This window comes from Melozone crissalis, unplaced genomic scaffold (genome assembly GCF_028551555.1).
Source record: "Melozone crissalis strain CALT ecotype California unplaced genomic scaffold, PUWL_Pcris_2 ptg000114l_1, whole genome shotgun sequence".
In the NCBI taxonomy this organism is placed as follows: domain Eukaryota; kingdom Metazoa; phylum Chordata; class Aves; order Passeriformes; family Passerellidae; genus Melozone; species Melozone crissalis.
In genome coordinates this window covers 321,355-445,079 of record NW_026535891.1, presented here as the reverse complement: position 1 = coordinate 445,079, position 123,725 = coordinate 321,355, and the positions used below count along the sequence as shown (strand labels likewise).

The 123,725-nt window shown below is 57.2% G+C and overlaps 9 protein-coding genes across 12 annotated transcripts; 7 read left to right on the top strand and 2 right to left on the bottom strand.

Annotated features, from left to right (window-relative positions):
* The first annotated feature begins 2,643 nt into the window (after positions 1 to 2,643).
* PRCC (proline rich mitotic checkpoint control factor) lies at positions 2,644 to 12,388 on the top strand. The gene is made up of 7 exons (XM_054292818.1): positions 2,644 to 3,206; positions 5,175 to 5,222; positions 7,035 to 7,604; positions 8,688 to 8,783; positions 9,623 to 9,766; positions 10,023 to 10,088; positions 10,940 to 12,388. The coding sequence occupies exons 1-7, from the start codon at positions 2,757 to 2,759 to the stop codon at positions 11,024 to 11,026; spliced, it is 1,461 nt and encodes a 486-aa protein (XP_054148793.1). The 5' UTR covers positions 2,644 to 2,756; the 3' UTR covers positions 11,027 to 12,388.
* An 11,913-nt stretch (positions 12,389 to 24,301) lies between these two features.
* LOC128948090 (death-associated protein kinase 2-like) lies at positions 24,302 to 38,452 on the top strand. The gene is made up of 13 exons (XM_054292685.1): positions 24,302 to 24,311; positions 26,749 to 26,882; positions 31,572 to 31,675; positions 33,463 to 33,675; positions 34,704 to 34,842; positions 35,953 to 36,082; positions 36,177 to 36,225; positions 36,349 to 36,375; positions 36,477 to 36,629; positions 37,692 to 37,737; positions 37,838 to 37,927; positions 38,022 to 38,087; positions 38,372 to 38,452. The coding sequence occupies exons 1-13, from the start codon at positions 24,302 to 24,304 to the stop codon at positions 38,450 to 38,452; spliced, it is 1,242 nt and encodes a 413-aa protein (XP_054148660.1).
* A 727-nt stretch (positions 38,453 to 39,179) lies between these two features.
* On the top strand, positions 39,180 to 51,698 carry INSRR (insulin receptor related receptor). The gene is made up of 22 exons (XM_054292811.1): positions 39,180 to 39,273; positions 41,021 to 41,572; positions 42,951 to 43,263; positions 43,349 to 43,491; positions 43,630 to 43,774; positions 43,858 to 44,072; positions 44,142 to 44,268; positions 44,367 to 44,605; positions 44,693 to 44,860; positions 44,967 to 45,156; positions 45,281 to 45,322; positions 45,414 to 45,679; positions 45,792 to 45,928; positions 46,712 to 46,877; positions 48,043 to 48,151; positions 48,263 to 48,333; positions 48,961 to 49,190; positions 49,269 to 49,379; positions 49,487 to 49,646; positions 50,971 to 51,100; positions 51,180 to 51,314; positions 51,428 to 51,698. The coding sequence occupies exons 1-22, from the start codon at positions 39,180 to 39,182 to the stop codon at positions 51,696 to 51,698; spliced, it is 4,014 nt and encodes a 1,337-aa protein (XP_054148786.1).
* Positions 51,699 to 53,731: 2,033 nt separating this feature from the next.
* Positions 53,732 to 65,656, top strand: NTRK1 (neurotrophic receptor tyrosine kinase 1). The gene is made up of 17 exons (XM_054292750.1): positions 53,732 to 53,919; positions 55,782 to 55,856; positions 56,789 to 56,860; positions 57,257 to 57,325; positions 57,600 to 57,754; positions 57,838 to 57,986; positions 58,101 to 58,227; positions 58,314 to 58,643; positions 58,842 to 58,859; positions 58,998 to 59,056; positions 59,829 to 59,931; positions 60,281 to 60,427; positions 60,519 to 60,649; positions 60,722 to 60,894; positions 63,761 to 64,001; positions 64,358 to 64,516; positions 65,471 to 65,656. Exons 1-17 carry the CDS (start codon positions 53,732 to 53,734, stop codon positions 65,654 to 65,656), a joined length of 2,382 nt encoding a protein of 793 aa, XP_054148725.1.
* A 9,140-nt stretch (positions 65,657 to 74,796) lies between these two features.
* Positions 74,797 to 86,830, top strand: PEAR1 (platelet endothelial aggregation receptor 1). The gene is made up of 21 exons (XM_054292753.1): positions 74,797 to 74,888; positions 74,978 to 75,082; positions 76,064 to 76,164; positions 76,263 to 76,355; positions 77,175 to 77,421; positions 77,503 to 77,617; positions 77,693 to 77,829; positions 78,721 to 78,933; positions 79,977 to 80,151; positions 80,781 to 80,901; positions 82,068 to 82,231; positions 82,323 to 82,425; positions 83,113 to 83,259; positions 83,340 to 83,468; positions 84,140 to 84,268; positions 84,544 to 84,759; positions 84,848 to 84,960; positions 85,049 to 85,160; positions 85,295 to 85,354; positions 85,918 to 86,106; positions 86,596 to 86,830. The coding sequence occupies exons 1-21, from the start codon at positions 74,797 to 74,799 to the stop codon at positions 86,745 to 86,747; spliced, it is 2,913 nt and encodes a 970-aa protein (XP_054148728.1). The 3' UTR covers positions 86,748 to 86,830.
* A 3,893-nt stretch (positions 86,831 to 90,723) lies between these two features.
* On the bottom strand, positions 90,724 to 94,759 carry DCST1 (DC-STAMP domain containing 1). Its single transcript, XM_054292684.1, has 14 exons — positions 94,705 to 94,759; positions 94,448 to 94,576; positions 94,227 to 94,366; positions 93,918 to 94,089; positions 93,661 to 93,804; positions 93,439 to 93,560; positions 93,206 to 93,360; positions 92,882 to 92,981; positions 92,693 to 92,788; positions 92,492 to 92,618; positions 92,260 to 92,376; positions 92,022 to 92,164; positions 91,057 to 91,170; positions 90,724 to 90,975 (listed from the first exon to the last, which is right to left on the bottom strand). Exons 1-14 carry the CDS (start codon positions 94,757 to 94,759, stop codon positions 90,724 to 90,726), a joined length of 1,866 nt encoding a protein of 621 aa, XP_054148659.1.
* Positions 94,760 to 94,916: 157 nt separating this feature from the next.
* On the bottom strand, positions 94,917 to 104,451 carry DCST2 (DC-STAMP domain containing 2). Its single transcript, XM_054292683.1, has 17 exons — positions 104,133 to 104,451; positions 102,480 to 102,650; positions 102,272 to 102,373; positions 101,978 to 102,175; positions 101,809 to 101,874; positions 101,081 to 101,294; positions 100,845 to 101,002; positions 100,600 to 100,764; positions 100,352 to 100,519; positions 100,154 to 100,254; positions 99,939 to 100,069; positions 99,730 to 99,845; positions 99,569 to 99,662; positions 99,254 to 99,469; positions 97,143 to 97,300; positions 96,944 to 97,069; positions 94,917 to 94,942 (listed from the first exon to the last, which is right to left on the bottom strand). The coding sequence occupies exons 1-17, from the start codon at positions 104,449 to 104,451 to the stop codon at positions 94,917 to 94,919; spliced, it is 2,529 nt and encodes an 842-aa protein (XP_054148658.1).
* Positions 104,452 to 107,842: 3,391 nt separating this feature from the next.
* On the top strand, positions 107,843 to 115,840 carry ADAM15 (ADAM metallopeptidase domain 15). 4 transcript variants are annotated; one of them, XM_054292727.1, is made up of 25 exons: positions 107,843 to 107,939; positions 108,928 to 109,037; positions 109,542 to 109,618; positions 109,900 to 109,978; positions 110,087 to 110,163; positions 110,256 to 110,415; positions 110,485 to 110,547; positions 110,628 to 110,696; positions 110,795 to 110,964; positions 111,039 to 111,123; positions 111,191 to 111,339; positions 111,423 to 111,600; positions 111,746 to 111,838; positions 112,198 to 112,393; positions 112,467 to 112,575; positions 112,648 to 112,798; positions 112,867 to 112,944; positions 113,027 to 113,138; positions 113,232 to 113,370; positions 113,971 to 114,024; positions 114,281 to 114,389; positions 114,638 to 114,706; positions 114,896 to 114,967; positions 115,073 to 115,194; positions 115,701 to 115,840. In XM_054292727.1, exons 1-25 carry the CDS (start codon positions 107,867 to 107,869, stop codon positions 115,726 to 115,728), a joined length of 2,622 nt encoding a protein of 873 aa, XP_054148702.1. In that variant the 5' UTR covers positions 107,843 to 107,866; the 3' UTR covers positions 115,729 to 115,840. The 4 variants fall into 4 exon arrangements, with proteins under 4 accessions (XP_054148702.1, XP_054148698.1, XP_054148699.1 ...); XM_054292723.1 differs by lacking the exon at positions 113,971 to 114,024; XM_054292724.1 differs by lacking the exons at positions 113,971 to 114,024; positions 114,638 to 114,706.
* A 2,290-nt stretch (positions 115,841 to 118,130) lies between these two features.
* EFNA4 (ephrin A4) lies at positions 118,131 to 122,770 on the top strand. The gene is made up of 6 exons (XM_054292682.1): positions 118,131 to 118,237; positions 120,240 to 120,532; positions 121,834 to 121,902; positions 122,017 to 122,076; positions 122,145 to 122,397; positions 122,480 to 122,770. Exons 1-5 carry the CDS (start codon positions 118,131 to 118,133, stop codon positions 122,231 to 122,233), a joined length of 618 nt encoding a protein of 205 aa, XP_054148657.1. The 3' UTR covers positions 122,234 to 122,397; positions 122,480 to 122,770.
* Positions 122,771 to 123,725: the final 955 nt, after the last annotated feature.

The window sequence follows — 123,725 nt, the reverse complement described above, 5'->3', positions numbered from 1 at the left end:
ACAGTGTAAAATGGTAATGGGAAAAAACAGGTATAAAACAGTTCAAAAAGAGTGTAAAACAGCACAAAAATGGTGTAAAAAAATGTGTAAAACAGTGCAAAACTGGAATGTGAAAGGCAGGTGTCAAACAGTGTAAAACATTGGAAATGACCAGTGTAAAACAGCACAAAAATGGTGTAAAAATGTGTAAAGCAGTGAAAAACTAGAATGTGAAAAACAGGTGTAAAACAGTGTAAAACACTGTAAATAACCAGTATAAATAACCATTGTAAAACAGCACTAAAAATGGTATTAAAAAATATGTAAAACAGTGCAAAACTATAATGTGAAAAACTGTTGTAAACCAGTGCATAACCAGTGTAAAACAGCACCAAAATGGTGTAAAAAATATGTATAACAGTGCAAAACTGGTGTCAAATCGTGTAAAACAGTGCAAACTTGGCATAAAGATATATAAAAACATAAAACAGTGCAAAACTATAATGTGGAGCCATGAAAAATGGGTGTAAAACAGTGCATGACCAGTATAAAACAGTACCAAAATGGTGTAAAAACCATGTGAAACAGTGTAAAAGTGGCATAAAATGGTGTAAAACAGTGCAAAATTGGCATAAAGATATATAAAACAGTGCAAAACTGGTTTTAAACCAATGCAAAACAGTGCAAAATCTATGTGACACAGTAAAAAAACAGTGTAAAGATGTCAAATTTGCTGTTAAAAAAACAACATACATGGTGAAACTGTGTAAAACCGTGCAAAATGTGCCAAACCAGGTAAACCCAGCATAAAATGATGTAAACCTGGTGTAGCAGCATCCCTAAAATTTGGAGTAAATAAATTGTCATCTTTAGTCCAAATAAATTGGGATTAAATAAATTGTCACCTTCAGTCCCAATAAATTGGGATTAAATAAATTGTCACCTTAGTGCCAATAAATTGGGATTAAATAAATTGTCACTTTAGTCCCAATAAATTGGGATTAAATTGTCATTTTAGTCCCCATTTCAGACCAAACCTGGTTGCTGTTGTCCCAACCAAACCTGAGATTAAACTCAGATTAAATTTTCTAAAACCAGAACCTCCACCCTGCCCTGGCAGTCAGGGTTCCTGGGCTGGGCTCTTTTTTTTTCCATCCCCTTGTGCTTTCTTTGGCTTAATTTCTCCTAACGAGCTGCAAATAAAACAAATAAATAATCCACAGGGTCAGGGCTGACAGCAGGATCCTGTTCTGGGGTGAGAACAGAACCCAGGAATCTCCACCTGCTATGGAAAAATGGACAAAGGCCCAGGGAAATGAGGATTTGTGGAAAAACACCAATCACTTGTTTTTAAAATATGAAAAGTTTAATAAAATGGTTATATAAATAGTAATAAAATTAGAGTAATAAAAGTTTGGACAGTTAGGGTGAGGATGAGACAATAAAAATAAAGAGTTATGGACAGTTCAGGTACCTTTTTTTTGGGTAAAATAAGCCTGAAAAAGGACACATGTTCACAGAGGATCAACTTTTAAAAGTAATAGTTTATTGCATTTCATACATTTCATACATGATGTAAAAATTCTATTTAAACAAAGGATTTTTGTTGGTCAGTGTTAACTTCTTCCTAATCTTGACAGTGTCTTTAGGGCTGAGCGAGGTAGGAAGAAGTTAGTTTTTCTAATAATGGAACAATAAATATTTTTTTTAAAGATTTAGGTGTTTTGTGGCTGTTATTTTGGTGTACTTTATTTTTCTCTTTCAAAAAGTATCTTATATAGCATAGTTTCTATTTTAACATTATGTTATAACCTAAAACTATATTTAACACACTACTTAAGCAAATTAATACAGCATAACTTTCTAATATGACACATACAATATTCATTTTAATATTTGAGAAAAGCCAATCAAAATACACATTTTTGTCATGGAGGAAAACGGAACTCGTGTGTCCCAGCTCCTGGAATCCTCCCGTGCTCCCCAAGGCCTCCATGCCTATTTTTAATTCTGTATTTTTAACACTCCTCAAGCTAGGAGGGGTGGGACAGGGCTGGATTTCACAGTGCTCCAAACCACGCAGGGTTCAGACTACACTCCTCATTTATATCCGTTTGGCTTTCATTATTATTATTATTAATTCAGCTTTTTCATTTATTACCTATAACAATCACTTGTGCTGCTGCTTCACAGCAGCTCTGCTGGCTGTTGGGGACCCAAATTCCAGCCCGGTTTATTGCTTTATTAAGGCCAGAACGAGCCAGAAGGAGGCCAAAGGCATCAAACCAAAAGTCAGCAAAGTGCCAGGGGGATAACCCAGCTCCTGGCCAGGCTTTTGCTGGGGCTGGCAGCACCGATCGTGCCCAAACCGTGCCAGGAGCGGAGGATGGCAACGCGGCCTTGTCCCGGTCCCGCCGCGTGGCAGCACAGACTACATTTCCCGTGGTGCCTCGCGGCGGGGCACACAGGGAGGCGGGCATAGCGCTGCTCGCGGTGCACGCCGGGAGTTGTAGTCCTGCGCGGCTGCAGCGCGGGCAGCGGGGCGCTGCCGGCAGCCATTACCGGGAGCGCGGAGCCGCCGCCGTCGCCTTGCCTCGCTCCGCGGCCCCGCTGCCGCACGGGGAGGGGCCGCCATGGCGGCGTAGCCTCGCCCCCGCCCGCCCCTTCTTCCCCGCTGCGGGCGCTGAAGGCGGGCGGCGGCGCGGCCTAGCGCGGAGGGTGGATCCCCGGTCTCGCGTAGCGGCTGCTGCCCGCCAAGGGCCGCCCTCCCCGGGGCCATGTCCCTCGTGGCCTACGCCAGCAGCGAGGAGGACAGCGATGCCGAGGAGCCTGCGGGCGAGGAGGAGGAAGCCGCCGACTCTCCTCCATCCACAGCCGAGCAGCCTTCATCCCGAGGGCTTTTCGCCGCGCTGCCCCCACCCAGAGCCCCCGCGGTACCCCCGGCCTTCCTCATGGGCCCCCCGCCCACCCTGAGCGGCTTCGGCAGCGCCCCGCCGGGCCAGGCCGGCACCGAGAGCGCCCCAGAGCCGGCTGCCAGCCGGGACGGGGCCACGGAGCACCCCCGGGCCAGGGGGCTCCTCCTGCCGCCCCCCAGGAACGCGGGCACCGCCGCCTCCCCCCTCAGCCCGCCCCCCGCTGCCTCCCCCGGGGCGGGTTTGGGCCTCCCCAAGCCAAAGAAGAGGACGGAGCCGGTGCGGATCGCGGCGCCCGAGCTGCACAAGGGGGATGTGAGTATGCATCGAACCCGAGCCCTTCCCTTCGGGGGTGAAACTTCTCCCCCAGCGGGGCTCTTCCCTCGCTCTGTCACACCGAGGTGTACCGGGATCTATTGTTGTGTCATCCGCGGGGAGATTTGTCCTGGCTGCCTGCCCTAATGCTAAAGCGCTTTGCAGAATTAAACTGATATAGAAACCTTATTTATAATCAGAATGCAGCCAAACCCAGATTATCTGCACCCTTCTTATTCCTGGAGTTGATGATGTGGAGCTGCAAGGGCGTTGTAGCCCAAAACCATCTTTTGTTTCCTGCGCAGGTGATGGATTTTTCAGCCAGTTTATTGCTTATTTGTCTAAAGGCTTCAGGCGTCTTCTAAACTTTTTGGTGACCATTTCCCTCTGATTTTGTGGGATTTTTTTGTAATTACTGTGCCTTGCAGGGCTTGTGAACCCAGACAGCAAGAGCAGGGGAAGGCAGGTCTATTTCCATTTGGTTTTTAAGTCGGGATCCCTGCTGATGAGGTTTCATCCTCTCCCCACTGCTGAGGACAGAGGATGAATTTCCTCTGGGACAGCACTGTCACAGAATCATGGAATGGTTTGGCTTGGAAGGGACCTTGATGCCCATCTTGCCCCACTCCCTTGCCATGGGCAGGGACACCTTCCACTATCCCAGGTTGCTCCAAGCCCTGTCCAACCTGGCCTGGAACCCTTCTAGGGATCCAGGGGCAGCCACAGCTTCTCTGTGCACCCTGTGCCAGACCCTCACCACCCTCACAAAGTATTTTTTTCCTAATATCTCACCTAAACCAGCACCTGGAGTCCTGGAGTGGTTTGGGTTGGAAGAAACCCTTAAAACTCATCCTGTTCACAGTGCCCACAGGCAGGGACAGCTTTCATAGCCCAGCCTGTTGCCATGTGGAGGTGATGGTTGTGTCACTGGTTTTGGTGTGACAGGAGTGCCTGTGCCTGTGGGAAGAGCTGAACTGGGGTCATTTCCATGGGGACTGGTGAATTTATAAACATTGTCCATGAAAAGTGGCCTGGCAGCATTTGGGGGAGCCCAGATGAACTCAGTGCTGTGTTTGGGGGGGTCACAGAAAGGGGAGGAGAGGACACAGATCCCCCATCCCTTCCTGCTCCCAATAACCCTCCCAGGGTGGCAAATCTCAGAGCTCTGGAGGCTCAGCCTTTGGGACAGAGGGATGAGGGATGTCCCAGTCCCTCAGAGCCACTTTTTGTTCACCCCCTTGCGCAGTGTGCTGGGATTCCAGGCAGCTGGAATGAGCAGGGATCTGTTCCTGCCTCACCCCTCTCTGTGCTCTGCTGTGACCACACAATCTGCAGCTTCTCAGTGTTGAGCAGATGAATTTGGAAGGGACAAAAAGTCCCTTAAACGAGCTGGTGTGAGCAGTTCCCATTTGGGGTTCCTGGGGGACCCTTGGCCTGTTGCTGACACCCTCAGTTTTTCACTTTTTCTCCTTAAAATCCCTCCCATGACTGTGGTTCACCCCCTGGAGATGCTCCAGGGCAGCTGCAGTGTCTCCTCTCTCCCAAACCAACACAGTCATTCCCAACTCTCTTTATTTATGCACATTCCTTGTCTTTCCTGATTTATGATTTGGAGGCAAACTGGCACAAGCCCTCAATCCCTGCTGCCTCTTCCAACTTCTCTGAGGAGCCATGAAATTATAAAGATACCTTTTCTGCTGCCAACCAGGCTTTCCACACAAGTTTTAACCAGATATTTAGCAATTTCAGCGTTTTTGGGAACAATTCTCTGTATCCCTGCAGGGAACTTTGCATCTTTTGTGTGGTTTGTGCTTCCCCTCCAGTAACTCTGTTGTTGTTTGTCCCTGACCTGTAGCTGTGCACCTGCAGTTCTTCCCTCCCTTTGGGTTTATTTTCCTGGGATTTATTAGCATGACTTTTTCAGTTTGCTGTCTCAAGTTGTGCTGAGCTCTGTTTTTTCTCTCTCAGTCAGATTCAGAGGAAGATGAACCAGCAAAGAAAAAAAATACTCTTCAGGTAAATAACAAGGGCACTTGGTTAAACAATTGTCATGGGAAAAAGTGTTTGACTACTTGTGCAAATCATCCACTCTGATCATCTCATGGCTTTAGGGATATTCCTGAAATCCTGTGGCTTTTCAAGTCCTTTCTTCTGAGCACTTTCACCTATTTAAGTCTTGGTGAAAGAGGCATTAATTTGGGAATTGGGCAGATATTTGCAACATTTCTCTTCAGAATCCTCTTGGCTTTTTGTGCAGTGTATTCAGAGTGGCCAAGCAGTGAGAAACCCACAAGAAGTGTTAGAACTGGGGGGATAACTGGCAGCAAGTCATGAAAAGTGAATAATCTGCCTCTTATCTTGCTGGTATCCATTTGCCCACACTGATCACCTTGGGCAGATACTTGAATAGAGCGGATATTTGCAACATTCACATTTCCCTTCAGAATCTCCCTAGCTTTTTGTGCAGTGTATTCAGAGTGACCAAGCAGTGAGAAACCCACAAGAAGTGTTAGAATTGGGGGAGATATCTGGCAGTAAGTCAGGAAAAGTGAATAATCTGCCTCTTTTCTTGCTGGGATCCATTTGTCCACACTGATCACCTTGTGTAAATTGTCCACACTCTCCACACTGATTACCTCATGCCTTTAGGAATATTCCTGAAATCCTGTGGGTTTTCAAGTCCTTTCTTTTGGGCACTTTCACCAATTTAAGTGTTGGCTAAAGAGGCACTAATTTATGAATTGGGCAGATATTTGCAACATTCACATTTCCCTTTGAAACCCCCCCAGGGTTTTTATGCAGTGAGAACAGCCAAGCAGTGAGAAACCCACAAAAAGTGTTAGAATTGGGGGAAATAATTAGAAAGGAAAAGTGAATAATCTGCCTTTTTTCTTTCTGGGATCCATTTGTCCCCACTCATCACCTTGTCTCAATCATCCACACTGATCACCTCGGATAGATATTTGCCACATTTCCCTTCAGAACTCCTCCCAGGGGTTTTAGCCAGTGCAGAATGGCCAAGCAGTGAGAAACCCATGAGAAGTGTTAGAATTGGGGGGATAACTGTCAGGAAGTAATGAAAAGTGAATAATCTCCCTCTTTTCTTTCTGGGATCCATTTGTCCACACTGATCTCCTTGTGTAAATCATCCACACTGATTTCCTTGGGCAGATAATTGAATTGGGCAGATATTTGCAACAATTCCCTTCAGAATCCCCCTGGCTTTTTATGCAGTGCAGAGTGGCCAAGCGGTGAGAAACCCACAAGAAGTGTTAGAATTGGGGGAGATATCTGGCAGGAAGTCATGAAAAGTGAATAATCTCCCTCTTTTCTTTCTGGGATCCATTTGTCCACACTGATCACTTTGTGTAAATCATCCATTCTGATCATCTGGTGGCTTTAGGTATATTCCTGAAATCCTGTGGGGCTTGAAATCTTTTCTTTTGGACACTTTCACCAATTTAAGTCTTAGTGAAAGAGGCAGTGTATTCAGAGTGCCCAAGCAGTGAGAAACCCACAAGAAATGTTACAATTGAGGGGGATAAATGGCATAAGTAATGAAAAGTGAATAATCTTCCTCTTTTCTTGCTGGGATCCATTTGTCCACTCTGATCACCTTGGGCAGATAATTGAATTGGGCAGATATTTGCAACATTTCCCTTCAAAACCCCCCTGGCTTTTTATGCAGTGTATTCAGAGTGACCAAGCAGTGAGAAACCCACAAGAAGTGTTAGAATTGGTGGGGGATAACTGTCAGGAAGTCATGAAGAGTGAATAATCTCCCTCTCTCCTTTCTCTGATCCATTTGTCCTGCGTGGACATCACCAGGGACGCAGCGAGGGCTCCGGCTTGTCCGCTCTGCTCCCTCAGCCCAAAAACACGCCAGTGAAAGAGACCAACCGCTTGCTCCTGCCCTACGCCTTCTCCAGGAAAGCAGGAGAAAACTCCTCTGACTCCAAGCCTGCCAAGCCCCCCAGCTCTTCCTCCAAACCCAAAGCCGCGCCCAAGCCGGCCGTGCCCACCACCCCGTCCCCGTCGGCCATCAAGGCGGCGGCCAAGAGCGCGGCGCTGCAGGTGACCAAGCAGATCACCCAGGAGGAGGAGGACAGCGACGAGGAGCTGCAGCCAGAGAACTACTTCTCCTTGTCGGACAGGAGCGAGCCTGGCACCGCGGGCACCGAGCCCTACCTGTACCCGGGCTCGGAGGAGCCTCCCCCTGGCACGGAGCCGCAGCCGCAGTTCCAGGACGCGGCCGCCAACGCCCCGCTGGAGTTCAAGACAGGGGTGGGCTCCAGTGGAGTTCAGCACAGCTGGGCACCCAAAGCCACTGAGGACTACAGCAGCCAGCCCTATGGGCAGTTCCCCTCTGCCTATGGAGAGCCTGGGGGGTACTACCAGGTGGGTTTGTTGGCCAGAGGGGAGGGGAGGGCTCTGAGGAGGTGATGGAGGGGCTCCAGTTGGGTACTGGGTGCTGCTGCTGGGAGTGCAGCCTGTGTGGGGTGCCTGGGCAGGGAATGCAGCCTGTGTGGGGTACCTGGGCAGGGAATGCAGTCCTTGGGAGATACCTGGGACACGGGGCAGGGAATGCAGCTTGTGTGAGATACCTGGGCAGGAGATCCAGCCTGTGTGAGATATCTGGGACACAGGGCAGGGAATGCAGCCTGTGTGAGGTGCTTGGGCAGGGAATGCAGCCTGTGTGAGATACCTGGGGCACAGGGCGGGGAATTTAGCCTTTGTGAGATACCTGGGACACAGGATGCAGCCTGTGTGAGGTGCCTGGGACATGGAGCAGGAAATGCAGCCTGTGTGAGGTACCTGGGCAGGGAATGCAGCCTGTGTGAGGTACCTGGGGCTCAGGGCAGGGAATCCAGCCCAAGCTATCTGGCACAGGGAGCCACAGCACTGGGCACAAGGGGATTCCCACACTGTGAGAGATGTTCTTTGCTGAACAGATGTTTGACAGCTGCACTCCTGTGAAAATGCCCTGGATGTGAGGGTGCAGAGTCAGGGCTCACTGGAGCTACTGTCTGAGCTCTGGTTGTTTCTAATAATTCTAATAAATAAAATTATAGTTTATAGAATTATAGTAAATAGAATTCTAATAAATCCCAGACTGGTTTGGGTTGAAAAGGACCTTAAAGCCCATCCGGTCCCAGGGTTCCAACCTTCCACTATCCCAGGTTGCTCCAAGCCCTGTCCAACCTGGCGTTGAGCACTGCCAGGGATGGGGCAGCCACAGCTTCTCTGGGCAACTTGTGCCAGGACCTCACTGCAAGGGAAGAATTGGGAAGAATTCCCAATATCCCATCCTGGCAGTGGGAAGCCATTCTCCTTGTCCTGTCACTCCTTGTGAGAAGCCCCTCAGGGCGTTTGTTGCTTTGTCCCTCTGATGGAATCAGCCCACGGGGCACTCTGTGCCTGGTGCCACTCCAGGATTGCTGTCATGCCAAGCTGGTTTCCTTTTCCCTGTTTCCCTGCCAGGATTACTACAGCAGTGGATACTACCCTGAGGTGGAACCAGCCCAGGCCTCACCACAGGAGACCAGCACCGACTCCTCCTTCATCGACGACGAAGCGGTTGGCACCTGATTTTCTGTCCCCACATCCTGTGCAATTTGGCTTTGAGCTCTGCCAGAACTCAGGAGCCTCTTGGCAGCCCCACTCCTGCCCCCCAGCACTGCCTGGGTTTCCAGGGCTTTGGGCTGGGTGGTTTTTCTGGGGAGGTCTCGTGCTGTGTTGTGAGCACGTGTGGGTCCTGCTCCAGCTGGGTCTGCAGACCTGATAAATACAGAATAGAATCATTTGCTGAGGTTGGAAAAGGCCTCCAAGACCATCACCCAGCACTAAACCATGTCCCCAAGTGCCACATCCAGTTGGCTTTTAAATCCTTCACCACTGCAGCCTGTGCCAGGGCTGCACAACCCTCTTGGTGGAGGAATTTCCCCTGTATCCAACCTCATCTAACCCTGGCACAACTTGAGGCCATTTTCTCTTGTCCTGTCCCTGTTCCCTGGGAGCAGAGCTCACTGGTTGTCCCCTCCTGTTAGGGAATTGTGCAGAGCCAGATTGTCCCCCTGAGCCTCCTTTTCTCCAGGCTGAGCCTCCCCTGGTGCTCCAGCCCCTTCCCCAGCTTTGCTTGCTTCTCTGGACATGCTCCAGCTCCTCAATCTCTTGTCATGAGAGGCCCCAAACTGACCCTAGGATTGGAGATGCCAGCACAGGGGATGGGCACTGCCTGGAAACAGCAGCAAATGCTGCTTTCTGCATAGGAAAATGAAATTATAACCTTGATGCTGAGTAGTTTTAGATACGCTGGAAATCTCCAAAAGATCACAACCCCAGCTGGAAAAGTGTTTGCTGTGCCTGGTGTCAGGTCAGTGCTGGGTGTAATTGCAGCTCTTGTGTTCTTCCTCCAGTTCAAACGTCTGCAGGGCAAGAGGAATCGTGGCAGGGAGGAGATCAACTTTGTGGACATCAAAGGTGACGACCAGCTGAGCGGGGCCCAGCAGTGGCTGACCAAATCCTTGACAGAGGAGAAGACCATGAAGTCATTCAGCAAGGTGAGGGTGAGGGAGCCTCTGCTCAGTGCCCAAATCCTGCTGGAGCTGTGCTGGGTGCTGGGCACTCACCAGGGAGGGTAAATGATGACATGTGAGAGCAGAGGAGTTCCTCAGAACACAGCGTGTGGGTGGGGAGGGCCAGCCAGGAAGTGTTTCAGCCCCAGGAATCTGCAGTTTAATGGGGAACAAATGCTTGGGATGGCTCTGTGCAGGCACCTCTCCAGGCTGAACAATTCACCTCTTCCTGCTTTTCCAGAAAAAAGGAGATCAGCCCACAGGACAGCAGAGGAGAAAACACCAGATCACATACCTGATCCACCAGGTGAGTGCCCTCCCTGTGGTGTGTGAGCTGATCCAGCAGCACTGCAGGGCAGCACAAGGCTGGGGTGCCAGGGGCTGGCCCTGAGAACCCTCTGGTGAGACCCAATGGGGTCAGAAGTGAGTCCTGGCCCTGAGGGGATCCCAGTCCTGAGATTTCAGCTTTACTTTGCCCTTCCTGCCAGTTCTGAGGCTCTGGGATCCTGAGCTTTGGGCTGAGGGGATCCCAGGCCTGAGATTTCATCTGAGGGGCTCCCAGTCCTGATATTTCAGCTGAGGGCTCCCAGTCCTGAGCTTTCAGCTGAGGGGCTCCCAATCCTGAGTTTTCAGCTTTGCTTTTCCCTTCCTGCACGTTCTGAGGCCTTGGGATCCTGTCCTGGATTCTGCCCCGGGGCTGAATCTGAGGGGATCCTTCCTGAGATTTCAGCTGAGGGGCTCCCAGTCCTGAGATTTCGTCTGAGGGGCTCCCAGTCCTGAGCTTTCAGCTTTGCTTTTCCCTCCCTGCACGTTCTGAGGCTCTGGGATCCTGTCCTGGATTCTGCCCCGGGCTTGGCTGCTGAGCCCATCCCCACGAGAAGCTGCTTTTCAGCATCAATGAAATGCCTGTGCATCCCAATTAATCCAGGCCTGTGTCAGGATGATTGTGCAAACCCCCGTCCCCACGAGAAGCTGCTTTTCAGCATCAATGAAATGCCTGTGCATCCCAATTAATCCAGGCTTCTGTCAGGATGATTGTGCAGAGCCCTGTAACGAGGCTTCTGGGCTGAAGGGCTCCCTAATCCACATGAGGCAGGAATGCTGCTGAGTCACTGAAACACACACAGGGGTTTAACAGCATCCTCTCCATGTCTGCAGGCCAAGGAGAGGGAGCTGGAACTGAAAAACACATGGTCTGAAAACAAGCTCAGCAGAAGGCAGACTCAAGCCAAGTACGGATTCTGACACGTCTGTCCTGCTTTTTGGCTGCTGTCACCTGCTGTGTCCGGTGTCTGCTGGGCTCCTGGAGATCAGCCAGGCCCCAGCACGGGGCTGGGAGGACACTGCACTCCCTGGCCTGGCAGAAGAAGGGGCATTGCAAGCAGGTCCTGAAACTCCAGCTGTAAATCCTTCCCCTCCCTCCTTGTAAATGTGGAAGGTTCCCACTGGCCAAGGACGGTCCCGAGGCACCACGGGGAACGTGCTGGGTGTGAGGCTGCAGCTCCTGTGCTGAGGGAACAGGCTGGGCCTCCTGACCCTTCAGCAGAGGCTCAATAAACTCCCAGTTCCCACTTTGCTCCTCTCTTGGACTTGCTGTGCATTGAGAATGTCGTTTTCCTTTCTAAAACACGGTGAGTTCCAAGAGCAAGCCTGGCTTTGGAATTTTTCTTTTTGGTCCTTACCTTTAAGGTGTCCTCACAGCTGTTTCCTCGTGTCTGGGCTGCTCCAGCACTCCTCTCATGTCAATAATTTTGAAGAATTTTGATATCCCGGTTTTTAATTGGGTGGTTTTGCTCTGGGCTCCACAGGCTGAGCCCTGCTGAGGGGGCACCCCTGACCTGCACCACGCGTGGAGGGAGGGGAGGTTCTCCTGCCTGGCACACTCAGGGCTTTGGGTTACCCTGAGCCTTGTGTGCATGTATATTTTCCTTCCTTTTTCCTCCTCTTTCCTTCTCCCCCAGCCCAAGGCCTCCTGTCCTGCCCCAGGCTGTTCTCAGACTCGTCAAAGTGAATGTCCCTCGTGTGGCTGCCTGGGACTGAGCTCTGCACTTTCCTCTGGGCACACACAGAGGAGAGCTGCCAACTGTAATTATTTTTTTCTTTTCCAGCTTGTTTGTATCAATTCTGTTTCAATTAAGTGTTGACTTTACCCTCCTGGCTGGGAAGAGGAGACTGCCCAGCCCTAATTTCTTCAAATCAGACCTTTTTTTTATTTTTATTTAAAGGAATTCTGTCAAGGTGATGCGACTGCAAATCCTGTGCAGCTCTGCTGGCCCAATCCATGGATCCAAATCTGTGGCATCACTTTGGTGATGCTGAAGGGAGCAGAGGGCTGGCCTGGTTATTTAACTTATATTCCCACCAATCTGGGTTTTATTTTTGGCTCAAATGGCCAGTATTTGTTATTCTGGTAAGAAGAACTCCCAAGAGGTGGTTTTTCTCCCATGTTACCTCTTAAAAACAGGCAAACCCCCATGACTGAAGTCTTTTCTTAGAACATTTTGAACTAATCTCATTTTTTAGTTTAGCTCCCTGTATGTTTAGTACTTTGCAGAGCCTGTTTTGAGTATTTGAATGATCAGAATAAAGTTACTGTTGAGTAATTTATTCCTATCTTGTATGTACAGTGAAATCCTCCCAGGAGAGAGTTGCTGAAGGAATATATTTCTAAATGAACCCGCCCAGCCCTGTTTCCATCACCAGGGCCTCAGATCCTCATCCAGGTACCCTCTTGGCCAGGGGATTTTGCACTGTGGGGGCTGGAGCTGCCACGTTCCCCTTTCCATTTCTCATTGGGGTTATGGCTTGGCTTTAGCACCAAGGGAAGTTCCAAGGGCTCCTGTTCCACTTTCAGCCCTCTGAGACCCACAAAATTCAGGTCTCTGAAAGGTCAGAAGTGAATTTTCCCAGAGATAAAACAGCTGCAATCCCCCAACCCTCCTTTTCCCTCCAAGCCAGGGCTTTGGCCATCGTGGCTCCCTGTTCTGGGAAGCACCACTGGCACTGCCCAGCCCCACTGTGGCTCTCCAGGGTTTGTGCCCCACAGGACAGCCCTGGGACAGTGGTGTCATCCCAAATTTTGTGGCTGAGGAAGCAGGCAGGGCTTGGGGAGGTTCAGTGTAGCATCACTGCAGTTTCTGGCCAATTTAATATCCAAGTGCCAAACCCATCCCTGTTTTACCTGTAGCCTTTTTCCCAGTTTCTGGCCAATTTAATATCCAAGTGCATGCACCAACTGTGCCAAACCCATCCCTGTTTTACCTGTAGCCCTTTTTCCAGTTTCTGGCCAATTTAATATCCAAGTGCCAAACCCATCCCTGTTTTACCTGTAGCCTTTTTCCCAGTTTCTGGCCAATTTAATATCCAAGTGCATGCACCAACTGTGCCAAACCCATCCCTGTTTTACCTGTAGCCCTTTTTCCAGTTTCTGGCCAATTTAATATCCAAGTGCCAAACCCATCCCTGTTTTACCTGTAGCCTTTTTTCCAGTTTCTGGCCAATTTAATATCCAAGTGCATGCACCAACTGTGCCAAAATCATCCCTGTTTTACCTGTAACAGCCTTTTCCCCTCATTTTATTACCAGAAGTCTCTTGGAATGTGTTCATGGGTTTCCTCTGTGCTGTCCAGCAGGATTGGGAAGCTGGAGGAGCAGGTTGGCACTGCCAGCTGGGGCCAACAGCATCCTTGGAGCTCCTCCCAGGGCCAAGAGCTTCCTGCAGTGATGGGGAGGCTGAGGTTGCTCCTGCCAGGATCCAGGTGCTGTCCAGGTGGTTTAGGAGCAGTCCCCAGGCAGCTGCTCGTACACATTCTCAGCCATGGGCTGCAGGTTCCTGGGGGTGCTCCTGCTGTACACGGGGTCATCCAGCTCCAGCTCCAGCTGTGGGCTCAGCACAACCTGGGGGATCCCAAAGGAGAAGGAATTGAGAGCCAGGAAACAGCACAGGGTTGGTGTTTCGCCCTCCCAGCCCTTGGCTTTGGGACAGGGACTCGGTTTTTGTAGGGAATTGGAGTGACAGGAAAAGGGGGAATGGTTCTTGCTGCCAGGGGGGATAGGTGGGATTTTGGGGAGGAATTATTCCCAGTGCCAGAGGGAAGGGTTAGGTGGGATATTGGGAAGGAATTCTTCACAGTGTCAGTGATAGGTGGGATATTGGGGATGAATTCTTCCCAGTGCTAGAGGGCAGGGTTAGGTGGGATATTAGGGAGGAATTCTTCCCACTGCCAGGGATGGAGGGGATATTGGGCAGGAATTATTCCCACTGCCTGAGGGAAGGGTTGGATGGGATATTGGGAAGGAATGGCCTCCCACTGCCAGGGATGGATGGGATATTGGGCAGGAATTCTTCCCACTGCCAGAGGGAAGGGTTAGATGGGATATTGGGAAGGAATTCTTCACAATGTCAGAGATAGGTGGGATATTGGGAAAGAGTTCTTCCCACTGCTAGAGGGAACGGTTAGATGGGATATTGGGAAGGAATGGCCTCCCACTGCCAGGGATGGATGGGATATTGGGGTGGAATTATTCTCAGGGCCAGAGGGAAGGGTTAGATGGGATATTGGGAAGGAATTCTTCCCAGTGCCAGGGATAGGTGGGATATTGGGAAGGAATTATTCCCAGTGCCAGAGGTAGGTGGGATATTGGGAAGGAATTCTTCCCAGTGCCAGAGGGAAGGGTTAGGTGGGATATTGGGAAGGAATTCTTCCCACTGCTAGAGGGAAGGGTTAGATGGGATACTGGGAAGGAATGGCCTCCCACTTCCAGGGATGGATGGGATATTGGGAAGGAATTATTCCCAGTGCCAGGTATAGGTGGGATATTGGGAAGGAATTATTCCCAGTGCCAGGGATGGATGGGATATTGGGAAGGAATTCTTCCCTGGGAGTGTGTGAAGGGTCTGGCACAGAGCAGCTGTGGTTGCCCCATCCCTGGAAGTGCTCCAGGCCAGCTTGGACAGGGCTTGGAGCATCATGGAAGGTGTCCCTGCCCCTGGCAGAGGGTGGAATAGGATGGGTTTCTTTCCAACCCGAACCATTGCAGGTTCCCTGTGCTCCTGGTGTGGAGCAAACCCCGATCCCCCAGACTCCAGGAGCTTTCACCCTTGTTGGGGCTGAGCTCTGGAGCTGCCTTGGGGATGCACCCACCTGTGTGCCTGTGCTGGGAGCTCCTCTGTCCTCCGTGTCCCTACTGGGAGCCCCCGAGTGCTGCCTCCTCCTGCAGTCCTGGCTGGAAACGCTGCGGAACAGCCGCCGGTGGGGCCGGCCTTTGGGGGGCAGCGTGGAGAAGGCGTTTTGGGGGGCTTTGGGGGGCCGGGCAGGCACACCCTGCCCAGCCAGAGCCACCTCGGAGTAGATGTTCTCCTCGGGGCTGCCGCGGGGGCTCCAGCCGCGGGCCATGGCGTAGAACGGGATGGGCTCCTCGGGGATGGGGGGTCCCTCAGGGGTGGGGGGTCCCCCTGGGATGGGCCCCTGGGGTTTGGTGGGGTTGGGGCCCATCTCCTCGCGGGGCTCAGCGTAGACGTGGAAGCACATGAGCTGCTGGTACTTGGCCTCGGCGGGCTCGGGGCGGGCGGGTTCCTTGTGCACCTGGGCATAGGGAGCCTCGGGGGCTGCGGCTCTGCTGGAGGGGCTCTGCACCTGGGCATAGGGAGCTTCAGGGGCCGCGGTGCTGCTGGAGGGGCTCTGCAGCCCCCGAGCCGCCCCCCGGGAGCTGCTCTTGGCAGGGAGAGACGGCGGAGCCTGGGGGGAGATGGGACAGGGTGGAGGTGAGGGTGGCAGTGGCTGTCACTGCATCCCATCCCTCCCATCCTGTCCTTGGGCAGTGCCTCCATCCCTCCTGGCACAGGTGAGGGCTGGGAGTGGGTGTCATTGCATCATCCTGTCCTTGGCAGTGCCTCCATCCTGCCCTGGTACCTCCCTGACACAGCTGAGGGTGGCAGTGGCTGTCGCTGCATCCCCCCTGTCCCATCCTGTCCTTGGGCAGTGCTTCCATCCCCCCTGCCCTGTTATCTCCCTGGTGGAGATGAGGGCTAGGAATGGCTGTCACTGCATCCCCCTGCCCTGTTACCTCCCTGGCACAGCTGAGGGTGGCAGTGGGTGTCACTGCATCATCTGTCCTTGGGCAGTGCCCCCATCCCCCCTGCCCCATTACCTCCGTGACACAGGTGAGGGTGGGAGTGGCTGTCACTGCATCCCATCCCTCATATCCTCTCCTTGGTCAGTGCCTCCATTCCCCCTGTTATCTCCCTGGTGGAAATGAGGACTGGGATGGGAGTCACTGCATCCCTCCCCTCCCATCCTGTCCTTTGCTAGTGCCTCCATCCCCCCTGTTGTCTTCTTGGCAGAGATGAGGGTGGGAGTGGCTGTCACTGCATCCCATCCCTCCCATGCTGTCCTTGGGCAGTGCCTCCATCCCCCCTGTTATGTCCCTGGAGGAGGTGACAGCTGGCAGTGGGTGTCACTGCCCTATCCTGTCCCATTGCCTCCCTGGCACAGGTGAGGGTGGCAGTGGGTGTCACTGCATCCCATCCCTCCCATCCTGTCCTTGGGCAGTGCCTCCATTTCTCCTGCCCGTTTTTATCTCCCTGGCACAGGTGGCAGCTGGCAGTGGGTGTCACTGCTCTATCCTGTCCCATTACCTCCCTGGCACAGGTGAGGGTGGCAGTGGGTGTCGCTGCCCCATCCTGTCCTTGGGCAGTGCCTCCATCCCCCCTGCCCTGGCACAGGTGACAGCTGGCAGTGGGTGTCACTGCATCCCATCCCTCCCATCCTGTCCTTGGGCAGTGTCTCCATTTCTCCTGCCCGTTTTTATCTCCCTGGCACAGGTGACGGCTGGCAGTGGGTGTCACTGCCCCATCCTGTCCTGGGCAGTGCCTCCATCCCCCCTGCCCTGGCACAGGTGAGGGTGGCAGTGGGTGTCACTGCCCCATCCTGTCCCTGGGCAGTGCCTCCATCCCCCCTGCCCCATTACCTGGGCTCTGGGGGTTTCCAGGGACACGGGGCTGTGCTCCGGGAGCGTGGCCGCTGTTTGGCTCAGCGGGGAATGAGCAGCATCACCCTGTGGCCGCCCTCGGGGCTCCTCTTTCTGCGGGGAGAGCAGAGAGCTGTCGGGATGGGTGTGTGCTCAGGGCACACCCAGCTGGGTGCTGGCTCCGTGCTCCTGTTAGCCAGGGTGGCTTCCAACCCCGGCTTTGGTGATGCTTGGATTTCCCTTGGGAAAATGCTCCGGATGGCTGCAGGTGTTGTGTGTCCCTCGGGTCCCTCCCCTGATAATTCCCTGCCAGGTGTGTCAGTCACCTCTCCTTTCCCCTCCCAGCGCTGTCTGTCAGCCCTGGAATTCCAGAAGGGCATGGAGTGAATGGCACATTCAAACCCCTGGGTGGGCACTGGGCCATCCAGGTGTCCTTTGTCCCTTTGTCCCTGCTTGGTGGCTCCCTACCCCTTCCCTGGGGTTCAAAGGAGCAGCAACCACGGGCTCAGGGAATTCTCTTGGAGCTGGTGCTGCATTCAGAGAACAAAGCTCTGGATCCAAACCCTCCATCAGAACCGACTCCTTTCCTTCACCATCCCCTTAAAGCTTCTCCACAGAGGGAAACCTGAGGAGCAGCCCCTGTTATGGGGGGAAGCTCCATCCCAGCACCACCAGAGCTCCTGCAGGCCTGGAATTGTCTCCAAGTGCCAACTGCAGCACCCAGCCAGCCAAAAGTGTCTCTGGGGTGAAACACCACAGTTGCCACTTTTTGGTTCAGCACCAAGGGCCAGACAAGCTCAAGCATGTCCTGTCCAGCTAGATTGGTAATATTTCAATGTGCAGGGGCTCTCAGGGACTCTTGGGGGCTCTCTGATGCTCTTGGGGGCTCTTGGTGGCTCTCAGGGACTCTCAGGGTCTCTCAGAATCTCTCAGGGTCTCTCAGGAGCTTTCAGGGTCTCTCAGGATCTCTCAGAGGTTCTCGGGGCTCTCAGGATCTCTCCTGAAAGAGAGATCTCTCTCAGAGGTTCTCTCAGGATCTTTCAGGATCTTTCAGGGGCTCTCAGGGTCTCTCAGGTTCTCTTAGGAGCTCTCAGGACCTCTCAGGGTCTCCCAGGATCTCCCAGGACCTCTCAGGTTCTCTCAGGATCTCCCAGGACCTCTCAGATCTCCCAGTACCTCTCAGTTCCAGCACTCACCCGCGGGCAGGGCAGGGGCGCGCTGAGGAGCTCTCCGTACGGGCTCACCGGGGCCGTGCTGTGGTGCTGCAGCAGCTGCGCCAGCTCGGGGTGGGCGCTGCGCTCGCCCAGGATCACATAGCACCCGTCGGGCTGCTGGTCCAGGACAAAGTGCCGGCAGCGATCCTTGCCCCTGGACAGAGATGGCATGGCATGGCACGGCATGGCACGGCATGGCACTGCATGGCATGGCATGCACAGCATGGCACGGCACAGAATGCCACAGCGCAGCATGGCATGGCACGGCATGGAATGCCATGGTATGGAACGGTACCGCATGGCATGGGCAGAGCCGCCAGGAGGGGAGAGAGCATGGCATGGCACAGCATGGCACAGCACGGCATGGTATGGCATGGCACAGCATGGTATGGTATGGCATGGCACGGCATGGTACAGCACAGCATGGCACGACATGCATGGCACAGCATGGCACAGAATGGCATTGCAGGGCATGGCATGGCATTTCATGGCATGGAACGCCACAGTGCTGCACGGCATGGCATGGCCACAGCCACTGGGAGGGGACAGAGCACGGCACAGCACGGCATGGCACAGCACGGAATTGCACAGCACAGCATGGCACGGCACGGCATTGCATGGCATGGCGCGACATGACAGCACACCATGGCACGGCACGGCATGCCACAGCATTGCATGGCATGGCGTGGAATGGCATGGGCACAGCCACCGGGAAGGGACAGAGCCCAGCATGGCATGGCACGGCATGGCACACCACAGCACAGCATGGTATGGCATGGCATAGCATGGCCTGGCACAGCATGGCATGGCACAGCACGGAATGCACAGCATGGCATGGCGCAGCATGGCACGGTATGGTATGGCATGGTATGGCATGGCATGGCATGGGTATAGCCACCGGGAGGGAAGAGAGCACGGCATGGCACAGCACAGCATGGCATGACATGGAACAGCACAGCATGGCATGGCATGGCATGGCATGGCACAGCACAGGAGCAGGGAGAGCCCTGAGCTGGCTGCCCCTCCCTCAGCCAGGCTTTGCTCACCTGTAGGCCAGGATGGAATGCACAGCACGGCATGGCACAGCATGGCATGGCACGGCATGGCACGGCACAGCATGGCACAGCATGGCATGGCACGGGCACAGCAACCAGGAGGGCCCTGAGCTGGCCACTCCACCCTCTGCCACACCTTTTCTCACCTGTAGGACAGCACGAAGCCCACGGTGCTCTCGCTGAAGCGCACCAGGAAGCAGCCCAGGGGCCGATCCTGCAGCAGCTCCTCTGCCTCCCTGCAGGAACGGCACCATGACCCTGAGCCATCCAACCTCATCCCCTCCCTGCGATCCTGCTCCCTGCCTGGGGGCCCAGGGAGGGGACACCGGGCTGAACACCCCGCCCTGCCCTCCCCGGGCTCACCTGCGGCTGATGAAGCCGTGGAACCACGAGGGCAGCTCCCCCTCGGGGCCCAGCCTGTGCGCCTGGGTCTGCTCGAACCACAGCCTGGTGCGGGCACGCAGCGCCACCCGCTCCTCATCCTCAGGCTGGCACGGCGCTGCTGGGGCTGCCCAGAAACCTGGGGGGACCTGGGAGAGCATCAGGAGCTCAGGTGAGTGTGGGATCTCAGCACATCAGCCCTGATGTGCAGAGTCACCGAGACAACCCTTGGGGGGCTCGGAGGTCCTGGAATGTTGCCAGAAGTGTCTGGTGGCTGGACTGTGATCCTGCACGGGAAACGACACCTGTGTGAGGATGGGAGGATCTCACGGGGATAAATGGTGAAGGGATAGGTTAATTATAGTGTGAAACACAGGGTTTAGAATTTCGGTACAGGGGGGTCTAGAGAAACAAGATGGAGGAATTGGGGCGTGTCCTGTCCTTCTTCTTCTTCTTCTTCTTGGCCTCCATTTTCTGTGGTGGTGGTGGCACTTTGGGATTGGTTCTTACTAAAAGTGCACTTGTCAATAGGGGTGAAAGGTATTGGGGAAAATAGGTAAATATCTTACACGTAGTTTTGGGTATAAAGATAAGTGACCGCCCCGAGGGCTCTCAGTGTGCTCATGGCCAACGTGCTGTGCACACCTCTGTCGGGCCGAGAGAAAATCTTGTAGATAAAAACTAATAAACACTGAAGACCGAGAAAAAACCTGAAGACTCTTTTCGTCCTTTGGAGCGCGGGCTGTCCCAAGGCCATCCCGAGCCTTTCCAGGCCATCAAAAACAGCCGAGAATGGGACAGGTGAGGACACACAGCAAGGACGTTCTGCTCACAACGTGTCAGCACCCAGGACATCCCTCTGGCTGGCCTGGGTGGCTGCAACCCCTGCCAGGGGGCACAGGGACCCTGGCACAGAGCCCAAGATGCCCCTGTGTGGGTTTGATTATGACCCATGGAGAAAATTGCCAACCTTGTATGAAGATCAGCAAGCCACAACAGTTTAAGTAAAATAATAGTGAAGTTATCATCAGGTGAAAAAATAGATTTTAGGGTTTTCAGAATGTGGGTTCAGGAGGCAAGATGGAGGGATCTGGGCATGCCCAGCCTTTCTCCTTCTTCTTCTTCTTGGCCTCCATCTTCTGCTGTGATGGTGGCACTTTTGGATTGGTTTAGACTAGAAGCTCTCTGTCTAACATAGGTGTTGGAAAGTAATTGTAAATATTGTACAGGTAGTTTTTAGTATAAAGACATAACACTGCCCTGGGGCAGGCAGAGTGCCTGGAACTGTCCTGCTGGACGGACCTCAGCAGGGCAGGAGAAAATTTTTTATAGATAAGACGCAATAAACAACCTTGAGACCGAGAAATGAAGAGCCCTGACTCCTTCTTCAAGCGCTGGGCTGGGAATAGAAACTTTCCAACTTTTCTCGGGGTCACTCTGAGCAGCAGAGACCCTGACACCAGTGCAGCCCCCTGAGGGTGAGGGAGCACTGGGAGGGTGAGCTGGGCTGTGCCCACCCTGGTGTGCCCATGTCCTACCCTGCCATATCTATTGTCCCCATGTCCTACCCTGCCGTGTCTGCTGGGCCGTCCTGGGGGCTGCTCTGAAGCCCCCTGGGCCTGGCTGGGGGTGCTGCTGGATCCTGCCTTGGCTCTGGCTGTGCTGTCCTCACCGAGGGGCTTGAAGGTGCTGAAGAGGGGCCGGTCCTCGTCCATGGAGTGCCCTGTGCCAGGGAGAGGGGAGAGGAAAAGGCTCAGGGCAGGGGGGTCTCCTTTGGGGAGAGCATTCCAAGACACTCCCACAGGCCCTGCTGTCACCATCAGCTTCACCTTGTGCTCCCCAAGCTCAGGCTTAGGCCCCTGATCCTCCCCAGGCTGCAAAATGGGGGGGACAGTGACCTTGGCACCCCAGAGGAGAAAGGGGGACACTGATGTAGGTGGAGAGGAGCTCAGGAGGGAGCACATGAATCCTCCAGCCCCTCTGAATCCTCAGTGTGTCAGCTCAGCCCTGGGAAGGGGTGGGAGAGGCTGAGCAGCTCCTGAGGGGCCTTGAGCTTGACCCTGAGCTGCCAACACGCAGCAAAACAACGTTAAGGCCCAGCAGAGGCTGGAGGGGGTGGAAGATGCTGGGGCTGGATGGATCCAGGAGGCAAAGCTGAGTCAGAGCAGTGGGTCGAGGCTTTTCTGAGAGCAAGGGGATCCATAAACCTTTTCTGAGAGCAAGAGGGATCCAACCACCTTTTCTGAAAGCGAGGGGACCCAGCCACCTTTTCAAGGGGACCCAGCAACGGCACCCCTTTAAAAGCTCCACCTTTAACCCACAGCAGTGCCCCACCCAGCCCTGCACCCCTGCAGGCAGGGGAAGGTGAGGAAGGTGTTGACAAAGAGAAACAAAACACCCCAAAACTGCAGTAACCAAGCTCAGGGGGTGCTGGGAAGGAGAATTGGGGTCAGGTCCTGCCCAGGTCAGGCTGTTGGGGACAACGGCACTGTCCCCAGCTCGCTGTGCATCCCCCTGGGGCAGGATGTGCCTCTGAAACCCCGCAGTGCTGAGGTGGGAACGAGTCAGATCAGCCCTGGAATGGGCTGGGAGTTTTTCTCTGTGCGACAGTTCCGGGCTGAACTTCCCCCTTTGGAGGGGGTAAGATCTGGCTGGAAGGGCTGACGTGGCCAGGGGACCCCAATCCCTCTCTTTTCACCCCAATAATGTGCCTTTTGTCCCGCCTTTGGGCAGGGGGACATCCCTGCACCTCTTGCTCAGGGTTCACTCCTTGGCTTTGCTGCAAACCCAACCCCAGGCCCCCAAACCCAACCCCAGCCCCCAGCCCAAGCTCCTACCTCTGCTCAGTGTCCGTGGCTGGTGATGCAGGGGCAGGGGACAGGCAGGGGACGAGCAGGGGATGAGCAGGATGGGCAGGACAGGCAGGGGGACAGGCAGGGGACGAGCAAGACAGGCAGGGGACAAGCAGAATGGGCAGGGGGCAATCAGGATGGGCAGGATAGGAAGGGGAGAGGCAGGGGGATGGGCAGAACAGGCAGGGGACGAGCAGGGAACAGGCAGAGGATGAGCAGGATGGGCAGGGGATGGGCAGGAGGACGAGCAGGATGGGCAGGACAGGAAGGGAACAGGCAGGATGGGCAGAGGGACAGGCAGGGCAGGAAGAAAACAGGCAGGGGGATGAGTAGGACAGGCAGGGGGACGGGCAGGGGGATGGGTAGGACAGGCAGGGGACAGGCAGGAGATGAGCAGGGGATGGGAAGGGGACAGGCAGGTAACAGGCAGGGGACAGGCAGGAGGACAAGCAGGACAGGCAGGGGACAGGCAGGGGGATGGGCAGGGGACAGGCAGGGGACAAGCAGGGGACAGGCAGGAAGACAAGCAGGGGACGGGCAGGAGGACAGGCAGGGGGAGAAGTGGGATAAGAAGGACAGGAAGGGGATGGGCAAGGGACAGGCAGGAGGACAAGCAGGACAGGCAGGGGACAGGCAGGGGACAGGCAGGGGACAAGCAGGACAGGCAGGAGGACAGGCAGGGGACAGGCAGGACAGGCAGGGGACAGGCAGGAGGACGAGCAGGGGACAGGCAGGACAGGCAGGGGACAGGCAGGGGACAGGCAGGACAAGCAGGGGACAGGCAGGGGACAAGCAGGGGACAGGCAAGAGGACAAGCAGGGGACAGGTAGGACAAGCAGGGGACAGGCAGGGGGACAAGCAGAGGACAGGCAGGGGACAGGCAGGGGGATGGGCAGGGGACAGGCAGGAGGACAAGCAGAGGACAGGCAGGGGACAGGCAGCGGACAGGCAGGACAAGCAGGGGACAGGCAGGGGACAAGCAGGGGACAGGCAAGAGGACAAGCAGGGGACAGGTAGGACAAGCAGGGGACAGGCAGGAGGACAAGCAGGGGACAGGCAGGAGCACGAGCAGGCTGAGGCAGCCCCGCCGCCCTGCCCCGCTCTGCCTCTGCTGCCGGCCGCAGGCAGGAAGCAGCGACCAAAGCTGCAAGAGGCTTCATGTGATGGGGAAACGTCACAGGAAGGTGGCATGGTGGCCCTGCGGTGACAGGCAGGTGACAGCGGCAGCCTCGGCACAGGCTGGTCTGTGGCCAGGAGAGCACTGAGGCCGCCTGGCCACAGGCAAAGGTGTCATTGTCACTCTTGTCCTGTCTGCACCCTGGGACCTGCCAGTGATGGGAACGGGGAGAGCAGAGCTCAGAGGGGACAGCAGAAATCAGAGGGGACAGCAGGCTCGGCAGGCCCAGGCTCACACTCTGAGCCCAGATTCTGTCCTGGCACGGTGCAATTCTGCACCATCCCCTTCCTCAGACTCTGGGTGCCAGAGCTGGGCTGTTCTGGGCCATTCTGGGCCGTTCTGGGCCATTCTGGGCCGTTCTGGGGGCATCAGCATCCGAGCTGCCAATGCCATGTCTGTGCCACCACGTGTCCTCTGCCACTCTTACCCAGCTGATGCCAGGCTCCAGCTGGTGCCAGGGCGAGGGCAGTGCCAGCCCCAGGGCAGTGCCAGCCCCGCTGCATCCCATGGATGGGGAATTAGGGCAGGCATTAGGGCAGGGCCAGGCTCATCCATGGCACTGAGACAGGGATGGGGGGTGTTGTTGGTTGGGGGTTTATGTATAAATTATAAATTACAAATGGGATGGGACTGTTGAGGAGTTTGCTTTGAGCTGTTTTATTCTCTAGTATCAGCCTCATTACATGGTTATGATAATGGGAAGATGTTAGCAGTTTACATTTTTGGTAGTAGGCAAAGAACTTAATGTTACAACTCACTTTAAAAGTTTTTGACCAATGAAACAAAGCAAAAGCACATTGACAGTAGTTCCATCCAACCACCATAAGCACACGTACCTCTGGTTAAAACAATGCTTGCTTATTTCCAAGACAATGTCTGCTTGTAAGCCTTAAAACACAATGCACAGAGCTCCATTATTAAGCTTGGAATTTCCTAATATAGGAAGTATAAAAGCATTAAAAAGTATAAAAGTATAAAAGTATAAAAGTATAAAAGTATAAAAGTATATCTTGCTAGATATACTTCTCTGTAGCTCAGGGAGTTATTTTAAACAAGGATTAATACACAAACCATTGTTCTATTTGTCCTTACTTTCTACTTCTTGTATAATTTTTTTCCCCTGACAAATTTAATGGCTGTTGCTTAGCTCTAATAGCAGTTCTGCTGTTTCTGAGCCTGCCTTTTGCAGCTTTCCCAAACCCCTCAGATTTTAAGGATTAAAATCCTTAAAATTTAGGATTCCCACAGCTGAGCTGTATGATGATTCAACAATCCCTGCCGTCCGTCTGTTAAAAACAGGTTAGAAACTATTGTAAATAGTTGATAGATCATTAAACATGTACTGTTAGTTTGGTTATTATATTTTAGAAGGGGTTAAAGGGTAGTTATAAGAAATACTTATATGGTACCATAACACACCTCAGTGAAGTGCACCACGAGCCAGCCTGGACAGAACTGTAAAGGCCAATCAAGGCCTTCAACCTTCGTGCAAATGAAGGATGTGAAAAACGCCAATCACTTGGTTTTAAAATTTTAAAAGTTTAATAGTAATAAAATGGTTATAAAAATAGTAATACAATTAGAGTAATAATAATTTGGACAATTTGAATTAGGACAATATGAGACAATAGAGACAAAGGGTTACGGATGTCCGGGTACCTTTTTCTGGGCAACACCAGCCTGAAAAAGGACCCACGTTAACAAAGGATTAACCCTTAAAAACAATAGCCTGCTGCATATTCATATACCTCTTCATGATGCATAAATTCCATTCAAATAGAGGATTCTGTCTGGCCATCATCAACTTCTTCCTCTGAATCCTGACAGCGCCTTTGAGGTGGGAAGAAGTTCATTTCTTCTGATAACGGGCAATAAATTCTCTTTCTCTGAAAGATTCAGGTGTCCTGTGGCTGCTATCTCACTGCAAGTCCTTTCTTTAAAAAAGCATCCTACATAGCATCGTTTCTATTTTAACATTTTTTATAATCTAAAACTCTATTTAACACACTACTTAAGAGAATTAACTCAGCATTGCTTTCTAACACAACACATCTAATATCCATTTGAATATTTGCGAAAAGCCAGTCATAAAATACATGCATTTTTCACAAGGATCCAAAAAGAAACCAATCCAAAGGGACTAAAAACAGGATAAAAAGGGGATCTGTCCCAGGGAAGCTGTGCTGCTCCACCTGCTCAAGAAAACCCAGCGCTGGTGCTGCAGCATCCTCAATGGGAACACTCCTCCTTGCCCCCTTGCTTTAGGCCTTTTCTTTTTTATAATAGAAGCTGAAATCACTTCAGTCCGGGAGCTTGCTCTCGTGTTTATCACCTCCCCAAAACCTTCAGGGCCTCCCACGTTTCTGTGGCTTCCTGTTTGCGATGCTCACCGGAACGGGGAAAGCGCGGCGTGAGAGGGGACAGCGGCTCATCCCGCCTTGTCCCGGCTGTTCCTCAGGGAGCTGAGGCTGGGACCACCAGGAATTATTCCTAAAAGGCTTTTTCTGGCTGCTCTGCGCAGCTGGGGGGGTGTTTTCAAGAGGAATGCAAAGAGATCTCCTTGTCCTGAGCTGCTGTGGCCGGAGCCTGGCGCAGCTCCCGGGAATGCTGAGGCTCTGAGGAAGATCCTCTGAGGAAGGTTCTGGCACTGAGGAAGATCCTGGCACTGAGGAAGATCCTGGTATTGAGGAAGGTCCTGCACTGAGGAAGGTCCTGGTACTGAGGAAATCCTGGTACTGAGGAAGGTCCTGGTACTGAGGAAGGTCCTGCACTGAGGAAGGTCCTGCACTGAGGAAATCCTGGTACTGAGGAAGGTCCTGGTACTGAGGAAGGTCCTGCACTGAGGAAAGTCCTGCACTGAGGAAATCCTGGTACTGAGGAAGGTCCTGGTACTGAGGAAGGTCCTGCACTGAGGAAGGTCCTGCACTGAGGAAATCCTGGTACTGAGGAAGGTCCTGGTACTGAGGAAGGTCCTGCACTGAGGAAGGTCCTGCACTGAGGAAATCCTGGTACTGAGGAAGGTCCTGGTGCTGAGGAATTCCTGGCACGGAGGAACATCCTGGCACTGAGGAATTCCTGGTACTGGGGAACATCCTGGCACTGAGAAAGACCCTGGTACTGAGGAAATCCTGGTGCTGAGGAAGATCCTGGCATTGAGAAAGATCCTGGTACTGAAGAAATCCTGGTACTGAGGAAGGTCCTGGTGCTAAGGAAGATCCTGGCATTGAGGAAATCCTGGTACTGAGGAAGGTCCTGGTGCTGAGGAAATCCTGGTGCTGAGGAAGATCCTGGCATTGAGGAAATCCTGGTACTGAGGAAGATCCTGGTACTGAGGAAGGTTCTGGTGCTGAGGAAGGTCCCGGCACTGAGGAAGAGCCTGGTTCTGAAGAAGGTCGTGGCACTGAGGAAGAGCCTGGCACTGCCAGGGCTGCTGGAGGAAGGCTGGAGCTGGAGGTGAGCAGTCCCAGCTCCCCATGGCACACCCGGTTTGGGGGGCTGGGGGGGATTTTGGGGTCCAACGGGGCTTTTTGGGGTCCAGTGGGTCTTTTTGGGGTCCAGCGGGGCTTTTTGGCAGTTGGATGCTGAGCTGGGAGCTCATTTTTGGGCAGCCTGGTTTTCCTGATGAGTGGCAGCAGGACACGGGGGGACAGGACAGGACAGGACAGGACAGGACAGGACAGGACACTCTGCCCCCCCCGGGTCCAGCTCTACAGGAGCTCAGTAGGCTGTGCCCATCCGTGCCTCAGTTTCCCTCCTTTCAATGGCAGGGCATGCCTGGCAAGGCTCGGGGCAATCAGCTGCTTGTGTCCATCCCCGGGGGACAAACGGACACGCTGAGCCCCCACGGACACGGCACAGAGCCAGGGGTGTTGGTCAGCTGCAGCTGCAGCCGCCCCTGGGCACGGACCTGCCGGGAATGGGGATGGGGCAGCTCTGTGCCATGCCAGGGCCGTGCCAGGGCTGTGCCAGGCCAGCAGAGCCCACCCAGGGGATAGGGGACAGGCAGAGGGGACAGGCAGTGTCCCCTGTGCGGGCTGGGCAGCGAGGAAGAGGAGCTGCTGGATGTGGAGGAAGGCTCGGGGAGGGTAAGGGGGGCACAGCTGGGCTGGGAGGGGGAGAGGCTGGGGGGGAGCTGGGCTTGGGGACCACCGAGTGTCATTTAGGGCTTCGGGACTGTCCCTTGGGGTCTGGGGACTGTCCTTAAGGGTTTGGGGACCTCCAACTGTCCCTTAGGGCTTGGGGACTGTCCTCAAGGGTTTGGGGACCACCAACTGTCCTTTAGGGTTTGGGGACTGTCCTTTAGGGTTTGGGGACTGTCCCTTAGGGCTTGGGGAATGTCCCTTAGGGCTTGGGGACTGTCCTTCAGGGTTTGGGGACGTTCTACTGTCCTTTAGAATTTGGGGTCTGTCCCTTAGGGTTTGGGGACCTCCAACTGTCCTTTAGGGCTTGGGGACTGTCCTTTAGGGTTTGGGGACTGTCCTTTAGGGTTTGGGGACGTTCTACTGTCCTTTAGGGTTTGGGGACTGTCCCTTACGGTTTGGGGACTGTCCTTTAGGGCTTGGGGACTGTCCTTTAGGGTTTGGGGAATGTCCTTTAGGGTTTGGGGACTGTCCCTTAGGGTTTGAGGAATGTCCTTTAGGGTTTGGGGAATGTCCCTTAGGGTTTGGGGGCCGCCAACTGTCCCTTAGGGCTTGGGGACTGTTCTTTAGAGTTTGGGGACTGTCCTTCAGGGTTTGGGGACCATTGACTGTTCTTTAGGGTTTGGGGACCTCCAACTGTCCTTAGGGTTTGGGAACTGTCCTTTAGGGCTTAGGGACTGTTCTTTAGCGCGTGGGGACTGTCCTTAAGGGTTTGGGGACGTTCTACTGTCCTTTAGAATTTGGGGTCTGTCCCTCAGGGTTTGGGGACCTCCAACTGTCCTTTAGGGCTTGGGGACTGTCCTTTAGGGTTTGGGGACCTCCAACGGTCCTTTAGGGCTTGAGGACTGTTCTTTAGGGTTTGAGGAGGTCCTACTGTCCTTTAGAATTTGGGGACTGTCCTTAAGGGTTTGGGGACTGTTCTTTAGGGTTTGAGGAATGTCCTTTAGGGTTTGGGGGACCAGCAACTGTCCTTTAGGGCCTGGGGACTGTCCTTAAGGGTTTGGGGACTGTCCTTTGGGGTTTGGGGACCTCCAACTGTCCCTTAGGGCTTGGGGGCCACTGACTGTCCCTTAGGGTTTGGAAACCTCTGCCTGTCCCTTAGGGTTTGGGGACTGTCCATTAGGGTTTGGGGACGTCCTACTGTCCTTTAGAATTTGGGGACTGTCCTTTAGGTTTTGGGGACTGTCCCTTAGGGTTTGGAGGGCCACTGATTGTCCTTTAAATACATAAAAATAATATTTATTATATAAATAATTCAATGTAACATAACATAACATAACATAACATAACATATAACCACATATTTACACATATATAGTATTTATTATATAAATAATATTTATATATATTTTAGTGTAAAATTATATATAAAATCATTTCTATTATTCAAAAAATATCTATATTATCACTTGGAAAAATAGAGGGTGTGGAATTTTAGAGCAGTAAACATTTGGCCATAGCACAAAGTAGCCACAAGTTCCTTGTTACATGACAATATAAAACTTTCTAATTTAACGCCCATTTGCTACAAGGTTTATTTTGCTTTTCTAACTTATCACCTTTATTCACTTTTACTGCACTGCAGTTATTTTTAGTTAATAGGCTGCTGTTATAACTTTTAAAATTTTAACTTTATATCATCACATTATTATACTGTAGACTCTTCACCATCCTATCCAGCACAGTTTCTCACACTTACTTAAGGCATATTCTTACTCATAGAAACATGAGTTTATGATTTTTCTACTTAATGTCTCTGCACTTTATTTTAACATCAATTTTAAATTTAATTTTTACATCAACTTTTAACTCTATATAATCACATTGCTATACTGTAGACTCTTCACCATCTTATCTAACACAGTTTCTTACTTAAACGTAAATTATATTCTTACTTATACCTATAAAAACATAAATTTATGATTTTCTACTTAATATCTGTTTATTTTTACATCAATTTTTAACTTTTAATTTAATTTTACATCAACTTTTAACTCTATATAATCACATTGCTATACTGTAGGCTCTTCACCATCTTATCAATACAGTTTCTTACTTAAATGATATTCTTACTTATAACTATAAAAACATAAGTTTATAATTTTTCTATTTAGTGTCTGTTTATTTTTACATCGATTTTTGACTTTTAATTTAAATTTTACATCAACTTTTAAATCTATATAATCACATTACAATACCATAAAATCTTCACCATCTTCTCCAACACAGTTTCTTACTTAAGGCATATTCGTACTTATTACTGTAGAAACATAAGTTTATGGGTTTTCTTAATTATTTATGATTACAAGTTTATGATTTTTCTTTTTTTTTTCTTTTTTTCTTTTTTTTTTTTTTTTTTACTTAATGCCTGTGTACTTTATTTTTACATCAATTTTTGGGCTCCTGGGTGGAGATAATGGCAGGGAGGGGTCGCTCACCCATTAATGTTGTCAGGAAAATTAATCCACAGACATCAGAGGTCCAAAAAGGAGACAGAGGAGTCCTGTAAATTTATTAGAATAAAGGGAGAGGCCATGGGGCATTCCCCTGGGATCTTTCCAATTTTTGGAGGACTCAGCCTCCTTTTTATCCTAATTTCCCTCTTTCTTTTCCCATTTCTGAGGTATTTGAGAGGTACAGCCTTCCTTATACCAAAGATTCCCCTCTAATGTACAACCTTCCCTTTTAATTTTTAATTCTTATGGAATTTAGGGGTTTTCCCCATTGTTTCTTTCATCTTTCAATATCCAATTTCATTTATCAGCAAAGTCTATTTTTAAAATCAAATCTCTAAAGTTTATTTTTAAAATCAAATCTCTTTTTCCGTTCGTCAATCAGCGGAATCCTTCCTTTTATCTCTCAGTGCTGGTTTTATCTCCCAGCTCGTCTGTAAAGACAAATCCCTCACTCCTCTCAACGTCATGGGCAAAATAGACTCGACTTGGGGAAATTAATTGTGTTTATTACTAATCAAATCAGAGCAGGATAATGAAAAGCAAGACCTTAGCAACATCTTCCACCATTCCTCCCTCCCTCCTCAGGCTCTCCCTCCTTCTTCCAGAGGAGCAGGAGATGGGAATGGGGCTCCTTTCCTTTCCTTTCCTTTCCTTTCCTTTCCTTTCCTTTCCTTTCCTTTCCTTTCCTTTCCTTTCCTTTCCTTTCCTTTCCTTGCCGGAACCTTCCCTTCCCGGAACCTTCCCGGAACCTTCCCAAAACTTCCCAAAACTTCCCAAAACTTCCCTTCCCTTCCCAAAACTTCCCAAAACTTCCCTTCCCTTCCCTAAACTTCCCAAAACTTCCCTTGGTAGGGGGGTTCTGCCAGGGGGCTGGAGGTGGCTGAGCTCACAGTGCTTTCATCTCCTATTAATCTGCTTTTTTTTAAAAAAAAAAACCCCGAATTTTGTGTTTTCTCTGCATTTTGCACCCCTTGCACACTGAGGGAGGGAGAGGCTGCTGTGACCCCACCCCCCCTCTGTTCCTGCTCCTGCCCCATTTCCAAACCCCCTGAGCAGCTCCTGCAGGTCCTTCCCAAGGGCTGAAAGTCTCCAAATTTCCACCTGCTGGAAAATTCGGTGTAAACTGGGAGAGCTGGGCAGGGCCTGAGCTCTGACACAGCACTGGGAGTTCCCTTTGGGGGGTTCTGGGGGGTTCTGGGGGGTTCTGAGGGTCCCTGGGCAGGGCCTGAGCTCAGATGAAGCACTGGGGATTCTCTTTGGAGCATCCTGGGAGGTTCTGGGGGGTTCTGGGGGGGGTCCTGGGGGGTTCTAGGGGTCCCTGGGCAGGGGCTGAGCTGTGACAACACTGGGGATTCCCTTTGGGTTGTTCTGGGGGGTCCTGGGGGGTTCTGGGGGTCCCTGGGCTGGGGCTGAGCTGTGACACAGCACTGGGGATTCCTTTGGAGCATTCTGGGGGGTTCTGAGGGTTCTGGAGGGTTCTGGGGGGGTCCCTGCACCCCCAGGTGTGGCTCAGCCCCTGCCCAGGTGCTGCTGCTGCTGCCCCACAGGACGTGGCTGAGCCCAGGGAGGATGAGGAGGGCCAGGGCCTGGCAGGCACCGCCAGCCCGGGCAGCGTGGAGGACACGTACGAGCTGCTGGAGAGGCTGGGCAGGTGAGGGGGGTCCAAACAGGTGAGGGGGGTCTGGGCAGGTGAGGGGGATTTGGGTAAGTGAGCGGGATTTGGGCAGGTGAGGGGGATCAGGATCCAAACAGATGAGTGGGATCTGGGCAGGTGAACAGAATCCATCCCAGGTGAGCAGGTTGCAGGCAGATGAATACAGGGCAGGCAGGAATCCAGGCAGGTGAGGGGGATCTGGGCAGGTGAGCAGGAATTTGGGCAGGTGAGGGGGATCTGAGCAGGTGAGTGGGATCCAAACAGGTGAGGGGGATTCAGGCAGGTGAACAGAACCCACCACAGGTGAGCAGGTCACAGGCAGGTGAACACAGGGTAGATGGGTATCTGGGCAGGTAAGCAGGGATCCAGGCAGGTTCAGTGGGATCTGGGCAGGTGAGCATGACCCACCACAGGTGACTGGGATCTGGGCAGGTGAGGGGGATTCAGGCAGGTGAGTGGGATCCAGGCACATGAGCAAGAATCTGGGCAGGTGATTGGGGCCTGGGCAGGTGAATTGGATCTGGGAAGGTGAGCAAGAATCCAGGCAGGTGAGTGGGATCCAGGCACATGAGCAGGAATCTGGGCAGGTGATTGGGGCCTGGGCAGGTGAATTGGATCTGGGAAGGTGAGCAAGAATCCAGGCAGGTGAGTGGGATCCAGGCACATGAGCAGGAATCTGGGCAGGTGAACAGAACCCACCAGTGATGAGCAGCTTGCAGGCAGGTGAACACAGGGCAGGTGGGGATCCAGGCAGGTGAGTGGGATCCAAACAAGTGAGTGGGATCTGGGCAGGTGAGGGGGATCTGGATCCAGGCAGGTGAGTTAGATCTGGGCACGTGAGCAGGAATCCAGGCAGGTGAGCAGGGATCCAGGCAGGTAAGCAGGTTGCAGGCAGGTGAACACAGGGCAGGCAGGGATCAAGGCAGGTGAGTGGGATCCAGATAGGTGAACATGATCTGGGCAGGTGAGCAGGATCTACCACAGACGAGCAGGTATCTGGGTAGGTGAGGGGGATCTGAGCAGGTGAGCAGGAATCTGGGCAGGTGAGCAGGAGCTGGGCAGGTGAGTCGGATCCAGGCAGGTTCAGTGGGATCTGCCACAGGTGAGCAGGAATCCAGGCAGGTGAGCAGGTCACAGGCAGGTGAACACAGGGCAGGCAGGGATCTGGGCAGGTGAGGAGGATCTGGGCAGGTGGGGACAGCCCAGAGTGGGATCTGGGCAGATGAGCAGGTTGCAGGCAGGTGAACACAGGGCAGGTGGGGACCCAGGCAGGTGAGTGGGATCTGGGAGGGTGAATGGGATTCATGCAGGTGAGTGGGATCTGGGCACGTGAATGGAATCCAGGCAGGTGAGCAGGTTGCAGGCAGAGTGAATGGGATCCAGGCAGGTGAGTGGGATCTGGGAGGGTGAATGAGATTCAGACAGGTGAGTGGGATCCGGGCAGGTGAGTGGGATCCAGGCAGGTGAGCAGGTCACAGGCAGGTGAATGGGATCCAGGCAGGTGAGTGGGATCCAGGCAGGTGAGCAGGTTGCAGGCAGGTGAGTGGGATCCAGGCAGGTGAGTGGGATCCAGGCAGGTGAGCAGGTTGCAGGCAGGTGAATGGGATCCAGGCAGGTGAGTGGGGTCTGGGCAGGTGAACACAGGGCAGGTGAGGATCCAGGCAGGTTCACTGGGGCACAGCCAGTATCCCAGCTCCACGGCAGCCCCAGGGGTACCCGGATTTCTGGGTTCTCCCCCTGCCCGGTGCCAGCCCAGCCGTGCCCCAGCCCCGCTCTCTCTGCAGCGGCCACTTCGGCGTGGTGCGGCTGTGCCGGGAGCGCAGCACCGGCTCCTTCTACGCCGCCAAGTTCCTGAGGATGCGGCGGGGCCGGCCGGGGCTGGAGCGGGCTCAGGTGGAGCGGGAGGTCTCCATCCTCCGGCAGCTACAGCACCCCAACATCCTGCGGCTCCACGAGCTCTTCAGCAGCGCGGCAGAGGTGGTGCTCGTCCTGGAGCTGTGAGTGGGGTCCCGGAGGGTGGGACCCCCTTTTTGTGCCACGTGTTGGAGGTGGCCGAGCTCCCCTGTCCCCAGGATTGTTGGAGGTGGCCGAGCTCCCCTGTCCCCAGGATTGTTATGAAAATGAACGAGGCCAAACTTTCTCTGGAGAAAGAGGTTCTCGCTTATTAAAATGGCTGCAAGGAATGGTGTCGCAGACATCTTTTTGCGAAAATCCTTTCTTTAGGATTTTTCCCCCTTCTGAGAAGCTGAGGCCCCAGAAGGGGAATGTAAACAATGGTTGTCTGCTGCTGTGAAATGCAACAGGCGCACCTGTGATTGGCCCATGTTGCACGTTTACAATTAAGGGCCAATCAAAGGCTGAGCTCTCTCTGGGACAGAATCAGAGAGAGCCCCTTTGTTTGTTCATTCCTTTTCTATTCTTAGCATAGCGAGCTTCTGAGACTTTCCTCTCTATTCCTATTAGCATAGTCATAATGTAACACATATCATAAATTAATAAATCCAGCCTTCTGATCATGGAGTCAAGATTCTTGTCTATCTCTTCACCTCTGCAAGCCCGGCAACAGAATGGAGTATCCAGGATAAGCCTGAGCGCCCAAACAGCCAAAACCAGAACAGCGCGCTACCCCCAAGTGCACTGGGTTCTCCCCACAAAACAAGTTTCCAAAAAGAAGAACTCCCAACCCAACCAAACTCCCCCCATTTATAGCCCCCTTTGAGTCCAGGATTTGTCCATTTTGGATCAGAATGGTCATTGGTCCATTCCCAGGTTTCTCATTGATCTTTAACACCGTTCATTCTGGACCAATGGTTTCTGCAGGGCTTCGAATGATTGCTCAGATCTTCCATCCAATCTCTCTTCAACCTCACCTTGCCCTGCCAGACCACCCTTCCACCAAACTCTGGACCCTTCTCCTAGCACATTCTAGTAATCCCCACTCTTAACATAATACAATTAACATCACATAACTAATACAATATAATTGAACTATACCCTAATTTAACATAACTTTTACCTATGACAGGATCAGGGGTGGGGAGCTCTTTGACTTCATTGCTGAGAAGGAGATGCTGTCGGAGGAGGAGGCCATCGAGTTCCTGGCGCAGATCCTGAGCGGGGTGCAATACCTGCACGCCCGCCTCATCGCTCACTTCGACCTCAAGGTGGGTATGGCCAGCAGGAGGGGGTTATTTACAGACCACAAACGAGATGGGGCTGCTGTGGAACGGGCCTTGAGCTGTTTTATTTTCCAGCATCACTTATGACAATGGGAAGATGCCAGCAGCTCACATCCCAGGCAGCAGACAAAGAACTCAATGTTACAACTCACTTAATGAGCTTCTTGACCAATCCCACAAAGCAAAAGTATATTGACAGCAGTTCTATCTAATCACTATAAGCACACGTACCTTTGGTTAAAACAATGCTTGCTTATTTCAAATACAACACCTGCTTGTGAGCCTTAAAACACAACACACAGAGCTCCATTATTAAGCTTGAAACTTCCTAATATCTCACTAAATATACTTTTCTACAGCTTAAGGAGTTATTCTAGACAAGTGTTAACACACAGACCGTTGTTTTATTTGTCCTTTCTACTTCTTAGATAATTTTTCTGCTGACAAATCTATGTACAACTCATGGACAGGACAGGACTGCAGTGGAAAGTGCCTTGAGCTGTTTTATTTTCCAGCATCAGTCTCATTACATGGTTATAACAACGAGAAGGCGCCATCAACTCACATCCCCAGCAGCAGACCAAGAACTTAATGTTACAACTTAGTTTACAACTTTTTTTGACCAATCACACAAAGCAAAAGCACATTGACAGTATTTATAGTATATATTCTATATTGACAGCAGTTCTATCCAACCACTATAAGCACACGTACCTTGGGTTAAACAATGCTTGCTTATTTCCAATACAATACTTGTAAGCCTTAAAACACAACGCACAGAGCTCCATTATTAAGCTTTAACTTTCTTAATTTCTTGCTAGATAAACTTTTCTGTAGCTTAGAGAGTTATTCTAGGCACACATTAATGCCATTGTTCTATTTGTCCTTGCTTTTCTACAGTTTAAATAATTTTCCTGCTGACCTATCTCATGGCCCCTGCTTAGCTCCCATCACAGTTCTGCTGTCTCTGGGTCCTGCCTTCTGCAGCTTTCCCCAAAACCCTCTGATTTTGTGGATTCCCACACGTGGGGACCCCCCATCCTCACTCCCTGGAACCCCTGGGTCACCCCGCTGTGCCCGGCCCTGTTCCCACAGCCCGAGAACATCATGCTGCAGGACAAGGACGTCCCCAAGCCCCGGATCAAGATCATCGACTTCGGGCTGGCCCAGCAGCTGCAGGATGGCATCACCTACAGGAGCCTCTGTGGGACCCCCCAGTACATTGGTAGGGGGCTGGCACATCCCTGGGGGTCCCTGCACCCACCCAGGCCTGCTCCTGTCCCCCTGATGTCCCACCCTGGCTCTGTGTTTGCCCCCAGCTCCTGAAGTGATCAATTACGAACCACTGAGCCCTGCGACCGACATGTGGTGAGGATCAGGACCTGGGGGGCAGCAGGCTGAGCTGGTGGGTGGGGAGAGCCCCCCCTGGGTGCCACAGGGCATGGGGGGCCCCAGGGAGGGCAGCAGCTGACCCCCACCCCTGCATTTCAGGAGCATCGGAGTCATCACCTACATTCTGTGAGTATGGGGCAATGCTCTCTGTGGCTGGGGGAAACTGAGGCACAGGGGTGGGTGCTGGTGCTGTCCTGGCACTCAGTGGCTCTGTTGTGTCCCCACAGGCTCAGTGGCCTGTCCCCCTTCCAGGGTGAGACGGATGCTGAGACCCTGTCCAACGTTGTGGCGGGTGCCTACGAGTTTGAGGAGCGCTGCTTCAGCCAGACCTCCGAGCTGGCCAAGGACTTCATCCGCCAGCTGCTGCTGAAGGAGCCACAGTGAGGCCCCATCTCCATCCCTTCCATCTCCTTCCCATTTCTGCCCCCACCTACACCTCTGTTATCCCCACCTTCAAAATCTCGGTCCCCATCTTCATCGTTCCTATGCCCATCTCCATCCCAGTCTGGTCTCATCTTCATCCCAATCCCCACCTCCATCATCCCTATCTCTCTTTCCATCTCCATCCCATTTCTGTGGCTATCCCCATCCCTATCTCCATCCCCATTCCCATCCCATCCCATCCCATCCCATCATCCCCATTCCCATCCCATCCCATCCCATCCCATCCCATCCCATCCCATCCCATCATCTGCATCCCCAAGCCATCGTTATCTCCATCCCATCTCTATTTCCATCTCGTTCTCATCCCCTTCTACATCCCCACCATCTCCACCTCCATCTGGTTCCCTTCTCCATCCCCACTAGCAAAATCCTGATGCTGAGCCTACCCCTGACCCTAACCCTAACCCTGACCCTGACCCTAACTCTGACCCTAACCCTAACCCTAACCCTAACCCTAACCCTGACCCTATGCTTGACCCTAACCCTGACCCTAACCCTAACCCTGCTCCTAACCCTGACCCTAACCCTGACCCTAACTCTGAACCTGACCCTAACCCTGACCCTAAAACATAACCTAACCCTAACCTTAACCCTGATCCTGACTCTAACCCTGACCCTGACCCTGATCCTAACCCTAACCCTGACCCTGATCCTGACCCTGACCCTGATCCTGACCCCGACCCTAACCCTGACCCTGACCCTGACCCTGACCCTGACCCTGACCCTACCCCTGACGCTGACCACAACCCTAACCCTAAACCTGACCCTGACCCTGACTCTGACCCTGACCCTAACCCTAAACCCTAACCACTAACCCTAACCCTAAACCATAACCCTAACCCCGACCCTGATCCTAACCCTGGCCCTAACCCTAACCATGACCCTGACCCTGACCCTAACCCTAATCCTGACCCTAACACTGCCCCTGACCCCTCCCCATCCCCAGTGTGGGTCTGTGGGCCAGGACCCCCGACCCCAACCCCTCCCTGTGTCCGCAGGCGCCGCATGAGCACAGCCGAGTGCCTGGTGCACCCCTGGATCAAGGTGAGCGGCACGGGCAGGGCCTGCCAGGCCTCTGGCAGCGGGGTGGGCACACGGGGACAGTGGCAGTGACAGTGGCAGTGCCACGTCCTTGTCCCCGCAGCCCCTGAGCAGGAAGCAGGCGCTGAGCCGCAGCCGCTCCTCCATCAACATGAGAAACTTCCGCAAGTTCAACGCCCGCAGGAAGTGGAAGGTGCCCGGTTGTGGGGTCCCAGCACGCCTGGGCAGCCCCCCAGATCTGGGCAGGGACCCCCATCTCACACCCCTCCCTCTGTGTCCCCCCGTAGCTCTCCTACAACACCGTGTCCGCCTGCAACCGCCTGTGCCGCCTGGGGAGGGAGGATGAGGAGCTGGTGAGCCCCCAGATCCCACCCAGCACGGGCTGGGGAGGGGGGAAAAGGGATTTGAGGGGGTTCTCTTTCAGTTTTGGGGGGAAGAAAGGATTTGGGGGGGTCTCCCTCCGTTTCTCTCTATGGCAGTGCCCCCTGTGCTGCAGACCCCCTGTTTTGGGCATCCCCCCATTGCCGGGGCAGTGTGATGGGGGCATGGCGCAGGGTGGGGGTGCTGTGCACTGAGGGGTGCCCTCTCTTCGGGGGGAAGCCCTGGCCGTGCCCTGCAGCCCCCCCTGTGCCCCCAGCGCCGCTGTGAGAGCGACCCCGAGGAGGAGAGGAGCCCCCAGACCGCTCTGCTGCGCCGGAGGAGAAGCAGCTGCTCCTGAGCTCCTCCCAGAAAAGGCAGGAGGAGCCTTGGGGTGCCCCCATCACCCCATCCAAAGGGGCAGAGGCACTGCCAGCTCCAGTTCTGTGGTTTTGGGGGGTCACTGGGGCATCAGCACCCCGCTCTTGCCCCCAGGTTTTGCCCTCCTCCCTGCTTTGTCCTAATGAGAAAAATAAATGTCACCTCCTCCTCCTCCTCCTCTTGTCCTGCTTCTCCTTCCCCTTGAGGGCGGCTCGTCACAGCCGGGCAGGTGCTGAGTGCCCGCAGCTTCCCCCCTCACTGCAGGGCTGTTCTTCTGTGGGGACCCCAAAAGTCTCCCGGCACCCCCGATTCACCCTGCCAGGCACAGTGACCCTTAAATTGTCCCTTCTGTGCTATTCCATGAGTTTCTGGCTGCTTTCCCGGTGTCCCCCCCCCCTCGCCAGAACCACTCGGAACCTCCCGCTCCGGCTGGGGAAACTGAGGCACGAGGCAGCTCTTCCTTCCCACCCACTCGGGCGCGGGGGGGACCGCGCTGTTTTTTCCCCCCCCACCTTCTCTATTTCCCAAACATGCCCTGGCCCCGGCCCTGACAGTTGTCAGGCTAAATATTTTGTGTGCGGCAGCCGAAAACAAAAGTGAAGGGGCCGCAGGCTCCGGGCAGGGCTCCCCCCCGTATCCCGGCGCTCCCCGGGCACCGGACACGGACACGGACACGGCGAGCGGCATCGGGACGGGCCCGTTCGAGGATGGGGCCGGGGGCGCTGCGTGCCCCGAGGCTGGGGGTGATGCTGCTGCTCCTTGGCCACCTCCCGGTGCCCCCCGTGTGGGCGCCCTCGGAAAGTGAGTGCTTTTGGTGGGGGGTTTCGGGGTGGGGGCTGCCTGTGTTCGGGGGTCTGCAAGGGATAAACCCCGAGGCAAAGTTTTTGGGGCGTTCCCTGTCTGGGTTTGCCACCCCCAATGATGCAGAATCCCCGTTTTGGGCAGGAGGGGCAGAGAGTGGGAGCTCCCTACGGCTGGGATGGGATGAGGGGAGTGGAGTGGGGGGCTTGGGCAGAGATGGGACCCTCAGCCCCAGCGGGATGTGGGGAATTGTCACAGCTCCCTGAGCAGCTGCTGGGGTGGGAAAGGTTGGGGAGGGGGCAGCCGTGGGTCCTGGGTGTCATGGCCACAACAGGGGGTACAAGGAGGGTCTGTTGTTTGTCCTGCCTTCCCCTCTGCTGCCACCCGTGCCTCAGTTTCCCCAGCCACCGAGGGGCTGTGGGAGCGATGGAGGAAGAGGATGGAGCACCCAAGGGACACAGGGTGCTGTGCCTGCTCCCACTGGGACCCCTACCGTTTGTCTGTGCTCCCAGGGGACCCCCTCCCCTTACAGGGGGATTTGCAGAGTCAGGGGGGTGATGGTGGCACTGGGGACCCCCTCCCCTTACAGGGAGGTTTGCAGGGCCAGGGGGTTGATGGTGGCACTGGGGACCCCCTCCCCTTACAGGGGGACTTTGCAGGGTCAAGGGTTGATGGTGGCACTGGGGGTCGGTGCTGCAGGGAGACAGAGGGACCCTCCTGTCCTCAGAGGAGGGGACAGGGCTGGCAGTGAGGGGCTGAACATGGGGTGAGGGGCTCTGGGCAGCTGCCAGAGCCACGGTGCCCATGGGGTCACAGTGCCCACGGGGTCACGGTGCCCATGGGGTCATGGTGCCCACAGTTCATGGGTGACACCAAAAGGGGAAAATCACCACTGGGCATGAAGTTACAAGGACATGGCCACGAGCCTGGGCTGGCAGCAGGCAGATGAGGGGTGAACCACGCACCTGATCCCCTCCAGGACCTGGCCCTGGTTTCTGGCTGGGGATGATGTCCATGAAGCTCTGTGCTTGGTCTGGCTCTTGCATCCCTGCCAGGATCAGGAAGCAGGAGGTGCTGGAGCTCCATTTCTGAGTGGAAAAGCCCCAGGACAGACAATGTGGGGCTGGAGTAGTGCCACATGGACACCTGTGGCGGCCTTGTGTGCCCCATTACCTGTCTGGGCACGAGGGGGAGTTAATGGGGACAACCTTGCTGGAGCTGCCACTCCCTGGGTAACCATGAGTGGGGACATCCATGAGCACCCAGCAATTTGGGGAAGGAGAAAATCCATCTGCACCCCCAGACAAATTCCCCAGGGCTGGGACGTGATCCCTGCCCCGTGTCAGCCTGCCAGGCCTCACTGGAGCTGCCACTCCCTGGGTAACCATGAGTGGGGAGATCCGGGAGCACCCAGCAACCTGGGAAAGGAGAAAAGCCATCTGCACCCCAGACAGCTTCCCCCAGGGCTGGGACGTGATTGTGGGGCTGACAAGGGGCAGGGCAGCCTGCCAGGCCTCGTCAGCATCACTGCTGACAGACGTGCCATGCCCTGGAGAGCTGCTGCTGCCAGAGCCGCTCACATCTCCAACTCCAGCCACGCTTGACAGGCAGCACCAGGATATTAAACCCGCCCTGAGCATCCCCTGGGGGATCCATGGGTGGGGGTTTGGGGGTGCGGTGGTGTGGGAGTTGGGGATCTGTCCCATCCCTGCTGCCACCCACGGGGTCCCCCCTCTCGCCACCGCAGTCTGCGGCAGCATGGACATCCGCCACGACGTGTCCCAGCTGCGGAAGCTGGAGAACTGCTCCATCATCGAGGGCAACCTGCAGATCCTGCTGATGTTCACCACGGGCGCCGAGGACTTCCGCGGGCTCAGCTTCCCCCGGCTGCTGATGATCACGGAGTACCTGCTCCTCTTCCGCGTCTACGGGCTGGAGAGCCTGCGGGATCTCTTCCCCAACCTCTCGGTCATCCGCGGCACCAACCTCTTCTTCAGCTACGCCTTGGTCATCTTCGAGATGCCGCACCTGCGGGACGTGGGGCTGCACAGCCTGGGCCACATCCTGCGCGGCTCGGTGCGCATCGAGCGCAACCAGGAGCTCTGCCACCTCTCCACCATCGACTGGGGGCTGCTGCTGCCCGACGGCGGCGACAGCACCTACATCGTGGGCAATAAGTTGGCTGAAGAGTGTGCTGATGTCTGCCCGGGCATCCTGGACGTGGAGAAGCCGTGCGTGCAGACCAGTGTTAATGGACAGCTGGATTATCGCTGCTGGACCTCCAGCTACTGCCAGAAAGGTGGGTGGCACTGCCACGGGGGTCTGGTTGTGCTGATTTTCTGGGATTGTGTTGGTTTGTGGGGTAAACTGGGAGGGTGCTGGTGGTGTGGTTGTGGCTCCGCTGCTGCCGGGAGTGTGCTGTGCAGGCAGCACGGTGGGGTAACCAGATCCGTGCTGTATCATCCTCCGAGGAGAGGCCAGCTCCTTGCTGCTATGTTTTCCCGGTGCTGAGGTAAATACAGGCCCCTCCTGAGCTCGTTTTCTGTAAACAGGAGAGCTGGTAATGAAATATGTACTATAAACACAGATCCTTATCTGGGCTGCAGGCTCAGCTGTGGGCCTGGCCTGGCTGCACTGGGCAGAGGGGGTTCAGCATGGGCTGAGCCCCACCTTGTCCATCTGTCTGTCCTGCTGTCCCTCCATGCAGCCCCTCATCCACCCATCACCCCACCTGCCCGGCCAGCCTCACTCATCACATGTCCATCCATCCATTCCTCCATCCCTTTGGGCGCCCCTCCATCAGTGCTGCTATGCCTCCATCCACTCCTCCATCAACCCATCTCTACCTCCCTGTATCCCTCTATCCTTCCCTTGCTCCCTCCATTCTTGCATCCTCACATCCCAGCATCCCTCCTTCTGTCCCTACATCCTTCCTTCTGTCCTTGCATCACATTCCTCCCTGCATCCCACCATCCCTCCCTCTGTCCCTGCATTCCTCCATCACTGCATCCATCCCCACATCCCTCCCTCCCTTCCTGCATCCCTTCGCCCTTCCCTCCATCCCTGCATTCCTCCATCACTGCATCCATCCCCACATCCCCACATTCCTCCCTTCATCCCACTGTCCCTCCCTCCCTCCATCACCGCATTCCTCCATCACTGCATCCATACCCATGTCCCTCCCTCCCTGCATCCCTTCATCCCACCATCCCTCCCTCCCTCCATTCCCACATTCCTCCATAACTAAATCCATCTCCACATCCCTCCCTGCATCCCTTCGTCCTTCCCTCCAACTCTGCATTCCTCCATCACCAAATCCATCCCCACATCCTTCCCTATATCACTTCATTCCACCATCCCACCATCCCACCATCCATCCATCCATCCATCCATCCATCCATCCATCCATCCCCGCATTCCTCCATTCCTCCATCACTGAATCCATCCCCTCATCCCTCCCTGCATCCCTCCATCCATCCATCCATCCATCCATCCATCCATCCATCCATCCATCCCTCCCTCCCTCCCTCCATCTCTCCACCCCACCCTCACTCCCCCTTTCCCCCATCCCTGGAGGATGCCACCAGCCCCCCAACCCCTTCCCCCTCTCTCCTCTCCCCCCAGTCCCAATCCCTGCAGCCTGTTCTCCATGCCCACATGCCCATCTCCCCTCCCAGTGTGCCCATGCGGGGTAGGCTCAGCATGCACAGCAGCAGGCGAGTGCTGCCACCCCGAGTGCCTGGGGGGCTGCAGCCGCCCCCACGACCGCCGGGCCTGCGTCGCCTGCCGCCACTTCCACTTCAACGGGCACTGCCTGCCCTCGTGCCCGCCCCGCACCTACGAGTACGAGGGCTGGCGCTGCGTCACGGCCGAGTACTGCGCCAGCCTGCGCAAGGTCTCCCACGACCCCCGCGACGCCTCCAAGTTTGTCATCCACCAGCGGCAGTGCCTGTCCGAGTGTCCCTCGGGCTACACCAGGAACGAGAGCAGGTGGGGGTGTCCCCGGTGCCCTGGCATGGGCAGGGTGTTGGCACGCTGGCTGGCTCATGTCCCGTCCCTATCGCCCTGCCCGCAGCATGTTCTGCCACAAGTGCGAGGGGCTGTGTCCCAAGGAGTGCAAGGTGGGCACCAAGACCATCGACTCGATGCAGGCGGCGCAGGAGCTGGGGGGCTGCACCCTCATCGAGGGCAACCTCATCCTCAACATCCGCCGGGGCTGTGAGTGCCAGAGCTGGCCCTGCCAGACCCACCCCGGGTGGGAGAGATGCTGGGGAGGGCAGGGGGTGTTTTGCATTGCAGGGTGAGTTAATGGGGAGGTGCTCCTCTCCATGAGCTCACACAGTGTGTCATTCCCAGATAACCTGGCCTCAGAGCTGCAGAGCAGCCTGGGACTCATTGAGACCATCACGGGCTTCCTGAAGATCAAACATTCCTTTGCCCTCGTCTCCTTGTCCTTCTTCAAGAACCTAAAACTGATCCGTGGTGACTCCATGGTGGATGGGTGAGGATGGTGTGGGTTTGGGGGGGACATGTGGCCCTGAAGGTGCCCTCGCCCACTGTCTCCACCCACATCTCCTCTGCCAGGAATTACACCCTGTACGTCCTGGACAACCAGAACCTGCAGCAGCTCTGGGACTGGAGCCACCACATCCTCTCCATCCCCGTGGGCAAGATGTACTTTGCATTCAACCCCAAGCTGTGCCTGGCCGAGATCTATCGCATGGAGGAGGTGACGGGCACCAAGGGCCGGCAGAACAAGGCGGAGATCAACCCCCGCACCAATGGGGACAGAGCGTCCTGTGAGTACGGGGATGGGGACAAGAAGCAGTGCCACGAGCCTCTGCCTGAGCCCTGCCTCCTCCCCACAGGCAAGACCCAGACCCTGCGCTTCATCTCCAACGTCACCGAGTCCGACCGCATCTTCCTCAAGTGGGAGCGGTACCGGCCCCCCGAGTACCGCGACCTCCTCAGCTTCATCGTCTACTACAAGGAGTCGTAAGTGCTCCTCTTGTGCCCGTGGTGGAGCGCTTGGGAATGCCCTTGGGGTGTCCTCTGTCCCTGCTGGACCCTCCCTGATGCCCGGTGTGGGACAGACCCTTCCAGAACGTGTCAGAGTACGTGGGGCAGGACGCCTGCGGGGCCCAGAGCTGGAACGTGCTGGATGTGGACCTGCCGCTGAGCAGCGAGCAGGAGCCAGGGGTGACGCTGCTCAACCTCCGTCCCTGGACCCAGTACGCCATCTTCGTGCGCGCCATCACCCTCACCACGGCCGAGGAAGGGCGCAACTACGGGGCCCAGAGTGAGGTGGTTTACATCCGCACCATGCCGGCGGGTAAGGGGCTGGCACGGGGCTGGCGATGCCCGTGGTGGGCACTCCCCACCCCTACAGGAAAGACTGACCACCCCTGTGTCCTCCCAGCCCCGACGGTGCCCCGGGATGTCATCTCCATGTCCAACTCTTCCTCCCACATCGTGGTGCGTTGGAAGCCGCCCACGCAACGCAACGGCAACATCATCTACTACCTGGTGCTGTGGCAGCAGCTGGCCGAGGACATGGAGCTCTACATCAACGACTACTGCCACAAAGGTGAGGCCAGGCAGGGCAGGGGCAGCCCAGCAGCCGAGGACACCGGCAGAACGAGGATGGTGCCGCTGAGCCAGGCTCTGCCAGCCCTGCCCGTTGCTGCCCACAGGCCTGAAGCTGCCCACCAGCAGCGCAGACACGCGTTTTGGGTTTGGGGACGGCCCCGAGGGGGAGCAGGATGCGGAGGAGAGGTGCTGCCCCTGCCGCCCCACTGACGGGCAGCTGCGCATGGAGGGCGAGGCCGAGTCCTTCCAGAAGAAGTTTGAGAACTTCCTCCACAATTCCATCACCATCCCCAGGTGCCATCTGGGGGGGTTCCCTGCTTTGGGGGGCTCCCTCAAGCTGGGTGCGTGGGTTTACCTGGGTGGGGGGGTCCAGTGGTTTTTCCTGGCAGACCCTTTAACTGATCTCCCGCTGTCTCAGGCCACCCTGGAAGGTGACATCCATCAATAAGAACCCACAGAGGTGAGCTGGGGGTTCTCCCCTCCCCTGACCAATTTTGGGGGACAACCTCAGGGCTTCAACTCCCCATACATCCTGTCCCCTTGTCCTGCAGGACTCCAAAGCAGCGCAGGGACGTGGTGGCCGTCACACCTGCAACCAACACCTCCTCAGCAGAGCCGCTGGCCCCGAGCCGCCCCGGAGGCGAGCCCAAGCCTGACTTCCAGATCTTTGAGGACAAGGTGGTGCGTGACCGGGCGGTGCTGTCGCGGCTGCGCCACTTCACCGAGTACCGCATCGACATCCACGCCTGCAACCACGCCGCGCACACCGTGGGCTGCAGCGCTGCCACCTTCGTCTTCGCCAGGACCATGCCCGAGCGTGCGTGCCCAGCCCTTCAAACCCCACCCTGGCCATGCTGGGGTGTTGTTGAGATGGGGTTGGGGTCCAGGGGGTGCCCCCAGGAGCTGATTCCTTCTGTGCCTTTCTGCAGTGCAAGCTGACAACATTCCTGGCAATGTCACGTGGGAGCCGGCTGGTAAGAACAGTGTCCTGCTGCGCTGGGAGGAGCCCAGGAACCCCAATGGGCTCATCCTCAAGTATGAGATCAAGTACAGCCGGGAGACTGAGGTGAGAACTCCCTGTGGCATCCCCTGCCCAGCCCTGCCAGGTCTGGTTATAGGGGCACAGCACCCATGCCATGCCACGTCACGCCATGCCACACCATGCCATGCCATGCCATCCCATGCCATCCCATGCCATCCTATGCCATCCCATCCCATCCCATCCCATCCCATCCCATCCCATTCATCCCATCCCGTTCATCCCATTGATCCTATCCCACTGATCCCATCCCATCAATGCCATCCCATTGATCCCATCCCATCCTATCCCATCCCGTCCCATCCCATCTCCATCTCCATCTCCATCTCCATCTCCATCTCCATCTCCATCTCCATCTCCATCTTCATCATCTCCATCCCATCCCATCCCATCCCAACCCATCCTATCCTATCCCATTGATCCCATTGATCCCATTGATCCCATTGATCCCATCCCATCCCATTCCATCCCATTGATCCCATCTCCATCTCCATCTCCATCTCCATCTCCATCTCCATCTCCATCTTCATCATCTCCATCATCTCCATCCCATCCCATCCCATCCCATCCCATCCCATCCCATCCCCATCTCCATCTCCATCCCCATCTCCATCTCCATCCCCATCTCCATCTCCTTCATCTCCATCATCTCCATCCCATCCCCCCATCCCATCCCATCCCATCCCAACCCCATCTCCATCTCCATCTCCATCTCCATCCCATCCCATCCCATCCCATCCCTCTCCCAAGCCTTACACATGGCTGGGGGGGGATCAATCCCCTTTGCCACCCCCCTGTTGTCCCCTCCAGGAGGTCACCACTGTTGTCTGTGTCTCACGCCACCGCTACTCCAAGTATGGGGGTGTCCACCTGGCTCTGCTCCAGCCAGGGAATTACTCAGCCAAGGTCAGAGCCACCTCTCTGGCTGGCAACGGCTCCTGGACAGGGCTGGTCAAGTTTTACATCCTGGGGCCAGGTACCTGCAGGGGACAGGGGGACATCAGCAGGGACCTTGGTGGGCAGGGAGGGGGCAGCTGTGGGGTCGGGGAGCTGGGGCTCGCTGGGGAATTGTGCTGTGCTGCTGGGATGGATGTTTGGGGTCAGGGGATGCTGCTGGAGGTGGGAGTTGTTGTTGCTGGACTGGGAAGCTGAGGGGTTGAGGGATGATCCTGGCCTGAGACACTGGAGCATCACAGAATCACAGAATTGTTTGGGTTGGAAGAGGCCTCCAAGTCCAAATGTTCCCTCAGCACTGCCAAGGCTGTCTCTAACTGATGTCCCCAAGTGCCACATCCGCACCTCTGTCAAATCCCCTCAGGGACAAAGACTTCACCAGTGCCCTGCGCAGCCTCCTCCAATTCTTTCCAGTTTTCCCCAATATCCAATCTAAACCTCCCCTGGCACAACCTGAGGCCACTTCCTCTGCTCCTGTCCCTGTTCCCTGGGAGCAGAGCCTGACCCTCCTGGCTGTCCCCTCCTGTCAGGAGTTGTGCAGAGCCACAAGGTCCCCCCAGAGCCTCCTTTGCTCCAGGATGAGCCCCTCACCCCCCTCAGGTGCTCCTGGTGCTCCAGACCCCTCCCCAGTTCTGATCCTTCTCTGGTCACATTCCAGCCCCTCTTTTTCGTCATGTGGGGTCCAAACCTACCCCAGGATTTGAGGTCCCTCAGCAGTGCCCAGCACTCACTTTCTTCTCAGCTCTCCCTTGGGTACTAATGGATTTATAGAAACATTTTTTATTGTGTCTTATGGCAGATTCAGTTCTAGTTGGATTTTGGCCCTTCTAATTTTCATTCTTGTCCTGAGCTCCCTCAGATCCTCCTGAACTTCCTTCCGACCCCCTCTTCCAAAGATCAGAGCCTTTCCTTTCTCCCTGAGTTCCAGCCAAAACCCTCTGCTCGGCCAGGCTGGTCTTCTTCCCATCCTTCATCCAAGGATGCTGCTGGGTTGAGGAACTTGGGAGATTGGGGAGTTGGACACTGGGACAAAAAGGATTGAGGGATGCTCTGGGACAGGGATCTGAGGGTGCTGCTGGTCTGGGGAGCTGGAGGCTCCCCCTCTCCATCCTGGTGGCGGGACAGGTGTCCCATGTGAGCTGGGATGAGTGCCCAGATCCTGATCCATGGGCACCTGCTCCCGGCAGCCGAGGAAGAGTCCAGCAGCTTCTACGTGCTGCTCACCGTCACGCCCGTGGTGCTTATGGTGCTCATCTCCTGCCTGGCCGTCTTTGTCTTCTTCTACAACAAGAAGAGGTAACGACCCCCCTGCCCCCCCGGGGCTGGACTGGGCTGGGGTCTGGCCAAACCAGGCCTGGGCAGGGCTGGGGGGAGGCAGCAGCTCTGAGCACTGCCCACCCCTGGCAGGAACCACGATGGGTACCCCAGCGGGACGCTCTACGCCTCCGTCAACCCCGAGTACTTCAGCGCCTCGGACAGTACGTGGGGACATGGGGACAGGCAGGGGCCACCACAAAGGGCCACCGAGCCCTTTCTGTGCTGGGGTCACGCTGGAGGGGATGGGGTGAGAATGGGATGGGATGGAGATGAGTGTGGGAGTGGGGATGGAGTGGAGATGATGGGAATGGAGATGGGGATGGGAATGGGAAGGGGATGAGAATGGGATGAAGACCAAGATGGAAATGGAGGTGGGAATGGTAATGGGATGGGGATGGGGACAGGGAGGATGATGGTGATGGAACAGAGATGATGGGATGGAGATGGGAATGGGACTGGGAATGGGAATGGCAGAGGGATGGGGACAGGGAAGAGGATGGTGATGGAATGGAGATGATGGGATGGAGGTGGGAATGGGAATGAGAATCGGATGGGGATGGGGACAGGGAGGAAGATGGTGATGAGCTGGAGATGGGAATGAGAAAGGGATGGAGGTGAGGATGAGGATGGAGACGAGGATGGGAATGGAATGGAGATGGGAATGGGATAGGATGGATGGGATGGAGATGGGAATGGAATAGGATGGTGATGACATGGAGGTGAGGATGGGGATGCAGATGGGGTCAGTCACAGTGATGGGGACGGGGGGATCCCCACTCACCCCACAGTGTACATGCCTGATGAGTGGGAGGTGTCCCGGGAGAAGATCACAGTGATCCGGGAGCTGGGACAGGGCTCCTTTGGGATGGTGTATGAGGGGCTGGCGCTGGGGCTGGTCACGGAGGGAGAGGAGACCAAGGTGGCCCTGAAGACCGTCAACGAGCTGGCCACCATGCGGGAGCGCATCGAGTTCCTCAATGAGGCCTCCGTCATGAAAGCCTTCAAGTGCCACCACGTGGTAGGTGGGCAGCTGAGGGGGAGGGAGGGGACACAGAGGGTCTGGCCACTGACACGCCAGCCCTCTTTGTCCCTGCAGGTCCGTCTGCTCGGCGTGGTATCCCAGGGCCAGCCAGCTTTGGTCATCATGGAGCTGATGACACGTGGCGACCTGAAGAGCTACCTGCGCTCACTCAGGCCCGAAGCCGAGGTGAGGAGCTGGTCGGGTGCCAGGACAATGATGAAGGGACACTCACCCTGTGTCCAGGGGGGTCCTGGCGTGCCCCTGCTCCATCCCTGAGTGTGTGCACGGTGCAGAACAACCCCGGGCTGCCTCCACCGTCGCTGAAGGACATGATCCAGATGGCGGGGGAGATCGCCGACGGCATGGCCTACCTCAGCGCCAACAAGTTCGTGCACCGGGACCTGGCTGCCCGCAACTGCATGGTGTCCGAGGACTTCACCGTCAAGATTGGAGGTGGATGTTGGAAAGGGGCAGAAAATTCTCAAATTTTGTGTCCAGTTCTGGGCCCCTCAGTTTGGGAAGGACGTTGGGATGCTTGAGTGCGACCAGAAGAGGCAATGAGGCTGGAGAAGGGCTGGGAACACAAACCCTGTGAGGAACAACTGAGGGAGCTGGGGGTGCTCAGCCTGGAGAAAAGGAGACTCAGGGGTGACCTCATCACTCTCTATAACTTCTTGAAAAATGGTTGTAGTCGGGTGGGGTTGGGCTCTTTCTCCAGGAACCAGCAGACACAGCCTTGAGCTTCACCAAGGGTTGGATATCAGGAAAAAGTTTTTTACAGAAAGAGTGATAAAGTTCTGGAATGTTCTGCCCAGGAAGATGTGGAGTCCCCATCCCTGGATGTGTTCAAAACAGGCCTGGATGTGGCACTGAGTGCCATGGTCTGGTTGAGGTGTTGGGGCTGGGTTGGACTCAATGATCTTGAAGGTCTCTTCCAACCACTGAAGGAGCTGGGGGTGCTCAGCCTGGAGAAAAGACTCAGGGGTGACCTCATCACTCTCTCCAACTTCTTGGAAAATGGCTGTAGTCAGGTGAGGTTGGGCTCTTTCTCCAGGAACTGACAGAACCGGAAGCCTTAAGTTTCACCAAGGGTTGGATATCAGGAAAAAGTTTTTTACAGAAAGAGTGATAAAGTTCTGGAATGGCTGCCCAGGGAGGTGGTAGAGTCACCATCCCTGGGTGTGTTAAACAAAGCCTGGATGTGGCACTGAGTGCCATGGTCTGGTTGAGGTGTTGGGGCTGGGTTGGACTCGATGATCTTGAAGGTCTCTTCCAACCCAGTGATTCTCTGAATTCTGTGAGAAGACTCATATCGTATGTATCTCTATACGAATCTTGAGATAAGATAAAATAGTAACTTAGAAATACCATGGAATAAGACAAATATTGTTGAGAGAAATATTGAACTAGAAACAAGTTTCAATAGATAGCCTTACAAAAAAGACTAGATACTTTAGAGAAATAAAATCATGAAAGATGCGTTGTAGCAGGACCCACAAAGAGTAATTTTAGATGATTAGCTGTAAGGCATTTACAGCATGGTGTACCTAAAGCTGATAGGCCAAAAAACACTTAGAGTGTATTGTAATTAAGAAATCATTAGCTTCTGATTGTGATGGCATGAATTATAACATCTGTATTGTCTCACCCAAAATAGAATCAAAGTTTTTAAAACACCTCTCAGCTGCCCCATCCCTGGCTCAGCAAAGGGCAACAGCGGGTGAGCAGTGGCGGTGCCAGCCCTGTCTCCTTCCTCCTCCTCTTCCTCCTCCGCCAGATTTCGGCATGACCCGGGATATCTATGAGACGGATTATTACCGCAAGGGGGGCAAGGGGCTGCTCCCCGTGCGCTGGATGTCCCCCGAGGCGCTCAAGGACGGCATCTTCAACACCCAGTCCGACGTCTGGTGGGTGCTGGGCTGGTGGGCACAGCCGGGGGCGGGGGGATTTGGGGACCCCCAGGCTGAGCAGAGACGCTCCGGGCAGGTCCTTCGGGGTGGTGCTGTGGGAGATCGCCACGCTGGCCGAGCAGCCCTACCAGGGCATGTCCAACGAGCAGGTGCTGCGCTTTGTCATGGACAACGGCGTCCTGGAGCGGCCTGAGAACTGCCCCGACGAGCTGTGAGTGCTGGGCACAGCCCCATGCTGCTGTGCAGGGCACATCCTGCTCTCTGCCGCGCTGGGAGGGGCTGTGGGAGCCCCCCAAAGCCAGCGGGTGCCCCCTCTCTCCGCAGCCACGAGCTGATGTGCCTGTGCTGGCAGCAGAACCCCCGCCAGCGCCCCTCCTTCGTCCAGCTCCTGGAGCGCATCAAGGACCACATGGCGCCTGCTTTCCGCACCCTCTCCTTCTTCTACAGCGCCGAGAACGGCCATCACGGCTCGGGGGAGCCCTCCAGCACCGAGATAGATCCGTGCCCGGAGGAGGATGAGCCCCCCGCATCCCCCCTGCCCGCACGCAGGGACCGCAGCCCAGGGCAGCTCCCCAACGGGACAGCCCCGCTCTGACCCCGAGCTGTCCTCGGGCCCCGCTGGACTCTGCACCCCAAACCCTTCTCCAGCCACCCCCCGCTTGCTGGGACCCCCCCCCCTGCATTATTTATTGCTTCCAAGGGCCCAGCTGAGGCGTGGGTGCCTTGGGAGGAGGGTGGCAGCAAGGCAAGGATGTTCCGTGGGATGCTTTTCCCCCTGAAAATAAATTGGGGGTGCTCCGAGTCAGGGGGCTGCTGGTTGGGAGGAGAACACCCATTTTTCCTTTTTTTTTGGGGGGGGGGGGTGGGATAATGTGGGTATGGGAATGGGTAGCAGGGTTTGATATTTGGGGTCCCCCATCAATCTGCCCTGGTCGTTGCTCCCCTGGACAGCAACCTCTGTGATCCCCACACCTTTTCCAGGTGGGGAAACTGAGTCATGGGACTCAGAGTAGCCCAGCTGAGGCGTGGGTGCCTTGGGAGGAAGGTGGCAGCAAGGCAAGGATGTTCCATGGGACGCATTTCCCCCTGAAAATAAATTGGGGGTGCTCCGAGTCGGGGGGAGGGAGTAGGGGGCTGCTGGTTGGGAGGAGAACACCCATTTTTCCTTTTTTTTTTTTTTGGGGGGTGGTGGGATAATGTGGGTATGGGAAGGGGTAGCAGGGTTTGACATTTGGGGTCCCCCATCAATCTGCTCCCCCAGGTCAGCAACCCCTGTGATCCCCACGCCTTTCCTAAGTGGGGAAACTGAGTCACGGCACTCAGAGAAGCCTGGTGTCTCTTCCCAGAGGCCGTGCTGGCCCACTGGAGGGGCATCACTGCCTAATGTGAGCTCGAATAAAGGGGATGAAGCTCAGCTGCGGCAGTGCCTGCCTCGGGGGGTCGCGGGGGGGCGGCACAAGGGGCTTCCCACTCCCTACCCCCCCCCCCCAAGCCCTATCTGCGTCCTGTGGCTTTGCCCTGCGGTGCCCAAACCGGGGGCGTTTCTAGAGAAAAACGTCAAAGCAGTGGAATTTAGGAGGATGTGGCAACAGCTCTGCCGGCGGGGGGGGGAGTGCTGGGGTGTCCAGTGGGGCCCCACGGGAGGTGACCCCAAAGGAATCGGGGTCTCCTGGGTGCCGCCGGTGGGGATGAGCCTTGGGGGGAAAGGTGCGGGGCTGAGAAGGTGCGGAACTCAGCGCTGGGATGAGCCACCCCCGACGGGCTTCGCAGCGAGCTCGGGGACAAAACAGCGCCCGGTGGGGATGGGGAACCGTGTCCTGTCCTGCCCCACCTCGGGGAGGAGGATGAGGTGCGTCCTGGTCGGAGGGGACAGTTGGGGACAGGGCCACTGTGCCACCAAGCGTGTGCCCACCTCCAGCATCTCTGCGCCCCCGGGGTGCTGGGGAGAGCTTGATCCAGGCAAAGCCACCACGCCTGGAGATTTGGGGGCTGTGACAGCTCGGGGGACAGTAGGTGGCCCTCGGGATGGTGATGAGCCCTGTCCCTTGTGCTGCAGCCTGCCCCGAGCCAGGTCCTGGAGCGGGTGTGGTGTGTGTGTGTGTATACGGGAATTTTGGGGGTTTGGTGGGAATTTTGGGGGGTTTGGCGGGATGGATCTGCTTGGTGGGGCTGGGGGTGCCGGTGTAGGGTGCCAGGGTGCAGGGAGGGTGGTGGCAGGGCACGGGCATGGCACGGGCATGGCACGGGCAGGGAACGAGCAGGGAATGAGCAGGGCAGAGAATGAGCAGGGCACGGGCATGGCACGGGCAGGGCACAGACGGGCTCCATGGTCGGTGCCAGTGCGAGGAATCCCCCTCGCCCGGCTCGGAGCCTTCCCGGTGCCGGTGAATCGCGGCCGGGGGTGTCTCGGGCCGGGCCGGGGGCGGTGCCGGTGCCGGCCCCTCCCGGGAGGCCGGTCCGTGTTGTTGCTTTTAAAGCCCCGCACGGCCCCGTGCTCGGGCTGCCGGGCAAGTGCGAGGGAGGGCGGCACCGGCAGCACCGGCGGCACCGGGACCAGAACCGGCACCGGGAGCCAGGACGGGCAGCACCGGCAGCGGAGCCAGCGCCGGCACCGGGACCGGCCCCGCGATGCCGCCGCTGCCCGCCTGGCTCTGCCTGGCCGCGCTGCTCCTGCCGCTGTCCCCGGCAGCCCCGGGCGCTGCCGGCGCCTGCCCCCGGCCCTGCCGCTGCCCCGGGGCCGGGATATTGCTCTGCCGGGAGCCCGACACCGTGAGCAGCCTGGCCCCGCTGGTGGAAAGCGGCGGCTTCACCGACGTGTGAGTGGGGCCGGGGGTCGAGGATGAAGCTCAGATATCGGGCAGAGCGATGGGACAGCGCGGTGGGGCTGGGAGGGACCAATCTGGGGGTGACACAGCTCGGGGAACAGGCGGAGGAGCTGGGGGTGACCGGGCTGGGTCTGGGGGTGACAAATCTGGGGGCGACAGATATCGGGGAGCAGGCAGAGGAGCTGGGGGTGACGAGGGTGAGGGATGCGGTGATGATGCTGAAGCAGCGATGGAGTTGGCAGTGACAGAGCTCAGGGATGGAGCTGATGGGGCTGGGAGCGATGGAGGTGATGGGGCTGGGAGTGATGGAGGTGATGGGGCTGGGAGTGATGGAGGTGATGGGGCTGGGAGAGATGGAGGTGATGGGGCTGGGAGTGATGGAGGTGATGGGGCTGGGAGAGATGGAGGTGATGGGGCTGGGAGTGATGGAGGTGATGGGGATGGGGGCGATGGAGGTGATGGGGATGGGAGAGATGGAGCTGATGGGGATGGGAGTGATGGAGGTGATGGATTTGGGAGAGATGGAGGTGATGGGGCTGGGAGCGATGGAGGTGATGGGGTTGGGAGTGACGGATTTTGGGGAGCAGGCAGAGGGGCTGGGAGCGACGGGGATGGTGGTGGTTGTGGCTGGGGGCAGCAGAGCTGGTGGTGATGGGGATGATGGAGGTGATTTGCTCAGGGACAGGAGCAGGGATGGCTGGATGGGCTGGGATCACTGGATGGGCTGGGATCGCTGTGGGGAGAGCAGCTGCTTGCTGGGAGGAACTGGGGGCTGCAAAATGGGGTGAGGGGGGTGCAGCATTCCCCCAGGGACCAAGTGAGGGGCTGGGGGCAGCTCTTCACCCCCTCCTGCAGCGATGCCAACACGCTGAGGGTGCACCCATACCGTGCTGGGCAGGGCAGGGCAGTGGGGAGCTGCTTGCCCCCATCCTGTTGGAGCCGTCGCTGTGCCCTGGGGTCTGTGGGTGGGCACGCTGGGGGGCACACCCCAAATTTGCTGCTTTGGGGCATTTGCTCTGCTCCCACTCCTTCCCTTGCTGCAGGTGGGGAGACCAGGGCTGGAGGCAGCAGAGACAGGAGGGTGCTGGGGTGACGGGGTGCTGCAGGACACAAAAGTGACCCAATTTCTGGGGTTTCCCCCCAGCCCAGAGCCCTGCCTGTGCCGCATTGCTGGGGCCTGGCTGCGGTGTCTCCGTGCCTCAGTTTCCCCACGTGCTGCGCCACAGGCGCTGCCAGCTCTTTGTTTGCTGGCTCGTGGGGTGGGATGGCGTGGCTGGTGGTGGGGATGGTGGTCCTCGAGAGACCCCCAGCCATCCCAGCTGCTCTCATCCCATCCTCACCAAGGTTAAGGGCACCAAAACCCCCTTGGTGTGGATCTGAACCCCAATTCGCCAGCCCTGTTGTTTGGGGTTCACAGGAGCGGGGTGGGGCAGGGAAAAACCCTGCACCTGCTCCTAAAGGGGCTTTTCTTCATCTCCTGCCTGGAGAAAAGGGTGGGGGGACAGTGACAGCGGTGTCCCTGTCACAGTGCAGGACACCCTGGGGACCCAAAGGGTGAGGGGGGCTGAGACCCAGCAAACTCATTCTGTGTGGGCTCCAGGTGGTGGCTGAGCCCTGACCCCGCACAGTTCACATTGACCAGGGGCTCGGCACCATCGGGATCACCCACTGCCATCCCCCTTCTTCCCAGCTCATCCCAGGGGAAACTGAGGCACGGTGGGGCAGCTCAGCTCCACCTCGTCCCCATCCCCGGCTGTGGGCACAGCCTGGGGAGCGGGAGAGCTCTCACCTCACTCTTTGAGGCATGAGGGGGTCGTGGGCTGCCCCTCTGAGCCCCCTCCTTTGCCTTCCAGCGTCATTGAGAACCAGCCGGCGCTCAGGACCCTGAGCCGAGCTGACACCAGGACACTGCGGGACCTCAGGAACCTGTGAGCACCTCGGGATGGGGTCCCTGCACAGGGAAATATGGGGAGTGGAGGGAGGGGATCCCCAGAGCTCCATCCCACTGCCAGGAGTCACAGGGATGCTCCAAGAATGGAGAACCTGTGAGCACCCCGGGGAAATGGGAAGAGAGAAGGGCTTTTGTGGATGGGGGGATCCCCAGAGCTCAATCCCACTGCCAGGAGTCGCAGGGGACATTCCCAGAGCAGAGAACATGTGAGCACCCCGAGGATGGGGTCCCTGCACATGGAAATGAGTGGGATGGAGTGGGGGGATCTCCAGAGCTCCATCCCACTGCCAGGAGTCACAGGGGTGCTCCAAGAATGGAGAACCTGTGAGCACCCCTGGGGAAATGGGAAGACAGAAGGGCTTTTGTGGATGGGGGGATCCCCAGAGCTCAATCCCACTGCCAGGAGTCGCAGGGGACATTCCCAGAGCAGAGAACATGTGAGCACCCCGAGGATGGGGTCCCTGCACAGGGAAATGAGTGGGATGGAGTGGGGGGATCCCCAGAGCTCAATCCCATTGCCAGGAGTTGCAGGGGATGCTCCCAGAGCAGAGAACCTGTGAATATCCCGGTGTGGGGTCCCTGCACAAGGAAATGTGGGGAGTGGAGGGAGGGGATCCCCAGAGCTCCATCCCATTGCCAGGAGTCACAGGGATGCTCCCAGAGCAGAGAACCTGTGAGCATCCCAGCGATAGGGTCCCTGCACATGGAAATGTGTGGGGTGGACAGGAGGATCCCCAGAGCTCCATCCCATGGAGCCAGAATTCGCAGGGGATGCTCCAAGAATGGAGAACCTGTGAATACCCCGGTGTGGGATCCCTGCACAGGAAAATGAGAAGAGGGAAGGGCCAGTGGAGGGGGAGCTCCCCAGAGGGGACATTCTCCCGGGTGCTCACCCTGCCCTCCTTTCAGCACCATCTCCAGGTCGGGGCTGCAGCACATCTCTGCCGATGCCTTCCTGGACACCCCCAAGCTGAGCCACGTGTGAGTCTCCCCTTCCCCTTGCCCACCGTGCCCCCGTTGGTGCCCCGGGGGCTGTGCCCGCTGCAGGGTGGCCTGTCCCCGTGTCCCCGTGCCCAGGCAGGATCGATGGTGTCCCATCACCGCCCCCGGGCACATCAGTTTCCCCACTGCTGCTGAGTGGGAAAACATCGATCTGGGCAGGAGAGCAGGCAGCTGCTGCCCCTCCGGGAGCTCTGTGCTGCACCAGGGAGGGTGGGGTACCCCAAAAACGGATGGGGACCCTGTTCTGGGGTCCTGAGGGCTGGTGGCACGCCTGGCAGAGCTGGTTTTGCTTGGTCACGGTGTGACAGCCCCGGGGCTGCGCCGTGCCACCTCTGCTGGATGGGAAGGGGTGGCTGATGGGGGCTGTCCCAACAGGAATCTCTCCTCCAATGCCCTGCAAAGCCTTTCCTGGAAAACCTTCTGGCATCTGCCCCTGCAGGAGCTGTGAGTGACGAGAGAGAGGGGGGAGGTGGGTGTGGAGCATCTCCCACTGGGGATGGATGTGCCCCTCCAGTGACACAGACAGAGCTGGGGATGCAGTGAGATTCTCGGTGAGATGGTGGCTCTCACATCCACGGGTGTGGGGACAGGGTGGCACATGGGACACGTGTGACACAAAGCTGGAGGCTGGGAGTGCCCAAGTGCAGCCTTGGCTGGGACACACACGAACGTGTGGGGCCTGGAATCCTTTTGAGCTCTCTTCCCTGCTCCATCTCAGCATCGTGGTGGGAAATCCCTTCAACTGCTCCTGTGGGCTCCGCTGGCTGCAGCTGTGGCACAACAGCAGCCGGGCTGAGCTGGGCAACCAGTCCCTGCTCTGCTGGGAGGGCAGCGTGCCCGTGGCCCTGGGCAGCCAGGCTCTCCACGCCTGTGGTACGTGCCTGGCCGTGGGTTTGTCCCCTATCCTGAGCCTGGGCATGCAGGGACACTCATGGCTCACCCTCCTGTCCCTGCAGACCCCCCGAGTGTCCACATCGAGCCCCCCGAGGTGGCGCTGAGCCAAGGGGACAGCGTCAACCTCACCTGCCACATCAGCGCCAGCCCAGCGGCCACCGCAGAGTGGGTGGTGACCGAGGTGGGACCCGAGCTGCTCGCTGTCACCAAGGCAAGCTCAGCCCCCCAGCATCCTCTCACTGGTGGGATGGGCACAGGGGGGATGCAGGAGCTGGTTGGGGTTGGGGGGTGGCATCTGCTCCAACACCCCTGGCGTTCCCTGCAGCTCTCGGACTGGGAGATCGTCCTGGAGATCAGCAACGTCTCCTCTCACCTCAACCACAAGGAGCTGCTGTGCCGGGCAGAGAACGCGGCGGGGCTGGCAGAGGACAGCGTGGTGCTGAACGTCACCTGTGAGGGGTCCAGAAGGGGCTGGGCTGGGGGCTGGGGGCTGGGTGGGGGTCTGGCCCAGGAACCCACCCATCCCTGTGTGTCCCAGTTCCCCCCGTGATCCTGCTGCTGGACACCGCCATCCCCCGGCATTTCTGGTGCATCCCCTTCTCCGTGGATGGCAACCCCGTCCCCGACATCCGCTGGCTCTTCAACAGCACGGCCCTGAAGGAAGGGCCCTACATCCACACCTTCATCATGGAGTACGAGCACAACTCCACCGTGCTCCACGGCTGCCTCCAGCTCAACCGTCCCACACACGTCAACAACGGCAACTACACCCTGGTGGTGGAGAACGCCCTGGGCTGGGCCTCCCGCAGCGTCCAGGTGCGCTTCATGGACAACCCCTTCAGCTTCAGCCCCGAGGAGCCCATCCCAGGTAGGTGCCAGTGCCAGGGGTCGTATGGGGTGTCCCCCATCCTACCGAGGAGCTGTGTCACACCTGGTGGGCAGGGTGTGTTGTACTCGGCTCTGCCTGTTGTCTACACTGGTGTGCCTCAGTTTCCCCCAAGGATGGGCTGCTCCCACCTGAGGGATAACGAGTGTTTCTCCTTTCTCTCCCTTTGGGCTGCTCCAGTGTCCCTGTCCCCACGGGGTGAGTGGCCAGGATTGCTGCCCCAGCTCCCCTAAACTGGGCATTCCACCCATCCTGGGGTGTCCAGGTCCTTGCCAGGGCCATTTTTTGGGGGGGATGAGGACCCCACACTCACCCTACACCCTCTCCCTGCCCCAGGCACCAGGAACAGCTCGCTGGAGGGGCCTGTGGAGACAACAGATGAGCACACGTTTGGGGTGAGGAGATGCTCTGCAGCGTGGGATGGGGGGACCAGGACACCTGCAAGAGGGTGGCACCTCCTAGAGGACCGAGTAGGATGTGGGTTATATGATAGGGATGAAGGACAGACTCTCAGTGCCTCAGTTTCCCCTGTGGCAGCCCCTGGGGCTTGTCACCATCTCATGGGGTTGTTCCCATGCCACGGGCTGACAAAAGGGACCTGGTGGGACCTGGCCTGATCTGTCCTCGCTGCCAGCAGGTCTTGGTGGCCAAACCAGTACTCGGGGGATGTGGGTTATACAATGGGGATGAAGGACAGACTCTCAGTGCCTCAGTTTCCCCTGGGGATTGTCACCATCTCATGGGGTTGTTCCCATCCCACAGGGTGAGAAAAGGGACCTGGTGGGACCTGGCCTGATCTGTCCTTGCTGCCAGCAGGTCTTGGTGGCCAAACCAGCTCTCAGGGTCTGTGGGTTATACAATGGGGATGAAGGACAAACTCTCAGTGCCTCAGTTTCCCCTGGGGATGGTCACCATCTCACAGTTTGTTCCCCATCCCATGGGCTGAGAAAAGGGACGTGGTGGGATCTGGTCCTGATCTCCGTCCTTGCTGCCAGCAGGTTTCAGTGGCCAAACCAGTGCTTGGGGATGTGGGTTATACAGTGGGGATGAAGGACAGACTCTCAGTGCCTCAGTTTCCCCTGTGGCAGCCCCTGGTGCTTGTCACCACCTCACAGTTTGTTCCCATCCCTGGTGCGACCTGGCCTGATCTGTCCTCGCTGCCAGCAGGTCTCGGTGGCCGTGGCCCTGGCCGTGTTCGCCTGCCTCTCCCTCTCTGTCATGCTCATCCTGCTCAACAAGTGCGGGCGCCGCTCCAAGTTCGGCATTAACCGTGAGTGCCCCCAGCCTGGCGACTCGGTATTGGGGCTGTGACACGGGGACAGCCCGGTCCCCACGTCCCTGTGGCACCTGGCTCGGGTCACAGGTGTGGGAAGAGGGGCTGTGGGTGGGGGGGACACCCGTGGAGAGGTGCTGGCTCCCCCGGGAGCGCGGGCAGCAGCTGCTAATTCACTCCTGGAATGGATTCAGCCTCTAAATGGTTTTGATCGGGCTGCCTGGCCCCCGGGGGCCGGGCGAGCAGGGGGATGCTCGGCAGAGCCTGGCACTGCCTGCACAGGCTGGGGGGAGGAGGAGCAGAGCTGGGGGACCCCCTTGATGGGCCTTGTCCTTGTCCCCACAAGGCTCAGCCGTGCTGGCCCGAGAGGATGACCTGGCCATGTCCCTGCACTTCATGAACCTGGGCAGCAGCCCCCTCTCCTCGGCTGAGAGCAAGCTGGAGGGGCTCAAGAGCAACTTCATCGAGAACCCCCAGTATTTCTGCAACGCCTGTAAGGCTTGGGCTGGGGGCTGTGCTCCCCGAGCACCCCTCAATGCTCACAGCCGGGCTGGGGGGCACTGACGGGTGGGGGGCCCCCCCAGGCGTGCACCACGTCCAGAGGAGGGACATCGTGCTCAAGTGGGAGCTGGGCGAGGGCGCCTTCGGGAAGGTTTTCTTGGCCGAGTGCTACAACCTCCTCCCGGAGCAGGAGAAGATGCTGGTGGCCGTGAAGGTGAGGAGGGGGGCAGGATGATGGGGTGAGGGGGTCCCTGGGGCGGGTGTCGCTGACGCCGTGTCCCCGCAGGCGCTGAAGGAGGTGACGGAAAGCGCCCGCCTGGATTTCCAGCGCGAGGCCGAGCTGCTGACGGTGCTGCAGCACGAGCACATCGTCAAGTTCTACGGCGTGTGCACCGAGGGCGAGCCCCTCATCATGGTCTTCGAGTACATGAAGCACGGCGACCTCAACCGCTTCCTCAGGTGGGACAGCGGGGGGGGGGACAGGAGCCCCCCATCTGCCTCTCCATCAGCGCAGCCAGCCTGCTCCCTGCTAATGCAGCCCTCCTTGCAATATTGATTAGATTAGCTGTCTGAGAGGCTTAAATAGAGAGAGATTGGCCATCAGCTGGAATAAGCAGAGACTTTTCGATTGCCCCCCCAGGTATTGCTGCTAGACGGGGGGGCTGCCAGAGGCATCGCTTTAGTGGCCGCGCGAGGAGCTCTGAGACGTGGCTTTTATGATTATTGTTATGGGAGTTGGCATTAATGGTTCTGCCGAGCAGAGCTCCCCCAGCCCCCGGCCACGGCCGCCCCGGCCGGGCTGTCAGCAGCGCTCGGCATCAAAGGCACCGAGGGCTGGGCTTGCACGCCCCGCTGCACGCACGGTGCTGCTTTCACACCCTGCCCGTGTGCCCTGGCATGCTGCCGTGTGCCCTGACACACCGCCTTCCACCCTGACATGCCTTCTTGCACCCTGACACGCCGCCTTGCACCCCAACCCACTGCCTTCCACCCTGACATTCTGTCTTCTTCAGGGCCCATGTGTGTGAACACTTGTGTGTGCCCTCCCCATGTGTGCACAGGTGTCCGTGCCCTCCCTGTGCGTGTGTTGTCCCCGTGTGTGTGCACAGGTGTGAATGCCCTGCCCTGTGTGTGTGCCCTCCCTGTGTGCATGCACAGGTGTGTGTGACCTCTCCATGTGTGTGCATAGGTGTGAATGCCCTGCCCTGCGTGTGTGCGCAGGTGTGAGTGCCCTCCCTGTGTGTGCATCCTCCCTGTGTGTGCATAGGTGTGTGTGCCCTCCATGTATGTGTGCACAGGTGTGTGTCCTTCCCATGTGTGTGCACAGGTGTGTGTGCCCTCCTTGTGTGTGTTCCCTCCCTGTGTGTGTGCACAATTGCTTTATTAAGCTATATTACACTAATCCCTACTAAATTACATATTAAAAAGAAAAAAGAAATTTCTATGTATTTCTATATATTTCTACATAGAAATATATTTCTATATTTTATATATTTCAATATTTTATATATTTCGATATATTATATATATTTGTGTATATTTAAATATATATTTTTTCTATATATTTATATTTTTTTATATATTTATTTTTATATATTTCTCTACTATACTAAAGAAAAATCCATGACTGTCTCCAGACAGTCAGACACAGCTTTGAGTGACTGGCTAATCACTCAAACCAACTTTCACCCATGTCTAATAGCCAAGTCTGTGGCCACAGATATATAAAATATATAAAAATATATATTTTTTCTATATATTTATATATTTTTATATATTTATTTTTATATATTTCTCTACTATACTCTCTCCAGACAGTCAGACACAGCTTTGAGTGATTGGCTAATCACTCAAACCAACTTTCCCCCATGTCCAATATCACTTTGAGTGTACAATCTCCGTAACACATTCCACGTGTGCAAAAACAGGAACAGTGAATAGAGACTATAATTGTTTTCTCTCCTTCTCCCTGTGTGGTGCTGGAGTCACCATCCCTGGATGTGTTTAAAACAAAGCCTGGATGTGGCACTGGGTGCCAGGGCTTCGTTGAGGTGTTGGGGCTGATGATCTTGAAGGCCTCTTCCAACCCAGTGATTCTGTGATTCTCACTGCCTTCCCAGGAAAAACGGGAATATTTTGGAAAATTGGGAAGTTGTGCTCTCTCCCACCCATGCCACGCTCCCAGCAGCTCCTCTGTCCCACAGATCCAAAGGCCCTGATGCAAAGGTCCTGGAGAAGGGCTCGCTGCCTTCCCAGGAAAAACGGGAATATTTTGGAAAATTGGGAAGTTGAGCTCTCTCCCCACACTCCAATCAGCCCCTGTGCCCCACAGGTCCCATGGCCCCGATGCCAAGATCCTGGAGCAGGGCTCGCTGCCTTCCCAGGAAAAATGGGAATTTTTTGGAAATTTGAGAAGTTGAGCTCTCTCCCAACGCCCCAATCAGCCCCTCTGCCCCACAGATCCCACGGCCCCGATGCCAAGATCCTGGAGCAGGGCTCATTGCCTTCCCAAGAAAAATGGGAATTTTTTGGAAAAATGGGAATTTTTTTGAAAAATGGGAATTTTTTTGAAAAATGGGAATTTTTTTGAAAATTGAGAAGCTGTGCTCTCTCCCCACGCCCCAGTCAGCCCCTGTGCCCCACAGGTCCCACGGCCCCAATGCCAAGATCCTGGAGCAGGGCCTGGGGCAGCCGTGGGGCTCAGTGCTTTCCCAGGAAAAATGGGAATTTTTTTGAAAAATGGGAATTTTTTTGAAATTTGAGAAGCTGTGCGCTCTCCCCACATTCCAATCAGCCCCTCTGCCCCACAGGTCCCACGGCCCCAATGCCAAGATCCTGGAGCAGGGCTCACTGCCTTCCCAAGAAAAATGGGAATTTTTTGGAAGAATGGGAATTTTTTTGAAAAATGGGAATATTTTGGAAAATTGAGAAGCTGTGCTGTCTCCCACCCATCCCACACTCCAATCAGCCCCTGTGCCCCACAGGTCCCACGGCCCCAATGCCAAGATCTTGGAGCAGGGCATGGGGCAGCCGCGGGGCTCACTGCCTTCCCAGGAAAAATGGGAATTTTTTTGGAAAAATGGGAATATTTTTGAAATTTGGGAAGCTGTGCTCTCTCCCCACGCCCCAATCAGCCCCTGTGCCCCACAGGTCCCACGGCCCCAACGCCAAGATCTTGGAGCAGGGCATGGGGCAGCCGTGGGGCTCACTGCCTTCCCAGGAAAAATGGGAATTTTTTTTGGAAAAACGGGAATTTTTTTGAAATTTGAGAAGCTGTGCTCTCTCCCACCCATCCCACACTCCAATCAGGCCCTGTGCCCCGCAGGTCCCACGGCCCCGATGCCAAGATCCTGGAGCAGGGCCCGGGGCAGCCGCGGGGCCCGCTGGCGCTGGGGCACATGCTGCACATCGCCACGCAGATCGCCTCGGGCATGGTGTACCTGGCCTCCCTCCACTTCGTGCACCGGGACCTGGCCACCCGCAACTGCCTGGTGGGCCACGAGCTGGTGGTGAAAATCGGGGATTTCGGCATGTCCCGGGACATCTACAGCACCGACTATTACCGGGTGAGCTGCTCCTGCCTCCCCTTTGCTCTGGGATGCGTTGGGAGGCCACACTCCGTTTCCCTCGTGGCTGTTTCCTCCCACCCCTTCTCCTCACATCCATATTTAACCACAGAATGGGTTGGAAAGGATGCTTGGAAGCCATCCAGCTCAACCTGCAGGGATGCTTTCCAAAAGAACAGGTTGCTGGCTCCAAATCCTGACCTTGAGTATCTCCAGGGATGGGGCAGCCACAGCTTCTCAGGGCATCACCGCCCTCAGAGTAAAAAATTTCTTCCTAACATCAAACCTGGGGATTGAGGGGTGAGGGAAGGGGACCAGGAGGGTCCCTGCCGTGCTGACAGCCCTGCTGTGGGCAGGTGGGGGGCAGGACCATGCTGCCCATCCGCTGGATGCCTCCTGAGAGCATCCTGTACCGCAAATTCACCACCGAGAGCGACATCTGGAGCTTCGGCGTGGTGCTCTGGGAGATCTTCACCTACGGCAAGCAGCCCTGGTACCAGCTGTCCAACACTGAGGTGAGCCAGCTGGGGGGCAAGGAGGATGGGGACAGCTCCTGGGGTACCCAAAACAAGGCAAGGAAGATGGTAACACCCCCAGACCAGGCAAGGATGATGGTAACAGCCCCCAGAGTGGGGCAGGGAGGATGGTAACAGCCCCTGGGGGTACCGAGAGTGGGGCAAAGAGGATGGTGACACCCCCAAAGTGGGGCAAGGAGGATGATAACAGCCCCAGAGCAGGGCAGGGAGGGTGGTAACAGCCCCCAGAGTGGGGCAGGGAGGATGGTAACAGCCCCTGGGGGTACCAGAGTGGGGCAGGGAGGATGATAACAGCCCCAGAGCAGGGCAAGGAGAATGGTAACAACCCCCTAGAGGCACCCAGAGCAGGGCAAGGGGGCTACCCAGAGTGGGTCAAGGAGGATGGGATGGTAACAGCCCCCTGGGGGTACCCAGAGTGGGGCAAGGAAGGATGGTAACAGCCCCAGATTGGGGCAGGGAGGATGGTAACACCCCCAGAGCAGGCAATGAGGATGGTAACAGCCCCCTGGGGGTACCCAGAGCAGGGCAGGGAGGGTGGTAACAGTCCCTGAGGGTACCAGAGTGGGAGAAGGAGGATGGCAACACCCCCAGAGTGGGGTAGGGAGGATGGTAACAGCCCCCTGGGGTATCCAGGGCAGGGCAGGGAGGATGCTAACAGACTCTGGGGTACCCAGAGCAGGCAATGAGGATGGTAACAGCCCCCAGGGGTACTCAGAGCAAGGCAGGGAGGATGGTAAGAGCCCCCCCCAAGGGGTACCCAGAGCAGGGGCTCCCATCTCCACCCCTGTCCCCGCAGGCCATCGAGTGCATCACGCAGGGCAGGGAGGATGCTAACAGACTCTGGGGTACCCAGATTGGGGAAGGGAGGATGGAAGGAGCCCCCCCAAGGGGTACCCAGAGCAGGGGCTCCCATCTCCACCCCTGTCCCCGCAGGCCATCGAGTGCATCACGCAGGGCCGGCAGCTGGAGCGGCCCCGCACGTGCCCCTCCGAGGTCTATGGCATCATGCAGAGCTGCTGGCACCGGGAGCCCCAGCAGCGCCAGCCCATCAAGGAGATCCACAGCCGCCTCCAGGCCCTCGTCAAGACACCCCCTGTGTACCTGGACATCCTGGGCTGAGCGGGCACCCCCTGGCACCCTCTGCTCCCTGCTGTTCCCTGCCTGCCCTGCTGCCCGGGGCATGGCTTTGCCCCTCACAGCCCTGGACTGATGGCCCGAGGAGGGGGAGAAGCCTGAAATGTTATTTATAGTGCAAAATGCCAGCTCACTCCCAGGAAAAGGGGGGGCTGGAGGGCTGTGGCACCCCTGGTTTGGCGCCTTGGCACTCCCACAGTGCCAGGATGGAGCCTCTTGGTTCGGGGCAGACAGAGCTGGGAGACCCCAGCATGGGGAGGAGCTGGGGGGGCTCAATTCCACCCCAGGGGAGTTGGGATTGCCCTGTGCCCACCTGCCCTGCAGCAAAACCAGTCACTAATAAACTGTGTCTCCCCTGCACTCCCCCTGCGTTCTCCGGGGTGGCATTTTGGGGGGAAAAAGGGGATTTTCACATCAGGGAAGCTGTCCTGGCTGGGGCAGAGGAGATGCTGTGCCAGGGATCCTCTCAGGGTGTGGATCAAGGCTCACACATGCCCGGGGTGCTGTGTTTGGTGCCCCCATCCCCAGCCCACCAGGGATGGTTTTGGGCTGTGCCATGAGGATAATTTTGGGCAGAATCCAGGGATTCCTGTGCCACACCCTGGCCCGGGGAGCCTCCTTGCCAAGGGCTCTGCAGGTGGAGGATGGGACTTGGCAGCACAAACCCATCCCCCCAAAAAGGGGCGACATCCCCCCTTCTCTGTGTCCTCTCCTCGGAACCAGGGGTTATCACACGCCCTGCAGCATCCACTCCATCATCCCCCCCTCAGGCTCTCCAGCCGCCTTGGTAATGGTTGAGACCTGGATTTGACCATAATGGAGCTGAATTGATTCCATCTGGATAATTAGGCAGCGCAGGCAGGGCCCTGGCAGCTCCTTTGTTACCCCCTGCGACCCGAGATAAGCGGGAGGGAGGTGAGGTCGCGGGGGAAACTGAGGCAAGGTGGGAGCGGTCAGGGGGTCTGTGGTGGGGTCTGTGGTGGGGTTTGAGGCTGACATGGCACCAGGCTGTGCCCAGTGCTGGTGTGGCACAATGAAAAGTGGGGGAAATGGGAGCTGCCAGCCTGTAATTCTCCCCAGGTCAGGCCCCTCTGGCTCTCCTGGATCTTTGCTGTCCTGGGAAATGGGGACCTGGCATAGGCAGCTCTGGCTCTGCTGGAGCTCAGCCCTGCTGGCAGAGCCCCCCACCTGCTTCCTTGGGGTCTCTAATCGCTGCCCACGCTGATTTATGGCCCTTTTTTCTCCCTCTTATCTAATTTGAGCAAGGAACTAGATTACAACCTTGAGCTTTTCCAGCCCCGCGCTGGAGGTTGCCGCAGAGCAATGCCCCAAAAGGACCTTGTGTGGTGGTGACACCCCCTCTCCAAACAGGGTGGGCTTCCCTGTTTCTGCTCCTCAGATTCCTTCATGGCATGGCAATGCCTTAATCTCCCTCGTGGGCGTGGCCGTGCCTCAGTTTCCCCCTTAGCGCGGGCAGGGAAGAGTTAAGGGTTCACCCCGCAATCGATTTTATCCCCCCAGCCCCTCCCTGCTGCCGAAGTTTCTCCATTTCAGCGCTCCGGGGGGAGCGGTAATGGACTCTGGCAATGAGGTAATTAACGGCTCCGCTCCCTGGCGGGGCTGCCGCCCCAGCGGCACCGGGGCCCGGCCCTGCTCACCCCGTTCCGGCGGGGTTGGGGCTCCCCGGGCCCGATTCTGCTTCGTTCTGTATCGCCACTCGCATCCTGCAGTGCCTGTGCCACCTTCCTGCGCCCTGGTGCCACCAGGGCTGAGCATGGCAGGGTTGGGTTTGTGCTTTAGAATGTCCCCAAAGGCTCCTAAAGGGGACCCCAAAAGGCTCAGTGATGTGTTTGGGGTCCCCTCCTGCCTGATTCTGCTTCATTCTGCATCACCACTCACATCCTGCAGTGCCTGTGCCACCCTCCCGTGCCCTGGTGCCAGCAGCTCTGACCATGGTGGGGTTTGGTTTGCCCTTTAGAGGGTCCCCAAAAGCTCTAAAGGGACCCCAAAAGGCTCAGTGATATGTTTGGAGTCCCCTCCTGCCCGATTCTGCATCACCACTCACATCCTGCCCTGCCTGTGCCACTCTCCTGCGCTCTGGTGCCACCAGCTCTGAGCACGGCAGGGTTGGGTTTGCCCTTTAGAGGATCCCACTCCATCCCAAAAGCTCCTGAGAGGACCCTAAGAGGCTCAGTGCAGTGTTTGGGGTCCCCTCCTGCGCGATTCTGCTTCGTTCTGTATCGCCACTCGCATCCTGCAGTGCCTGTGCCACCCCGCCGTGCCCCGGTGCCACCAGCTCTGAGCATGGCAGGGTTGGGTTTGCCCTTTAGAGGGTCCCCAAAAGCTCCTGAGAGGACCCTAAGAGGCTCAGTGATGGGTTTGGGGTCCCCTCCTATCTGATTCTGCTTCGTTCTGTTGCTGGTGATGGTCACCACTCACATCCTACAGTGCCTGCGCCACCCTCCTGCGCCCTGGTGCCACCAGCTCTGACCGTGACAGGGTTGGGTTTGCCCTTTAGAGAGTCCCCAAAAGCTCCTAAAGGGACCCTAAGAGGCTCAGTGATATGTTTGGGGTCCCCTCCTGCCCAATTCTGCACCACCATTCACATCCTGCCCTGCCTGTGCCACCTTCCCGTGCCCTGGTGCCAGCAGCCCTGAGCATGGCAGGGTTGGATTTGCCCTTCAGAGAGTCCCCAAAAGATCCTGAGGGGACCCTAAGAGGTTCAGTGATGTGTTTGGGGTCCCCTCCTGTCCCATTCTTCATCACCACTCTCATCCTGTCCTGCCTGTGCCACCTTCCTGTGCCCTGGTGCCACCAGCTCTCAGCATGGCAGGGTTGGGTTTGTGCTTTAGAATGCCCCCAAAAGCTCCTGAGGGCACCCCAAAAGGCTCAGTGATGTGTTTGGGGTCCCCTCCTGCCCGATTCTGTATTGCCATTCACATCCTGCCCTGCCTGTGCCACCTTCCCGTGCCCTGGTGCCACCAGCTCTCAGCATGGCAGGGTTGGGTTTGTGCTTTAGAATGTCCCCAAAAGCTCCTGAGGGCACCCCAAAAGGCTCAGTGATGAGTTTGGGGTCCCCTCCTGTCTGATTCTGCTTCGTTCTGCTGCTGCTGGTGGTCACCACTCACATCCTACTCTGCCTGTGCCACCCTCCTGTGCTCTGGTGCCACCAGCTCTCAGCATGGCAGGGTTGGGTTTGCCCTTTAGAAGGTCCCACTCCATCCCAGAAGCTCCTGAGAGGACCCTAAGAGGCTCAGTGATGGGTTTGGGGTCCCCTCCTGCCCAATTCTGCATCACCACTTGCCTGTGCCACCCTCCTGCGCCCTGGTGCCACCAGCTCTGAGCATGGCAGGGTTGGGTTTGCCCTTCAGAGGGTCCCCAAAGCTCCTGAGGGGACCCCAGGTCCGCTCTAAGAGGCTCAGTGATGGGTTTGGGGGAGCTGAGGATGCAGCTGGACCCCAGCCCTGGGAGCGATGGGCTCTGCACAGCCCCAACCACACCAAAGTGCACTGGGGGGTCTCGCTCCTCTCCTCCTCTGGGGGTCCCTGGGGGGCTGCAAAGGCATCTGAGCACTGAAGTGCCCCTGGAATGTCCCCGAGCAATATTTCCCCCCCTTGCCCTGGGGACGCCTTAAAAAGCATTGGAAGGAGGGGTCACTTCCCCGGCAAATCCTCAGCTCCGGATGTCCCCAGCCCGTCCCATCTCCGATATCCTCTCCCATTCCAGGGCCCCGCAGCCCCCCACGTTCCCCATTCCCTGCTCCGGGAAGCGCCGTTTTGGGGGAGCCCCAGCTGCGGGTGGGCTCGATCCTAATGGAGACCCCCGGGCGAGGGGGGCGGGCAGCCGGGTCTCGCTGGGATGTGAAAATCGTTGGGAGTGATTAGAGCTGTTCCTGTAACGAGCAGAGCAATTAATGGCGCCTCGGGAGCCGCTAATGTGTGCTGGGGGTGGGGGGCGGCTGAGCTGCCCGTCCGGGGGTCCCGGGGTCGGGGGAATACACGGGGATCTCGGCATGACGGGAGGGGGTCAGGAATCCGGGATTTAATTGTGGTATTTGGGATGAAGAGGTGGGGGATGGCTGAGAATCCGGGGGTGTGGGGGTGATCCCAGGATGTGGGGGTGATGTGTTGTCAGGGACCCTGGGATGCAGGGGAACACACGGGCCAGGGATCCCAGGATATGGGGGTGATGTGTGGGGGTGATCCCAGGATATGGGGGTGATGTGTTGTCAGGGATCCTGGGATGCAGGGGAACACACAGCCAGGGATCCTGGGGTGTCTGGGGTGAGGGGGTGGCTCGTGCCTGCAGCTCTGGGATCCTCAAATGTGGAGATGCTGTGTGCCCAGGATGGGGGGACACTGTGCCTGGGTTGGGGGGACACTGTGCCTGGAATGGGAGGGGGAGATGTGCGCCTGAGATTTGGGGATACAGGGATGATGTGTCCCTGGGATGCAGGGATGATGTCCTGGGATGCAGGGATGACGTGCCCAGGACATTGGGGTGCAGGGATGATGTCCTGGGTTGTTGGGATGCAGGGATGATGTCCTGGGATGCAGGGATGATGTACCAGGGATATCAGGATGCAGCGATGCTGTGCCTGGGGTGTTGGGATGCAGGGACCATGAGACCCTGGGATGCAGGGATGATGCTCTGGGATGCAAGGATGATGTGTCCTTGGGATGTTGGGATGCAGGGATGATGTGCCCAGGACATTGGGGTGCAGGGATGATGTCCCTGGGATGTTGGGGTGCAGGAATGACATCCTGGTATCCCTGCATCCCAGGTTTATATAACCCCTGACAGGGTTTATGTGAACCTGGGATGCAGGGATGATGTGTCCTTGGGATATTGGGGTGCAGGGATGATGTCCTGGGATGTTGGGATAAAAGGATGATGTGTGCCTGGGATTGAGGGATGCTGTGCCCAGGATGTTGGGACGCAGGGATGATGTCCCTGGGATGCAGGGATGATGTACCAGGAACATTGGGATGTTGGGATGCTGTGCCTGGGGTGTTGGGGATGCAGGGATGATGTGTGCCCAGGATGTTGGGATGCAGGGAGTATGAGACCCTGGGATGCAGGGATGATGCTCTGGGATGCAGGGATGATGTCCTGGGATGTTGGGATGCAGGGATGCTGTGCCAGGGACATTGGGGTGCAGGGGTGATGTGTCCCTGGGATGCAGGGAGGATGTCCTGGGATGGAGGGATGATGTTCCCAGGGTGTTGGGATGCAGGGATGATGTGCCCAGGATGTTTGGATATCCTGGGATGCAGAGATGATGTCCTGGGATGCTGGGATGATGTACCAGGGATGTTGGGATGTTGGGATGATATACCAGGGATGTTGGGATGCAGGGATTCTGTGCCAGGGATGTTGGGGTGCAGGGATGATATCCTGGGACACAGGGATTATAGGTCCCTGGGATGCAGGGATGCTGTACCAGGGATGTCGGGATGCAGGGACAATGTTACCCTGGAATACAGGGATGATGTTCTGGGATGCAGGGATGATGTGTTCTTGGGATATTGGGATGCAGGGATGATGTCCTGGGATACAGGGATGGTGTCCTGGGATGTAGGGATGATGTCCCGGGATACAGGGATGGTGTCCTGGGATGTAGGGATGATGTCCTGGGATGCAGGGATGGTGTACTGGGATGCAGGGATGGTGTCCTGGGATGTAGGGATGCTGTGCCCAGGGTGTTGGGATGCAGGGATGCAGCAATGATGTGTCCCCAGGATGCAGGGATGATATCCTGGGTTGTTGGGATGCAGGGACAATATCCTGGGATGCAGGGATGACGTACCCAGGACATTGGGATGCAGGGATGAAGTCCTGGGACGTTGGGATGCAGGAATAATATCCTGGGATATAGGGATTATGTGTCCCTGGGATGCAGGGATGATGTGCCAGGGATATTGGGATGCAGGGATGATGTCCTGGGATATAGGGATGCCATGTTTGGAGTGTTGGGATGCAGGGATGTTGTCCCTGGGATACAGAGATGATGTCCTGGGATGCCCAGGGATGTTGGGATGCAGGGATGCTGCCCCTGGGATACAGGGATGATGTCCTGGGATGCAGGGATGCTGTGCCCAGGGTGTTGGGGTGCAGAGATGATGTCCTGGCATGAAGGAATGATATCCTGGGATGTTGGGATGCAGGGACCATGAGACCCTGGGATGCAGGGATGATGCTCTGGGATGCAGGGATGACATTCTGGGATGCAGGGATGCTCTGCCCAGGGTGTTAGATGCAGAGATGATGTCCTGGGATGCAGGGATGTTGTGCCAGAGATGCTGGGATGCAGGGATTCTGTGCCCAGGATGTTGAAATGCAGGGACCATGTGACCCTGGGATGCAGGGATGCCCTGCCCAGGATGTTGGAATGTTGGGATGATGTGTGCCCAGGGTATTGGGATGTCGGGCCCACATCCCTGGGATGCAGGGATGACATTCTGGGATGCAGGGATGCTGTGTCCAGGATGTTGGAATGCAGAGATGACATGCCAGGGATGTTGAGATGCAGTGAGGATGTCCTGGGATGCAGGGATGACATGCCCAGGACGTTGGGATGCAGGGATGCTGTCCTGGGATGTTGGGATGCAGGGATGCTGTGCCTGGGTTATTGGGGTGCAGGGATGCTGTCCTGGGATGTTGGGATGCAGGGATGCTGTCCCTGGGATACAGGGATGATGTCCCTGGGATGCAGGGTTGCTGTGCCCACGGATGTTGGGATGCAGGGATGCTGTGTCCAGGGATGTTGGGATGCAGGGATGCTGTGCCTGGGTTATTGGGGTGCAGGGATGATGTCCTGGGATGCTGGGATGCAAGAATAATATCCTGGGATACAGGGATTATGTGTCCCTGGGATGCAGGGATGCTGTGCCCAGGGATGTTGGGGTGCAGGGATGTTGTGCCTGGGTTGTTGGGATGCAGGGATGCTGTGTCCAGGCTGTTGGGCACCAGCCCCAGGCTCTGCCCTGCTGCCAGCCGCCGCTGCCCTGAAGCCAGAGGACACCCTGGTCCCCACATGCCCTCACCACAGAGCAGCTGCCCCTTGCTCAGGAGGTCCCTTCGCTCGCCCCAGCCCTGGGGGACAACCCGGGTCAGGCCCTGGGGAAGGGGACACCCTGAGGGGCTGCACCAGGATGTCCCCACAGACCCCTCCCCATGCAGCACTCTGTGAAAGCAGTCCCGGTGCTGCTGCTGCTCTGCCAAAAACCCTCTGGTTTCTGGACAGAAGCGAAAAAAAAAAAAAAGAAAAAAAATAATTAAGGGGATTTTTTTTATTTTTTTCCCTTTTCCGTAGTTGACTCCACGTCCAAACTTCCTGAGAGGAGCTCCAGCCCTCCCTCCGCTTCCGACGGCCGCGCTGCGCCATCCCGGCCGGCCAGGCCAGCCCTGCCCCTGCCCCTGCCCCTGCCCCTGCCTGCCACCGCGGCCCGGCCAGGTGAGTGCCACTGTCCCCACCGGGACACGCCGGGGCAGGGCTGGCTTGGGTGGGTGGCACCGTCCCACTGTCCCCTGCCGGGCGCTGTGCGAGGGGACGGTCCCCATCGCGCTGGGGGACACGGGAGGGCGCAGGGACAGCGGGTGGGGAGCGGCACAGCGCTGCGACACCCCTTGGGTGACCCCAAAGCTGCCCCTGTCCCTTTCCCTGCCCCTGCCTCGCCCCCGCGCCCCCCTCGCCCTTCCCCAGCCCCATCCCTGCGGAGGAAACGCGTCAGCCCCCGGGCTGTGCGGAGGAAGCGCCGGGGCACAGATAGCGACACTGGGGGGGACAGCACAGTGTCCCCAGCAGGGACAGGGCAGGGCGGCTCCTCTGCCCTCACCCCACACTCTGCTTTCAGCCCCATCACCCGTGGGACGCTCCTCATCCCACCCGGAGGGTTCTTAGGGACACAGTGGGGAGGGGAGTGCTGGGTCTGGGGGTGCTTTTTGCCGTTTTGGGGGGGCTCTTTCCCTCGGAGGGGAGCAGATGGGACGCGCCGGCAGCGTTTGGTGACTCCTTGCTTTTCCTGCCAGCATCTCCCCGTGGTTCCTGTTTTTCCCAGCAATGTGGGACCCCTCTGTTGCTGGAAGAGGGGGATGAGGCTGGGGATGAACTCGGGGTTCCCCCGAGGATGAAGCTGGGGATGAACTGGGGGTTCCCCTGAGGATGAGGCTGGGGATGAACTCGGGGTTCCCCTGAGGATGAGACTGGGGACGAACTGGGGGTTCCCCTGAGGATGAAGCTGGGGATGAACTCGGGGCTCCCCTGTCTCTCCCCCCTCAGCAGGGTCCATGGGAGGGAATTCTGGCAGCAGATAAGCAATTAATTCCTCCCTGCCGGCAGTTGACGGGAAATGGGGAGAAACTTTCCCACTGACACTTTTTCCACCCCAAACCGGATGCTCCGGCCCCAAAACGCAGCGCGGGCTCTGCTGAGGGGGGGAGGACGAACCCAGGGAGCACCTCCGGGGTATCCTATGGCTGGAACAGCAAGGAAGCCCCGGTAAATCCAGCTGTGCTGACCAGGAAACCTCTGTTTCCTCCTTGGCACACGGCAGCGCTGCCCCGAAACGCTGATCCCGGTAAACATCACACCCAGCACGGCGGGCTCGGGGGTCGCCGGCCCTCCCAGCCCGGCCCCTGGCTGGAAACGCTCCCAGAGCCGCCCCGGCAGAGCCAGACCCTCTGTGGGTTGAGCAAGAAGCTGCTGTATCCAGGAAAGTCAGCTGGGAATAAACACAGAGCGAGTTGAAGTGGGGCCACGCGGAGCCGTGCCAGGGCTGGAGGCGCCGTGCCCGACCCCACCCTGGCACCCCGAGCATGCCCTCCTTAGCATGGGGTGCCCAGCACAGGTCGGGGTGATGCTCCAGATGTGCCCCGAGGTGTCTCAGGATGCTGGGATGAGGCTGGAGGGGCCACCCAGGCTGCTGAGCAGCCGTGCCTCAGTTTCCCTTTGGCGCAGAGCAGCGCTGGGGGAGCAGCGCGGCTGTTTTTTGGGCTGGTTTTTGGGATGGAGGAATGCAAAGCCAGCCCTACAGGGAGCTCGGACGTGGGGCTGGGCCCGGGGGCGGTGGGTGGGGAGCGGGAATGCGCGGAGGCACGGGGTGAAGCCGCTCTCTCCGTGCAGGATGCTCCTGCGGGCCGCGGTGCTGGCGCTGCACACCGCGCTCCTGGCTGCGCTCCGGCCCGGAGACCCCAATGTGTGCAGCTACTGGGAGAGGTAGGAGTGAGGGGACAGGGGAGGGGGACAGCGACAGCCCTGCGGTCTGCCACAACCTGCAATCACCCCGAATTCCCCCCCACCCGCAGCTTCACGGCGCCGGTGAAGGAATCCTACACCAAACCGCATGTGGTGCCCTCCAGCCAGCCCTGCCCCGGGGGGCTGGGGCTCCCCCTGCCCTGCCCGCAGCACAGGTGGGAGCATCCCCAGAGCCCCTCGGGGACCGCAGGGTGTCCCCAGGGCAGTGGGGGCTAGAAGGGACAAGGACAATGAGGCTGGAGGGGGACTGTCCCATTGCAGGGTGTCCCCAGGGTCGTGGAGGGGCTGTCCCACCCCAGGGCGTCCCCAAGGACAGTGAGGGGGTTGGAGTGGGGCTGGGGAAGGGGCTGGAGTGGGGTTACTCCAATCTCAAGGGGGCTGTCCCAATGTCGGTGTCCCCAAGCTCACGGAGGGGATGCAGAGGGTCTGTCCCCAAGGCTGGGGGCTGGAGGAGGGCAGTGCCAAGGGGCCACGGGGAGATGAAGGGGGGTTATCCCAACACAGATGTCCCCAAGGCCCTGGGAGAACTGGAGAGGGGCTGGGGGAGCTGTCCCAGTGCAGGGTGTCCCCAAGGGCAGGGGGGACGGGAGGGTCTGGGAGGGCTGTCCCAATGCAGTCTGTCCCCAAGGCCAGGGGGGCTGTCCCAGCTCAGGCTGTCGCCAAGGGCAGGGGCACATGGACACTGGGAGAGCTATCCCAGCTCAGGCTGTCCCCAAGCCCTGGGAGGACTGGAGGGGGGTGTCCCCAAGGCCAAGAGGTTTGGGAGGGCTGTCCCAGTGCAGGCTGTCCCCAAGGGACAGGAGGGACAGGGCGACTGTCCCAGTGCAGGATGTCCCCAAGCCCTGGGAGGACTGGAGGGGACAGGGGGTCTGGGGGGGGCTGTCCCAGTGCAAGGTGTCCCCAAGGGCAGGAGCACAGGGACACTGGGAGGGCTATGCCAGCTCAGGCTGTCCCCAGTCCCTGGTATCAGGGCTGTCCCCAAGGCCAGGGGCACAGGGACACTGTGGGGGCTGTCCCAGCTCAGTCTGTCCCCAAGGCCAGGGGCACAGGGACACTGTGGGGGCTGTCCCAGCTCAGGCTGTCCTCAGTCCCTGGCGCACAGGACAGCACTCTCACGGTGTCCCCTGGTGGCACAGGGTGCTGTACCGCACCGAGTACCGCCTGGCCGTGCGCACCGACTATCGGCGGCGCTACCAGTGCTGCCAGGGCTACTACGAGAGCCGCGACTCGTGTGTCCGTGAGTGGGGCCGGGGCTCGGGGGGGCCCTGGGGCGGTGTCCCCGCTGCGGGGTGTGCCCAGAGCTCCCTGGGGACGCTCCGTGCCGTGTCCCCCCAGCTCACTGCAGCCAGGAGTGCGTCCATGGGCGCTGCGTGGCTCCCGAGCTGTGCCAGTGCGAGCCGGGCTGGCGCGGGCCCAGCTGCTCCAGCGGTGAGGGCACAGCTGGGTGGGCACTGCTGGGGTGGGCACAGCTGGAGTGGGCACAGCTGGAGTGGGCACGGCTGGGGTGGGTGGGCACAGCTGGGGTGGGTGGGCACAGTGGGGTGGGCACTCTCATCTGGGGGAGGCAGACAGGGCACTGGGCTCCTCTGTAGGGCTGGGCAGCCATGGTGGGGCACCCAAGGGGTTAATGGGGGTGGGGTTGGGGTGGGATTGGGGTGAGGAGTGCACGGAATGGGAATGGAAATGGGATGGAGATGGGGTGGGCTGGGAATGGTGTTGGGTGGGAAGAGAATGGGATGGGATGGGATGGGATGGGATGGGATGGGATGAGAATGGAGATTTGGATGGGGAGGAAGAGGGGATGGGAATGGGGTAGGGATGGATGGGAATGGGGTAGGGGTAGAGATGGGATGAGGATGGGATTGGAATGTGGATGAAGATAGGAAAGGGACATGATGGGAATGGACATAGGATGGGGATGGGCTGGGGAGGATGGCATGGCATGGCATGGGGACAAGATGGGGACTGAATGGGCATGGATGGAGGGTTGGCAATGACATGGGCTGGGATGGGATGGGATGGGATCAATGGGATCAATGGGATCAATGGGATGGGATGGGATGAGATCAATGGGATCAATGGGATGGGATCAATGGGATCAGTTGGATGGGATGGGATGGGCTGGGCTGGGCTGGACTGGGCTGGGATGGGATGGGATGGGATGGGATGCAGATAGAGATAGGATGGGATGGGATGGGATGGATGGGATGGGATGGAACAGGAAGAACGCCCGCTCTCCCCATGCAGAGTGCGATGAGCATTCCTGGGGGCCCGACTGTGCACGGCGCTGCCCCTGCCACCACGGAGCCCCTTGTGACCCCCTGACCGGGCTCTGCTCCTGTCCCCCCGGCTTCACCGGCCCCCTGTGCAGCCAGCAGTGCCCAGCTGGCACCTACGGGCAGAGCTGCCACCTGTCCTGCCCCTGCCACCACCAGGCTCGCTGCAACGCCTCCACCGGCGCCTGCCTCTGTCCCCCAGGGCTCAGCGGCCCCCTGTGAGTTGGGACCCTCCCTCTGTGCCCTCCCCTCCCCTGCCAGCCCCACGCAGGGCCCCGCTCACCCCTGAACCCCCACAGCTGCGAGGTGCCCTGCCCTGAGGGCATGTCCTGTGCCACCTCCTGTCCCTGCCAGAACGGGGGCATCTGCCACCCCTCCAGCAGCAGCACCTGCGTCTGCCCGCACGGATGGATGGTAGGTGGGCTGTGCCCCGCTCTGAATGCGCTCCCTGCCTCAGTTTCCCCCGCTGACCCCGGTGCTCTTTTGCAGGGGGAGATCTGCTCTGTGCCGTGCCCCCCTGGGCGCTTTGGGCCCGGCTGCCAGGGCCGGTGTGGGTGCCACAATGGGGGGCACTGTGACCCCCTCGGGGGGCAGTGCCAGTGCAGCCCTGGCTTCACTGGAGAGCAGTGAGCAGGGGAAAAATGGGGCAAAAATGGGGCGAAAATGGGGGGAGAATGGGGGAAAATGGGGAAAAATGGGGGGGAATGGGGGAATGGGGGAAAAATGGGGGAAAATGGGGGGGAAATGGGGGAAAAATGGGGGAGAATGGGAAAAAATGGGGGGGAAATGGGGGAAAATGGGTGGAAAATGGGGAAAAATTGGGGGAAATGGGGAACAAATGGGGGGAAAATGGGGAAAAATTGGGAAAAATGGGGAAAAATAGGGGGAAATGAGGGAAAAATGGGGAGAAAATGGTGAAAATGGGGGGACAATGGGGGAAAAATGGGGAAAAATGGGGGGGAAATGGGGAAAAATGGGGGAAAATGGGAAAAAAATGGGGGGGAACCGGGGAAAAAATTGGGAAAAATGGGGGGACAATGGGGGAAAAATGGGGAGAAAATGGGGGAAAATGGGGGGACATTGGGGGAAAATTGGGGAAAATGGGGAAAAATGGGGCTGGGGGTCTGAGGTGATGGGGGATGGAGGGGCACCTGGATTGTGCGGGCACTGGGGGTACATTTTGGGATGGGAAGGGGAATGAGGGGCTGGGGGATTGGGGTAAAGGAGGTTGGAAGGCCAAGGGCATGGGGGCAGGGAGAGGGGACATTTGGGGTGTTTTTGGGGTGGGGGGCCATGGTCTGGGAGCAGGTGGAGATGGAGGTGCACGGGGAGGGGCATCAAAGGACAGGGCACATGGATGGTGGGGATGTGGCACGTGGGGACAGGGCCACCACAACCCCCTGCATGCATGCCAGGCACCCCCAGTGTGGCAGGCAATGATCTGGATGGGCTCAGCTTGGGGCTGGGGGTATCCCAGCTCTTGGCAGGGCTGTGCCACCAGCCGTGCCCCCCCGCAGGTGCCAGGAGAGGTGCCCGGCGGGGCGGTACGGGCAGGACTGCCGGGAGAGCTGTGACTGTGCCAACGGTGGGCAGTGCTTCCACGTGGACGGGGGCTGCCTGTGCGAGGCCGGGTTCCAGGGCAGCCGCTGCGAGGAGCGGCACTGCCAGCCCGGCCTCTACGGGCTGCACTGCGAGAGCCGCTGCCTCTGCCACCCGCAGCACAGCCTCAGGTACTGCAGGGAGCCCGGCCTGGCATTCCCAGTCCATGCCGGTATTCCCATCCCAACCTGGTATCTCCATCCCATCCCAACACACCAATCCCACCCCGGCACCCCCAGCCCACCCCGGCATCCCCAGCCCATCCTGGTCTCTCCATCCCACCTTGGCGTTCCTATCACACCCTGGCACCCACCACCCACCCTGGCATCCCCAGCCCACCCCAAGACACCCACCCCAGCTCCCCCATCCCATCCTGGCACCCCAATCCCACCCCAGCATCTCCAGCCCACCCCAATATCCCAATCCCACCCCAACATCCCCTTCCTACCCCAACATCCCCATCCCACCCCAGCATCCCAATCCCATCCCATCCTGGCACTCCAATCCCACATGAACATTCCCATTCCACCCCAACACCCCCATCCCACCCCAAAACCCCCATCCCACCCTGGCACTCCCATCCCACCCTGGCATCCCCCTCCCATCCTGGCACCTCAATCCCACCTGAACATTCCTATTCCATCCCAACCCCCGAATCCCACCCCAGCATCCCCATCTCACCCTGTCATTCCAACCCACCCAAACACCCCCATCCCACCCTGTCATTCCATCCCACCCCAACACCCCCACCCCACCCCAACACCCCAATCCCACCCATCTCCTCCCACACCCTCCTCTCCCTCTCCCACCATCCTCATCCTCCCCTCCTTCCTCCCCCTATGATACCCCCACACCCTCACCCAGCCAGGCCTTGGCTGCATCCCCAGCAACTCTTGAACCCCACCAGGGGCATGAATTTCGTGCTCCCCCCTTTGCAAACCCCTCCCCAGTACCAGCAGTGCCCCATACTGGGAGCACTGGGGTTCTGAGCATGCACTGTACTGGGGGCACTGGGGTTCTGAGTGTGCACCAGTGTCCGTACTGGGAGCACTGGGGTTCTGAGCATGCACCGTACTGGGAGCACTGGGGTTCTGAGCACGCACCATACTGGGAGCACTGGGGTTCTGAGTGTGCCCCGTACTGGGAGCACTGGTGTTCTGAGCGTGTCCCCCAGCTGCCACCCGATGCTCGGGGAGTGCCTCTGCCTGCCGGGCTGGGCTGGGCTCTACTGCAACGAGAGCTGCCCCCCGGGCTCCTTCGGGGCTGGCTGCCTGCACAGCTGCCTCTGCCTGCACGGGGGGGTCTGTGATGGGACCACCGGGCACTGCCACTGCCCCCCCGGCTACACGGTGAGGGCTGGGGGAGAGAGGGGCTGGGGGCTGCTGGAGGGGTCTGGGGGCAATGGGGGGGGGGGGTCTGGATGGTTTGGAGAGGGAGGTCTGGGTGCTGCTGGAGGGGTCTGGAGAGTTCTGGGGGCAATTGGGGGGTCTGGATGGTTTGGAGAGGGAGGTCTGGGTGCTGCTGGAGGGGTCATGGGGACTCTGGAGAGTTTTGGGGGCATGGGGTGGTCTGGATGGTTTGGAGGATGGGCAGGTATGGGGTCTGGACATCCCTGAGGGAATTTTGGGTTCTGGGTATCCCTGGGGGAAATATGGAACTCTGGGCATCCCTGGGGGAAACAGGGGAGTCTGGGAATCCCTGGGGTAAACAGGGGGTCTGGACATCCTCAGGGATGGGTTGGGGGTCTGGTTATCTCTGAGGGCAGTTTCAGGGTCTGAGCATCCTTTGGGGGCATCTTTGGGGGGCAATTTGGGGCTCTGGGCAACCCTGGGGAGAGTTTGAGGTTCCCGTGGGAGAATGGGGGTTTGGGGGTTGCCCACTTTCCCTACAGCACCAGCTTCCCCCCCGACATGTGGGTGCTTTCCCCAGCCCTGGGCAGGGGTCTGGTGTGTCCTGAACTCTTGTTCCCCACACCCAGGACGAGCACTGCTCCTCCCTGTGTCCCCCCAACACCTTTGGGGTGAACTGCTCGGGGCTCTGCTCCTGCCAGCACAGCCTGGCCTGCTCCCCGCTCGACGGCTCCTGCTTCTGCAAGGAAGGTGAGAACCCCTCCCTCTGTGCCCTCCCCTCCTCTGCCAGGGTCCTGCTCGCCCCCTGCCCTGAGGGGATGCCCTGTGCCACCCCCTGTCCCTGCCAGAACGGGGACATCTGCCACCCTGCAGCGGCAGCCGCTGCATCCTGGTGCTCACCAGCTCCTGGCGTGTCGGGGTCTCTGCTGCTCAGAGTGACCCTGAGAAAAGTTCCAAAGTCTCTTTTCCCAGCCCAGCACTTGAAGAAGGAGTCAGGGCTCCTCATTTCTCGGTCTCAAGGTTGTTTATTGCGTCTTATCTATAAAAAATTTTCTCCTGCCCTGCTGAGGTCAGCTCAGCAAGACAGTCCAGGCACTCTGCCTGCCCCAGGGTGGTGTTATGTCTTTATACTAAAAACTACCTGTGCAATATTTACAATTACTTCCCAATACCTATCACCTGTGTTAGACAGTGAGCTTCCACTCTAAACCAATCCAAAAGTGCCACCATCACAGCAGAAGATGGAGGCCAAGAAGAAGAAGGAGAAAGGTTGGACATGCCCAGTTCTGTCCATCTTGCCCCCTGAACCCCCATTCTAAAAACCCCAAAAATTCTATTTTTCACCCTGTGATAAATTCACTATCATTCTACTCAAACTCTTGTGGCTTGTAACTCCTCACACAAAGCTAGTAATTGTTTCCAGCCCTTGGGGTGGTGTTAGTTTTTTATACTAAAAACTACGTGCATTTTATTTACAATTACTTCCCAATACCTATCACCCATGTTAGACGGTGAGCTTCTACTCTAAACCAACTCAAAAGTGCCACCATCACAGCAGAAGATGGAGGCCAAGAAGAAGAAGCAGAAAGGCTGGACACGTCCAGATTCCTCCATCTTGCCCCCTGAACCCCCATGCAAAAAACCCCAAAATCTACTTTTCCACCCCATGATAACTTCACTATTATTGTAATTAATTTGTCATGGCTTGCACATCTTCATCTAAGGTTGGTCATTTTCTCCATAGGTCATAATCAAACCCACAGGGGCATTTTGGGCTCTGTGCCAGGGTCCCTGAGCCCCCTGGCAGGGGTTGAAGCCACCCAGGACAGCCAGAGGGATGTCCTGGGTCCTGTCATTGAGGGGTCCCTGTCCCCATCCCCACACCCACCCCAGTGTCCCCTCATCCTACCCCACAGGCTGGCATGGACCTGACTGCTCCCTGCCCTGCCTCGCTGGCACTTGGGGTCCCGGCTGCAACCGCAGCTGTGACTGTGCCCATGGGGCACCCTGCGACCCCCAGAGTGGGACCTGCCACTGCCCCCCAGGCTGGCAGGGCCCTCAGTGCCTGCAGCCCTGCCCGGTGAGTGCTGCTGGCTCTGCTGGTGCTGCTGCTGGCACCGGGGTTGGTGCCACCAGCCCGTGCTGAGCGCCAGCCTGTCCCTGTGCTGCAGAACGGGACGTTTGGGGCGGGCTGTGGGCAGCGCTGCGTCTGTGCCCACGCTGATGGATGTGACCCCGAGACAGGAGAGTGCCACTGCCAGCCTGGCTGGACAGGTAAAGGGGACACCAGGGCTGTTGGGCCACCTTGGGGCTGGCTGGTACCAGTATGGGACCATTGGACCACCTTATGGTCCCAGTATGGGGATGTTGGACCACCTTGTGATCCCAGTATGGAGTATTGGACCACCTTGTGATGTGGACTATTGGACAACCTTGGGGCTGTTGGACAACCTTGGGACTGGCTGGTCCCAGTATGGGATTATTGGACCACCTTGTGGTTCCAGTATGGGGTATTGGACCACCCTGTGGCTGAATGGTCCCAGTATGGGATTATTGGACCACTTTATGGCTGGCTGGTACCAATATGGAGTTATTGGATCACCTAATGGCTGGCTGGACCCAATATGGAGCTATTGGATCACCTTGTGGTCCCAGTATGGGGTATTGGACCACCTTGTGGCTGACTGGTCCCAGTATGGAGCTATTGAACCACCTTGTGGCTGACTGGTTCCAGTATGGAGCTATTGGATCACCTTGAGGTCCCAGTATGGGGCCGTTGAACCACTTTGTGGCTGACTGGTCCCATTATGGGATTGCTGGACAACCTTGTGGCTGACTGGTCCCAGTATGGGGTTATTGGACCACCCTGTGGTCCCAGTATGGGGTTATTGCACCACCCCCTCCTCAGGAGGAGCCCAGTGTGCCCTCAGCCCTGATTTCCCCCCTCTGCCCTCCCTGCAGGGCAGCAGTGCAAGCAGGGCTGTCCCCAGGGCTCCTGGGGCCGGGGCTGCCTCATGTCCTGTTCGTGCCGCAACGGAGCCTCCTGCTCGCCCCAGGACGGGTCCTGCACCTGCACCCCGGGCTTCCGCGGGCCCAGCTGCCAGCGCCGTGAGTGAACACCCCACAAACTCCACCTTGTTGCTCCTGATCCTTCGGGATCCAGGCCAAGCTCGTTCCTCTGTCCCCAGCCTGTCCTGCCGGCCGCTACGGCAAGCGCTGCTCGCTGAGCTGCTCCTGTGCCAACGGCTCCTGGTGCCACCCCACCAATGGCTCCTGCCTCTGCAGCCCGGGCTGGCGGGGGCCCCGCTGTGCCCAGCGTGAGTGGGGGTCAGGGGGAGCAAGGTGCCCTTGGTTTGGGTCGGGGGAGCAAGAGAGAACTGCCTGTGGCCACCTGGGTGGTTCTGGCCTGGGCAGTACGGAGCCCATGTGGACCTCCTTGGTCCTGGCCACCTTGCGGCTCACTAGTCCCAGTATGGGGCTGTTGGACCACCTTGGGGCTGACTGGTCCCAGTATGGAGCTATTGGATCCCCCCAGTATGAGGCTATTGTTCCACCTTGTGGTCCCAGTATGGGGCTGTTGGATCCCCCCAGTATGGGGCTATTGTTCCATCTTGTGGTCCCAGTATGGGGTTATTGGACCACCTTGGGGCTGTCTGGTCCCAGTACGGGGATATTGGGTCACCCTGTGGCTGACTGGTCCCAGTATGGAATTGTTGGACCACCTTGTGGCTCATTGGTCCAAGTATGGGGCTATTGGACCACCTTGTGGCTGACTGCTCCGATTATGGGGTATTGGATCACCCTGTAGTCCCAGTTTGGGGTATTGTTCCACCTGGGGGCTAACTGGGTCCAGTATGGGGCTGTTGTTCCACCCTGTGGTTCCAGTATGGAGCTGTTGTTCCACCTTGTGGCTGACTGGTCCCAGTATGGGGCTGTTGTTCCACCCAGTGCTCCCAGTATGAGCTGTATGGCACCTCTGTGTCCCCAGCCTGTCCCCCCGGCACCTTTGGCCTCCAGTGTGAGCAGCTCTGCCACTGTCCCCACAACGCCACCTGTGACCCCACCAACGGGACGTGTCCCTGCGCCCCAGGCACGACCGGGCCCCACTGTGAGGCTGGTGAGTGGGAGTAGGGCGGGGTTCCCCAGGGGTTATTGGACCACCCTGTGGCTGACTGGTCCCAGTATGGGGCTATTGGGGCCATCCCATCCCATCCCATCCCATCCCATCCCATCCCATCCCATCCCATCCCATCCCATTGATCCCATCCCATCCCATCCTATCCCAATTCCATCCCTATCCCATCCCCAATCCAACCCAACCCCAACCCTTTTCCCATCCCTGCCCCAGTTTGTCCCTGCCCCACACTCAGGACTGACACTTGTCCCCACCAGGGCATCCTGACGTGCCCTACACCATGGAGCCAGCCCCCCCTGCAGCCTCCAGCCCCCTGGGCATGGTGCTCAGCCTGGTGGCCCTGGTGGTGCTGCTGGTGGCCGTGGTGGTCACAGCCCTGTGCTACCACCGCTGGCACAAGGACAAGGAGCGGCGGCACCTGGCCGTGGCTTACCGAGCAGGACAGACGGACACCTCTGACTACATGGTGCCAGGTCAGCATGGCGCGGTGGGGTGTGGCCCCAGCCCTGGTGGCCCTCTGGCGGCAGGCTGTCACCTCAGGCACCGCTCGTGTCCCTCCAGATGTGCCCCCCAGCCACCATGCCCACTACTACTCCAACCCCAGCTACCACACGCTGTCCCAGTGCCCGCTGCCAGCCCCCGGCGCCCAGGACAGAGCCAGCAGCTCCCTCAAGGTATGGCAGGCTGTGGCACAGCACAGCACAGTGTGGGGCACCACTGCCACCTCCTTCGAGGCCAACCTGTCCCCTTTTTGGGCTCCAGGTGCCTGGCACCCAGCTGTTCCCTGGCATGGAGAGACCCTACAGCCCCGAGGGCAATGCCACGCTGCCTCCTGACTGGAAACACCTCGGGGCATCAGCCCTGGGCACCAGGGGTAAGGAGCAGGTGGAGGGGCAGATCCAGAGTGGGGTGGGCACCAGAGACCCCTGGGAAGGGGCTGGGATGGGGTAACTTTCATGCTGGGGGGAAGATGAGGCAGAGGCGACCCCAAATGTGCCACCTTAACAGGGAGGCAGCTGGACAGGAGCTACACCTACAGCCACGGCCTGAGGAAGGGGGACAGCAAAGGTGGGAGTGGGATGGAGAAAGGGAAGAGACAGGGATGGGGTGGGAATGGGATAAACTGAGCCTGGGGCAGGGATGGGAAAAGGGTTGGGGATGGGGATGAGGATGGGGTTGGGATTGGGATTGGGATTGGGATTGGGATTGGGATGGAGTGGGATGGGGTGGAGTTGGATGGGATCAATGGGATAGGATGGGATCAATGGAATGGAATGGAATGGAATGGAATGGAATGGAATGGAATGGAATGGAATGGAATCAGTGGGGTGGGATGAGGTGGGATGGGATCAGTGGGATGGGATGGGATGGGATCAGTGGGATGGGATCAATGGGATGGGGTGGGATGGGGAAGTGACAGAATTTGCTGGGATGTGAAAGGGACAGGGATGGGCTGGGATGGTGAAGAGTCAGGGATGGTTTGGGGATGGGCTGGAACAGGACTGGATTAGGGTGGGGATGGGGAAGGGACAGGGATGGGGTAGCAAAGATGGGGCTGGGACTTGCCAGAGACACATCTTCTCTCCTGTGCTCCCTGCCATGGGGGGCACACCCAACTCCTTGTCCCCCAGAGCACCCCTGGGAGGGCCTGAGGGCCAGCGCCAGCTCCCTGGCCAGCGAGAACCCCTACGCCACCATCAAGGAGCTGCCCCCTGCCACTGCCAAGGCCCACGAGGGCAGCTACATGGAGATGAAATCCCCTGTGCAGAGGGAGATGTCCTACGCCGAGATCGGGCTCCTTGAGGAGCCACCACAGCAGGGTATGGCTGGGCATCCCCTCACCCTGGTGGCCCTGGTGGCCCTGGTGGTCAGTGGGGCCACAACCCCAGTGATGAGGAGTGCAGAGCCCCAGGAAGGGAACAGCCTTGGTGACAGCCCTGGGGGGACATGACCCTGGTGACAGGAGCTCAGGGATGGGTTGGGGGTGTGGTTATCTCTGAGGGCAGTTTCAGGGTCTGGGCATCCTTTGGGGGCATCTTTGGGTAGCAGCCTGGGGATCTGGGCAACCCTGGGGAGAGTTTGAGGTTCTTGTGGGAGAATGGGTGTTTGGGGGTTGTCCACTTTCTCTACAGCACCAGCTTCCCCCCAGACACGTGGGTGCTTTCTCCAGCCCTGAGCAAGGGTCCAGTGTGTGAATTCTTGGTCCCCATACCCAGGACGAGCACTGCTCCTGTCCCCATGGGGACATCGGTGACATTCACGACCCTGGGGGGAACGTGTCCCTTTTCAGCCTTCTCTTGTCCCCACAGAGAGCTGTCCTGAAGTGCCTGAGGGCCCCCCCAGCAGAGACCCCCCCAGCCACTACGACTCCCCCAAGAACAGCCACATCCCCAGCCACTATGACGTGCCCCCCGTCCGCCACTACCCCCCGTCCCCACCGCTGCGCAGGAAGGACCGCTGAGGGACACAGAGGGACACAGAGGGACCAGCCACGAGGGGACAGGGTCCCTGTGGGGACTGGAGTTCCCTGGGACTGTTGCTGTTTCCCAGCGGGTGCTGAATAAAGGGAGTTTGGTGTGGATTTGGTGTTTGCTGTGGATTTGGTGTTTGGTGTTTGATGTTCCGTGTGGTAGGCACTGTATGGCTCTGGCACCATGCTGGGAGGAAGGGGGAGACTGGTGGGGTACCCAGGCTTGCTCTGGGTTCCCCCCAGCTCCCTCCAGGGTGTGCAGGAGGTGGGAACACAAAAGCTTTTGGGTCCTACTCAAAGTTTGGCAGTGCCAGGAGTCAGAGTGGGCTCACCTGTGGGCCTGCACGACACCCATGCAAGGGAGATGCCCTGAAGTGCCCCAGGAGGAAGAAGGAGCCATCTGTCCTGCAGAAAGGCTGGCAGAGCCCCCAGAGGGTGGTGCATGCTTCCCAGTGGGTGCTGAATAAAGGGAGTTTGGTGTGGATTTGGTGTTTGCTGTGGATTTGGTGTTTGGTGTTTGATGTTCAGTGTGGTGGGCACTGTATGGCTCTGGCACCGTGCTGGGAGGAAGGGGGAGACTGGTGGGGTACCCAGGCTTGCTCTGGGTTCCCCCCAGCTCCCTCCAGGGTGTGCAGAAAAGCTTTTGGGTCCTACTCAAAGTATGGCAGTGCCCATGGAACTGGGAAAGGCTGATGGAGTCCATGGTGTGCCAGGAGTCAGAGTGGGCTCACCTGTGGGCCTGCACGACACCCATGCAAGGGAGATGCCCTGAAGTGCCCCAGGAGGAAGAAGGAGCCATCTGTCCTGCAGAAAGGCTGGCAGAGCCCCCAGAGCTCTGCTGATGGAGCCCACTGAGCCTTCTGGAGGGAGCAGGAGCTCCTGTGGGATGGACAGAATGTGGGCCCATCTGCAGCTGACTCAGAACAGAGCAGGGGCTTGTGTGGACATGGGCAAAGCCCAGCAGAAGCCGTGGTGCTCCTGGGAGGGACCAGGGTCCACACTGCCCTGTGGAAACTCCATCAGATCCCACTGTGGCCACTGGGAAGGAGTAGGAGCCTGTGTGATGCCATGGAAAGTTCTGGGCACCTTGGGAGGGAGCAGGGGTCCCAGAAAGCTCAGCAAAGCCTGTCTCACATCCTGGGAAGGAGAACAATGCACAGCCCAGCTGGGCCTGCCATGGAGCAGCAGTGGGAGCAGGGACCTGCATTGTCCCACACCTAACAGGGTGACCGGGGTTCACTGGGAACTGGAGAGACAGGACAAGGAGGAAAGGTTTCATGCTAAAAGAGAGCAGGGTTAGGTTAGAAATCCTTCCCTGAGAGGGTGGTGAAGGTTGGCGCAGGTTGCCCAGAGAAGCTGTGGCTGCCCCTGAATCCCTGGAAGTGCCCAAGGTCAGGTTGGACAGGGCTTGGAGCAACCTGAGACAGCAACTGATGTCCCTGCCATGGCAGGAGGAGGAATAAGATGAGCTTTAAGGTCCCTTCCAGCCCAAACCACCCCATGGTTCCATGATTCTGTGACTCTGCCTTGGGAATGACTTGGCCCTGGGGTTTGAAGCAGGTTTCTCTGCCAGAAGTGCAATAATGAGACACCAAAGGCTCGGGGAAATTCAGCTTGGCAAGTACAAGCTGTGAGCAGCAGGACTCGATGTTCTCCTGGAGAATGAAAGCCGTGGCTCAGCAGGCTGTGAAGATGACACTGCAGAATGCATCAGAGTCAGAAACACTGATTAAAGGAACGAGGGACATGTGGAATATTAAATTCACCAGTGGGGAATGCTGTGTCCACAACGCTGCTGCTTCCATGGAAGGAGCCCAAGCCAAGGTGAACAAAAGTGCTGAGAAAACCTTGGGGTTGTTCTGGTAATGGATGGAGTCCTAAACGTGGGTGAAACTTGCAAAAACAAAAGGAAAGGGGGAAGGGAAGGGAAGGGAAGGGGGAAAGGAAAGGGGGAAAGGAAAGGAAAGGAAAGGAAAGGAAAGGAAAGGAAAGGAAAGGAAAGGAAAGGAAAGGAAAGGAAAGGAAAGGAAAGGAAAGGAAAGGAAAGGAAAGGGAAAGGGAAAGGGAAAGGGAAAAGGAAGGGAAAGGGAAAAGGAAGGGAAAGGGAAAAGGGAAGGGAAGGATTGTCCTGGTGTTGTGGCCTCTGGGGCTCCCAGGGTGGGGAAATGGCTGATGCAAACAGGAGTGATGTTGTCAGTGGGATTTATATCCGTAAGGATTGGCGTTGGTGTTATGCATTGTAGAACTCCTCATTTGCTCTCTTCTATCTCATCTCTTCCTTCTGTTCACCACTAGCAATCACCGAGCTGGAAGAATTCCCGGGAAGGAGACTGAGAGGCTCGGAGCCACGGGGGGGTGGTGTTGTCCCAGAACAGGTTCTTTCACCCAGCGAGCGAGAGGCCGAGCCGCACACAGGGCGAGGTATTTGATTTATTTACTGCTCTGTGCACAGAGCAGGGCTGGGCAGCCTGGCTGGGGACAGCAGAGAGGGGCTGGGAGATGAAATGGGAGCGCCTCAAACATTCGGCACTGGGGAGGGCAGGAGGGGATGCGCTGGGGCCGGGTCTGCAGCTCTGCCCGAGGGAAAGGGAGAGCCCGTGGGTGTGGTGGAGAAAGCTCAGATCTGCCCGGCCACAGCTCGGGGACTTTAAAAGAGTCAGTTCACGGGGAAAAGGTGATCCCAGCAGTGCAGCGCAGCCAGGAGGGAGTGAGGACATCACGGGGTCCAAGGCTGGGCAAAGCTTTCTTTTTCTTTTTTTCTTTTCTTTTCTTTTCTTTTCTTTTCTTTTCTTTTCTTTTCTTTTCTTTTCTTTTCTTTTCTTTTCTTTTCTTTTCTTTTCTTTTCCTTCCTTCCTTTCTTCCTTTCTTTCTCCCTTTCTCTCTTTTCTTTCTCCCTTTCTCTCTCTCTCTTTCCACTCTTTCTTCTCTCTCTCTCCCTCCCTCCCTCCATCCCTCCCTCCCTCCCTCCCTCCCTTTCCTTTTCTTCTCCTTTTTCCCTTTCTTTTCCTTTTCCCCTTTCCTTTCCTTTCCTTTCCTTTCCTTTCCTTTCCTTTCCTTTCCTTTCCTTTCCTTTCCTTTCCTTTCCTTTCCCATTGTTATTTGCTTGTTTCACTCAGTGCCAAATCCCAGTCACTTCACTTGTTGCCAATAACTACTGCTCTATTTGCAAAGACCTCTGGATAACCATTATTATCCCTCTCATTACTGCACAGAGATGGAAAACAACCTCCTCCCTTTTCCTCTGGATGGGAGTGGGGTCACAGCACATGGGAGGGGGCTGCCCCAGCCCCAGTGCCAGCCCCACAGGGCACCTCTGGGCAGGATCTGGGCCAGCATCCTCTACTAGGTGTGTGCCTGGGCACCCTGTGGGTGCCTGTCCCCGTGCCCAGGAGCAAGGTGGGGATCAGAATTGAGAGACCTGTCACAGACATATTTTATGAAAAATCCTTTCCTTAGGATTTTTCCTCTTGAGAAGCTGAGAGGCTTCAGGAACAAAATGTAAACACTGATTATCTGCTGCTGTGGAATGCAACAGGTGGATCTGTGACTGGTCTCATGTGGTTGTTTCTAATTAATGGCCAATCACAGTCAGCTGGCTCAGACAGAGTCTCCAAGACACAGCCTCTGTTATCATTCTTTCTTTTGCTATTCTTAGCTAGCCTTCTCATGAAACTTTTTCTTCTGTTCTTTTAGAATAGTTTTAATGTAATATATATCATAAAATAATAAATCAAGCCTTCTGAAACACGGAGTCAGATCCTCATCTCTTATCTAAGAACCCTGTGAACACCGTCACAGAGACCGAAATGTTAAAGGCTATTAACTCAAAATTGACCTTTTCCAAGAGCAGCAGGTGCTCCACCTCCATCATCCAGCAGAGACCCCACTTCAGCATCTCCCTGGCAAACACCAGACCCCACTTCACACCATGCACGCGGGGGATTAAAACATTTATTCCCAAGTACCTTCATCCTGCATATCCCTGCTCCTCCTCATCCTCGCTGCTCTCCTGGACGAGGTCGGGGTCTGCAGGCCCACAGGCGATGCAGGTGACCCCCATCACCCTCCAGCAGGACTCGCAGTACAGGGCAAAGCAGTCGGGGTTGGGGCAGGGCTGGTGCTGGGGGGTCTCGGGGGTCCCACACAAGGTGCATTTCTGGCGCAGGCAGCGGCGCAGCCAGGGCCAGCGCCGGCGGCACCACCGCAGCAGCACCGTCCCCTGCAGCAAGGACAGGTCTGTGTGGGCTCAAGGGACAGTGGCCACCCCACCTGGCAGCCCCGTGTCCCTGTCCCCACTCACCAGCTCGGGCGGCAGCCGGGCTTGCCGGGCCACGCGCCCGCGCTGCAGGTGCAGGAAATGCTTCCTCTGGCGCAGGAGTTTGTTGTACAGGAACAGCACTCGAGCCTTCTCCCTCTGTGCCAGCAGAGACCCTGAGGGTCAGCAAAACCTACCCCAGAGCCACCCCCAGGCTGTGCCCAGCCCTCGGGATGCTCGCCTTGGGGAGGTGGTGTTGTGGTGCGATTTCATGGTTTACCTCAGAACCCCGGGTCCCTCCCATGAAGGTTCCCTCCCAGGTGTGTCAATCACCTCTCCTTTCCCCATCCTGACCCCTCCCAGCACTGTCTGCCAATCCTGGAATTCCAGAAGGGCATCGAGTGATTGGCAGATTCAAAAGATGCCCTTTATCCCCAGGGGGGCATTGGGCCATCCAGGTGTCCTTTGTCCCTTTGTCTCTCCCCTCCTGTCCCTGCTTGGTGGCTCCCTACCCCTTCCCTGCCCCTCTCCCTGCGGTTCAAAGGAACAGCAACCACGGGGTCAGGGAGTTCTGTTGGAGCTGGTGCTGCATTCAGAGCCCTGTGGGCCAGAATAAAGCTCTGGATCCAAACCCTCCATCAGAACCGACTCCTTTCCTTCACCATCACCTTAAAGCTTCTCTGCCAGAGGTAAACCCAAGGAGCAGACCCTCCACAGGAGAAAGCTCCATCCCAGCACCACCAGAGCTCCTGCAGGCCTGGAATTGTCTCTAGTGCCCAGCTGCAACATCCAGCTGGCCAAAAGTGTCTCTGGGGTGAAACACCACAGTTGCCACTTTTTGGTTCAGATACAGGGGCCACACGAGCCAAGGCACGTCCCGTTTGGCTATATTGGTAATACCAATATTTTGGCACCCAAATGTGCTGCTGGTCCACCAGCAAAGACGGTGAGGGTCAGCAAAACCCCCCCAGAGCCATTCCCAGGCTGTGCCCAGCCCTCGGGCTGCTCACCTTGGGGAAGTAGAAGGCGGCGATGACGCGGCGCAGGCGGAACGGGTACACCTGGGCCACACAGAGCAGGGCCAGCAGGCCCAGGGGCAGGCAGGTGTTCAGGTACTGCTGCCTCGTCATCCCCGTGGGCCGTGGCAGGCAGACTGGGCACAGGGCACTGCTGTGAGCCCCCCAGGGCAGCCCCTGGACAGTTGTGGGGCTGGCTGGGGGGAGTTTTTCATCCCTGGCAGGGGCTTACCCAGGTTGGAGGTCTCCATTTCGGACTCAAAGGAGGTGTTGAGGGCCCCGATGGTGCCCCGCAGCAGCTGTGCCATCAGGGATGTGCCCATCACGTTCACAGACAAGTGGTGGCTGGCTGTGGGACGGGGGGATAGGGAGGCTGAGGAGGGGCTGGGAGGGCTGAGGGGGTCCCTGCATTGCTGAGGGGCATGGTGGGACCACGAGCTGGCCCTCCAGGGCTGTGAGCTCACCTTGGTAGGAATACTCGATGAAGGAATGATTCTGGATGACGCTGAGAACGGTGAAGATGAAGTGGTCCAGGCCACAGACAAAGAGGAGGAAGAGCAGGAGTGGGATGCACCTGAGCAGCTCCATCACCTGCAGGGAGCAGGGGAGCTGTCACAGCCTGCTGTCCCCAGCTCTGACCCCCCTGATTACCCCCAGCCCCTCACCATGTGCCGCCGCTCAGGCCGCTGCACGGCCAGCTTGCACGGGAAGACGAAAGACGGGATCTCCTCCTTGAGCAGGGGCAGCAACGTCTGTTTGTTCTGGATGAGGGGCAGGGGGTGTCTCAGTGCAGCCTCTGGGACACCCCACTGGTGGTGACAGGGCTGCCCTGCACCCCTTTCCCCCTGCCCAACCTGCTCTCTGCGCCGGGCGTCGATTTGGCGGAAATAGGTGGTGACGTAGCAGTTGTCAAAGCCGATTTTGCGACAGTACTGATTGGTGTAGTTGAAAGCCCTGGAGAGAGAGGATAGGTTTGGGGTGAAGGAGGCACTGGGTGAAGCCCCCAAGACCCCTCCCTTGTCTTCATGCCCCCCACAAGACCTGCTTCTAAAGAAGGCCCCCACCTCTCTGCACCCCACAGCTGGCATAGGGGTGTCACCCCCAGCCCCTGTGCCAGCTGTGACCATCCCAGGGGTGTCACCCTCAGCCCCTGTGCCCCTTTCCATCCCAAGGCTCACGAGATGAAGACGAAGAGGAAGGTGAAGGACAGCAGCAGGCGGAAGAAGGAGACAGCCAGGCCCAGGCGGGCACCTTCCTGCCGCAGCTGCGAGGTCAGGTCCTCCCGCATCTGCGCCGCTACCTCCGTGCCCACCAGCATCTCCTGGTGCTCCTCCTGTGGCAGAGGGGTCACGGGGAAGGGCAGGGCCATGGGCACAGGGGATGGGCACCCACAGGGTGCCCAGGCACCCACCTTGTAGGCAATGCTGGCGCTGAACTCCTGGCTGAGGCTGTTGACGGAGCCGTTCACCCGGTCGTACATGTGCCCGAAGTTGCCATCCACGGGGATCTTCTCCTTACACCAGTGGCTCATGACTGCACAGGTGGCACAGGGACAGTGGTGGCTGTGGCTGCCGTGCCAGGGGGCAGAACTGGATCTGCCCCTTCAAGGGACCATAGGGTCGGGGTCACCTACGTTTGACCGTGTGGCAGAGGAACCCAAACTGCATGGGCAGGCAGACGAGGTGGTTGAAGAGGGGCAACTTCACTCGTTTCATGCATTTCTTGTACATTTTCTGGAAGTGGGTTGTGCAGCGCAGCAGGCCCGTCTGGATCACAGCTGGAGAGCAGGAGGAGCCCTCAGCTGCCTGTGCAGCCCACTGCCCCAGCCTCCAACCCTGTGGGGACAGCAGTGGGACCTGGGGCAGCCCCCTCGCTTTCCACCCTGCTCACTTTCACAGCGAAGCTTGGTCTTTGTCTCGTAGAGCTCCTGGGTGCTGGACTCTTTGCCCGTCTCTGGGCGTTGCTTCAGGTCATAGCCATCATCACTGGCCACCTGCTCGTTCAGCTCCATGAAGGCTTCGGAGATGTTGTGCGTCTCGGCGTTGAGCGTCTCCGCACTCTTCTACCAGGGCACACATACACACAGACACAGGCAGAGGCTTGGCGCTGCTCCCCCAGCCCCCCAGCACCCCTGCCCAGAGCCCTCCTCACCACCAGCTCCTCCAGCCCCCCAGCACCCCTGCCCAGAGCCCTCCTCACCACCAGCTCCTCCATGACTTGGCGCATGGGGGCTGTAGATGCGTGCCACAGGAGTCCCGTGTGGTTGACCTGTAGCTCCACCACGCACTCCATCGAGCGCTTCGTCTCCATCAGGTTGTACCAGAGGTTGGCCCCGGGTCCTGGTGGCAGCAGGGGTGGCTCAGAGCCCAGCAGCTCTCAGGAGCCCACTGGGGGACACAGGGATATGGGGGGGACCCTACCGTTGTAGATGGCAGCGAAGACAAAGGAGAGAACGTAGAGCCGACCCTCCTTGCCCAGGAACTTGGGCACCATGAGCATGTTGGCACAGCGGAAATGGGGGGACGTGGCCCAGCCCAGGGCAGTCACCCCTGTGCAGAGCAGAGAGCTGAGCCCACGGTCCCCACAGAGAACCCCCTGCTCTGGGGGTTCTGACGGTTCTCAGATGGGGCTTCTGATGGTCCCCATGCCCTCAGTCCCCTCCCTGCCCCATCCTCACCTATCAGCCACCAGGTAAGCTTCACCTTCAGCTTCTCTGATATGTCCAGAGGCATGATGAGGAAATGGCAGATCCCTGGAACACCCAACAATATTCCTCATTCTTCCTAACGTTCCTAATGTTCAAATTCTCCCATTCTTCTAATATGGCTAATTCTTCTTCAAAGACTTAAAAACTCACCAACAATTTGCCAATAGTTGGTAACACAAACCTTATCTCATAAGGTTTGTCTCATAATCTGACAGGGAAAAATCCATCCGCTCAAAAGAGACACCCACAAACAGTAATCACACATTACATAAATAATCTACTCATTACAGTGCCAACAAACAAAAAAATACAAAATAGTCATGACAGCATTATTACAGAACTTCAAAACACAAGATTAGAAGTCTCTACATCAAAAGTCCAAAAATAATCTCACCACAGAAATACTTAAAATTAAAAATCATAAAACAAACAAGCTACAAATATAAAACTCAAAAACAATGTTAACAATTTAAAAGAAATCAGTTAGATCAGGCCAATTTTAGAGATCGCTAATGATAAACTTACACCACTTTTCAACTTATTAAAAAGAAGCTACAACATCAAATCTCCCAGAATCCTCACACCTAAAGGCCAAAAAGCCCTCAAGAAAATTACTAAAGCCCTTCAGCAAAAACAAGCACAACAATGTGCAATGCCACAACATGTACAAAATGTACAAAAATTTTTGTAGTGTACAAAATCAAAAATGGGATGGGACTGCTGTGGAATGCAATCTTGAGCTGTTTATTTTCCAGCATCAGTCTCATTCCATGGTGATGACAATGGGAAGATGCCAGCAGCTCACATCCCCAGCAGCAGACCAAGAACTTAATGCTACAACTCACTTTAAAAGTTTTTTGACCAATCTCACAAAGCAAAAGCACATTGACAGTAGTTCTATCCAACCACTATAATCACATGTACCTTTGGTTAAAACAATGCTTACTTATTTAAAATACAATACCTGCTTGTGAGCCTTAAAACAGAACACACAGAGTTCCATTATTAAGCTTAAAACTTCCTAATATCTCACTAGATGTACTTTTCTGTAGCTTAGGGAGTTATTCTAGACAAGCGTTAATCCCTTTGGTTTTATTTGTCCTTACTTTGGAGATAAGTTGGGAAATTATAATTTATTATTATTCACTTATTTATAGTTTATTATTTATTTAAATGTCTATTCTATATAGATATTAATAATAGCATTTATTTAATTATTATTTTTCTATTTTTTGTCCTCAATTTTCTCCCAAAGTTTTTCCCAAATTATTTCCAAATTAAGGACCATTGTTCTATTTGTCTTTACTTCCTACAGCTCACATAACTTTTCTGCTGATAAATCTTCTGGCTACTGCTTAGCTCTAAATTGTTCTGTTGTCATGTCTGGAGATGGGGAGATGAGTGTTGGGGACCAGCAGTCCCAGTGTGTGGGAAATGGGTTAGAAAAATTGATAGAACATTTATAATATAGAAAAATTTTAATATAGAATAGATATATAGATATAGATATATAGATATAGATATAGATATAGATATAGATATAGATATATGGATAGATAGATAGATAGATAGATAGATAGAGATATCTTGATATATCTATATATTGCTATATTTCTATATTTCTATATTTATATATTTATATATTTATATATTTATATATAAATATATTTCTATATTTATATACAGATACATAGGTAGATATAGATATAGATAGAGATAGAGATAGAGATATATAGAGATATAGAGACAGAGATATAGAGATATAGAGATATAGAGATATAGATGCAGATATAGATAGATACAGATAGATATAGATATAGATATAGATACAGATACAGATATAGATATAGATATAGATATATGGATGGATGGATGGATGGATGGATGGATGGATAGATAGATAGATAGATACAGATATGGATATAGATACAGATACAGATAGATACATATAGTTATATAGATAGATATAGATATAGATATAGATATAGATATAGATATAGATATAGGTATATAGATATATAGATATAGATATAGATATAGATATAGATATAGATATAGACATAGACATAGACATAGACATAGATATAGATACAGATATATGTATGTATGATCTATATAATATAGAAAATTGATAGCAGTTCTGCTGTCTCTAAGACCCGCCTTTTGCAGCTTTCCCAAACCCTGTGACTTTAGTGATTCCCACACTCACCGAGGCCGAGGAACATCCCGAAGCCGGCTCCCAGGAAGGCTTTCCTGCAGCGGTACTGGTCGGGCCGGCTCCAGAGGAAGCGGCTGCACGGGCCGGGCAGGACCGAGAGCACCACTCGCTTCAGGGCTGGGAGGGGACACAGGTGTCAGCCCTGCCCTGCCGCTGCCCTGCCGGGGACAGGAGAGGTGGCGGAGCTCACTGGTGTTGGGAGGCTTCTGAGCACGGGATTCTGCTCCAGAATCGATGCCCGGGGGATGCTCCGATGGCGAGGGAACACGCTCGGGTGTTTCTAACACCACCACCTCCTTCAGCTCCCTGTCACTGCTCGCAGTTTCATCCTCGTCGTCAAAGTCGGGTCTGCAGGTGGGGAGAGGAGTGTTGGGGAGCAGCAGTTCCAGTGGGTGGGAAATGGATTTATAGAAAATTTTATAGAAAATTTATAGGATAGAAAAAAATTTAATATATAATATATATGTGTATATATGCATGTATGTACGTATGTCTGTATGTGTATATATATCATATAAAATAACTATTTAAAATATTTATAGTATATATATGCATAATATATATAACATAGAAAAATTATAATATAGTAGAAAGTTTTATAGAAAATTTATAATCTAGAAAAAATTAAATATAGAACGTATATATATGTCTATATAAAATACATCGAAAATTCAAAATATAGAAATAGAATATAGAAAATTCTATAGAAAATTTATAATCTAGAAAAAAATAAATATAGAATATATATAATAGAAACCATTTATAATATAGAAATATAGGAAATTTTATTAAAATATTATATAGAAAAAATTAATATAGAATATATATAATACAGAAAATTTATAATATAGAAATAGAATATAGATAACTTTATCAAAAACTTTAATAAAGAAAAAGTAATATAGAATATATATAATGTATATATCTAATATATATAATGTGTATATATATAAAATATATATAATATAGAATTTCATAACATAACAATATATAACATTTTATTTAAAATTTTAATATAGAAGATATAGGTATATATATGTATATATAATATAGAAAATTTACAATATAGAAGTAGAATATAGAAAATTTTATCAAAAAATTCTATAGAAAATTATGTACAGAAAACTTTTTTTAATTATAGAACATTTTATAGATATTTATAGAAAATTTATAGACTTTTAAAATAGAAATTTATATATAGAAAATTTTAGCAGGTTTTTTTAATTATAGAAAATTTCACAGACATTTGTAGAAAATCTATAGAAAAATTTTAATAGACAATTTAATAGAAATTTATGGAAAATTAATAAAATTTTATACATATAGCATTTTTTTACATTTATTTTAAATATTGAAAATTCATAATGTTTGACAGAACTTTCGAACTGATAGAAAATATTTAAAGTTTAAATTTAATAGCAAATTTTTAAAGTTTGACAGAAGGTTCACAGAGTGTGTATTTGTATGTAAACTTTGAGATAAGAAATGTTGATTTAGAAATATTATAGGACAGACATTGTTGAGAGAGAAATGGAACTAGAAACAAGTTTTAAAGGATGGTTTTCCAAATAAGATAGATACTTTAGAGAAATAAAAGAATGAAAATACATTGTAGTAGGACCCACAAGGGGTAATTTTAGATTATTCATTTTAAGTTATTTATAGTATGCTGTGGTTAAAGCTAATAGGCAAAGAAAAATTTATAGTGTATTGTAATTCGGATTGTGATTGTAATTATAACATCTGTATTGTCTCACCCTTCTCATGAGACTGAAAATAAAAGTTTTTAAAACACCTCTCAGTTGCCCCATCTTTGAGTCTGAAAAAAGTACAATCCAACACCAGTGCTGGAAGGGAAGGAGGACATTGCCATCCCCACAGGCAGCCTGTCACTGTAATATTTTCTGGAAAAATCCTTTTGTCAGGATTTGTCTCCTGGGAAACTGAGAAGCCTCATAAAAAAAGGAAAACAATTTTATCTCATTTGCTTCTCCTGTGTTTTGCTGCTTTGGAATGAGATTGTTTATCCAACAGGTGATTTTTCATGTCAATTGTTTTGACTTAATGACCAATCACCGTCAAGCTGTGTTGGGACTCTGGAACTCTGGAAGGAGTCATGAGTTTTCTTTAGTATCTTTTAGCCTTCTGTAAGTATCCTTTCTGTATTCTTTAGTTTAATTTAGTATTCTTTAATATAATATAGTATCATAAAATAATAAATTAGCCTTCTGAGAAGATGGAGTCAGATTTATCGTTCCTGCCTTTGTCAGGGGTCTCAGAAAATACTACAGCAGCCCTCACCTGGAGAGCAGCCCCTCGCTCTCCTCCTCCTCCTCCTCCTCCTCCAGGTGCTCCTGCAGCCTCCTGGATGTTCTGGAGGGGAACGTCCAGCTGCTGATGATGTCCTTGATGCGCTGCAGCAGCTGCTGCCCTCGCTCCCTGCTCCGCTGTCTCCTCACCACTGGAGATGCGTCCTCCACAGCGGCCTGCTCTGCTGTCTCCTCCTCACTCGAGTCCCTGTGGGGGCACAGAGGGCAGGGCTGAGCTGCAGCCCCCCCCCCCACACTCCCTGCAGCCCCCCAGGCCCGGGTAGGCTCCCAGCATCCCTCTGCTCACAGCTCCTCATCCCCAGAGTCCGGGTAGCTCAGGGGGGCCATGCAGACGGAGCAGACGTTGTTCAGGGTTTTGTAGCAGTCGCTGCAAAACAGCCCTGTGGAAAATGGGGATGTCAGGGTGGAATTTTCTGGAGAGGGGGAATTTTCTGTGGGGGTTCCTACCTTTGCAGTTGAGTGTGATGCAGGCAATGAAATCTGGCCGCTCTGCCATCCCACAGGTCAGGCAGTGTTTGCGCTGGATGCCCGCGCGGCGAGCGAGGCGAGCTAGGAGAGGGAACCTGCAAGCACGTGGGGCAATGCCATCCCAGAGGTCCTTGCCACAGACCCTCAGGGATGATGCTGCCCCTTTTGCATCTCCTGGAAGAGCTTACCTGGAGATGAGGATAAGGAAGAGCCTGCTCTTCCCGGTGTCGGCCAAGCGCTTCGTGCCCCCTCGGCTCAGGGCAAACACCGCCCATTCCCGCCGTGCCCGGATGATGTTGTGGAGGAAGGCCAGGCGCTCCTGGCATGGAGGGGATGGGGTGAGGGCAGCTGGTGGGTCAGGGAGTGTGCAGGGACACACACACGTGCACAGGGGACTTCTCACCATCTCACGGGATGGGAAGTAGTAGGCACACACGGCCCGGCGCAGGCGTGCCATGTAGGAACCGAAAACGGCGATGAAGAGCCAGATACCGTACAGGATTCCTGGTGGGAAGAAAAAGAGTTAAGTGGGGAGGGCACCCCCCTACAGCCCCCCCACCCACCTGGGTCGTTGAGGGTGCAGTGGCCTTGGTCTGCACACCTATGGTGATGTAGGTGGCATGGTCGGGCTCCACGGGCTGGATGAGGCAGACCTGGGACAGCACCGAGACCTCGCCCTCCTGCAGCGTGTTGAAGGCAGAGACCAGGTCCTTGTAAATCTCACTGGTGTAGCCCGTCCCGTTGACGCTGATGGTCATGGTCGACGGCGCTGTGGGCGAGCAGCTCAGACCTGGGTCCATCCCACAGCCCTGACCCTCAGCCAGCAGAGCACCCAAGGGTGCTGCTCACCCCTGGCAATGATCTCCGCGCTCAGCTGGTGCCGGAACAGGTCAAGGAGCCAGAAGATGCTGTAGTCAGCCAGGATGATGCTGAGCCCCAGCAGCGTGTGGCGCAGGAACCCAAAGAGCTGAATCCCATACTGGCTTCGCTCAGCCTTTGACAGCCACAGCGCACCTGCACAGCCACAGGAGCACCGTGAGGCCATGTCAGGGGCTCAGGTTGGGCTGGGGGATACCCTCGAGGGTGGGACTGACCTGGGGGGATGTAGCGGCCCCTCTCCCGCCCCGACAGGGGCAGCACGGTGGGTTTGCCCTGCTCTGCACACCGCAGGTCCATCTCCACAAAGCGCCGCGTGATGTAAACGTTGTCAAAGGTGTCGTCCCGCAGGTAGCGGCGCCGGTACTTAACCGCGCTGAGGGCACGGGGGGGAAGATGAGAACCTCCACACCAGGTCCCCATCCCCGTGGGTCATCACCAGGGCACTACTCACCGGTACCACAAGAAGAGGACGGCCAAGAAGGAGATGTAGGAGAAGAGCTCCAGGAAGCGGTGGTAGGGCTCCATGTGGTGCTGCACGGCCTCCATGATATCAGCAGACACCTCTCCCAGGCTCTTGCTGGCGTTGAGGTTGACGCTGAAGTGGTGCATGACTGTGATGTTGAACTCAAACTCGGCACGGACACGGTTCAGGGCGTCCGTGAGGGCTGCAGAGGGGACGAGAGGTGCTGTGCATTGCAGCTGGATCCAGAAGAGAGGCGCAGAAAAGGACCCGTGCAGTGGTTTTGGTTTGTTAATTTGAGATTTTGTTAGTTTTGATATTTTTTGGGTTAATGTGCTAAAGAGTGTGGTGGCTAATAACTAATGTACTTATTTCTTGTTGTGAGGTAGGATTAGGAGAAAGGCAAAGTAGGTTTAAAATTTTAAAAGGGTATAAAGAAAAATGTATTAATCGTAACTTAAAGAAAGAGTAAGAATTAGAATAGATAATATAATAACAATTAGAACAAAACTTTTAGAATACTCCTCTTCTTATAACCTTTTTTTCTTGCTGATAATGTAAAGAAATAAAATTTTAGTTAGTTTACTACTTTTTTAATAGTCTTTTTTTTGTTGTTGTTTATTTAGGGATAGTGGTTTAAAGTTTTGTATCACTTCCGTAGACGTCTCTCATGTAAAACAGTGACAACCCCCGACCCCCACATGGCACTGGATACTCACGGTTTGCAAGGTTGGCCCGGACGAACTTCTGGATGTACTTTGGGATGGTGCAGAACATGAATGAAACTGCAGAGAGGGTGGAATCTCTGTAGGGCTGGGCCCCCATGATGGGGACACATCTGCCCCATCAACCCCATTAGCCCCCCGTGGCAGAGGGACAGGGACTCACGAGTGCTGATCATGCCGCAGAGGGCCTTGAAGGTGATGATAACGTAGCAGATGTGGAAGAGGAGGGGCAGGGCTCGCTCACACCTGTCCCTGGCCTTGTCTATGTAGCGATAGCAGCTGGTCTTGGGATCCCCCAGCTCGCGGTTGCAGATGTTCCCAGCCCTCGACAGCCACATCCAAACGTTGCGCAGGGCCCGGGCTGTGGGCAGGGAGGGGGCATTGGAGACAGGGATGGAATGAGAGGAGGGTAAGGGGGTGCTGGGGCTGGGGACACCCCCAGGGGTCCAACGCTCACCAATGTGTCTGGTGGAGTCTGTGATGGAGCGGATGAATTTACGGACACGGTCACCCAGCACCTTGGCATTCTGGCCAATCTCCTTGATCTTCCTCTGCAAGTCTGCAGAGAGAGGGGACACCTGAGCATATCCCATAGCCTGAGGCTGTCTCTTCTCCCCAGGAAGGGCGCCTCCAGTCCCTCCACCTTTCCCCAGCCCCCTGCTCACTCAGCAGTGGCTCCTTGGCACGTTGCAGCCGCTCGGCCGTCTGGTTTTGGGCCAGCTCGGCCCCACACGACAGCGCCTTGGCGAGCTGGGAGACGTTGTGCATGAGATTGGTGCCAGGGCCTTGCACGGTCAGGCACAGCGCCAGCATCATGACCATCATCTTCCCCTCCTCTGCAAAGACGGGGCAAGAATCAGTCTCATAATCTGACAGGGGAAAATCAATCAATCTCATAATCTGACAGGCAAGAACCAGTCGCATAATCTGACAGCAAAAAATCAGTCTCATAATCTGAGAGGGAAAAATCAATCATTCTCATAATCTGACTGGCAAGAATCAGTCTCATAATCTGACAGGGAAAAATCAATCAATCTCATAATCTGAGAGGGAAGAATCAATCTCATAATCTAACGGGGAAAAATCTGTCTCAAAATTTGACAGTGAAGAATCAATCTCATAATCTGATAGCAAAGAATTAATCTCATAATCTGACAGGGCAACAATCAGTCTCATAATTTGACAGGCAAGAATCAATCTCATAATTTGACAGGGAAAAATCAGTCAGTCTCATAATCTGAAGGTTGTGACTTCCATCCTCACACAGGGCACCACTAATGTTGGTTATCTAACTTCTTTTTTGTTTCTGTTAGGGTTGGGATTGAAAGCACTCAAGATGATATTTCGTGTCTGGATTTAGATGTTTATTATTTTTTTATCTATACTAGAGTTTTACAAGTTGTGAGTTCTACAGTATTTTACTAATAAATTACAAAATGGTTTTGTATCTCTTTTTACAAGGTCTTTAAAGGAAAAATTATCTAATTAAGAAATAACACAAATTATTTTTATTTTTAACTCAATAACTAATAATTTGTTTTTTGCAATGTGGACTTCTTAAAGTTTAATTATAAAATACTACTTAGATTTATGAAGAAGAAGGTGAAGAAGAAGGATTAGCTACTGTCTTAAATGGCTATCTTAATTTTATATATATTACTATATTTAAAAACCTTCAATTCAGCTTTCTGCTAGGTGATATTACACACTTCTATTTCAACTGCACAGTTATAATTTTATTATTAATCTGTTACATATAACTAATCTACTATATATAATTTATAATCTTATTATTAATCTGTTACATATAACTAATCTGCTATATATAATTTATAAACTTATTATTAATCTGTTATATATAACTAATCTGCTATATGTAATTTATAATCTTATTATTAATCTGTTATATATAATTACATTATTAATCTGTTATATACAAATAATCTGCTAAGTATAATTTATAATCTTATTATTAATCTGTTATATATAAATAGTGTTACATATAACTTAGAATTTTATTATTAATCTGTTATATATAATTTATAATTATATTTTAATCATATTATTAAATTATATTATAACTTATTAACTGATACATATAACTAATCTGCTAAATATAATTTATAATCTTATTATTAATTAATTTTGGAAACTTTTTTTATGGGTTTAGATCAAATGTGGTGTTCTCTTGAGGGTCTGTGTTTTTTAACCCAGAAAAAAACCGAAAATTTTTTAGTATCTATGGCTCTAACACAGTCCTGGTGCTCAGCCAGGAGCTGGCATCCCCTGGCGTCCCCTGGCATCCCATGGTTGCTCACTGGTGAAGAAGTGTGGCAGTGCCAGCAGCACAACCATCCGCGTTTTCATGGAGAAGGCCATACCCAGGCCCATCCCCGCGCCCATGAAGACAGTGACGCTCAGGCAGTACCAGACATTGTGGCCCTGCACCAGCAGCACCAGGGCCCCGTAAATGCTGGCCAGCAGCAGGCCCAGCGTGAGGCCGCCCAGGCTGCGGGCGAACTCCTGGGCCTTGCTGGGCTCCTGCGGCCTGCGCTTGGCCCCGGCCCGTGGGGCCTTCTCCTTGGGCAGGCCCCGCCGGGCCCGCAGGGCTTTGCCCAGACCCGACAACAGCCTCATGCCGAGGCTGCTGCTGCTCCCTCCAGCTTTGTCTGGGTGGGAGAACAGCAGGGTGAGCGAGAGGTTTCCAGGGTGCTGCTGCACCGTTGCAGGTCCTGCCTGACGGTTTCCGTTGTGCTCGAAACCCCTCGGCAGTTTCAGTTGAGCTTTGCTCAACGCACTGGGTGCGTTGGACTCTCTGAGCTCCTCAGGGAGGGAAATGAATGCAGGCGTTTGTCAGGAAAATTAATCCACAAACACCAGAGGTTTCTGTCCAAAAAAGAGACAGAGGAGTCCGGTAACTTTATTCAAACAAAGGGAGAGGCCACGAGGCATTCCCCTGGGTCTTAAACTTTTGGGGTCGCAGTCTCCTTTTTATCCCAATTTCCCTCTCACTTTCCCCATTTCTGAGGTACTTGAGAGGTACAGACTTCCCAGAACACCTGATACCAAAGATTCCCCTCTAATGTATAACCCTCCCTTGTAATTTTTAATTTCTTATGGAAGTTAGCCTCATGGAGAGGCTGCTGCTGCTCCCTCCAGCTTTGTCTTGGTGGGAGAACAGCAGAGTGAGCGAGAGGTTTCCAGCGTGCTGCTGCACCGTTGCAGGTCCTGCTTGGTGGTTTCCATTGACTTTGGAACCCCTGGGCAGTTTCAGCTGAGCTCTGCTGCACTGGGTGCATTGGAATGCAAGACTCTCTGAGTTCCTCAGAGAGGGAAATGAATACAGGACCTTGCCAGGAAAATTAATCCACAAACCCCATAATCAGAGGTTTCTGTCCAAAAAAGGAGACAGAGGAGTCCTTTTACTTTATTTGAATAAAGGGAGAGGCCACAGGGCATTCCCTTGGGGTGTCTCCAATTTTTGGACTAAGCAGCCTCCTTTTTATCCCAATTTCTCTCTCTCTTTTCCCATTTTTGAGGACCTTGAGAGGTACAGACTTCCCAAAACACCTGATACCAAAGATTCCCCTCTAATGTATAACTCAAACTCCAGCTTGGGACTCTATACTAGAAAAGCTTTTAACACGGATTTTCACACCCTGAACTCTTGCCTTCCAACTGATGTATTCATGCAATGAACAACTTTACAGCAACCACAGCTGCTCATGTCTCTTTCAAGATGCCAGGCCCAGTAAAAACTCAACACCCTGATGTTCATCTTCCCAACAGAGAAATTCTGTATAATTACGTGTCAGTAATTGCAGGTTTAATAAGCCTCAGCAGTTGTAGAGAGAAGAAACTCCAGCCAATAAATCAGTGGGGACCAGAGCCCATGGGACACTGGAGACACAAATCAGGGACATTTGGCCACACAACCATGAGATGGAGAGGAAAAAACAAGGCCAGGCATCAGAGGCATCAGCCAAAAGGGCAAAGTGGCTAATTGCAGCAGGAGAAGATCACAACCACTGAGTCAAGAAACCCACTGACCCAAAAGGAGAACACTGGTTCTCCTCCACCCTAATTAGCATGAGAAGCAATAGACTCATTCAACCAATAGAAGAGAAAATACTAATTAATACTAATTAATGAGGAACTGTGTGACTTGCAGACCATGAATGTTTAATACTTGTTTGCTAAATGTCATAGTTGAGACAGAGACAATACAAAGCAACACACTCCATTTTCAGAAGGCTTCAAACCTGGTTTTATTCTAGTAAGCATGCTTTTTATACATTCTTACAAAACCCATTAGTTTACACTTTATTCATTGGTCAGGAAAGACAAACAAAGTGCTTATTGGAACAGGCAGTTGCAGGTTTCTCTTATTTATCCTTTTTTCTTGGTTTCTATGTCAACGACTTTGGTAGAAAATTCTTTCAGGGGTAAACACGGATCCTCTTCTCAAACTCCTCTCTGGCTCACAGAAATCACTGTAAAACCTCTTCCACATAGAAACAATGAACAGTTTGCTCATTTGGGGTTGCATTGGGGATTGACCCCTGCACAGAACTGAAGATCACTCAAACCCGTGGCTCTGGCTGGGATTGGCCTCTCACACACCAGGGGGAGGAACCCATTTCAGGAGAACATTTTGGTGACCCAGATGGGCCACAAAGCCTTGCTTGGATCATCTTCCTGCTCCCAGAAATGCAGAATGGGATGGAGCAGGACTCCTGTGGTGGGGTGGCAGCTCGTGTCTTGCTCGTGGTGTCACAGACTCCAGGCTCCTGCAGGACAGCAGCAATGCAGGCTGCAGCCCCATGCATGGCATGAAATGGGGTCTGTGGGGTGCATCTGCCACGGGGTTGAAAGAGGATATAGGGAAGATGGAAGTGGGGGTCTTCTGTGTGTAAAATCTGATAAACAGAGAAAGGAAACTAACATCTGTTTCTTTGCTTTAAATATTCCTTTATGTGGACAGTAGTGTTTCATAATAAAGTCAAAGTTTTCTGTGCGGAAAAAGAAGGGGAAGAAAGCTTAAAATTAAGCAACCTCCCTTGACAAAAACCAGTCACAAAGAAGGAGACAAAAAAAAGACCTGACACAATCTTTTCCTCAGTCTTTTTCTTAGTCTCCTTACTTATTTCTGGTTTTAAAAAGGTGAAGGTGGGGCTGTGGGGTGTCTGGGTTGTGAGGGTGGGGATCTCTGCTGTCTGGGATGATGAAGGCGGGGATCTCTGCTGTCTGGGATGATGAAGGTGGGGGTCTCTGCTGTCTGGGATGATGAAGGCGGGGATCTCTGCTGTCTGGGATGATGAAGGTGGGGGTCTCTGCTGTCTGGGATGATGAAGGCGGGGATCTCTGCTGTCTGGGATGATGAAGGTGGGGGTCTCTGCTGTCTGGGATGATGAAGGCGGGGATCTCTGCTGTCTGGGATGATGAAGGTGGGGGCTCTGTTGCACAAGGAGATAAAGGCAGGGCTGGTGACGCTGGGAGATGTGGGGGTCCCTCCTGTCCTGGGGGATGGAGGCAGGGGGCTCTGCCATTCGGGGTGGTGAAGGTGGGGGTCTTCAGTGTACAAGTTGATGAAGGAGGGGTCTCCAGAGCATGAGGTGGTGAAGGTGGGTGCCTCTGCTCTCCGGGATGGTGAAGGTGGGGGTCTTCAGTGTACAGGAAGATGAAGGAGGGGTCTCCAGAGCATGAAGTGATGAAGGTGGGTGCCTCTGCTCTCCGGGATGGTGAACGTCGGGGTCTCCACTCTACGGGATGATGAGGGCAGGGCTCTCGGGATGGGGACGGCTCCCACCCCATCACCACCACCGCCTTGCCAGCCACCCCCAGCCCCTCCCGGCTCACACGGACCCACCCCCGCTCCGCCCCGGCCTGGGCGGTGCCGGAGGAGCGGAACGGGGCCACGGCGCTGGCAGGGAAGTTCCGCCCCCGGGCCGGGCCGGGCCGGGCGGGGTCGGTGCCGGTGCCGGTGCCGGGGCCATGCGCGACGGGAACCGGCGGGGGCGGCCGCGGCGGGGCAGCGCGACCCGGAGCGGCCATGGGGGCCATGGGGCCGCGGCTGCTGCTGGCCGCGGGGCTGCTGCTCGCCGCTGGCACCGGGAGAGCTGCAGGTCAGCGGGGAACCGGGGTCCCGAGCGGGATGCGGGGGGTCGGTGGGGTGCGCGGCTCGACCCTGGTCGGGGCATCGCGGGGATACCCGGGAGGACCGGGATGGGATCGGGAGCTGTAGCCCCTCTGGGAACTCGTTGCCACCTCCTCAGGATGTCCGGGGTGTCCTCCCGGTACGCTCGGTGCGCCCCCCGGTACGCTCGGTGCGCCCCCCGGAATACGCGGTGCCCCCTCCCCGGGATGCTCGGTGCTCCCCCGGTACCCCGGTTCTGTCCCCGGCGCTCTCCGGGCTGGTGTGGCTGTGCGGAGCGGGGTTTGGTGCTCTCTCCAAACCCCTTCCCGTATCCCGGGGCCCTGGGCGGGCAGGGGTTCCCCAAAAGCTGACGGGAAGGAGGGGTCTGAGTCAGCCCAGCCGAGCTCCCAGCCCTGCCCAGTCTCTGTGCTGGTTGTACTGGGCAGCCGGCCGAGGTGATGCAAGGCTTGGCCGAGGAGCCCATTCCGTCCTCCTGCAGCCCCCAAACAGGGGGGTTCCCCCCAGGCTGTGCTGGGAGCCGTGCTGTGAATGTGGGGGTCCCTGTCACTGCTTCCCACCTGTCATGGGGGGCTGCGGGGGTGATGGCTGGGGGGGCTGTAATGCCTGAGTGACCAGAGTTGGATGGGAGACCAGGAGGGTCCAGGGTGCAGGCTGGGGGTCCAGGATGTGCTGGGTGACCTTGGGGGTCCAGGGTGTGATGGGTGACAGGGGTGGTCTGGGCTGTGCTGGGTGACTTTGGGGGTCTGGGCTGTGCTGGGTGTCCATGAGGGTCTGGGCTGTGATGGGTGATCCTGGGGGTTTCTGGGCTGTGCTGGGTGACTGTGATGTGTCTGGGCTCTGCTGGGTGACTTTGGAGCTCTTGGATGTGCTGGGTGTCCTTGAGGGTCTGGGCTGTGCTGGGTGATGCAGTGGTGAGGGCCCTGTGCAGGTGACACAGTGGTGAGGGCCCTGTGCAGGTGACAGCTCGCAGCAGCAGCAGCACAGTGAGGAATCAGGACACTCCTGGTCAGTGACCCCGCGGGTGCTGTGGGATAACCGGACGCTCAGCTTGGCTGAAGCCACCCAGGTGAGCCCCCACCCACATTCCTGGGGTCCCCCACACTTGTGGCAGTGTCTGCACCCTGCCACCTCCCCCTGCCCTCTTCTCAGTGCAGGTCATGTCCTGGTGCCACATCCCCAACACCCAAAAGCAGCGGGGAAGGGAGCCCTGAGCAAAGCCCCCTTCCCCTCCTGTTGCTGGGAGGGACATTTCTGGGTCGGGGTCCGCACCGGGTGGGGCGGAAGGGCCCAGCCCACCATAGGGAGTCTCTCCGGTGTTTCCGCAGCGCTGCACCGGGCAGGAAGAGCGGGAGGAACGGGGTGGGGGCCCCGCTCGGTCCAACCCCCCCCCTTTCCCCGACACAATGAGGCCGGGAGGGAGGGACGCTTCCTGCGGGGAGGGCAGGGCATCCCTTCCGACCGCTCCCTCCGGGCACGCGGCAGGGCCGGGCGGGTCGCGGTGCCCCTGGGGGTGCGTGGGGAGGGGGCAGCTTGGCTCAGGGGGTACCCCCTTAACCACGGCCTGTGCCAGGGGGGGTTCCCCGCCCGTCTGACAGTGCTGCTGGAGCTGGAGGGGTTGCGGCTGCTGCTGGAGCTGGAGCAGAACTGGTGAGTCTGTGGTTCTGGGGGCAACAGCAGGGCGTGGGATGGAGCTCCTGGACCCGTGCAGGGGTGGGGGTCCTGCTGGGACCCTGGGGCTCTGTTCATGGTGTTACTTAGAGTGGGGGTCCCTTATTCACTGTCTCCATCCATGCACAGGTGGGGTGGGGACCCCAGGGTGCACCCACAGCAGGGACATGGGAGGTGCTGAGTCCTCCCTTCCTGCCGGGGCGTGCTCAGGGCAGGGTGAGCTGGGGGTTCCTGCTGTGGGTGACACGAGTCTCTGGCAGGGAGCTGGTGCAGGGCACTGGGGCGCTGCTCTATTACCTGCCTGACGGCACACGGGTGATCCAGGAGCCCAGAGAGCAGGTATGGCCTCCAGCATGGCTGTCACCTGTGCTGTCCCCAAGCTGGGGGCTGTCACACCCCTGTCCCCCCCAGCCTGGGGTGGATCCTGAGTCCTCTTCTCTGCTGCAGGAGCACTGCTGCTACCAGGGGACTGTGCAGGGCTTCCCTGGCTCCTGGGCCGACCTCTGTGCCTGTGCTGGACTCAGGTGAGTCCTCAAGCCCGGTGGTCTGTGAGCCCACTCCCACTGTGCTGATGGTGGGATGGGCTCCATATCCCAGCTCCTCTGTCCTTCCCCAGTGGCCGCCTCGGGCTGTCGGACACCAGGAGCTACACACTGGAGCCAGACAGCAGCAGCCCAGGGCAGCACTTGGCATCCCGGCTTCGGCTGGAGCCACAGAGCTGCAGGCAGGGCTCCAAGCCTGGGGCAGAGGCAACAGAGCCCCCCTGGCCACAGAGGGTAGGTCACCCAGGGGTCTTGCCCCACAAGTGTCCGTGTATCAGCACTCTGACCCCTCTCTGCCCCCAGGGCAAGCGGGCAGCAGCAGAGCAGCGCTTTGTGGAGCTGGTGATGGTGGTGGACCACGCTGCGGTGAGTGCTGGGCAGTGTCCCCACAGCAGGGGCTGCCCTTCCCACAGCCACCCCTCTGACCCCTCTCCCTGTTTCCTCAGTTCCAGAATTACCCCAGCCTACAACGCGTTCACACCCGGACCCTGGAAATTGCCAACCAGGTGGATGTGGTGAGTCGCGGTCGTGTCTGTCCATGCCAGCCCTGTGCGCAGCTGTGCCCCTGCCTCTGCAGTGCTGGGGGGGCTCTGACCCCTCTGTGCCCCCTCAGTTCTTCCGCCCGCTGGGAGTGCGGGTGGCCCTGCTGGCCGTGGAGGTCTGGAGCGAGGGTGACAAGATCGCGGTGGGCGGCAGCGCCCGGGCCGTGCTGGAGCGGTTCCTGCGCTGGCGCCGCGAGGAGCTGCTGCCCCAGCTGCCCCACGACAATGCCCAGCTCCTGACGTGAGTGGGGGACAGGGTGGGGACAGGGGGACGAGTCCATGGCAGTCCCCCAACCCGCTGTGCTCTCTCCCCAGGGGTGCCCACTTCGATGATGTCTCCGTGGGGATGTCGACTCAATCCTCTGTGTGTTCCCCCACGCGCTCCGGGGGGATCAGCATGGTCAGTACCTCTGTCCCCCCTCCCCATCCTCCCACCAGCTGCCCTCCCTGACCCTGCTGTCCCACAGGATCACTCTGTCAGCGTCCTCGTCGTGGCCTCCACTGTGGCCCATCAGCTGGGGCACAACCTGGGCATGCGCCACGACAGCGCCGGGCGCCTCTGCGACTGCGGCGACCTCCGGCACGACCGCGGCTGCATCATGGCACCGCCCACGGGGTGAGGGCAGCGGGCAGCCCTTCGGGGAGCTGGGGCCAAGCCCCTTCCTCACCTCACCTCACAGGCCCTTCCTGCCTCTGCAGGTTGACACCTGGCTTGAGCTTCAGCAACTGCAGCCGGCAGGACCTGGAGCGCAGCCTGCAGCAGGGCCAGGGCTGGTGCCTGTCCAATGTCCCCGAGCCCCAGGCCCTGACTGGGAGCCCCACCTGCGGGAATCGCTTTGTAGAGCTGGGCGAGGAATGCGACTGCGGCCTCAGCGTGGTACGGAGGGCTCTGGGTAGGCCTGAAGCCCTGAAGCCACCCCATTTCTCCATGGCTCTGCCCTGGGGTGTCTGGGGCTGGCAGGGTGGTTTCCACCAGTGCTGGGTGCTGGTGGCACCCACTGACTGCAGCCTCCCCACCTCAGGAGTGCACTGATCCTTGCTGCAACAGCAGCTCCTGCCAGCTGATGCCAGGGGCCGTGTGTGCCACTGAGGATGCCTGCTGTGAGGACTGCCAGGTGTGTGGGTATGGGCACCCGTGCCGTGGGCACACCAGCCACTCCCCATGGTGGGCGAGTCTCCTCACTCACCCCGTTTATCTGACCATGTCCCCCTACTCACCCCATTTATCTGACCATGTTCCCCACTCACCATGTTTATCTGACCATGTCCCCCACTCACCTTGTTTATCTGACCATGTCCCCCACTCACCCCATTTCTCTGACCATGTCCCCCCACTCACCCTGTTTATCTGACCATGTCCCCCCACTCACCCCGTTTATCTGACCATGTCCCCCCTTTCACCAGGTTTATCTGACCATTTTTATCAGACCCTGTCCCCCACTCACCCCGTTTTTCTGACCATGTCCCCCCACAGCTGCGCCGTGCTGGCCACGTGTGTCGGGAGCCGCTGGGCGAGTGTGACCTGCCCGAGTTCTGTGACGGGGTCTCACGGCGCTGCCCCCCTGACACGTTCCTGCAGGACGGGCAGCCCTGTGCCAGCGGCCGGGCACGCTGCTACAGCGGGGCCTGTGCCACCTACGAGGGGCAGTGCCAGCAGCTGCTGGGGCCAGGTAGGTAGAGCAGGGCCGGGGTGGGGTGCTGGCAGCTAGGTAGGGGTGCTGAGGGTCTCTGCCCCTGCTGCAGGTGCCAGTCCTGTCTCCAGCTCCTGCATGGCGGCCCTGAACACAAGAGGGGATGAACGTGGGCACTGCGGGCAGCTCTCCAACGGCTCCTATGTCACTTGCACCCAGCAGTGAGTGAGGTCCCTGTCCTTCTCCATGTCCCCTTTGCCACGCCCCCTGCCCTGACCCCTCTGTCCCTGCAGGGACACCAGCTGTGGGATGCTGCAGTGCCAGCGCAGCAGCTCCCGTGGGAACAGCCCAGAAGGGTCCTGCCAGGGCACCACCCTGCCCGGGGATGAGGATGTGACAGATGCAGCCATGGTGCTGCCTGGCACCACCTGTGGCCCTGGGAAGGTGAGCAGTGGGGTGACAGGGAAGGGAGCAGGGGGAGTCTCCCAGTGCTGACACCCCATCCCCTGCAGATGTGCCTCCAGCACCGGTGCCAGGACGTCTCCGTGCTGGGTGACCAGCAGTGCCAGAGCAAATGCCATGGGCACGGGGTGAGTGTGGGGCTGGGGAGCGGCTGTGGGCAGTGGGGAGCTGCCCCTCAGGGGCTGAGCTGAGCCAGTGTCACCCACCCAGGTGTGCAACAACCACGGGCACTGCCACTGTGAGCGGGGCTGGGCCCCCCCAAGCTGTGACAGCCCCGGCGTGGGGGGCAGCGAGGACAGCGGCCCTGCCGGCCTTGAGCGAGGTGAGGGACAAGGGCAGCGCAGAGAATGGAGCTTTGTGTGGTGCCAGGGGGGGTGCTGGGCACGGCGGGGGCTGACGTGCTGCTCTCCCGCAGGGGGAAGCGCCCTGCCCACGGCCCTGCTGCTGAGCGCGCTGCTGGGGCTGGCGCTGGCACTGGGGCTGTGCCGTGCCCGCCGCGCCGGCCTGCACAAGCGCCTCTGCCAGCTTGGGAAAGGCACCTCCTGCCAGTACAGGTACCAGGGACAGGGGGGCACACGGGGGGGTGCGTGGGGGGCACGTGGGTGTTGGCACGCTCGGCTCTGCATGCGTGTGCCAAGGCACACCGGTGGCACGCGGCTGCCATGCTCACCTCTGCATGCGTGTGCCGTGACACACAGGTGACACACTCACTTCTACGTGTGTGTTGTGACACGCAGGTGGCACACATCCCTCTCTGCATGCGTGTGCCGTGTCATGCAGATGGCACGCTGGCCCCTGCACGCGTGTGCCAAGGCACGCAGGTGGCACACAACACCTCTGCACGCGTTCGCCGTGGCGCATCAGCGGCCTGCTCGACTCTGCTCACGCGTGCTGCGACACACGGGTGGCACTCCCACCTCTGCATGTGGCACGCAGGTGGCACGCTCAGTCCTGCATGCGTGTGCCCTGGCATGTGAGCACACACACACACGTGTCCCCCGTGGTGGCTGCCTGAGCGCGGTGCACACGTGTCCCCACCATCCATGTGTGTGTTTGTGCGTCCCCAGCGCAGGTCACAGCCCCGTCACCCCACGTCCCCGCGGCTCCTCTCGCCCCCCAGCCCCGGGCTGAGCCCCCCACTCTTCTCCCCACAGTGCTGAGACCCGGGTGCGGTTCCTGGGTCCCGGAGCCGCAGACGGCTGGAGCGGGTAACGTCACCGCCGGCGCCCGGGCGTGGGGCTGTCCCCGAGCCGTCCTGCTTCGCAAGGCCTCCGGTGCTGCGCTCTTCCCCTGGCAGTGCCCGTGGGGTGTGGGGCAGCCCCAGGGTGCGGGGTGTCGCATCTTCCGGCGCCGAGGGGTTCGTTTCTCTTGGGCTTCTGCTGGTGTCGGTGTCGCTCGGTGGCCGTGCGGGGTTCCCCAAACGCCCAGAGCGAGCAGGGTCTCATCCTGGGTTTTTCCCTGCAGGATCTCACAGCCAGAGCCCACGTCGGGCAGTAGCCAAGGTCCCCCTGCACGTCCCCGGCCCCCGCAGTGGCGGCAGGCCACGGAGCTGCAGGTCATGCATGGCAGCAAGGTGAGGATGGGGGTAGCAAGTGCCCAGTTCTCTTCAGTCCTCGGGTGCCAGCTCAGAGCATCCCATGTGTGGGGATATCCCACTCCTTGGCACACAGAGCAGCCTGGCACGGCCGCTTGGCACAGCCAGGATTGGAGCCTGTCCCAGCAAGGGCTGTGCACTGAGTGAGGGGGGTCTCTGTCTCTGCCTGGCGGGAGGGGGTTCTCCGCATGCTGCATGGCTTGCCCCCCCTCTCCCTCTCTCCGCAGCCGGCTGCCCTCGGCTCAGCCCGGCCTGATCCGCCCTCCCGGCCTCTCCCGCCGGACCCTGTGCCCAAGGTAATGCCCGGGCAGGGCGGGGGGCACCCCCCAGCCCACCCCGGACCCGCTGCATGTCTGGCTGCGCTCCAGCTCTCGGGGACCTGTGTGACACGGCTGTCCCCAAACCCCTCCAGCCCAGCGGGACGCTGGTTCCCGCGCTCCCCCACTTGTCCCCCGCTGTCACACTGTCCCTCTCTCTCTGCCCAGGCCCCCCCCTCGGACAGGCCGCCCCCCCCCACACGCCCGCTGCCCGCAGACCCTGTGCTGCTGAGCGCTCAGGTAACGCAGCAGCACCTGCGTGTGGGGCTGGAGGCCATTCCCACCCCCGAGTCCATCGGGGGGTCAGCCCCTCACCGAGCTTTGACCCTCCTCATGGCCTTGCAGCCCTCAGGTCCAGCCAAGCCGCCCCCACCACAGCGGCCGCTGCCCTCGGACCCCCCGGGCCCTTCGGTGTCCCGCAGTGAGAGCCCCCCTGGGCACCCCTATGTCACCGTGATTCCTGCCAGGTGAGCACAGGACGGCTGGAAGCTCTGGGAGGTGTGAGGGGGTGATATGGGGTGTGAGGGGGCGATGTGGGGTATGAGGGGGCCATGGGGAGTGTGAGGGAGCGTCGGGGGTTGTGAGGGAGCTCCGGGGGCTGTGAGGGGACAATGCAGGGTGTGAGGGAGCGATGGGGTGTGTGAGAGGGCAATGTGGGGTGTGAGGGGCGATGCAGGGTGTGAGGGGCGATGCGGGGTGTGAGGGAGCAATGCGGGGTGTGAGAGGGATCCGAGGAGTGTGGGGGGGCAATGCGGCGTGTGAGGGGGCGATGCGGGGTGCCAGGATGTGGCCCTGCAGTGGCCTGAGAGGAGTGCGGGTGGGGGAGAGGCGGTAGCCAGGAGAAATGAGGGGCCAGAACAGGGCGCGAGAGGAGAGAGGATCAGGGTGGGGATGCAGAGCAGGGGACGGGGGAGCTGCAGGGGGAATTGTGCCGACCCCACCCTCACCCCAGCGCCCTCCCTTCTCCTGCCAGGCCCGCGCCGGCCCCGCCAGAGGCCTGAGCCGCGGGCAGGGAATGCGCAGCGCTGGATCCGCGGGGAAGGCCGAACCCCGCCGGGCCCCGCCGCCCGCTCTTTCTCCCGCCACGTCAATAAAGGGGCTGTGAGCCGCCTCTGCGCTGCCTCCGCCGCACCGGCACCGGGGCACCGCGACAGGGGGGAGCGGGGCGGAACTACAACTCCCGGCAGGCCCCGCGCCGGAACCGGGGCTCCCGAGCTCCGGCGCCCCCTGGCGGGGACTGCGCGCAGCTGCAGCGGGGGCGGTGTCGGGGGCCACGTGGGCACGGGCGGGGACACGGGGGGACACACGCGAGTGGGCACGTGTGGTGTGTGACAGGGCTGTTCTGTGGGTACACGAGTGTGTGAGAGCTGATCTTTGGGCACACGAGCGTATGAGAGCTGCTCCGTGGGCACGCGAGTGTGTGAGAGCTGCCCGATGGGCACACGAGCGTGTGAGAGCTGCCCGATGGGTACACGAGTGTGGGAGAGCTGCCTGGTGAGCACACGAGTGTGTGAGAGCTGCTTTGTGGGCACACGAGTGTGTAAGGTCTGCCCGGTGGGTACACGAGTCTGCCAGAGCTGCTCTTTGGGCACACGAGTGTGTGAGAACTGCTCTGTGGACACACGAGTGTGTGTAAGCTGCCCGGTGAGCACACGAGTGTGTGAGAACTTCTCTTTGGGCACACAAGTGTGCCAAAGCTGCCCGGTGGGCAGGGACACACATGGGCAGGAGCTGCCACACGTAGGGGCACACGCATGTGCAAGAGCTGCTTAGTCTGTGTGGGCACAGGTTTGGGTGTGTAAGAGCTGCTTTAGGCGCACAGGTGTGTGTTCATGTGTGTAAGAGCTGCTTTATGGACACAGGTGTGTGTGTAAGAACTGCCTGGTGGACAGAGATGTGTAAGTGAAAGCCGCTGTGCGTGCATGGTGACACAAGTCACACCTGGTCACACAAGGGGCTGCCACAAACACACACAAGTGTGCAGGAGCTGCCCTGTGGGCACACTCATGGGCACACACGTGTGCAGGAGCTGCCTTGCAGGCACAAACACACATCAAGAGGAGCTGCCGCACACTCATGGGCACATGTGTGTGTAAGAACTGCGCTATGGGTCTGACACACGCGTGTGCAGGAGCTGCACTGTGTGCTCACCATGTGTGTGCAGGGCACGAACCCACACCTGAACAGGCACAGGTGTGCAAGAGCTGCTCTGGGTGGGCACAGATGTGGCAGGAACATGTGTGAGTGTGAGCATGTTGGGCACACAAGTGTGCAAGAGCTGCTCTGTGTGGGCACAGATGTGGCAGGAACACACGTGAGTGTGAGCATGTTGGGCACACAAGTGTGCAAGAGCTGCCTGGTGGGCAGACACAGGTGTCACATGTGAGCAAGGGCTGTCACACCTGAGCACACGTGTGTGCAGGAGCTGCTCCGAGGACACAAACACACACACGTGTGCAAGAGCTGCCCTACAGGCTTGGTCACAGGTGTCACATGTGAGCAGGAACTATCACACCTGAGCACACGTCTGTGCAGACACACACAAGTGTGCAAGAGCTGCCCTGTAGGCTTGGTCACAGGTGTCACATGTGAGCACACGTGTGTGCAGGAGCTGCTCTGGAGACACAGACACACACAAGTGTGCAAGAGCTGCCAGGTGGGCAGGGACACGCGTGGCCAGCAGCTGCCACCACCACGGGCACACGTGTGTGCAAGAGCCGTCCTGTGTGCGTGGGTACACGTGTGCAAGAGCTGCTCGTGGGCACAGCCCTGCGTGTGCAAGAGCTGCCCGGTGGGCCCGGGCACACGCGTGTGCAAGAGCTGCTCCGTGTGATCTCCCCATGCCGGTGCCGGTACCGGTGGCTGCTGTCCCGGTAACGGCGGGGGGCAGCCGGTATCGGTACCGGGGCGGTGCCAGCTCGGCTGGGGTTTAGCAGGGAGCCGGATTGGACCGGAGCCGCCGGTGCCAGGGCGGTGCCAATGGATGCCAGGCGTGCCGGTACCAGGGATGCTGTTACCGGGGATGCTGAGCAGTGTCGGTCCCGGTGCCGGTGGATATTCACGGTACCGGCTCGGTGTCGGGCTGGGAGGGATACCGGGGAGTTGCCAGGGATACCGGTGCCGGTGGATGTTGGCGGTACCGGCGGTGCCGGACTGGGGCGTGGCCGCTGGTGCCGGTCCCGCTGCCGCTGGGCAGTTACCGGGCTCGGTGCCGGTCTCTATGGCCGTGCCGGTGCCGGTGGGTGCCGGTGCCGCCCGCCAAGGGTTAATGGCAGTCGGTGAAGTTGCCGGGCGGCGGCGCGGCGGGATTGGCCCGAAGTTGTCGGGGCGGGCCGGGCCGTGCCGAGCCCCGCCGGGCCGCCCCGCCCGCGGCCCCCCGCCGCCCCCCGCCGCCGGCGGAGCCATGCGCCCCGCGCCGCTGCTCGGGCTCCTGCTCTGGGCGCCGCTGCTCTGGGCGCCGCCGGTGCGCGGCTTCCGCCACGGCGTCCACTGGAACGGCAGCAACCCCAGGTACCGCCGCCGCCCCCGCCGGCCCCGCCGCCTTTGTACGCCCCGGGCCCGCCGAGCCCCGGGCCCCAGCGAGCTCCGGGCCCCGCCGAGCCCCGCGCCCGCGCCGCCGCCACGGGACGGGACGGGACGGGAGGGGCGGCGGGCGGTGGGCTCCGGGGGGGCGGGGCTGCTGGCCACCGGGCCACCGGGCGGGACCGAGCCGGGGAGCGCCTCCCGGTGGGACCGAGCCCCCGCGCATCCCCGAGAGCAGCGAGCCCACAGGTAATGGCGAGCGGCCCCCGGTGCGCCGAGCCCCCGGGCATCCCCAGCGGCACCGAGCCCCGGGTGGTGCCTCCCGGTGGGACCGAGCCCCGGTGGGACCGAGGCACCGGGCAGCCCCGGGTGTTGTGGGGCGGGTGAGAGGCCCCGGGGGTGCTGAGCTCTGAGCAGCACCGGGCACCGCCGGTGGTACCGAGCCCCGGTGGTACCGAGCCCCGGGCAGTGCAGAGCCCGTGAGTGCCCCAGCTGGTACAGACCCCCGGGTGCCCACGGGGGGCACCGAGCCCTGAGCACCCCCGGTGACACCGAGCTGCTGGGCATCCCTGGGTGCCACCGGGCAGCGAGCACACATGGGTGGTGCTTAGCCCCGGGCACTGCCGGTGGCACTGAGCCCCGGTGGCATTGGTGTCTCAGTGACACCGAGCTCTGGGTGTTCCCTCACCAGTGGGCAGCCCTGGTTGCCCCCAGGCCAGTGGGCACTCCTGGTGGCACCAAGCCCTTGTTGGCACCAAGCTGGTGGGCAGTCCTGGTGCTGCCAGTCTGCCAGTGGTACCCACCTGTGCTGAGCCCGAAGGCCCTTGGTGGCACTGAACTCTGGGCATCCTCTGTTGGCATCAGGCTGCTGGGTGGCACTCTCGGGGCTGTGGGTTTCCATGGTGGGCGCCACTCCAGCCCACACCCTGCCATTGCTGCTAACTGGGAGCTTGGCTGTCACCAGCCCGCCAGGGTCTGGCTCCATCCCTCTTCCCAACCTCCTCCATTTTAGGAATTTCCCAGCTCGGGGCTTCTCAGGGAGCAGGAGGCAGGGTCAGGATGCTGGGGCCTCCTCCCCATGGAGGTCCTGCGCTCTGGGCCTGCTGCCCTGGGGCACACTGGCACATGATGGGCAGGGCTGGGCGTGCAGACGCTGCCCTGCTCCCATGCGGCAGATGGGAGAGGTGAGACCCCACCACCCATGGGTGCCCCGGGAAGGGGGGCTCTGTGTGCCCCTCTGCTGGGTCAGGCAGGGCCCTGTCCCCCTGCCCTGGCCCTGCCCAGGCCCGTCCCAGCCAGCGTCACCCGTGGGATGCTCTGAGTCAGCAGGAGTCTGTGCTCCATCCTGCCCTCGGGGAGCCCCCAGCCTGAGTGGGGTGTCGGGGGTTCAATGCCCCCTTTGCCAGCGCTGCCATCGTGGTGATGAACATTCTGGACTCTGCCAGAGCTGTCTGTGAACACTGGCTGCACTGGGGCCAGCGTGGGGGCTGAGGTCTCCCTGCCAGCGCCACTTTTCCATCCCCAGCCCCAGACTCTCAGCACCAAGCGTGTTCACACGCGTGTGCACGTTCATGTGTGTGTGCCTGCACAGCTGCTCCACCCCGGCCTGGCCGCGCTTGCCGTCGGCCCAACCCTCATCTCCGAGCATCCCCAGCGCTGCCCCCGTGCCCTGCCCGCCCCGTGCCCCCTGCCCCGGCCGCCACCCCCCGCCAGCCCCGGAGCGTCCCTCCGCACGCTCCCCCAGCGCCGTGTCATGTCCGATCAGCGGCCGGCCGGGTGCCTGGGGCGAGGGGCTTTGTGCCCGGCCAGCGTGGCTGCACAAACCCCCCCGAGCCCATTCAGCTCCAGCGGCCTGCGGCTAATCCGAGCTGATGCCTGGCCGTGTCCGCTCGGGGTTTTTTTGGGGAAAAGCCCAGTTCCCTGCTCCGCTGGGGCAGCAGGGCACCCCTCCCAAGGGACCCCCCCCTCCCCAGCTTCTCCTGCCCGGCAGGTTCCTGCGGGACGACTACTCCATCCAGGTGGCCATCAATGACTACCTGGACATCTACTGCCCGCACTACGAGGGGGCCGTACCCGCCGGCCGGGCTGAGACCTTCACGCTCTTCATGGTGGATCGGGAGGGTTATCGCGGCTGCTACGAGACCCCCGGCGCCTTCAAGCGCTGGGAGTGCAACCGGCCCCGAGCGCCCTTCGGGCCCGTCCGATTCTCCGAGAAAATCCAGCGTTTCACCCCCTTCTCACTCGGCTTCGAGTTCCAGCCGGGGGAGACCTACTACTACATCTGTGAGTCCCCTGGGGGCAGCGCTGGGGTCAGGGGGCGCTGGGTGCGATCCTTGGGGTCAGAACGTGTCAGGGGGGCTTGAGTGCGGCTCCCCAGGGTTGGGGGTCACCAGGATCCCCATGGGGTCGAGTTTAGGGCGTGTGGGGTGTCAGGGTACAGCCAGGATGTCACTGAGGTTGAGGGGAACACGGAGGTTCTGGATGATGCCAGGGCTGAGGTGCAGGGGGCTGTGGGTGTCCCGAGGGTGGGGGTACAAGGGGATGGGGTGCAGGGGGTGTCTGGATGCTCTGGAGTGGGGGAATTCATGGAGATGTGGGGTGTAGAGGGGTTCTGGGTGCCCATGGAGGGGGCAAAAGGGGATCAGGCTGCATGGGTGGGGTCTGGATGTCCTGGGGTCAGGGATGTGTGCAGGGTGGGCTCTGGGTGCCTCCAGTTCGGGGTGTCCCTGGTTCGGGGTGCCCCCAGTTCTGGGTTCAGGGTGGGCTCTGGGTGCTCCAGGGTGGGGGCACGAGGGGTCAGGGTGTCCCCGGTTCGGGGTGCAGGGGGGGCTCTGGGTGTCCCTGTTTCGGGGTACCCCCTGTTCAGAGTGCAGGGTGGGCTCTGGTTGTCCCTGGTTCGGGGTGTCCCCGGGTCGGGGTGTCCCCGCTTCGAGGTGCAGAGGGGGCTCTGGGTGTCTCTGGTTCGGGTGCTCCCTGTTCCGGGTGCGAGGTGGGCTCTGGGTGTCCTTGTTTCAGGGTGTCCCCAGTTCGGGGTATTCCCGGTTCGGGGTGCCCCCTGTTCAGAGTGCAGGGTGGGCTCTGGTTGTCCCTGGTTCGGAGTGTCCCTGTTTCAAGGTGTCCCTGGTTTGGGGTGTCCCCGGTTCGGGGTGCAGGGTGGGCTCTGTGTGTCCCTGGTTTGGCGTGTCCCCTGTTCGGGGTGCAGGGGGGGCTCTGGGTGTCCCCGGTTCGGGGTGCCCTGGTTCTGGGTGTGCCCGGTTCGGGGTGCAGGGGGGCTCTGGGTGTCCCTGGTTTGGCGTGTCCCCGGTTCAGGGTGCAGGGTGGGCTCCGGGTGTCCCTGGTTTGGGGTGCCCCCGGATCGGGGTGTTCCCGGTTCGGGGTGTCACCGTTCCGGGGTGCAAGGTGGGGGGCTCTGCGCGCTGCGGGGTGGGGGCACGAGGGGTCCGGGGGACTCTGCGCGCTCCGGGGTGGGGGCGCGCTCCCCTCGTTCCGCCGGGAGGGGGCGCCCCCGGCCCGCGCGGAGCCGCCGTCGGGGGGTCCCGGGGGGGCCGCACCGGAGCCGGTGCCCGCTGACCCCCCCTGCCCAGCCGTGCCCAGCCCCGAGAGCGCCGGGCGATGCCTGAAGCTGCGCGTCACCGTCTGCTGCCGAGGCACCAGTGAGTCCGGCCCCCCCAAAACTCGGGGGGCTCCACCGGTCCCCACTGGGGGACACCGGAGCCTCCACGTAACCCACGGGAGCCGCTCCCTGACCACCGCGGGGTTTTTTTCAGCGCCAGAGCCGGTGACAGAGGTGCCGAATTCGCAGCCCCGAGGGCGCGGGGGCCCCGAAGGTGGGTACGGGGGCGGGGTTGGGAGGTCGGGAACCGGCTCGGCCTGACCGCTGCTTGTGCCCCGGCAGATGTGGCTCCTGCCCGGGGCACCGCGGTCCCATGGCAGCCCTGCAGCCCTTGCCTGACTCTCGTGCTCCTGGCCCTGCTCGGGATCTGACCCCGGCGCTGCCCCTGCCGGGGGGATGGGCTCCTCTGCCCCAAGGCCGCTTCCAGACTCTTCCTCCCAGCCAAACCCCCGAGCCCGTGGGGCAGCCCCAGGCCATGACCCGCCTGCTGGACCTCCGCAAAGCCGAGCTGGGGCCGGGAGCTCCGCGCTGGAAGGTGAGGGGCAGCGGGGGTTCTGGGGCATTCAGCACCTGCGTGCTGCCCCCAAGCATCCCTGGACGGGCTCTCTCCCTGCCAGGGCCATCGCATCGCCGCACGCCGGGATTGCCGAGAGTCCCCGCGCTGGGATTGCCACATCCCGGCACTGCCCCACCGGCCACCGGCTCGGCGCTGGGGTCCCCTCAGCGAACGTCTGCTCTGCCCCACGGCCACCACCTCATGTCGTGCCTTTCCCCACGGACCCCCTCCCCTGGGGCCCAGGGACCCCCGAGCCCGGAGCGGGGCAGCAGCTCCGATGGCGGCATCGGCCGCTCTGCCGTGTCCTCCTGCAGCGAGGACACGCTGATCTGTCTTCTGGGAAGACGCCTTCCTCCGTGCCCTCGGTTTGGTTTTAACCCTTGGTAGTGACTGAGCAATACAATATTTGCAAGATCGCTGCGCCCCGGCTGTGCCCCTGGCCGTGCCCCCCAACCCTGAACTGATGCCAGGGTGTCCCCTTCAGGGTGTCCCCTCCAGGGTGTCCCTGCCCCTCGCTCCCTGCACAGCCTCATGGCCTTAATTGCAGCAGTTTGATATTGAGTCGTCAGCTCCTGCCACCGGAGAGCTTTAATTACAGACGAGCTGCTGGTAATTAACTCCTGGTGGTGGCAAGAGCGCTGGGGCAGGGGGTGAGGGCGCAGTGGGCTTGGGGGTCACTCACCCAAAGCCCCCAGCCAGGCACCCTGGTTCCTTTGGGTGTGGTTGGGGTGCCCGCAGCTCTCTGTCCATCTCTCCATCTGCTGTGCACCCCATAAGATGCCCCAAATGGGGAGGGGTGTGAGGAGCTGCATGGTTTCCCCTTTCCCGAGTGGAAGGGGGATCAGTGGGGGCTCATCCCATGGCCACAACCAGGTCCCTGTCAGAGCCATGGCTCTGCCACATGCCCCAGCCTTCCCTGATGCTCTCAGTCCCCCATGCCATGAGTGCAGCCCCCCACTCACCCTCCTGAGGGGCCCAAACCCCCCCCTGGGGCCGCCCCCCCAGCCCCTGGCCGTGCAGGCGTTGCCGGCCGCCTGCCGCAGTGGTGCCGGGCACGTCAGACAGGTTTTATGGCTTCTGCGAGAGAGAAGCTGCTTGGCAAGAGGCTGGGAGAGAAAGCATCGACCGTGCCGCTCCCCTCCCCCCCCGGCTCGGCTGCCTGCCCTTCCCCCACTGCGCCCCATTGCCCTGCATGGGGGGTGCCCCATCCCCCTGGGGGGCACAGGGGCTGCCTGGTGCAGGGGGGCCTCTCCTGTGGGACCCTCCCTTTCCCCAGGAGGGGTGGGAACATTCTGGGGGGATATCAT

Bases quoted from the DNA above. Each gene is read 5' to 3' on its own strand.
- PRCC (XM_054292818.1), top strand. From the start codon at position 2,757: ATGTCCCTCGTGGCCTACGCCAGCAGCGAGGAGGACAGCGATGCCGAG. The intron at 5,223-7,034 runs GTAAATAACAAG...GGACATCACCAG, and splicing joins AGAAAAAAAATACTCTTCAG to GGACGCAGCGAGGGCTCCGG. The intron at 10,089-10,939 runs GTGAGTGCCCTC...CCATGTCTGCAG, and splicing joins TCACATACCTGATCCACCAG to GCCAAGGAGAGGGAGCTGGA.
- LOC128948090 (XM_054292685.1), top strand. The intron at 31,676-33,462 runs GTGAGGGGGGTC...CTCTCTCTGCAG, and splicing joins CTGCTGGAGAGGCTGGGCAG to CGGCCACTTCGGCGTGGTGC. The intron at 36,630-37,691 runs GTGAGGCCCCAT...CTGTGTCCGCAG, and splicing joins CTGCTGCTGAAGGAGCCACA to GCGCCGCATGAGCACAGCCG.
- INSRR (XM_054292811.1), top strand. From the start codon at position 39,180: ATGGGGCCGGGGGCGCTGCGTGCCCCGAGGCTGGGGGTGATGCTGCTG. The intron at 43,492-43,629 runs GTGAGTGCCAGA...TGTCATTCCCAG, and splicing joins CCTCAACATCCGCCGGGGCT to ATAACCTGGCCTCAGAGCTG. The intron at 48,152-48,262 runs GTAACGACCCCC...CACCCCTGGCAG, and splicing joins TTCTTCTACAACAAGAAGAG to GAACCACGATGGGTACCCCA.
- NTRK1 (XM_054292750.1), top strand. From the start codon at position 53,732: ATGCCGCCGCTGCCCGCCTGGCTCTGCCTGGCCGCGCTGCTCCTGCCG. The intron at 59,932-60,280 runs GTGAGTGCCCCC...TGTCCCCACAAG, and splicing joins CTCCAAGTTCGGCATTAACC to GCTCAGCCGTGCTGGCCCGA. The intron at 60,428-60,518 runs GTAAGGCTTGGG...GGGCCCCCCCAG, and splicing joins CCAGTATTTCTGCAACGCCT to GCGTGCACCACGTCCAGAGG.
- PEAR1 (XM_054292753.1), top strand. From the start codon at position 74,797: ATGCTCCTGCGGGCCGCGGTGCTGGCGCTGCACACCGCGCTCCTGGCT. The intron at 80,902-82,067 runs GTGAGAACCCCT...CCTACCCCACAG, and splicing joins CTCCTGCTTCTGCAAGGAAG to GCTGGCATGGACCTGACTGC. The intron at 85,355-85,917 runs GTGGGAGTGGGA...CTTGTCCCCCAG, and splicing joins GAGGAAGGGGGACAGCAAAG to AGCACCCCTGGGAGGGCCTG.
- DCST1 (XM_054292684.1), bottom strand. From the start codon at position 94,759: ATGCCTCTGGACATATCAGAGAAGCTGAAGGTGAAGCTTACCTGGTGG. The intron at 94,367-94,447 runs GTAGGGTCCCCC...TGCTGCCACCAG, and splicing joins CTTCGCTGCCATCTACAACG to GACCCGGGGCCAACCTCTGG. The intron at 92,377-92,491 runs GTGAGCTCACAG...CCCGTCCCACAG, and splicing joins CATCGAGTATTCCTACCAAG to CCAGCCACCACTTGTCTGTG.
- DCST2 (XM_054292683.1), bottom strand. From the start codon at position 104,451: ATGAGGCTGTTGTCGGGTCTGGGCAAAGCCCTGCGGGCCCGGCGGGGC. The intron at 100,520-100,599 runs GTGAGCAGCACC...GCTCGCCCACAG, and splicing joins CGCGGAGATCATTGCCAGGG to CGCCGTCGACCATGACCATC. The intron at 99,470-99,568 runs GTGAGCAGAGGG...GTGCCCCCACAG, and splicing joins GACTCTGGGGATGAGGAGCT to GGACTCGAGTGAGGAGGAGA.
- ADAM15 (XM_054292727.1), top strand. From the start codon at position 107,867: ATGGGGGCCATGGGGCCGCGGCTGCTGCTGGCCGCGGGGCTGCTGCTC. The intron at 110,697-110,794 runs GTGAGTCGCGGT...GTGCCCCCTCAG, and splicing joins TTGCCAACCAGGTGGATGTG to TTCTTCCGCCCGCTGGGAGT. The intron at 114,390-114,637 runs GTGAGGATGGGG...CTCTCTCCGCAG, and splicing joins AGGTCATGCATGGCAGCAAG to CCGGCTGCCCTCGGCTCAGC.
- EFNA4 (XM_054292682.1), top strand. From the start codon at position 118,131: ATGCGCCCCGCGCCGCTGCTCGGGCTCCTGCTCTGGGCGCCGCTGCTC. The intron at 118,238-120,239 runs GTACCGCCGCCG...CCTGCCCGGCAG, and splicing joins TGGAACGGCAGCAACCCCAG to GTTCCTGCGGGACGACTACT. The intron at 121,903-122,016 runs GTGAGTCCGGCC...GGTTTTTTTCAG, and splicing joins CGTCTGCTGCCGAGGCACCA to CGCCAGAGCCGGTGACAGAG.